This window comes from Amblyomma americanum, chromosome 6 (genome assembly GCF_052857255.1).
Source record: "Amblyomma americanum isolate KBUSLIRL-KWMA chromosome 6, ASM5285725v1, whole genome shotgun sequence".
In the NCBI taxonomy this organism is placed as follows: Eukaryota; Metazoa; Arthropoda; class Arachnida; order Ixodida; family Ixodidae; genus Amblyomma; species Amblyomma americanum.
This window is the reverse complement of record NC_135502.1, coordinates 141,498,090-141,642,268: the sequence shown is the minus strand read 5'-3', so window position 1 is coordinate 141,642,268 and position 144,179 is coordinate 141,498,090. Positions and strand designations below refer to the sequence as shown.

The window sequence follows — 144,179 nt, the reverse complement described above, 5'->3', positions numbered from 1 at the left end:
ACACCAGTTATCAACCAATGTAAGTGCGTGCCGAAATGCAAATTGATCTTAATGGCTATTACCTTTTTCTATGCGATATAATCGTCGCCAAGCATCCGAGCGGTAGCGCAAACGCCGCGTGATATACAGAGGAAAAGAATTTGTGTCAGAACTGCACCTTAAAGTATGCCGGATAATACGTCGACTAAATTTTCAGATTGTCTTCAGTAATATGAAAAGTGACGATGGCCTGAAAGACATGCTTTCAATCACTCTGTCACGTTACAGTTGGCGAGATAGCCGTTAATTTTGCAAAATAATTTGGCAAGGGATACGCGGTCAAATGTTTTAAATCAATATAAAAGTATGAAGTGAAGCTTTTCACGTTTATCAGTTCTGAGGACTCGATCATTTATTGTTTTTATGAACCGCGTTGTCGATGAAAATCATTACTTATATTCACCTTGGTTTGGAATGAGGATATTATTTCGTTCGAGAAAATTTGTCCTTAAGGACATCTTCAATTATATAATTGTAAAAGCGCAGATTGTTGAGCCAGTTGGTGCATGGTACCAGTATTTTACACGAGGTGTCGGTGAGTAAAACAGGGCGCTAGTATGAGGGGTTTGAACTATCGCCTGATTTTCAAATCGGGACGACTTTTGCTACTGGTCATTCTTTAGGCATTCAAGAATTTTAAGGGACTTCCTATAAATCACAGTAAGTACTTCGAAATCAATTCTACACATAGTTTGAGGAAAGTATTATGCATGTTGTTGGGGCTATTTGCTTTAATTTCAATATTACTGAATATTATTAGAAAACCGGGCTGTGTTCAAGTGTGAAATTTCATGTTTATTGGACACATCAGTCTAGTATAGACGCATGAAATAAGGACAGAAAGACGTCCCGTAGTGAGTGTACTGGGAGTTCTTGAAATATGTAAACTGAACTGTCAGATGGCAGCAGCTATAGTACAGCATTAGTCTATAGTATTTATTATGATGTGAAGTGTACAACACTTCTAATCACGCAAGAGTGATGAGAATGAATGAAAATAGCTGAAAGCTTTAAATAACCAATAGCGAAGTAATCTTAAACAAAAAATCACAAGAAGTAGCTTATCAAAAATGAAAGCGAAAAACTGCGATTGATAAAGATAATACTAGAACAGAACACCTGTACACACTCCACAATTACTGTTGCAAATAAAAAAATTCGAAGTAATAAATTGGTAGGTAGTAGCGGTTTACAGATTGATTATGCGGTGCTTTCGTAGAAGGTAGATTGGATGACCAAAGATTAAAGGATAGACAGCAGTCCTTAAGCAAATGAAGAAAGTTACTAGGTTTCATATCCGGAGATTTGTTATTCCATGCTTTGATTGATGAGAAAGCAACTGTGCGGATGCCATATTTAGTGCGGACTTTTGGAAGAAGAAACTTATTTCTTGATGAGAGTCTAGTAAAGTCTAGTGAAGATTATGATCATTAACCGAACGACTTGCGAGTACGCCTAAGTTTTACATAATTAGGTTAGAAATTGATTTGATTTGGGGTGGTTTAACGTCCCAAAGCGACTCAGGCTATGAGAGACGCCGTAGTGAAGGGCTCCGGAAATTTCGACCACCTGGGGTTCTTTAACGTGCACTGACATCGCACAGCACACGGGCCTCTAGAATTTCGGCTCCATCGAAATTCGACCGCCGCGGCCGGGATCGAACCCGCGTCTTTCGGGCCGGCAGCCGAGCGCAATAACCACTCAGCCACCGCGGCGGCTAGGTTAGAAATGGAAAGAATGTCAAGTTGCTGAAAAAATGCAGACATGTTGCCACAGTGTGGACTGAAATTAATGATACGTACGGTTTGATTTCGTAACTTTGGTAGCGGTGCGATTTGCAAGCCGTCATGCAATAATTAAGATGCCCTTGAAAGAAAGCGTAGTATAATGGTTGAAAAGGGGAAGTAAGGTCTAGCCTTAAAAAAAACCCTGATGCCGTAAACAGGTTTATTTCCAGGAAGAGCATTATGAAACTGAAATTGTAGTGACACGTCAAGTTGTATGCCTAAAAATAAACATCGGTTAGGCGGAAATATAAGATAGTAATAAACGAAGACAACTGGGGATCACAACGACCAGCTATGGGCCGCTATTAGGGAACCATTAATTGCATTTTCGTAGGGGCTGATTAGCAGCCTATTGTTTGGCCACCCAAAATTATTTGGTTAGAAAAGTCATCGTTGAGGTCAGAATCAACGATTGCAAGGCAATAGTAACTAGCTTGTGTAGGCCTATCATCAGCTTATAAAAAAACATTCAGAAGACGTAAGCCAGTGAGGTAAGTCGTGGAATGTTCGAGTTTATCACCATTTACATTATCAGTGTACGAATAGTGTACGAATATTCTTAAGCGCAGACTTTATCTTTCACTTTGCTATCGGATGTATGCTATGCGATGCCAGGAAGGTCATAATCTGCGGTAAGGATTGTTTTATTATGCTGAGCCTAGTACTGTTGCATGTATTCAGTCAATGCCCAACGTGTGCACTGCACTTATAGGGGGCCTGTAAATAGTGCCGACTTAAAAAGAATCAACTGTTATTAGATGCACCACAATGCCTCGACACCAGCGACATGAGGCAGAGGTGCAGTATGTGTGCAATCTTTAACCAGAATCGGGATGCCACTCCCACGGCCGCACCTGTCTTTACGCACACGCAAATAACCTGGTGGGAAGATGATCTTGTTAATCTGTGAAGCACGTCATTACTTAGTGATTGTAATTATATCAGACCTGTGTTAAAGATGGAGTGCCTGAAGCTCAGCCACTTTGTTGACCTAGCTTCTGACGTTTATATTTATCATTACTGAGACTTGAACTTCGCTACACTTCGGAGTCTGCCGCCCGCTAGTATATGGTTTTTTCATTGCTTACATTGTCGCCTTTATTGTCATTTTAAAAAATACCTGATAATTTATAAAGGTAATAACATATTAACTTGGAGTACAACATAGTATATATTAAATTTCTCATTGTAATAGCCCTTTGGGTTATCATGTCCAAAGGCAAGCTCAGTGCTTGAAAAAGCTGATATTTAATGTCTTTAGCAGCCTTTGCTGCTATACACTGTACATTAAAATAATAACGGAAAGAAAATAAGTTATCAGCAGCTAAATAGAGTCTATTGGATATCTGCATCCTGCTTAAATGCTCATTTCAGATAGCAAATAAAAGCCACTCCGTGCCTTCTATACCCAGTGTACGAACCACTACTCTAACCAGGGTGGCTGTAAATTCGAGTAGCTCAGAACACCACTGTCACACTGTTGTTGCTGTTTTAGTGACGCGCACGTTGAAAACCAATCTCAGAAAAATCCCTATAATGTATGCGCACCTGTTTAAACTTCCGTTGCGCAAAGAGGGAGAGCAAAGGCAGTAAGGAGCCAGAGTCGGCGAAAACCGTAGCGCAATGTTCACGTAGTTATGGGAAGAGGCGATATCCACGCATCTGAGAAGTCAAAAACGTTCTTAAATAAGTTCAATTATGCTCACTCTATCAAGAGGCATATAAAGCATGGACATAAAGCATAAAAGTGTGCACCCACTGCTTTAGACAGAGTGAAGGTGTTTGGGCCTATTAATACGGTTTACTTGCATGAATGCTCTAGTTATTGACGGCATAGTTGCTTTTTGTCTTTGCTACTTTTCTCACGGCCATCTGTTTAGTGTGGCCTCTCACCACGTAATACAAAACTCTAGTTTTAATTTTCGAAGCGATAGCATAAGCCCATATGCATATGCCACGTACGCTCGTGCAGGTAGAATCGAAATAAAACGCGAGTGCACCAAAAAGAAGGGAGCACAAGCCTAAACAGAGCGTGCAATCGAGGATAAATCAAGCAGTGGGGGCTCATGTCTATTTATTTTCTAATATAAGCATTTGGGATCTCCAAACAGGCTTTTTACGCCGTTTTAACGCGCAAAGAAATAAGAAATGGCAAAATCATAATATGAAGTGATTACCATAACAGAAAAAGACAAGTAGGAAGCACTTAAGCTCCACTATAACGGTATGACGCGAGGTCGTTAGTAGACTTTTTTTCATACCGTGTACTGGGTTAGCTTACCGGTAGCAGGGTACCGGGAGCCCGCGCGCAGCCAATGCGCACGCGCAAATCATCTTGATGGCACCAGAGTGCGCCAGGTAACCGGCAGCTGCTCGGGCGCCTGCAGCATCGGGACCAATCAGAGCGTGCACACGAGCGGTGGGCGGGCTCCTGGTACTCCAGCAACGGTAACACGGTACACGGTAGGCTCAAGGTGTGTATTAGTTCAATGCTCATGAAACCAGAATTGGCCATTCTCTACTATATATTGTTAGATCTCTGAGTCCTCCTATTCCGCCTGGTGCAGTGGCCCGGATTTAAGCGATGCACAACTGCCCTGCGTTGGCAGGTGCTGCCACTGGTGGGGCTTGTGGGACCAATGTTGCTCTTGCGGAGCAACCTCTCGAGGTCAGTCATTAATTTAGCTGTCACCTACAACGACGGGCAGTTTGCTCTAATGCCACTGGGCAGGTTGGGATCATGTCGCAAGGGCACGTGACCTAGATGGACCACCTGCCACCTAGGTTGCTTCTGTGGGAGTTTTTCGTGGATTTTTCACTCACGGCTCACGACGCCGGCTTTTATGCGGCACAAGACCTTTAACACTAACGCACTAACAATTACTCAGGTGAAGCGCTTGATATAAGGGGCGTATACTGAGTACCTCGGGCATCACGATTACTGAAACCGAAATTATACGGTGTCGGAAACCAATGCTGCATAGGATAAATCCTTCACCTAGCTTTCACAAAAAATAAACTGCACAACAAAATTATTTGGTTTGCTTTAATTACCTATGCGAATAACTTAATTTCAACACTTAATATCTTGAAGAGTAGGAGACCCCATGCAGCAATAAATAAATAAATAAATAAATCGATCGATAAATCAATCAATCAATCAATCAATCAATCAATCAATCAATCAATCCAATATCTTGTTACCAATTCTATCCAAGCATTTCGCTACCGTCCTGGCCAAGCTACAATACTTAACAGATTCACAGCTGTTATGTTTGCTATCGGGAAAAATCACCATGAGCAGTGCGAGGTAAAAAAGGAAATCTGAATGTTTCCTGAAGACGTAAAATTATGCCGCGAATATCAGGAAGTTTGTGTTCCAGAGCATTCGGAGATGTTCAGGCATTCAATTTTCGAATTCGGTTTTCAGTTCATGTTCATAGTTTTTTGGGTTTTAGATACAATACAAAAATCAAAAAGTATTTTTTTGACCCGTAGCCGACGACTGGCAAATTTATCCAATTTGGACGTACAAATAAACAGGCTTTCTATAAATATAAGAAATCAAAGCTCAAATAATGCATATGAAAAAGAAGGCCGTGTATAAAATATTTGCAATGGATAATATTGCATACAAGAAAAGATTACAAGGACAGCACTCTATATAAATGCGAGATACAACTTATTGCTCAAAATAATTGTCCCTGGAGTTACATTTTCGGAACATCAGAGATATATGACATAAAATGTTTCTTCACTAGCGCGGAAAAATTGTGTGCAGTATTCAGCTCCAATGGTAAGTTATTCCATAATTTGCTGCATATAAACGGAAGTCACCGCTCGCCATACACATTGAGGGTGGGGGCTGCCTGCCTGCCTGCCACCGCATTTCAGGTGGTGCGGGATGAGGAGTAGAATAGACATGTGTTTAAAGGATGGTTGATTCTGAGGACAATGTTCATGGTAATGGTCATATTTGCTTCCCGTAGTTTATCAAAGGCAATACATGTAATTTTTGAAGGAGTAGCTTGCTTGGGTGCTCACAACTTGAGTTTATAAATATTCGCAAGGCTTGGTTTTTTAACTTCCTCGGTGGTTGAAGATACGTCGTGCAGGTCCATCCCGGAGGGTCTGTACAATATCAGAAATCGTCAAAATATTAAAATTCTAAACATGTTATCATCAAAATAATTTCTTGCTTGTAGTACTGCGTGACACCTAGAAGATAGCTTAGTGCGGACACAGTTGACGTGCTCTTGCCAATTCAAGTTTTCAATTATTCTGCCAATATGCTTGAAAGAATCAACCCTTTTATGTTCAAAATTTTTTATTCTCATCTTAATACTATTTCAGTTGATTCGTTTCTACCGGTAGTGAGTTATCTGGTGACTATATTTTTTTAGATTCACAGTTCGTTTATTTTGCAGAATTCAGTCAGACATGGCACATAGTTGTGAATTGGCTTGTTTTGGGCAATGGGTACTGCTCCGTGACACAAGCCTTGTTTGCGATCCCTTTGAAATTGCCACACAATCGAATAAAGCCGTTTTTCTTGATAACGGGAACTAGGGACGTAGTCCAATCTGCTTATCGATAGGCGAGAGAATGCCTTCTTTGACAAGTCAGTCTATTTCTTCAGGCACTTGCTCCCTCATTGCGTTTGGCACGGAACGAGCTTAGCAAAATCGCGGTGTCACATTTTCATGCAGTCGCAAATGGACTACGGTGCCAGCAATGCGTCCTAGACCTGATGTAAACAAATCGCTGAACTCCTCTAGTAGTGCGCTATCCGAAGGTGGGTGTGAAAAAGTTTTCTCCCCTGCAGTTGCCTCGCCGGCAATGCTTAGGACAGGCCTCCCGTTGCGTTAAAATATGCTGATGATATCGCGTCCGCACAAGTCCGGGCCTGCGCACTGCAGTACGGTAAGCTTCGCTTCCAGAGTTTTTCCCGCATACGAGACATGAAGCACGAGTTCACCTTTCACAGGACGCTTGCCTGAAAAGCAGGACAATTGCTAAGACGTCTCGCGGAGCACTGGCTAGGCATGCCGATTCTTGCAGAAAGTCTTCCACGTAATTATGGAGACTGGTGATCCGGTGCCTACTTGCATCTTGAGAGGAACTCCATTCCAGCGTAAGGTGCGAACCATGGGCTTGACCAAGTTTGTAGACACAGCGTACACAATTAGCAAGCACAGCTCGCTGTCACTCTCTGAAGAAAAGTTTACGCAATGTGCCACTCTTGGTTGTTTGAAGGTGCACATTTTAGCTAGGTACCCTTTACGTCGGCACCAAAAACATTCCACCCGGCGAAACTTGCATTTCACTGCTTTATGCGCAGTGCTGCCGCAACATGGACAAACGGCATCCTCGCTTGCTCTGGATGAAGCATGCGGATGAATCTTGTGATTCGGTGCTCCCCGCAGCTTGCTTCCCGCAGCATGAACGTTGTCATGATCCCTTGTCTTATCCATATCATCCACGTTGCAACCGCCATTTCTGCCGCCAAAGCTGTATCCTCTGCTTCTTTTAGCGTTAGAGTCGATCTTGGCAAAAGATTCCGCTGAACTCCAGTGTCCCGTAGACCGCAAACTACTCTGTCTCGTAACATCCGCTCCCTTGATTCGCCAAAGTTGAAAATCCCGGCCAACTTCTGGATCGTCACAATAAAGTCCTTTGTCGTTTCATGAGGACGCTGATACCTGGTGAAGAACTTGTACGACTCTGTTACTTCATTGCCCTTTGGCGCATAATGCTTCGTTAATAGCTGAACCAGCTTGTCGTAGGTAAGCACCTGAATCTTGGCCGGTTCGCAACACCCCGTTATTATGCCGACTGTTGCTGCACTCAAAGCTGCCGTTAGAAGCGCCCGTCGTTTCTTCGAGCCGTCGATTCCATATGCTTCAAAGTAGGACTCCAGACGTAACTGGTAGGCGTCCCAACTGTCTTCCGCTTCATCGAAAACCGGTGGTCCAGCATGGGCCGCCATCAAGCAGGCCGTTGCCCGGCGGTGGGCCACTCGTCGCCACTGAAGTGAATCGACACGAGTTCGGCCAAGAATGGGCTGGTTTCATTGAAATGTTAGTTGGTTTTATTGCCCTATTGCCCCCCCCCCCCCCCCTGGCTAGGGGTGTCGCCGATACCTCAGGCGATAACGTAGCTTATCCGGTGAGCCCAGAGTAGATAAGCACGACAGGTGTCAGCAGCGCATGTGGCTTGACAACACTTTCTGAGGACAATGATCATGGTATTGGCTATATTTTCTTCACGTAGTCTATCAAAGGCAATAAATGTTATTTTTGAAGCAGTAGCTTGCTTGGGTGGTCACAACTGGAGGTTATAAATATTCGCAAGGCTTGGTTTTCTAACTTCCACAGTGGTTGCAGATACGTCGTGTAAGTCCATCCCGGAGGGTCTATACGATATCAGAAATGGTTATGAATGAATGCAAAATTTTAAAATTGCAAACATGTTTTTGTCAAAATAATTTCTTGCTTGTAGTACTGCGTGACAGCTAGAAGATAGCTTCGTGCAGACACAGTTGACGTGCTCTTGCCAATTCAAGTTACCAGTTATTCTGTCAATATGCTTGAAAGAATCAACCCTTTTATGTTCACAATTATTTATTCTCATCTTAATATTATTTCAGTTGATTCATTTCTGCCGGCAGTGAGTTATCTGGTAAATGCCTTTTTTAAATTCAAAATTTGTTTATTTTGCAGAATTCAGTGAGACATGGCACATAGTTGTGAATTGGCTTTAGCCTCAATTTTTTTCACATTGTCTCCTGTGACGGCTAGAGTTTTGTCATCTCATAGGTGAGCACATCTACTGAATGGATGACTAGAGGTAAATCGTTTCCAAGTAATGAGAGGAATAATGGCCCAAGTGGTGACCCCTGAGGTACTCATGTGTGCAGCAGCTCGGGGGATGACATAACATCATTAACTGCATTTACCGGCCGGTGCTGCCTGATGTAGCCAGGGCAAAATTCAAAAGCCCTGCAACCGACGGCATATTGTTTTAATTTTTTATTAGGATTCAGTGATAAACGGTATGAAATGCCTTTTGTAGGCCAAGGAAAATAGGAGCAAAAAGTGCTGCTATTTAGCGCGGAATTTATAAGGTTTTAGGTGTATGGGATTTAATGCCATAAAGCAACTCACGCATTGAGGCCCGCCGTATCGGAGTGCTCGAGAAAATTTTCACTACCTGGGGTTCTTTACAGTGCACTGACATCGCACCGAACGCGGGCCCCTATCATTTCGCCTCCATTGAAATTTCGACAGCCGCGGCCGGAAACGAACCCGCATCTTTCGGGTCAGCAGCTGAGCAGCATAACGCCGAGCCACTTCGAGCATTTTGCTAAATGTGTCAACTAGTACTACTGTTACTTTTTTAATGGAACTCGGCGCGTTGTCCTGCAACGCCTTAGTGAAGTCGGTAAAGTCTTTCGTGCCATCAGTATAGAGGAACCCAGCACAGAAAACGCTACGATATGCAGAGGGTATCACGGATGTCCACTGAACAGACACGCTCTGAGGAGACTGACAGCCATTTGAGGCGTATGCGGGGAAGGACAAAGGTGTGTATGGCCAACCTACAGTGCTTAAAAGGGGAGATTAGCAGTCGTGTCGGGAGGGCTGCCAGTCCACTCTGACGTGTCGACACCCGGTTCGATGCCATACTTGTAGTCCTAGCGAACGATCCAGGTCTTCAGCTGACAAGCGAATGCCACGTCGCGGTTAAGCTCTTCGATGATGGCGATGCGTTTTTTTCTGACACGCCCGGGTATGCGCGGGCGCGTCACCATCAGTCGATTCTAGTGAGCCGCCGGGGGAATACGACCAGGAGGCGCATGCTGGTGCCTGCAGTGCGTAAGAGCAGCGGTTAGCAGACATGCCGGGACGGTTGCCAGTCTGCGCTGATCTGGTTCAGTGAGAATAATTTAAAGATACAACGCTCATTTACTGCCGGTCATGTGGTGCGATATCCACATTCTAAGCGGATGACGCCGCCCTCTTGAAGGACGCCGGACAGAGAATGGTGTTGGTGTCACTTTTTACGCCACGGATCCTGGCACGCATCGCCAAAAACCGCGGCGTCTCCGTTAGCTGAAGCATTTCTGGAGCGAAATGCGAAAAACAGGTACGAAAGTGTTCATGGGGCGACAAATTCAGCGGCTTTTCCTGAGCAGCGCGCCACTGCAAAGATTTCTTCTTGCACGCAAAAGCGCTACCTTCAAGAGACATATATCTCAGAGAAGCAAAGAGCAGGCGCTGCTGGCGAAGGAGATAGTGATGCCCGAGAGAAAGGCGGATGAGAGAACGAGGGGGAAGGTGTTCTGTGCGGGAGCCGAAAATCACTGAATGAGGAATCGAACCCGATGGAAATATCAAACGAGGCGCTTAACAATTTCAGCGTAAAACGCCGCCCCCTTCGCTAGGGAACCATTTATATCGAACGGTGGCTCTTGGTTAAGTTTTGATTCTTTTCCAACGCGTCTCTCTTTCCAAGCCATCGCTGGTTCTGGCGCGATCTTTCTCAGAGACCCGCAGCGTCAGTGGAGGTGGAGAGCGAGGTGTGGGAGATGGTGCACAGATGCAGGGAGCTGAGAGATTGCGAGGAGAGTCGCGCATAGGGGCATTATTTATACCCTTAGGCATCGTCGGTTTGGAGAAGTGGTGTGGTGTTTTCGCGAGGATCACGGTCTTTCTCTCTGCCATAGCACCTCTTACTTAACATCCTTATCTCACCAGTCCTGTTTGTTTCTTGTCCCCTTCTTTCCTTCAGATGCACTCTACGGGCTGAACTCGAAAACCCTATCTACTGCTTCGTCGAGCAAAGTACGTGGATTTTTGCACCTTCAGCTAAATAACCGCTTTCCGTAAGTGAGGTCCTGGATTTGCTGTCTGCCTCCTTTGCATGAAAGAGCGGGACAAGAAAAAGAAAAAGAAATTAACGTTCTGGCACCTTCGCAGTGCCTGTATCGAAATCTTGGTAAGCGAGCCACTGCTTCTGCATGTTTCATCACCATTCCATTTCCTGCTCCTAAAGAAGCAGCGGGATTATCATAATGGCTCTCTTCTGCATCCTAATACTTGTGTCGTAGTGAATGACTGTCACGCCAGGAAAAACTCTCGGGTCCGTTTCAGCTAGAACGAACGTGATAACCTTCAAATCGTGCTAGACTGTGCATAGTTAATGTACATAGAACCTTGCTTCACAGTAATATATACCATATTTAAGAAAAAACAAACACTTCAAACTCATGGCATGTGCGTTGCATGCCACCCTGCGCAGAGGGCCTTTGTTTAAGCCGCAATACTGGCAAATTTCTTTTTTTAAATGGTCATTTTTGTGCGGACAGGCTCTGATGACACACTCTGCCCAAACCCTCTGCTGACAGGTCGTCTGCACGCCACTCATGAGACAAGAAATGCTTTCGCATTAACATGAAGCACAGTCAACGAACGCCATACGGAGCTAATTGCACTGTAATGCGGATCGAGGCCCTTTTATCGCATGCCGATGTATCAGATTTTTCTTTGGACTAGACATGGAAGAAAAGTGTCTTCAAGAGCGCCACAAAAATATACAGCATAGTGGAGCGCAAGTGAATTCATAACGCGATATAAAGTAATAAAAAAGTGCTAACCGATGTAAGCTGGGATCGAAAGTTAGACGGATTAGTCTCAAATGTGAAGCGATCACCAGACAACCACAAAAAGGGAAGGATGACAATGATGATACAAGCGTAATTTCACGAATAAATCATTTTACTTAAAAAACATTGATTTACAATGTCAGAAAGCGGCCAACAAAGAGCAATACAAGGACTTGTTGGCAGATTCTTGACATGATATTTAGGTTCGTTATTCTTTTCAATAAAAAAATTCAGTGGCGAAATAGCGCTGGCGTCGCAGTCATCTTTTGATTTTTGTCGTCTGGTTCGCGCTTCGCTTCTGAGGTGAATAACGTACAACTTGCCCCACTATGCATCTTTCACCTTACGATTAATGATGAGTAACAACTGCTTGAAATACTTTTGTATATTAGAAAAAGAAGAGCTTGGAATAACAAGGGACGTATCAAAGCTAGATACGTTCAAACAATCCACACGGTCGTCTTGCCGGCCGAGCCGCTAAGAATAGAAGTATCCCCTGTGTATATTGTGAAGACACCAACGCCTAACTACAGGAAGAGAATGGTGGTGGACATGACCCGTGGTTTTGTGACACAGCCCACCGACCGCGAAGGTTCCGATATCACGTTACAACTGGCGAAGAATTGAAATCTAAGATTAGACAAACGCGTAGAAACATATGGCGAGCGACTGCTACGGCTGGCTCCGCTCCAAGATGAACAATAGGAATTAAAACCTGCTCCTACCACCATGGCCCTCACTTCGCACCCCGCCTTTAACAACAAATAAAGAGAGACAGGAACGAAATTAGGTGGCTGAGAGTGAGGGTAAAGAGGTAGACCTCGGCTCATGTCGCGAAGTCTCTCCCCTGCGAAACCCTGCTGACTTCTTATTCTGCTCTTCAATTCATATCTCCTGGAACTGGGTGTCACCACTGCACTGCACCGACAAAGGACTGCTTAATTATACGGGACTCTACGAATTAGCATCGCTGATGTCACTGCTTTGTTATGCCGAGGCAGCAACTGCTTTCCCCTTCTCCTCCTCCGCCCTCTCGTTGCCTTGCTCATTATGGGTCTTACAGAAGAGGAGTACGACGTAAAGGATAGGTCGCAGGATCGATCGTTGCTGAGGCGTTAAACGACGGGGCTTGTTAATGCAAGCAGTGTGCTGACTAATTTTTCCATCTTGCCAGATGGTTCTTCATACGACAGCGGGGTACTTTGAATACTGAGTGATGCTGCAAAAAGTCAGAGAGCAAAGCGCAGCTTTCAGTGATTCCATCAAATTAGCTTCCCCTCTTCTGGCTAGTAGCCTTCGCACTAAAATCAAAACTCCTTATCGACTTCTCTGTGTGCGTACAAACACGGCGCAATAGAAGAAAAGAAGTTCTTGTGTTATTTAGATAGTTAGAAACGTCGAAGCAAACTGCTTCATAATCAGCTAGGGTGGCGTAGTGCATGTAGTGCTTTTTTTGATTCCGGAAAAAAAGAATCAACTTCTAGAAATATCATCGTTTCCGGAAGAAACGAATTCCCAGAACCTATACAACAATTTCACTGCAGGAGTAAAGAATAAGTTTTGGATTTCGCTTACAGCCTTTCGGCATCCGCTTCTGATAATAAAGTTTCTTTTTCCTTGAATGGCGGGTCGTTTCATACCCTGACACCTCGTATACAACCAAGTAGATCAATCATCTTCAGTGCAATGTATCACAGTCCCCACGCTTACGCCTCACACTTGCGCGTTTGGTTCCCCGCACTGTGGAGTGCACAAGATGGGCGAGAAGCAAATTCAGCACAAGGGTGGTCATTCATCAAGCACATATGATCAAGCAGCAAACAATGCGAAGCCACTACCGCGGCCACAACAATAAACACACAAAAACTGTGAATGCAGCAGCAGCTGGAGCAGCGGCGGATTCGTTACTTCAAATAATTCAGAAGTCGGAGATTTTGCCACGACGCTGCAAGAACGAGAGCTCTCACTCCTGCTTTTCTGCACGCTGTATATACTTCTGTGCGACATTTTACACCTCTAGCCGCGCACTGTCGTGTTTGCGCCTCGCGCCACATCAAGACAGCTATTGAAAGAAAACAACCAAGAAGCGTTCGATCTTTTCATAATGCGAACTTTGTCCACCTCAGTGATGTCAATCGGTTCGTTAAGTCATTCTGGTCAGGAGTCTCGAGTACGGGTGTGGGCTAGGGGTGCATGGTAGATGTGCCTTAAGCGCCACTCTCCATCCGGAGGCGAGCGCTTGACATGTACTGCCGCGCACGGTAACACATCCATACATACATGAGGCTGGCGTCTATATACGCATGCGCAATGAAGAAGGCAGAATGGAAGAAGGGAGAGCCAACCACCGAGGGCTGTGCTTCTGTTGTCTCGGTGCTTACACATTGCAAGTGGAGAGAGTGTTCTGCCAATTGTCCGTCTCCCTTATTCTGCTCACACTCGTTCGTGCAGTGACGCTTGCAACTGCGGCAGTGCGTATAATCGAGGCGTGGCTTTAATAGATAACACTCTAGAAAAAATGTCATGATTACGAAGTTGTCGGTGTGGGCGGTAAACATTTTCAGGGAGATTTAACGCATTATGCCACTCTTCGTCGATGTGGGCCACTGGGCCTACTGCCGGGGACAAAAGTTTGCGGGACGCCAGTTTTTAGAAAAACGTTTATTTCAGGTCCACCTGGTTATCCAGTAGCCCGAAATAGTATGAAGGTAGTAAAGGCTTGAATGCTCCTTCCTCTCTTCACAATATCAGGGGACTGGGTAGCGAGGTGGGGCTACGATAAACATTTTTAAAGAACTTGCGTTCCACAAACTTTTGTCACCGATAGTACATGTCATTTGTCCAGATGACGGCGGATGAAAGGGGGGTGGGCAAAAAAGGGGCCGTAAGTGGGCGAAGAGGGAACAGCCAGACGCAATCCCCCATGCAAATAATGCGCCTGAGTGTAGCGCTAATATAGCGGTGACCAGAAAGATGTCGGCAAACAAACAGAAATGAATGGAATCGGTGCCAAGAGGAGGCGGATACGGAAAGCAGAGAATCTGTATGCAACAGATCAGCGCTGTGAACAAAAGGGAAAGGCGCCGTCTCTGCGCGGCGAATAAAGGGAGAAATGGACTAGGAGTTCGCCTGCGGCACCCAGTGGGCTCCGGACACGGTGCCCTTGGGCAGGCCGCATTCAATTCGGCGTCTATTGGAGGTGTTGCGGACGCTAGCGCACCCTTTCCCCAAGCGGCAAACACGCAATCTCATAGCTGTCAATTGGCGCTGTTGCTCCAGTCTCAACACGGAGACGCAGCTTCTCGACATTTCCAAACGTCAGCGGATAGGAAGGCGCGGTCAATCAGCCAAAAGCGCACGGTTCCCAGCGCATGGTGGTGGTAGAGGAAATATTTTATTAATTTTCTTGGCTACGTGCGTGACTGCTGAGTGTAGCTCCTCGCGTCCAATTTTGTTTCTAGTGTGCTTATTACATAGCAAACCTAGTCCTGGGGAAGGCAAACAGCCTATAGTTTGGACGAGGCGTCATGTCTGGAACGCATAGGCATCTGTCATGACGGTGGGATTTCTGTTTATTTTTTCCTCCCGCTCTCGCGCGCAGGGGAAGGCCAAATGAATTGTCGGCCTAAGGTAGCGAAACCTGTCCAAAGATGCCTAAAGACCCCTTGGCCTAGCTACGGGTTTGCCCTTTATTCAAGCTACACGCTTTCAATTCTCCTTGCGTAGTGCATGGCGCTGCACAATCTGCCGCCTCCAATGCCTTCATTATGGAAGTTTTCATGGGAGAGCATTACTGGTCCAATTGCAAGAAAAGCCGGCGGCGTATGTGTGTCTGTGAGTCTGTGTGTACTCGCCGGTGGTAGATAAAATCCAAGCGATGGCAAGAAATATAGGGTGACGTCATCAAGCGGCACTATCACGCACACAGCAAGAATCACCGCCATTTCAGCCAATCCTATACACGGCATTCGTCTGTATATACTCCCCACTTGGCGACCTCCATGTGATGCCACTTTCCCCGGTTGACATTCGCAGCAAAATTTTGATGCATTCTTTTGTGGTACAGCCTTTCGGGTGGTGTGTGTGTGTGTGTGTGTGTGTGTGTGTGTGTGTGTGTGTGTGTGTGTGTGTGTGTGTGTGTGTGTGTGTGTGTGTGTGTGTGTGTGTGTGTGTGTGTGTCTGTGTGTGTGTGTGTGTGTGTGTGTGTGTGTGTGTGTGTGTGTGTGTGTGTGTGTGTGTGTGTGTGTGTGTGTGTGTGTGTGTGTGTGTGTGTGTGTGTGTGTGTGTGTGTGTGTGTGTGTGTGTGTGTGTGTGTGTGTGTGTGTGTGTGTGTGTGTGTGTGTGTGTGTGTGTGTGTGTGTGTGTGTGTGTGTGTGTGTGTGTGTGTGTGTGTGTGTGTGTGTGTGTGTGTGTGTGTGTGTGTGTGTGTGTGTGTGTGTGTGTGTGTGTGTGTGTGTGTGTGTGTGTGTGTGTGTGTGTGTGTGTGTGTGTGTGTGTGTGTGTGTGTGTGTGTGTGTGTGTGTGTGTGTGTGTGTGTGTGTGTGTGTGTGTGTGTGTGTGTGTGTGTGTGTGTGTGTGTGTGTGTGTGTGTGTGTGTGTGTGTGTGTGTGTGTGTGTGTGTGTGTGTGTGTGTGTGTGTGTGTGTGTGTGTGTGTGTGTGTGTGTGTGTGTGTGTGTGTGTGTGTGTGTGTGTGTGTGTGTGTGTGTGTGTGTGTGTGTGTGTGTGTGTGTGTGTGTGTGTGTGTGTGTGTGTGTGTGTGTGTGTGTGTGTGTGTGTGTGTGTGTGTGTGTGTGTGTGTGTGTGTGTGTTGAAGCACCCAGAGACTGGAATGCTTTCGAACTCTCAAAATAAGCAGTCCAAAGTGTATCTCCCTAATTTTTTTGTGCACCGCCCACATCCAACCTCCTTCCTATTTATTCTGCCAGTACACATACACACATAAAGGTTTTACTTCTCCGGGTACTGCTGCGATTTCAATTCGTGCACTGCTGTTTATCTCTTTTATTTTGATGCTTGTGTTCATTCCCACCAAAACCATCTGTATAGAAGCTCCATACATAGTGTTTGAAAATTGAACGGTTTCTAGGTAGGAAAGCAAAGTAGGGACAGAAGTGCAGGCATTACTTTCGCGATGCTAATAGGATACAGCGAACACTGAAGGGAAGAAAGTAGTCGCGGCCTTCATTCTGCCAAGTTCGAGCAGAAGAGGAAAAAATCGAAAGGTTCACATTCGCGCTCGGACTCCAAGCAGCAAGGTGCGTCTGCGTAATGGTCGAATTTTCTTCCAAAGCTATTCTAGTGCTACGCTCGGCTACTTACGGACACGTGGGCACGGACACAGTAGTGCGGGTGCACTTCCCCGAAGCTTAAAGGATGGCACTGTCAGTACTCAACGCCCTTCCTATATAGGGTGCGCCGCGTCTGTTCATTTCTTCCCTCCAAGGCCGGCGCATACGTACAGACAGTCCCCTTTCACCTACCCGTTGTGCGCGTGTCGTAATTGGTCAGCCGTGCAGAAAGGATTCCAGAAAGCTCGAGGGGGAGCTCATAATTGATGTGCTGCCATTGGTGGGACTTGTGTGATACAGGTTGCTCTTCCTAGGAACCTCTCGCGACCCGTAGTTAATTTAAATGCCACCTACCATGGTGCGTGGTTTGCTCACAATCCGGTGGGCAAGTTGTGACGATGCCACGAAGTCACGTGATACAACAGGCCCATCTATCTCCAAGGTTGTTTCTCTCAGGATATTTCCGGGATCTTTCGCTCCCAGTTCAGGACGCCGACGACGGCACCGGCTTTCCTGCAACACGAGCTCCTTAACACTGTCGCATTGATATAATATTGCGGACCGGAGGAAGATGAAGCAGAGGCATACTGAGCGATTAACCAGCACCTAAAGAAATAAACCACGGAAGACATTTCTTCTCCGCGGAGTCCATTTCTGGCCGCTTTTAGAAAAATGGATGCTGGTTTAGCCCTGCTAATCATGAAATACCGTGCGAGAGCGCAGTTCTTGCAGGTGGACACATGCAGGTCAAAGCGCTCTTCAGGTGTCCACTGACCCAGGGTGCCTACTTTGTGCGTCTTCAACTTTTCCATCGTCAGTGCGAATTTAGCAATGTACACCGGCAGCCTATACTCAAGTACCGCGTTTCTCAAGCAATGTTGTTAACGTCAACGCGTACTGCTCTAGGGCCGTGTTCTGCCACAGCGCTGTCCACGCCATCGCATACAACGCACTTCCATCTGTCATTGCTACTGTGTAGCCCAAAGTGCGCATATTAGTTGGACAGTAGGATTAGTTGGCGAAGAAGACTATGTGCAATGTACAGCGCGAGAGCGTGCTCCAGGTGAACTAGAGGCTTGTTCGTCTGCAGCGATAGCCTTGTGCTATCGTGCAGTGCCCAGTGAAGCTGATGTGGTCGCGCCGCCGCGGGTTAGAATCCCAGTAATGGATATTTGGTTGGTTTCTTTTAGTATATTGATTTCAACTGGCACGAAGCCACAAATATCGCAAGACCTTGCTCGGGGTTTACCTCATCGGAATACGGCTGTAGCACTAATGAAGGAAAGAACCATTTACGGACCACGACTCTGTCAAAATCCGGGACCATTAGCCGCCGTATACAGTCAAGTCGTAATAAAATGCGAACAAGCATATGTCGTATTTTTTCAGCTTGCAGTGAGATATTGATTTACAACGAGAATATGAATATGTGCTTCGGTGGACCTTTTCTCGAAAAAAAACGAACCAGTCTAGTTCTACTTTTCAGTTGAAGGTACACATGTGAGGTATTTCCTTTTGTGCACAGGCGCTGTTAGCATTTCAGTCGGTCTTGACTGTAATGCCCACTCGGAAGCGCATCGGCTCGCTGTTACAGGGAGTGATGGGGTTGAGCCAAGAACAAATCGGGCTGGCAATCGTTCTTAGCAGAGGTGGTGCATTTGTTGCGGAAACGCACTTGAAGCATCAGTTCGATAACAAGAATGTTACACGAGAAGAACATTCTATTTGCAAATAAAAGGAAAATGGAAAGTAAGAGACAGCGCGTCAAGTCGGGAGATGTGGAAGATAAAAAGTGGGACTCCGCATTAAGGGAGGCAGTGCCTTCTGCCGGTGAAGCGTGCTGATTCAAGAGCGGTAGCAGCGGAGTATTCTTCCATTTGCAAAAACCAAAACTGCGCGTGCAGGCTCACACCAGACGCCCTCTAAAATGCCTGCATTCGGGAACACGTGTGCCGGGGAGAGAATAGGGAGAAGGAGGAGAGCAGGCAGCATCGAAGTGAAGTTGAGGATGCTAGACTAATGACCCCTACTTCCCACGGAAAGCGAAATCAAAAATCCATTAGTGCTTGTTTCCTTCTGCAAGACCCCGACAACGTCAAGGGCAGCATCGGCGGCAGTAGCAGACGCTATACTACTCGAAGCAAGGAGACGAACCCCCGAGCCTCCCCCATTTTCTGAAATGAGCCCCCTGCGAGCCTCGTCACTTGTGCTCTTCCCCCTTTCCACCGCCATCTGCGCTTCGCGCCTAACAGCTCCTGGCGCAGTCAGCCAAGAGGAATGGTCGCTTTTCTCCCGTCTCCACGACGCCCTGCCGTTCCAAAGAAATCCTGCCAATCCTTCCAAAACACCAATTTTGTTCGCTTTATTCCTTTTTTTTACTTTGTCTTCTTCGTCCGATTTTTCAGTCATCCACAAGCTTCACAGGCGCTCATGCCGTCACTCGCCATCTTCCTTTCTTCTTTTTAATTTTGCTTCCTGTGGAGTGCGTTCCAAGAAATCCCTTTCCTCCTTCTTCGAGCCCATCACTTATCCGCTCCGCTCCTGATCTCCTTTTGTGTCGTGTCAGCGTGGAGCGCGCCTGCAGCGTGGAACATGGTACAACCAGGGGCGTTGCAGGGGCCAAGAAAGCCTAGTTGCAACGTTGTAGAGGCTGTGCGTGCGGGCCTTTCAGGTTCACAGCCAGGAGTATTAAAGCCTTGTCTGGGCACTGCCCGGATAGAAATACGTAACCGTAAACTAGTGGCCCGCACTAGAGATTACGCTGGGACTGAAATCAACGCTACTGCTGCTTTTACAACGAAGGCTATAAACTGATATAAAGAGGCTGAGAAGCGCTGCGGTGACATTTTGTGGGTGCCTTTGTGGGTGGAAAAATCTGCAGACCACTTAGCATTTTGTAATTCCAAGGACTTCTCGGTTTTTGTTTTTTTCGGCGGCATAGATGATTGGCGGTGTAACTGAAGTGTTGAGGCATTACGCAGTATCACGAAGAAATATGAACGCGTCACTTTCTCAGCCTTTGGAGTCTGTGCTTCACTTGAACTGTTTAAGGCATCCAACTCATTGCTGTATATTCTACGCAGCATGTCCACTTGTAAATTTTTGGACGTGCAGTCCACACCCAGGCCATGTGAACGCCCTCCACATTTTAGTCTTTTTCGCTACCAAAAAGATTTATTCCGGAGGAGAACATGTTGCACAAGCGTGGCAATTTTATTAGGTGATACAAACCTGAAAAGGCATCCCTCTTTAACTAAATCCTCGCCCGAGACAGTCTCGAGAATTTTGTGCCCTTTATATTCTACGGTTGTGTCGTACACAGACACGACGTTACTGCTCAATCACCTAGCCTGTTAACGAAATGTGGGCAGCCGTAGAGGTGATAAAATGCGTGAAAGCATGCATTGGAGTCTTGAGGAGGCTGTATGTGGCGAAGATGCATATATATGGTTAAGATACCTATCGGCTCCTTTCTTTTGACGGGTTTCAGTGTTCCTGCAACATCCAAATTTAGCGGGGCAGTCCAGTGCAAATAGTGATGAGTAAGTTAGACATGCCATGATGCCTTTGGCCATGCTGCATGTACGCCAATGTAGCAAGCCGCTGTAGTTTTAGTGCATACTACCCTTATGATGACTTTCGTTTCGTCGTGCAGCGCCACCATTGAAGCATGACCACTCAATGGAGTATACAGTATAATTCTTCCTTTTCGTGATAGTTTACAAGTCGCAATGCTTGCTTGTGACGCTACATCATCGAAACCATGTTCTTTATGTTCTGAGGAGTCGAATTTTCCAGAGCCGCATTACTACGTGTAATTGGAACTAATGAGGTGATTACTGGCGCAAGAAGGCCGTGTACTCCGTCATGCCTCTTAATACCAACTAGACACCCAAATCGGACGCCGTAGGTTTCCGGCTTCACGCAATCGCAAAACAAGAACAGAGAAAACCTAATGAAGGAAACAGAAGACCTGCTAGATGATTTCAACATACCACGCTTTAGGGTCGGATAAACTGTGTCTGTCGACACGTTCCTCAAGATTAGTAGCATCGGCGTCATTAAAGGGTGTGCCCCTATATCCTTGTGCATGTCGCTTAGGGCTAGTCGATGTCGAAAGTTCTTCAGCTGATTCAACATCCCATCCTTTATTATTCAGCTGTTGGTTTTTAATTAAGTCGAATAGAAGAAATTATACTCCCTTGGAGCGCAATTTCGTTCGGAACACCGGCAAGTGTAGTGATGCAGCAGTTTTACTGTTTTAATGTTTTAGTCAGGACAGATGTGCTTCAGCTTAACTGGCCACATAAGAAAAATGTCAGGAGGTGTTGCTAAAATTTATTACATATCAGTAAATTTTGCTTGTCATGTGTAGTGTATGTTTAGGTCATGTGACACACGAAACAAACTGCATGATAAACGCTGGTACTTAGTTTCAACTCACTCAAGTACTTAAACCAGCCTGCTTCAGTATGTGAGAATAACAACAAACGTCGTATCAGCAGTTATATTGCTGTTTTTTTGTTGCCTCACGTGTCCTAAACATCAACTACACGGCACAGGCATCAGTCGGCTCATAAAACCAGAACCGAAGCAACCTGAGAGAAGAAATTCAATTATATATTTTTAGGCGGCTTTAGGCGGAAACCAAGTGGTTAGCCATGTATTCTAATGTGTAACACGTCATTTCAAAGAAGAAAATAGGGAATAAAATTAGGTGTTTATAGTAATTTAACTCTTTCAGGAGCCATTTGTAATTTATAATTGAACACGAATATTTTTCCTTATAAATATTATGCGCAGGCCTTATGAAAACCCATTCGTTTCTTTTCCAGCAAAAACGATCGATGGAACTTTTCTAGAGATAGTTTCAATATTACGCCATAGCGCATACAGCTCGTTCGATCGAAAAGCCGTCGGCGTGGTAGAAGTCGGCACCGCGCGTCGGATGTAATGGGGGGCTGTTAAAAAAATGCATCATAGTAATTTGGGTTTTAGTGATTAATAACTGATTGGTGTGTGAGAGGCAGTGAGAAGTTAATGAAATCGTTGTAATTATTGATTACATAGAGTAATAAAAAATAGATAAAAATGAGGCTTCAAAGGTGTTAACACGCTCAGAATGAAAAGCCAATGCTTGACAATACTAATTCAGAAAATTTAAAATGCGTATTTGATAACGAATTAATATAAATAAGCGAAGAAATGAAAAATGCGTTCAGAACTGTCAAACTGGTCAGAATGGAAAGCCTAATCCAATACGACATCGCGCCATACCCTTAAGGCGGAGCATAATTTTCCTCTCGAATTTTTTTGTAGAATAATAAAAGAAAAATTTCAGAAAACAACGTCTTTAAGATCGTGCAATCATTTTCTTAAGAAGCACATCACGGTAAATATCCGGAAACTAGCATTCATTACTACTGATCGCAAACTTTTTCTCGAAGCGAATTTCTGAGGAAGTGCTATAATGGCTCATTTTTAAAAGAAATAATATTTCCACGTTTACAGCTGGCACAAAAAAGAAATTCTATTTGCAATATGGAGGTGCTCCAGAGAAAAAAAAATCAGTGCTGCTTAGAGCACATTCAAACAGAATGCTTCAAGTTGCAATGGACATAATGAGGTACAAAGCGCTTTGAAAGTTAAGTCTTTGAAAGTGCATATTGATTTAAATCATGGTTCAATGCATTGCTCACATCGGCAAAGATAAAGCTAGACAAATCCATTTAATTTATCTCTAAAAGCGACAGTACAAAAATGGTGAATTTGTATTTATCTACCTACATGTGCCGAGGTATTCCTTTAAGCAACTGTACGTTGTAAATACGAACACTGACAGGGCACAACAATCAGCGTAGATCTCTGCCCTCTAGTTAAACAACACTTTCGTACAACACGGTAGCGTCTAGCTTTCAACTACAGGGTTTCAGGAAGAAGCGGATTGATCCACGTGAGAACGAAGAAGCCTGCAACGCAAGACAAACACAATATTGGGGCCAATTGAGACTTGACATATGCAGCAATACACGAGTAGTTGTGGGAAATAGTACACGTATTGGTGGCATCGGCAGCTGTAGAAAGGCCCCAAACCACTCTCCAAACTTACTGCGAGCGTGAATATAAAGTCGATTGCAGAGAACTGCGAAGCAGAATTTTTTTTCCTGTGAGCTTCCCGAAGAGAGGTCCTCCCATAACACTGTTCACGATCTGAAAAGAACGTTTAAGGCCTTGGAACATGGGTGGAATCTGCCCCCCCCCCCCCCCCTCTTTCGATTCCCACTACGGGATAAACTGCTAAACACTCATTAGAGCAAAGGCACACCACACAAGCTTGAGGAACCACCTTGGCCGCACCCTCTGCGTATTTCAGGTCGCCGCTCACCTATAAATTCTCAGCAACGGCAAACGGTGTTCATGCACACAACTCCTAAAACCTCTACGAATGCCCTGGTGTGGGCACTTAGTAAAATTTTCGATGAACTTCTGCAGCCCAGTGTCTAAAATATGCGTTCCAGAGGAATGGGTCTATAAGAGTGCTTGGCACAATTATTCCAAAAGGCGCCGTGAGGGCTTGAAGTAAATGAGGCTGTTTCTTAGAGCTCCTGCTAATGAGATTGAAGAAGATCGCCCCTTTTCAGCACTGCACCTAAAAGAGAAGAATACTGCAAAGAAAAGTAAATATAGAGACGTTTCTGTACTAAAACATGAACCATGGTCACTGGAGCACTAATCGGGTAGCTATTTATGATAATCTAGAGAGATGGCAAAACTATTGACTGCCTGGCTGAAAGTGACCTTTGAAATGCGGAGATGCCGCCACCATACATTCAGTAAATATTTGAGGACTTATACCGTCAAGGCTGGAAGCGTAAGGGTGGTTGCAAGGGTTTCCTGAAGAATCTGTGCACATAATGGGAATGCGTCCCAAGTGATTGTTTGGAACAGATGTGGCTCAGTGGAAAGCTTTGGATTTAGATGTTTTCTGTTGGGCTAGTGTATCCAAAAATAATTATAAGTGCTTTCGAGAGAATTCTTGAAATCCTAGCGTGCATAGAAAAGGGTATTTCTCTTCTGAACCTCCTTCTGCTTGTCGTTGGGAGTTATACGCATACAGAGACGCTGGAAAGTTCAATCGCCAGATGGGCGTACTGCTTCTCAGTTTTATAGATGAACAGAAGCTTGCGACTCTTAACTAAAAATTCAAGTTCAGGAGCAGGGCTTCCTGTTTGGTGGGTAACCAGTAGTCCAGTTCTGATTATAGTCTCGCCTCGCCGGCTCTACATCCTCAGCTGATCGACATGGTTATAGACGTCGATGGCAGCGACAGTAGTGGCAGCAATCATGCATTACACCTCAGACATTTGGACAAAGCACGTATCAGTAGCATTAAAATCACAGAAATAGGCATATCGGTATCACTGATATCTTTTATCACACGGCTCAAAGGAGACTGATATGTAATGCATTATAGATACATGCATCGAGGCGAAAAGAAACGCGGCTAAAGCTGTCCCACACAAGATTAAGGCAGTCAAAAAGGAGACGCTCCGGCTGATCCTGACCTCTGGGAGAGATTTATCGAAGCAGTCTGGGAAATATCTCCAAATCCTCCAGCCAACATTTCACTCTGGCTCTATATTTCGACGAGACCTCACCACTTTAGTGGAATATGACGCGCAAACCTCCACACCAGATACAAATACACGGCCAAAAAATCGAGAAAAAAGGTGGCCACTGTGTCTGATTATCGTGTAGCATAACCGCTTCCATCCCTCTGTTCAAATCTATGAGACATGGTTGAACGAGCCCTCAGCAAAATGCCAAGTGGCTCGGCTGCTGGACTGGATGGTGTACCTTCACTGCTGCTCAGGCGGGCTGTGAGACACGAATGGCACCTGTTCACAGGTTCCCTGAGTAACGGGCTGTTGAGTGGCAGGTTGCCACGAGGGTGGCGATGCTCTAAAATAGGCTTGTGATAAAAACCTAGTGACGAGAGTTAGACTGGGTTTCCTGGACATATCGCAATGATATCACACCGTAGAGACCAAACGATTGTAAGACATCACGGAAGACGTGCTGTGCTATGTACCCACGTGGCTCTTTATTCTGAAGCACAGGTTAGGATCTATCGGACGGTCAAAACACAGTCGGTAAACGTCTGCAATATCGGCAGAGGAGTGAGACAAGTGTTGCTAATGTCACGGGAATTAAATTCAAAGTGCAGCATTCCTTTCCATAAAGCGAGCACTAGGCAGCTAACTTATACAACGCCAGAGATGTCATCTCGTTAAAAAATACGATAATTAAGCGGTGAACCATCACATCTATTGTAAGATGAATGCTCTTCGAAAGTGATAACGAACCCTTTTTGCACATATTCTTGCTTTTTTTTATATTGGAGTGAAATGTACTGGTTGCCTTTCAAAGGCTCTTTTTAGTATAAGCGCATCCAGTGGCTATCTCAAGCTTCACATTATAAGCCGTCTATACGACGTCAAAGGGCAAAGCCTCTGCAGCTGCACACGAATGTTGCCTTTGTGTAAATCTTGCCACCGATATGCGTTGAGACACATTTGCAGCAACGTTTCTTTTTCTCTTTTCAGCAACCATTGTGTTTTCTCATAATTGGCAGCCCACAAACGCGGTTCTAACAGGAACAAACGAATCTCTCTTGAGGTAAACGTTCTCAACAAAGTTTCCTTATTGTAGCTTGGTTTTATAAGACAAGGCAGAATTTATTATGCCGTAAGAGAATGTCATGAGCGACTCGAAGCTAATAACTGCCTAGGTAGACATCGGTAGAACTAAGTTATTTCCTTCCTTCGACGCGCTTGATCCACTCCCCACTTTTCTATTAGAAAAATACAGCCGTATAATTTTCTTGCGTCAACCGATAACAAAATTGCAGAGCTTTTGAAAAGTTCGCCTTTTCACTTTGACGAAGCAGAAAACAAGAACACCGTCTGCACATAGAATAAAGCTTAAAAACTATTGTTCAAGAGCGCATTCGATAGAGTTCTGTACGTAGAATAAAGCTTAAAAACTAATGTTCAAGAGCGCAGTCGATGGAGATAAGATGAGATATGGAGACAAAATTGATTGATTTGCAGATTATCCCATTTCACTGTCGAGTCTCTGCAGAAGGCATCAGAGCGATTAGTGAAATATATCGCTTTAAGCCTGCATGTGCACTTAAACATGCAGTAAAAAATCTTTGAAGAGCACATGGTGCTTTTGGCAGAACATCGTTTTGGGAAAATTATAATCGGGGCCGCACGACTGCTAACTGTGGACTCCTTGTGGTACGTTTTGTGGACTCAAGAGGTGAATCATTCTTTTTAAACTTTTTTAGGCGCAAGGTGCCATGCATTTTAGGCTTTGTTGCTTGAGAAAATGGGGGCTGATGGTGCTACATATGGCCAGTGAGAGCCAGACCAGCGGCACACTGAGTTGTTTCGAAGCTAGTTTAGTTCACAAAGGGGCCATGACCAGGCTGTCGCAACGTTGGTGTTCAGCGGGAGACCAGACATCATAACAAGTACTTCACTTCTTTAATTATTGGAAACTTGGAACTCCTTCAAGGAGACAAACAGCCGTGTACAAAATAATAAAAACCTCCTGTACCGTAGCGTTGGCCTAGGGGTTTCAGCATCCACCTCGCATGCGGGAGGTGGTGCCGTATCCGATTCGTATTGCTGCCGGGTCGCCACTGGTGATACAATGGGCACAAGCTTTCCCCTGCCTTGTGCTCGGCTTCTTTAGACTGAAACGCTTGCGAAACGGGTCTCTGGCTGACTTCATCTTGAGTAGAAGAAAAAACCTTCGGCCATGGCGCTCATCGGCCAGATGCCCATTGCATCATAAATTTTTATGACCATCATCAATAAAAGCCTTCCAATTCAAAAATAAACAAACATATGTAAATAAGTAGCTATTACAACCGCTTGTTGCATTATGTCTGTGGCTTACATTGTCACGTGACAGATCGAAAATGTCTTCGTCCTAGTAACTGTGTTTCGTTTGAAATAATTCTTTATTCAGTCAGTCATCAACAAACTTTAGCCCCTCGGCCTATCACTCTGTTTTGTTCCTTATATATCAGAGAACATGGTTTCTTTTTTTCTTAAATGAGCACGGCCAAGGTTTATTGCGGAAGTCGCTACGGGCTTTGTTTAAAGACAAAGGAAAACGACGGCCATAATTTTCTTTGCCGTCGTCACCACGTGCACCGCATGTAATATCGTTAATAGGTGAAGATAAAACTTAACCTGCATGAATTAGTTTTTTAATCAACAGGAAGAGTATTCTTCTTAATCTTAAAAAGTCCGTGCTGAGATTGGGGGGCAGAGGGATAAGAAAATTTAAGGTTTAAAACTTTTAAACCGGTTTTAAAGCCCGGAAATAAAGGATCGTTTCTGGAGAGAAAACAAAATAAAATCACCACCTGGGTAATAACAGTGCGTCGATAAGAGCTTAAGGATCACCTACAGTCAAGGAGGGGTGTTTGAGTTTGAAGGTTTATTTCCGCAACTAGATGTTGCGAGGACAGCCAGGAAAAAAGCTGTATAGACAGCTTGAAAGGTCCTGGCTTCCTCTTACAGTGCAGCATTGACGGCGGCAGAAAAGGACATCAAACAAAATGTAAGGAGAAAAAAAAAACACGTATGTTCAGTACATAGAACGACACATGTACGTTCAGTACGCAGTACATTCTGCATGTAAAGGAAAAAAGAACTACTTTAGGTCCAAGAGCCTACAAAGGCAAACGCAGAGAGGAGAAAATAAGGGAGAGCAAAATTGACACATCCATTCAAAATGGTATTAGCAAGAAAAAAGAACTACAGAGACAATTGGGGCAATTCTTTCAAAGAAATATTGGAGACATCAAGATTCTTGTGGCAGTGCAACTGGTTCAGAAGTGTCGGTAAAGTATGCTGCAACATTTGTTTACCATAGTTTGTGCGGCATTTCTTAACATTCCAAAGCTCTGCTGCGCGGTTATCATACACAGTTCTGCTTTGCTCTAACCCAGCAAGTGTAAGTAAGGAGTCATCATTTTTCATTATGGCGAGTTTATATTTATGGCACAGCCTATAATTATATATGGATTTCATTGGAATAACGTTGTGCCGGTGGAAAAGGCTCGCAGTGTGGAAGAAATACGGCACTTTACATGCAATGCGTATAATACGTTTTTGTAAGACTGTGAGTTTTTTAATATTTTCGGCTGTTGTAGTTGCCCACACCATACATCCGTAGTTGGCTATGGAAGAGAACAAAGAGTGATAAAGTAACATGTTGACTGACGTAGGGAAATTAAGGCAATGGCGGCGCATGATACCAACTGTTCTGGAAAGTTTCTTAACGACGTAATTAATATGGTCATTCCACAAAATATCTGCTGCAAAGTAAACGCCTAGAGTTTTCACAGTCTGCACAAATTCTATTCTGGTATTGTTTAATTCAATTAAAGGAAGTTCAAAGTGTTTGTGACGTGGGTGAAAAATAACGGCTGCAGTTTTACTAACGTTAATTCTTAAGTGATGTTCAGCAGTCCAAGTATTTATTTCTTTTAAGGTTTTATTAGCTCGATTTGCGAGATCAACCGTTTAGGTAAAATCCATGGACTTCAGTGGTGAAAAAATCGAGCTTCTAAAACTTGAATAGTGAGACCTTAGGCTGTAAAGAAACTGGTAGACGAGGAACCGGCTACAAAGCAATCACACGTCGATTCGTAATAAAAGACAGCTTTTAGAGGCCACGAACGAGGAGAAGAGAAGGATGCGATAAGGCAGTCCGCGTGCTATAAAAGGAATCAATTAATTTGCTCCGGCCTCGAAAAGATAACACTACTCGTAACGTGAGGCCCCTCATTTCATTTTTGTTTGTTTTCGTCCTTCATTTCCTTATCTTTTTAAAATCGCCTTCTCTTCCTCTTTAGTCTGTATAATCAAAAACAGCGCTCTCGTGCCCCCACCGAGGCAACCCTTTTGCGAAACGTTATTCGATGAAAAGCGAATCAGAAGAGGCCCAACTGCTCGCACAAACCGGAAGCCGATGACACCTAACACGATGCCGAGGAAAGTCAAAATGTAAACTCGAGCGACCGACCAAGCTAATAAAGCCCGTCCCCTCTTCTTTTGCTAGCCCTCACGTTCCGGGTACTTAAAGCACAAAATCAATAATGTCTGGTTTCTCCCGCTTTGCCTGTTCTAGGAGGTACCTCCTGCGTATTGATCAGCCCTAGCGATTCTCTATAGTAGTGCGAAGAACAGCCAGAAACGCTAATGAATCTGCGCGGGCTTTCAGAAACTGGCACGACGCGATGAGACGCATGCTAGGCCACGAGGCATTAAGCCGGCAGATATGGGGACGGTTGCTGGCATGCGGCGAACCATGCGAGACCAGCTTTCAGAGGACGTGTGAGCTAGCACTCCTAGCGGCAATGACACGTGATTCAGCTTGGTTTTTATTGTCACAAGATTGCTTTTTCGAGTAATTGATTATCTGGATAGGGCATAGGACTACAATAACAGTTACCCCTGACGCCGCGTGAAGGAAACATTGTGTATCAAGAGAAGCTACCGTACTGAAGGAAGCGGTGAAAGTCTGCACCTTAAAAATCTTTCTGTTTTCGAAGAAGGAAACCTTGCTTCGCCTACCCTTTGATGGATATGTTTGCAGATTTTTTAGGCTTCTCTTCGTGGCGTTCCACATGAAAAGGACATTGCCAAGTTAATGGAAACTCCGCAAATGGCTTCAAAACACACAACATCCTGCACCGACAACTGAGGATTTCTTGGCTTCTGAGGCATGAAGGTAACCTCAAGCCTCGGGGGATCCTGCAAGTTCTTGTTTTCTTATATTCTTTTTATATTCTTCTGTGTAATTTAGTCGTGAGAACGACGATCAACCACAGTCAACGTTATTCGAATATTTGCATTAGTGCTTTCGCCATAAGGCTCTTCAGAATTATGGCATAGTACGTAGTTACTTAGCAAAAATATCCGCAATCAATGGATGCTTAAACTGTCACGTTTTGGGTTCTCCAAACACTCACCGATAAAACCTCCATAGTCACTGGGAAGAGCACTTTCCCTACGCATATTGGCTCTGTATATTATTCTTGCTGGTGGTCTTAAATTTCACTTGCTGGCAACCGACACTGGATGGAGTCAGTCTCCGAGCGGATTAGTAAGAAACCCAAAGTTAGGCGTGTCAGTTCGAACCAGCGTGGAGAGAATGCTAAGAAATGAAAGAAAGAGTGACACTACCATATGTACACAACGCATCTCATCACCCTATCTGCCCCCCCCCCCCCCCCCCTCGAAAAAATAAGTGACGATCGATTTAAGATTGCGACACAGAATACGAAGTAGGTGCCCTAGTACTTTGTGGTCATTGTTTTGAAATCTTTATCGTCGACCGCCTGCCGAGGTCGTAAAATCCCAGGTTTATGGTTTATGGGTGTTTAACGTTCCAAACTGACTAAGATGATATTATATATACATATATATATATATATATATATATATATATATATATATATATATATATATATATATATATATATATATATATATATATATATATATATATATATAATATGTTTGTCAAACGAGCCCCTCACTTCATTTGCCTTGTCTGCTAATAGCTTAACGGGGGTCTCGGTTCTGGCAGTCTTGATGCCATAGGTAGCATAAGAGGGTTCTCGCACAGTTTCCGCCTTCGCCGTTAGATGACGTTCTACGTCACACTTGCGGTATTACAGGACGTGCTAAGTCCACCGCTATGGACGAGGGTGGCGCTGGTGAACACTCTCAAGGTTCGCTTACACGCTAAACATAAATACCCACGAAAGCAGCAGATTGGACAGCCGTCGCCGTAGCTCAGTTGGTAAGAGCACCGGACGCGATATTCGGAGGTCGTGGGTTCGGATCTTACCGGCGACATGGTTGTTTTTTCTGCTGCTTGACAAGTAATTTTCTTTAAAAAAACTAATTGATTGGAACTAGATATTAAAAATAACAAATAGAAACATCCCCCTATGCACCTTGGTTTCGGTGATTGTTGGCTTCCTTAATATGTTTGTCAAACGAGCCCCTCACTTCATTTGCCTTGTCTGCTAATAGCTTAACGGGGGTCTCGGTTCTGGCAGTCTTGATGCCACAGGTAGCATAAGAGGGTTCTCGCACAATTTCCGCCCTCGCCGTTAGATGACGTTCTACGTCACACTTGCGGTATTACAGGACGTGCTACGTCCACCGCTATGGACGAGGGTGGCGCTGGTGAACACTCTCAAGGTTCGCTTACACGCTAAACATAAATACCCACGAAAGCAGCAGATTGGACAGCCGTCGCCGTAGCTCAGTTGGTAAGAGCACCGGACGCGATATTCGGAGGTCGTGGGTTCGGATCCCACCGGCGGCATGGTTGTTTTTTCTGCTGCTTGATAAGCAATTTTCTTTAAAAAACTAATTGATTGGGACTAGATAGTAAAAAAAATAGAAACATTCCCCTATGCACATTGGTTTCGGTGACTGTTGGCTTCCTAAATATATATATATATATATATATATATATATATATATATATATATATATATACATATATATATCCAGTAGGGGTTCCAATGCACCAGTTTACAAGTGTACAAGTGTAAGTACAGAATTACGACAAACGCGACTGTTCGTTTTAAAGGTTTATTGTGCCTATTCCGTTCGTCAGGGCAGGCTTACAATGAAACAGTTTTGTCTATATAAGGAGACAGAGTGGGCGAGGATGTATAAACTCGGCCCTCAAAGCAAAATTGAGAGTGAGGGCAAGGGGCTGTATAATGGACCCCGCAGCAGTTCTAACAGCGGCAGCGGCTGAATAAAGCACAAAAAAATGCCGAGGAAAGAACGGGGAGGTGGAAATAGTAAAGGAGTAGAAAGGACAACGAACTTGAACAGTTATAGAAAAGGGAAAGGAGCGAGGGAAAGGAGCGTTAAACGTGGCTCTCGGCGCACCTTTCTGCAAACAGTCCAGCGGCGTCGCCGTCGCCGTTGTGATTGAACGCGCCGCATTTTGACACCTGCCACCACGGCAGGTTCCTTGTTTAATTATTGATTGGTCGTGAGAGGTTGCTCGGAGAAGCAAAGGTGATGTCACCAACACCTGTATTTGCAATAGCCTCCTACTGGGCTGCGGCGCACCCCTTAACTGATCCACCCCTGCGCCAGGAATGGTGTGAAGGCTGCCCGCGATCTATGAAGGTAAAGAAGGACCGCGTCTACAAAGTGATACGTAAAAAGCACCGCCGGCCGCTGAAAGGAACCCATTGCTGGTATCGCCTCATGCCGTTAAAAGGAGCCTAATTGTATGCTGAAGTTTTTTCTGAGTTATTAATGAATATGCGAAAGACGCAGGGTTCACTGTACAGCCCCGTGAACCATGCATTGTTACCCTGCGACGGCAAAGTACGGAGGGAAGGTATGAAGGAACACGGCAGTTTGTGAGAAAACTGCAGCATATACGATGAGCGCAGAACAGAATACATAGTCTAGAAACTGACAGCATATGCTTGTAGTTAACATTGTGACGACCCCACATAATGCGCAGGTCCACACGGGACGGAGAGGCAAAGAGACACCGTATGGCTAAGTTTAAACAAACAGATATATTCAATAATTATACATGATTATGATTCAGAGGCTGGGGCGTCCGAGCTTACGTGCCGACGACTTCATGGGGACGATGGAGGGGCTCCGGAGTTGAGCTCGAACGGTTGCTGGCAGAAGCTGCACGCCGTCGGGCTTCGGGCGCTCAAGGCCCCCTTGGCGAACGGTGTCGTCCTGAGCGTTTTCTCTTCCGTACTCCTTGTCGATTTTTATATCCTCTTATCCCCACACTCCCTAGGGAGAGGACGCCCACGCCGGAGTGGGAGGGGCCTAGGGCTTTCACTTGGGCGCACAAACACACCACCGCACTTATGGTCTCGCCCCCCTCACGTGTTGAGTCCGAGGGAAAGAAGGTTGTCGTCGAGGTAGCGTCTGCTGTGGTAGACGGTCTATGGCCCGCTGACGGTTCCCGCGGGTCACCGACCTCCGTTCTCTATCAAATGACACTCGCCACACAAGGCCGGAACGCGAGGTCACTAAAAGGCCGGGAAAGTGGTCCCTTGTCCTGGGATGTGCTCGGGAGGGTTGATTGATGATGCCCGCCGTCTTGCCACGGGGCCAGGCCCGCCGAAACGAGGCCCTTTGTCCCTGGCACGGCCACAGCAATTGGGGAAGATAACGCCCGTCTCCCCGCGGCGGCGGCGGCGGCGGCGTTCGACACGTGCCGACACTATGGAAAGGGGGTCCGGTTGTGCTTAAACCCCTTCGTTTTGGTCGTTCACTCTCAACGAGTATGGCTCGGTAATTGATGATGCCCGGCTTCTTGTCACGGGGCCAGGCCCGCCGAAACGAGGCCCTCCGTAGCACACAAGAGGAACGTCAGACTCTCTCACCCTCCAGAAGAATGTTCTCCGAACATTTGAGTCCATGCAGCTCCCCTTCGCTTTCTGAATCGCCTCGCACAGTGCGTCCGACAAAACACTTTTCGCTGCACTCAACACCACTGCACAACACCATATGCCTCAGCTGTCATAACTGGCGTCTGCAGGGGCAGCACTGATCTTCTTTTACAGATAAACATGAAAGTCAGCACCCGAGCCTCTCCTTTCTAATCCAAACTGGACAAAATAAATTTACCACAGTTACAAAGGAGCTCCCACTTCTAGCACGATCACGGCACAGACAAAAATATAGATAACGAAAGGAAGTAGGGCAGCTTCTGCATGCGCTCCGCATGCTCTCCTGTGAAGGTGTTACTTAATGACAGAAAGGTTTAACTACCAACTCCGCTCTGTTTACGCCATTTGTCCGACTTAGCTTTCCGATTTCGCAGCGGATATCGGCCTTCATGAGTCATTCCAAGTAAGTCTGTGACCCTTTGTCTGCTTTGAGACTCGCGAGGGCTCGTGGCAGGAGCCTCTCCTGGCGTTATCTGCGCGGCAACCTCGCGCGCTTTTTCTTCTTCTAGCAATGCATGAAGTAAATCCAGTGGCATTTCGGCCATCACCTCTGGCGCCTGCCGAACAAATCCAGGAGAGGGCGTTTCTTGCGAACTATCTGCGCGCTCCGCTTCACTTCTGTCCCCATCAAAATCCGCGCTTTCCCTTTCCTCATTTCGTGAATACTGAACCGGTGCCGACTTGAGGCGATTTGCGTGTATCCTTATCAAGCGCCGCTTCACGTCTCGGACTTTGAAGTTTACCGGAGAAAGCTTCTCGACAACCTCGCACGGTCCTCTCCACTTCGTCTGGAACTTACGAGCTAGCCCAATCTGCCTTTGGCAGTTTTCAATGTACACACTGTCCCCTACATCAAACGGCGCGTCTCTAGCACTGCGATCGTGCACCTCCTTCCTGCGCTTCGCCGCTTTCTTTAAGGCCTCCTTTGCGATGTCCCTCGCCACTTGCAAGCGCGATTCTAGCTCAACCTTGTAGTCGTACAGTGAAGCGTATGGGACACGACGGGGGCCCTCTGGCACTTCACTAGGCTGGTCCGGGTCTCGGCCGTAGAGAAGAAAGAATGGCGATTCGCCCGTGCTCTCGTGTGCTGCGGAATTGTAGGCAAACATTGCATACGGGAGCCACAAGTCCCAGTCCCGCTGGTCGCGCGAAACAAAATGCGACAGGAACCCGGCCACGGTTTGGTTCAGTCGCTCTACCGCGCCGTTGCAAGCCGGATGGTACGGTGTTGTCTGCTTCTTAGCGATCTTAAGCAGCTCGCAAACTCTCCTCATTAGCTGCGACACGAAGTTCGTTCCCCGATCTGTCAAGAGTTGCCTCGGGGGTCCATGTCGGAGCACGATCTGTTCGACAAATGATCTTGCAACCGTGTCTGCCTTCTGATCTGGGAGTGCTACCGCTTCCGCGTATTTTGAAAGGTGATCGACAAATACTAAAATGTACCTGTTTCCGGAAGTGGTCGTGGGCAATGGGCCCATTATGTCCATACCTGTCCGCTCGAAGGGAGCCGAAATCTCAGGGAACGGCTGAATTGGAGCTGGTCTTCGTCCCTTGGCTGTGTTTCTTTCGAGACAGGAATGACACTTCGCACAGTAGTCTCTAACATCCTGTCGCATGCCACTCCAAAAGTACAAACGCTCCACACGCCTGCGTGTCTTCGCTACGCCAAAATGACCGGCGCATGGCGCATCGTGAAACGCGCGAAGAACCCTTTCTGTTAACGACCGAGGTATGACGACTCTCTCCCAAGCGGTTTTCTCTGGTCTCCCTTTCCTGGTTGGCCTCCTGCGCAGACACAGGGTGCCGTCTTTGCCAATGAAATAACCTAGCTGTTCAGGGTGAGACGGTGCGCCCTCTAAGCTTTCGATTATTCGCTTCAGGTCAGGATCTTTGCACTGCTCTGTGCGTAATTCGGCGGGGTCGACTACGGGGACAAAGTCATCTATAGCTGCCACGGCAGCTGTGCGGCTGAGTGCATCAGCATTCAGATGTGTCTTTCCTGACTTGTACCCCACTTCTGACACCAGTGTGACGACCCCCCATAATGCGCAGGTCCACACGGGACGGAGAGGCAAAGAGACACCGTATGGCTCAGTTTAAACAAACAGATATATTCAATAATTATACATGATTATGATTCAGAGGCTGGGGCGTCCGAGCTTACGTGCCGACGACTTCATGGGGACGATGGAGGGGCTCCGGAGTTGAGCTCGAACGGTTGCTGGCAGAAGCTGCACGCCGTCGGGCTTCGGCGCTGAAGGCCCCCTTGGCGAACGATGTCGTCCTGAGCGTTGCCTCTTCCGTACTCGTCGTCAATTTTTATATCCTCTTATCCCCACACTCCCTAGGGTGAGGACGCCCACGCCGGAGTGGGAGGGGCCTAGGGCTTTCACTTGGGCGCACAAACACACCACCGCACTTATGGTCTCGCCCCCCTCACGTGTTGAATCCGAGGGAAAGAAGGTTGTCGTCGAGGTAGCGTCGGCTGTGGTAGACGGTCTATGGCCCGCTGACGGTTCCCGCGGGTCACCGACCTCCGTTCTCCATCAAATGACACTCGCCACTCAAGGCCGGAACGCGGGGTCACTAAAAGGCCGGGAAAGTGGTCCCTTGTCCTAAGATGTGCTCGGGAGGGTTGATTGATGATGCCCGCCGTCTTGCCACGGGGCCAGGCCCGCCGAAACGAGGCCCTTTGTCCCTGGCACGGCCACAGCAATTGGGGAAGATAACGCCCGTCTCCCCGCGGCGGCGGCGGCGGCGGCGTTCGACACGTGCCGACACTATGGAAAGGGGGTCCGGTTGTGCTTAAACGCTTTCGTTTTGGTCGTTCACTCGCAACGAGTATGGCTCTGTAATTGATGATGCCCGCCGTCTTGTCACGGGGCCAGGCCCGCCGAAACGAGGCCCTCCGTAGCACACACAAGGAACGTCACAACATGTTGCTGAAATATATATTAGCGCACAACATATGAAAATATATTGCGGTAGCTTAAGAGAGGAGTTTGGACGGGCATTTCATTCGCAGCACAACGTGACTTGAAAAGAATGGCTCCGTAGTTGACGCGCTTCGTCAGGCGAGCATTTTGCAGCGCATCTATTATTGGCTTCCATATGCCGTGAGCGTCTCCGTCTGTGTCGAGCGTTGCTGTCACGTGACCACTAGCAGACCATGTCGCTTACAAAACACTTCAGGTGGCTTCTCACAATCATCCAGGGATCATGGGAAATGTTAAGTTGAAAGCCCTATATATACCATTACAAAAAAAAAACCTGGCGGCGTCGGCTTCGGTGTCCAAGAAAAGCGGTACACAGGAATCTCAATGACGTCATCAACAATGCGAAATAAAATGTCTTCTGAAGGGGCGGGAAATCGCACCGAGGACTTTGAGATCGCGAGGTGAGCACGGAACCTATAGGTCGCAAAACTGCACTGCTTCTGGCGAATAAAGGTGGACATACAGTACATGTTTCCTTAGAACTGTATGCTAATGAGTAGCTGTGCCATTAGAAAGGAAGAAAAAAATATACATTAAAACTTAATGCTTTCGCCTTAAAGGCACGGAATTTTTTTCTTGATAACATTGTTGATGTTGGGGGTCAGTCGTCATTTCAAATCACGTTAATAATTCACGCAGCATTCAAGTTTTGTACGGGGAAGGCGGAACTATACTATATGGTGTGGACCAACCAAGAAAATCAGAAATTGAACTAATACAGGCAGCTAAGGACAGATTGATGTGTGGGAGGCGGATGCTTCCTGCTCAAACGTCGGAGACCAGGAGCAACTCTTCGGCAGATTGCGGCAGCAGCGACAGCCAATGAAGTCCAGGACTAGCAGCCCGATCCACATTAATCCAAGACACTGAAATAAGTATTTTTCGCCACGACCGAAGTCTTTTAAAAATGCACTAATTTTTCTATGTTGCATTTGGCATTACGGCGACTTAGAGGATGTGTTCAAGCACATATTAAACCTTGTTTGAGAAACCTACAGAAGCTTTCACATAAGCCTTCGAAATTTTCATCAACATCACCAACCTGTCTACGCCCACTGTAGAGAAATGACCTCATCAATTAACTTTTTCCTAGGCGGGCTGTGGCCATCCTATTCCGGCTGACTTCTTATTCTCATCCGCCCACCTAAATTTCTGCCGCCCCCTGCTATGACGGCCTTCTCTCGGCGTACTTCCATTACCCTTGTGGATCATCGGTATCTTTCCTCCGCATTACATGCCCTGCCCAAGACCATTTCTTAATATTGATTGCGACTCGGGTGTCATTAACCCACGTTTGTTCCCTTACCCACTCTGCCCTCTTCTTACCTTCTTCCTTCTCAACGTCGCACGTACCATCCGAAATCGAAGGCGTAAACGAGTAAATGATCGCGGCCTCATACCTTTCATGCAGGACTACACCACTGCGCTAAACCATCACGCGCCATCAACGCGACAACCATCCCTTCATTCCAGAAGTATTTGACGCGCTCTCCCGTGCAGTCTGAGCGCCGCCACCGCACGAGGGCGAGGCGGTCGACTCAAGTAACGCCGGCCCCACCTACTATTAAATGGGACTACGCCCGCGAAATTAGCGCCGCGACGTGGGTGCCTTATCCGCCAGAGTCGAGCGAGATACGTCGCTTACGTACCTATAGTAGGCCAACACGAACCAGTGTGTGCAGCGTGTACCTATTGACGCCCAGTACAGCGGCCGTCAGCCCTTGAAGGACCAACCCTTCCCTCCACTACTTTGCTCACCCTTAATGAGGCCCATCAATCGCTTATCTGGGCACATACGGCAAAAAGGGAAAAACACGGCAAAACAGCCGTGCTCACTCGGCATTCGTTAGGAGCCCGTCTATTGGAGACCCTAGGCGCCTTTTCGGAGGAGACGACGCCAATTGCGGGGGTCCCCCTTCGCTGGGCGACCACCACCTCAACCTTTAGTTGGTTTCGGGCAGGTTAGAGAGGCTGCACGCCGGCTATACTGTCCAAGTCCCTTTTATAACCACTCAATCACCCTCCTTTTCCTCTGCTTCAATAAATGATTGTCGGGCGAGCCCATTAGCGCCAAGAGACTGGCCGGACTACGACTACGCTGACATATAGAGAGCGAGAAAGAAAGACATGAGGAAGAAGAAAGAAAAAGGAAACTTCTACGAACCTAGCTCGTACAAATTTGCTCTTTAATATTGCATATTTCCGAAAGCCTTACATCCTCGTTTCTATTGTTTTAGCTCGACTCTGCTTTTTTCATTCACTGGAGGTATGTGTCGAAAAATAACGGATGCAGCTTGACTACCTCCTCTAAATGCAATGTGCTCGATAGGGGGAGCGTTTCTGGCGTCAGCGGATAATTTGTTATGACGCATTCATGTAACCTCCTAAACTACTAACGGAGAGGGCAGGAAACAAATCATCGTTTTTTTTGTGAACAAATAAAATGCTTATGACTTGACTGGGCCACTGCACTAGAGCGAGAACAGCTGAGCGTAATCGTAAAGTGGACTTCAGCGAGCCTCTGCAGTCATAGTTTAGTCTCCCCACTGGGCCCAAAACTATAGTACCAGCATGCACCCAGTCTTAGACAGCCGATGAGGATTCAGCGATTTAATGTTCTTAAGGGATAAGACCTTAAAAATCTCAGGCAAGCTGTCATTGAAAGAACGATAGCATCTATACAATTTGAACCCTTCCTAACACGAAACAGCCCCGTTGAAATAGTTCGTTTTTCCTTTCCCACATCAATATGACATTGGTCCTACTGTTTGTCGAGGCAAGTACCTTAAGCAAAGCGGAAGACTAAAATAATGGGAGAGGAGATACTCTTGGTAAAGTTAAAGAATCCTGGCTCACAAGGAACATTCGTGGCGATTTGTAATTTACCGCTGCACAACTAATGAAGCCAAACGTTCGGCAAACTAACGAAAGTATTTGTACAAATTGAATTCATCGTAACATGAAACAGCTCCGGTGCCATGGTTCCTGCTCCCTTCTCCGCATCTATAGGTCATTGGAACTGCTGTTTTTTGATGCAAGGATTTTAACCAGATGGCAGTCAAGGATTAACCGGTGTGTGTGCAGATATTCGAAGTAAAGTTCAGATGTCCCGGCTAACAAAAACCACTTGCTTTGACTGACTGAGCCTACTGAGTTTTTAGTTTTTCCAATTTTTCAACTTCAGTTTTCTTATTCAGCACCACTTCAAGTGGTGGGAGCGCGGAAAAAAATGCCAACAAAATTATCGACATGATGCGAACCGCACCCTTGTTACAAATATCAATGGCGGCGGCAAGGGCGCCGCAGTTTGTGACACTCGGCAGAAGCTGGGGTATTCAAGAAAATTAAAAAAGAATAGAAATTCAGGGCATAGAGTAAGCATGGGATCTGAGAATCTAGCGATACAGACTTTATAGACACTCACTTTTTGAACATTCATTGTCTAGCACAGACGTCTTTCTTTTTAATACATTTTTCACACTTGACTGAGGAAAACAAGCAAGCATTAAAATTGGGCCCTGTCATCGCGAGGACACCCTCCATGATTTCTTGTGGATGAATTAAATAAATTCCTGAAAAAGTTTTTCATATCAAATAAATTTTTATATAACTAAGTATTGGCTCAAGTGTAGGTTTTCAGTTATCTTGGTATTCGAGGCAGCAAAGATTTTAAGTCTTAAGGCAACGAAGGTACGACAGAAATTTCTTCAAACATTTCTTAATCCTTAAAAAGAAAAAAAAACTAAATATGACTGTTGTAGCGGCGGGTGGAGCTCAAGTACACGAACTGCTAGCAACCAAAACCATCCCGGTTTATTGCCACATACAGTCATATATATACACATAGCGACACTGGTGCCTCTGACGGCAGGTGATCCCCAACCGAAACCGAAACCACATATACAACAATGACCTAACCACCTAGTTTTTTATCTTGTGAAAGCATGAAAGTAAAATTTAGTTATGGCTCAAGAAAACGATTAATGACAGACCTCCGTTCTTCGTTACGGGTAGTAATGCACGTACACTCTATCGGCAAATACGCGCTTCTTCCTATCCAGACATCACAAAAGTTTTCGGACAAATTTTGTTTTGTGCATAATCAGAGGATGATTTTTTTCATACCCTCCATGCAAATTTGATCGAAAGCATTGCTTCAAATAATATAATAAACATTTCGTCTCGTGTTTAGCCCTTAGCAAACACGACGAAACCTCTTTACAATTCAAGCATTTCCACCGCGAGTCTAGAAACGATCGCATGAGTACCTAATTTATTCTGGGAAGCAAGCATTCAGTCTGGGTAAACAACACTCGCTATAACCTGTTAGCGCACGTCGCTCCATTTCCAAGAGGACTTGGAGAATTACTAAATCAATAAAAAAACAAGTTAAATGCGCTCAGATCATGGGTCACTGACCTCTACGTGTGAAAGATGAACGCAAAATGACACCCGAAGAGATAAAAATTTTTTTCACTTATAGGGAAATAGTAAAGTCTGATTATAATACCAACCTTTAAACAGCGCACACGTACTCGCGTGGACGTATTTCGTCCAACACTCCCACAGAAGACAACATTCAGACAATAAACACGAACAGCTGAAAGTTCCTAATGCATGCCGTGCGCTGAAATTGGCGGCTTCTAAATAATTAATATAGAATGATCGCTAAAAGCCCCCATCATTGTGTTAGCGTGACCTTTATCTTAATCAGAGACCAACTTTTCAGGCGTCTAGCCTGAATGGGCGCTCTTTGTCTACGAATTTGTCTTTCGAAAAGAGGGCTGTTACTTCTTCCAGGAACGGAAAGTTAGGAGAAATGTCACAGTTGCAACGGCTAAAAAGACGACAGACGAAAGTAAGAGAGTCGTGTTATCCAGCCTTTACTTTTAGTCTTTCGACATTTCCGCTGCCATAATGTTGTACGACTTTAATACCTTGCAGCGATCGAAATGTGTTCATCTCGAGGGCATATATTATTGTCAGTAAAAGAATTTGACCAAACAATTACTAGCATTCAACATGCACCATCGCCTGAGTTTGCAGTGCGTGATATTTAGGATCGCTCTCTAAATGCAGCAAGCGCACTTGTCAACCAAACCACACAGATAGTTTTCAAAGAATGTATCCAGTTACATATTCTTCGTAGATAACTGCCATGTGTGATTAAGTGGATGTATGATGACAGAAGCGGATATTGTAAGAGCTTGTAGACTCCACTGCCACTGTCACTGCAATGCGTGAATGAAAGTGGGATATAGAATGAAGAGGTAGGAGGAGGAATAGATAGAACAGACGCGCAGCTGCAGCTACCTGCGCCAGAGTAACGATGCCGACTGCAGAAAAGGCTAGATAGCACTGTTTCTTGCATGCGGTTTTTGTTTCCCTGTCTTTCTACATTGTACCAGCTATCAGTAAAACATGCGTGATCTACTCGTCGAACCCTTTGCTCTTTTTATTCAAGTCGCAGCGTCTTAGACACAACCGCTGGGCACTACGTCTGAAACTTATGTAGCCGGGGTTAAAGTTTCCTTCTTGAATGCATCGCAGACCCTTGCGGGCCAGTGAGCGAAATTAAGGGGCCACGCCAGGCGGCAAATGAAGCTAAATATTGCCGCGACTGCACTTAACTGACGGATATGAAAGCGGGCACTTCGAGAAATATTTGCAGTTGGCGTGACACAGTTAAGTGAAACAGCGCGGGAGCGGCACTTACTGGAGAGTATCTCAGTGCGTCTTGTATCTTTAGTGCCGCATCTGTTTGATCTGTAATTATGCTATATCTGTCATAGTCTGTCCTGCTACGGACTCTTTAGCGGCAACGATTCAATCCGCACGCTTGAATAAGCTCATGTGCCTTTATCCAATGTTGTCACCTAACCTAGAAAGCCAAGAAATTTGTTACAAACCAAAAGCTACAGATACCACAGAAATTCATGGCAGGACGGCGTACCTTACACAGCGGCCATTTTGAGAACTACGGCAATAAATAAGGAGCCCGAACAAACGTTTTCTCACTTTTATTTCAGGATATCTGCGTTGTTGTAGAATCCAAAATAGGTGACTAAAATAGACGAAAAGAAAATGAGCTAAAAAAGTTTTATCTAATTTCAGTCAATCAATGAATTGAAGAATCATTTTTTGTTTCACTTTTATGAACCACATTCATTTGCCTTTTCGCTGTGTAGAATGCACCAGCACACATATGGCAAATAACCATAATGTGCACACGGTTTATTGAAGCGAGCGTGCACGAAGCGTGTTCCTATGGTTTGTACCTCGCGCGGGCAACAAAGGGCGGTCTCTGTTTCGATTCGTAGAGTCCCTTTAGAGTCTTGATGCGCCTTCCTCCGCGTCTCACAGCCTTGTTTCAGCGGCTACAAAAGGCTGTGCTGTGACCATGGCCGCCACCGTCAACCGCAAGTCTCGACGTGGCAAGGCGCCTGTGGAAATGAACTTTCTTAAGTCTCCGCTTCATCCCGTGCGTCGATGCTCTAGTTTCTTGTTTCATTTCGAAACAATGCCTCACCGAAACATTTCTATCAGCAACGCAGCTGAAAGACATACAGAGAGTACTCACCGACGTCACAACGGCTGCCATTTCGTTGTCTGTGAAGGACTGCGAAATATCGCGTGCGAGTCTAAAGCTGCGGCCGCCACTACTGAAGCGGAACCATCGAAACAAAACGGCGTCCGTGACATCCCAGGAATACCACATATACGCTCCGTTAGTGCTGGCTTCGAGGAGCGAGGCAGGAAAGCAGAGGGGACAATAACACTCAGTAACGTTCTTCACGGTGGACGCTACTCTGGGCATGAATTACGGATTCTGAGAGACCAGCAGGCTGCCCGCATAACGACGTCTCGGCGCAGTACTATTCGGGGAGCAACCTATTGAGGGCGGGGGAGCGGCCTCTAAAACAGTCTAAAAAAAGACTGCTCTCGCAATGTGACGAATCAGTCTTTACGGTCGTTCCATGCCGAGTCAGCTGTAGTAACCGCGCGATGATGTAGTTTTAAGACACAAAGTGAATGTTGGAATAAATGGTACTTCAGCTACATTACATGGCGCGAACTGGTATTTAACTGTGTAAAGGGATGAGTGAAGTATGTCGGGGCTCCTTAACTTTGACCGTCTTGAAGCAAGCCTTAAGCAACGGTCCACGCATTCGCATTGCGAGTCTATGAACAAGACAGCATCGGCATATCCTAGGTTAGCCATATTTTATTTCTTGACGTCAACTGAAATGTGTGCCTTCAGAAATAGCCGTCTTTAGAGGCCAGTTTGCTCTGACTATTCATTAGCGTTCACGTTCGCCAATTCTTTGAGAGGCTGCGCGTCGTAGGTCAGGTTATCGTGTATCTTGGGAAATATTCACACGGGCAGGTCCCAAAGTGAAAAATGAACAAAGGTCTCTGAACGCATTCATAGTGCAAAATATTTGCGTCACTGTAGAAGCCAGGTGCAGGAGAACAGTGCTGACGTCGAGAATCGTTCATTGCGGCAATCCACTGTCATCCCTTCTTTGAATGAACGTGGTTCATTTTACGCAAAAAAAAATGACAAAAAGTAATTGTGTCAAGTCGTGCCTCAAGATAAACGTCAAGGCGAGTGAAATGTAAAAGGACAAACAGAAAATGCACCTTCTCACAAGGACACCGACTGCCGTCGTGCCATTTGTGATCATAACCCCACCTGGATGGGAGCACACGGCTTCCAAATTTGGCAGATTTGGAACTTCAAGCTATGCATAACTCCAGGGGATGCATCCGAAGTGCCGTGCCGCCGAGAAAGATCTCTGAGAATAGCAGCAGCGTCACGCACTGGCCTCTGTCCTCCTGCACAGGACTCGTATAAAAAATACGTAACTCTGTGAGGACGATGCAAGCCAATGCTGGTCTTTTCTGGTACCCACCACACATTCCCCACTTAATCTCTCGCCTCGAAGAAAAGAAGTTGCCTTCGGCAATTAAGCTTTCGGGTGCTGGAGAGAACTTTTCCTGCTTTTAAACTGCGCGAAGTCGGTTTAAATCGCCCCCGGGATGACATGTTAATGCATGCTAAAACCTGAGTTCGGGGCGCAATTCTTTTTTTATCTTTCTCGTCACCCGTTGACGCTCATCTTCCTTAGAAGTTCTTGCGTCATCCACGTCTCAACGCCAACAAATGACGCTGCTCCTGAAAGCCACGACGCGGAACACTTTCTCGGGTTAACGCTCCTTATTCTTTTAGTATGGGCGGATTCCCACATCAAGCACATCGCATTATATCCCAGTCAAGCTCGATACGGCAGAAAAAGACACCAGTGACACAGTATGCGCCTAAGATGGCGGCAGAGCGGCCCGCCACCGCTATACGCACGATGTGCTTTCTTGTTCCCTGGCACTCTGATGAAACCGCCGCTTATCAAAAAAGCAATAAAAATAAAAGAAACTATTTCATAACGATGGTTGCTGTGCTGCAATTCAGCCTACTTATTCCGTCAGCGTCTGAATAAATTGCATAGTTACAAGCTCGCACGTTGCGTCATATTACTGCAGAAGCTGTAATAAACCGCTGTCTTCGTGCACGAGTCTAAAGGAGACACAGCACACGTGAATTCTATGCCCGAGCCCTCAGGCTGCGTCAGCGACGTAACACTAGAAGAACAGTATTCTCAAATCTTCGTCGCATCTGTTCTTTCTTTCGCCTTTATTGACCAATCCTCCTGTGATCCTAGTTAAGGCAACTAGCCAACTTCTCGAAATTTTGCCCTTACATAAGACAACCAGTAACACACATGCACGCATGTACGCACGCTCATCAAAACACACACACACACACGCAAACATATAAACTGCGCTTCTGTTGCTTGAATGTCGTCACGGGTTCAGTTTGGCAGTTTCCCAAGCCTCCTATCTTCTTCGCTTTTTGCAGGATCTTAATTGAATCTTCCCATTATTATTCCCGGTATTACTCCATTATCTCTTTTCCTTGAGACATTTAAGGGTTTTCTTGTATTGGCACTTAAAAGTGAACAAATGCATAGTATTTAAAAAAACTGCGACAGTTGTTTTACTTTGCAAAGACAGCACCATGTCCCGCGCACTATTGTTCAGTAATTGGTCTTTATTATAAGCAATACGCCACATTTGCTGCAGTAACCCAAGAGCCTAACATACGAATCATATAGCCATTGCTGAGATTGAAGAAATGCAAACAGATACATAAGTACACTCTAACGGACCAAGCGCCTAACCCTGATGAACTTTGAAGCCTCCCGCTTGAGCCCTGCACAGCGTTTTCCAATTGAACACGGTTATTAAGAAAAAGTATACCTGCCCTGATTCTCCCGTGCACTATCCCCCTCCCTCATAAGTTAAGGGGTGACACGATCTTCAGTAATTTTTTTTATATCTTGATGTATTTTTATGAACGTTGTTGAGATAATACGAAAACATTTATGACTACTCTCACAGGTGTTCACTGTTATATATGCGGAAAATTGTTTTTAATATATATCTTTCCTCTAATTCTTCTCAAAGAGAGGCAAAGTTAAGAATATATGGTAAAAGACCGGTTAACTTCGAGTCACTGCTGGCGTGCCACAGGTTAAGGCATTATTAAAATTGTTTTCCTCAAGCCACAGGTTTTGGTTCCATGGAGTGAGAGGAAAATTACATATCTGGAAAACAAAATTCCAAAAAATTGAAAAATAAAGAATGCCTTGAGGTGCACTGTGATTCTGGGAGTGCTAAATATGAATCAGGGTCAAGACAGATGAAAGATATTTGAAGAAAACTGCCAAGCGAATGAGTATCTAAGCAAAGAACCTTAAATGATAAAAGCGCCATGTTTGACCGTTTTCCCAGAATGCAGTGCTGCTGCAGCTTACGAAACAAATATTTTTACAGTTGCGCCCACTCCTTTTCAGCAATGAAACTTCGAGACAGCATGAGAAAGGAGGCACACGAGCGGATACAAAACAAAGAAAAAAATCAATTTTTTTTGCAAGGCTTGGGTGGTCTCTCCACAGTAGGTGACGTACCGGTGATGCTATGAAGAAGACACAGGGCGCAGCATATGCCCGAAATGTCCCAGGCCAGCCGCTGAGGCGCATGTTCGCCACCTGCTGTGGACGTGTGAAAGGACAAATGCTTTTCAAGGACAGGAGTGTTACAGGGAGCTTTGGTACAGCCCCAGAATGGACCAATAACGTCATAGGTTGCAGAAGGAAAATAATCGGATCCTGAGCTTATTCAGACGCGCGGATGAGAATAGCCTACGCGACTATCTCCACTAAACCGCCAACCCTAACTTTCGGCGTATGGCCAGTGTTCAAACTAAAAGTATAGCACAAAAACGCCCTTAGTTTCGTCTCCTCCTCCGAAGAATTTAAGCAATAACGTAGTTCACGCGCGTGAGATAATGTCGGTTACAAATTTACGGAGATACAAAACGCCATTCGCGGTTACAATCTCATTAATGCCAATTACCCTCTGTATGTATCCATATGTATGTACGCTAGTGCATGCGACGGCAGCACCAGGCAAGCCAGAAATATTCAATTCAATGCGACAGACTAAGAGCGTAGGCTCGCATAAAACCCTGGCAGGGTGGGAACGACACTCCCATCGATCGAGGACACTGTGACGTCATAACCACATAAGCTAGCGCTGGGAATTAAGACCCCCCACAGTGATCAGAAATAAAGTCATAACGTCTCCATTTATTTCATCATTGCTTCGACATCATTGTGGCGTCATTCCTCCATTATTACGTAGTGCCTCTCAAAAGAAAAGCAATTGCGCTGAAATTAAACATTGTTCGCGCAGGGACTTGAACTGCTGATCCTTGGGTCGTGAGCCGGGTGCGCTAACCCTCGGCCACTGAGCGTCTTTCAATGCTATTGTATAAGATCTTTGCGTTACCGCCTCGTACCGCACAGGTAGCTCTGTCGCATTACATTGCTAAGGTTACTTGAGCATCCCAAGAAACTTAATATTCATGTCTCTCGCTAGGTGTTCTCAGAAAGGCGAAGAGAATTTACAGGAGCATAAATTTCTTACCAGTACCGAACTTAAATATTCTCGGCTAGATATTTGAAACATTTGTGCATACGAATTTTTATCGAAACCCAAGAAAAGATTTGACATCACTTCTCAATTCGCTTATGCGGCTGACCTACATGTGTTTGTTCGTATTGGATCGCTGACTAGCCTAATGACTATTGGTTCAAAGCTCTGTTTAAACTCTCTTTCTTGTCTTTGAATAAATATCTCCTTGGTTCAAATGCTAAGTACTAAATGCCGGCACAATGAACTAGACGAATGAATCTTGAAACTGCCAACAGGTCCAAAAGAGAACTCTGTAGCCGAAGCCATGCAGGGACCTTTAGTTTTAGCCGCTTTTCCGACTCAAACCCGCTAAAAATCTTCGAAATAAAGCACTGTCTTTATCGCCTCCGGGTTTTACGCAATCAACGTGTCCCGTTTATAGTCACTTTCGACCCCAAATCCCAACCTAAAGGCAGCCTGAATCCTCTTCAAGAGCTGGTCAGCGTTGCTTGCATCGATACTTCAACTGTGAAACATTTCCGAGCGCTGTACACGAACTAAGAAAAAAAGAACAAGAAAGGAGAGAAATGAAGTCGAGTGAGGAGTAAGGAGAAAGGCGCCGGGAGATCTTGTTACTTTGACAAGCAGTGGGCACAGCGAACGAGCAGTGTAATCCTACGTGAGCCTTCGTCTATCAAGTCACCCCAGCTGTCTAACCTTCACCATTTAGTAACATTTCTTTTAGTTCTGTGTTTCTTTTCTTCTGAATTTTTGTATCTTCTTCTCGCGTCCATTTGTTTTTGCTTTCCAGCTGTCTCTGTAGTCTTGAGATGTTCGCGTGTCACAGCAAAAGCAGCGCCTCTGGCGCTAACGCCCGGGGCCTTATGGCCGGCCACCTATATTGCCATGTCTGACTTGGAAACAAATAAGGAGGACGCCTCAGAAAAAAGAAAAACAATATAGAACAGAGGTTCAGAGATGACCAGAGAGAAGCTTCTCAGTCCAGAGAGAGAATCAAAGCAGTAGTGGTCATGGAATGTCTATGACAGCAAGTTACACGTCATGTCCCACGGGAATTTTGTTCATCCCTCCTCTTTCCTGTATTCCGCATTTAATGTTTGTTTCGCTTTCTAGTCTACCACCCCGATATTTCTTATTTATTCTTGTTATCTCTCATAGCCCAGCTGACCCGTAGATTGTGTTTTCGGGTCTGTTTCTCTACTCTGTTGTTCTGTGCTCGCTGTTCCGTGCCCGCTGTTACAAGACCCCAACCCTGTGCCATGGGGTAAAGCGAATAACTGGCGCATGGTCTTCAAACAGCACGGCCAGCAAGTGAGGAATGGCGGGTGGTTCTCAGAATCTCACCTAGAAGCATCTCTGTCAATAATTACACACCAAAACGCAGCTATAATTATTCTTAATAATGTGCGACAGAAGTGATTTGTCGAAAATTGATGTAAGAGTATTTTCGGAAAGATTTTAATGATACATACATTAGGTCGGGGCAACTTAAGAAGATTGAATTACATAGGGACAAATATTAGTGTGGGAAGAGAAAAATAAAGAAAAATAATGTTGCACAGTCCGATGAGGCATATTTGCTTTTGAGTGGGGAAGAATAGTCAAAATTTATTTGAATAAACCTCATAACAGCGCTTGCGGATAACGCCATCCAATTTTTGCTCTTCTAAGATGCTATTGCTCGCCTTTTCTATCTCTCTGGACATTCCTAATGCAGCAAAATATGATTGTATTGCTCCTTGCATCGCACTAAGGATGGCGCCCGCAAACGCCGTCTCGACGTATCTGCACGCAGCGCGAGCGGCGCAATAAAGCCTGTCAGTTCGAAACACCATACCGTACCCGGTCAGATCATTTTCCTTCAACTTGCGTCGCGCCACCTTTACTGCGGATGCCTCCAGCTCGCCCGACGTTCCTCACGTCGACAACAACCAGACTGCACACCCTGGGGACACTACGCACGCGCGCACGCTGCATTAGGTAAATCAGCACCACAATGCCCTCTCCCACCTTTCCGCTGCGATGTCAACCTGGCCGGAGCCTGAGCTCACCCCGCTGCTCCTAGCCTTCCACTCAAGAGGTGTCCGCACTTGGTTGTGGCGATTTGAATTTTTTCTATTCCGAACGACAAACCACCCAGGCTCTGAAATACTTTTCCTTTCTGCGCTTCTGCCCGATCTCCTACAAACGCTCGACATAGCCGTTCCACGCTGCATGCCTTACAGTGACCGGAGGACTGCTTTACAGAGACACTGCGGAACCCGATACAGTCCTGTCCCCATAGCCAATCCTGATACCATGACCACGCTCACACCTTCTCGACAACCAGCCCCTCAGCCGTCCGCCCCCTCAGTATCGGTTCCAGTGTCTCCAATTGCGTTTAGTCAATCTTAAAGCCCGGTGTGACCCCTCTAGCAGTCTTCCCCGGTTCAGCTCGAGTGGATCGCAGCAAGAGAGATCGCCGGATGAGTCTCGCAATACACTTTCCCTCTGCTCCTTTACATCACGACCTCAAGCAAGCACACCTCAAGGTCCTGCTCCGCCACTCTCGAAGCATCCAGTCAACAGGCAGCCCCCCCCTGAGCACAGTCCCATTGACCAGCCTTCATCCCTAGCTAAGGTCGTCGATACTTCCACCATGCCCTCCACGAAACTCTCGCCGCACCGTTGCAACCTCGAACACAGACACAACGTGAGGACTCGCAGCAGGTACTCTTCTGTCTGTGTCTGGTATTTGAGTTGTCCTACGCGCTAGCACCTAACCCGTGCATTCCCGAACACCACGCCGGATATAAAGTCGCAGCACTTGCCCCTTCTAAACCGCGCCTCTGAACAATTTGTTGCATGTTTCAGCCTCATCTCTGTTCGGCAGCTTGACGTTCGTGAACGCATTCTCGGATACCGAGCTCCTGCCTCGTGGCCCTTATCCCTCCTCTTAGCCATCACACTTCAACTTCGGCATACTGCGAGATGGTTGGCAGGAGCATTGGAAGCACCACACGGTCACCGGCCGCGGCATTCAACGCTGTCGCGGCTGGTTTTTCCTAGCTTTATTTCAGGCAACGCTTTTATTGCAGAGAAATGTGGTCGTGTCTGATGACGTCGGGAGTAATCAGCAGTTGGAAGTGCGTGGCGTAGTGGTCTAGCTTCAGAGACCCGAACTAAAAACCTTGCCGAATTTTTACAACTTACTAATGATAAAGATATATGGCAATGGTTTCCTTCCATTTTTGCTTGTTCTGGCCAATATAATTTTCGTTTTCAGATAATATAGTCTGTTTGTAATTTCGACACGATTAACAATCGCATATGTCAACTTCACTTTGTTCTCAGGGTCCTTTTGTTTTGTGTCGCAGTGCGGCGGCGTTTGGTCACGCACCGAAAGAGTGTGGTGTTCATGCAGCGATGGTTGAATCATGCTCTCTTTTGTCTTCTTGAAGTCTGCATCTCCACAAGCACGCGATATAGATGGAGCTAAATTCTAGCTTCCTTCTTGCGGAGGAAGGAGGCACTCTGTTGTGCTCAAGTACGTCAGATAACTTAAAAAACAGATTAAGTTGAGAAATTTAGTCATACCTACGCTGAGCATGCCAAAACGCTCTCCTGTTTTTGGTTTTGAGGGCTTCTTGTCACTTCATTTTTCTGAAATGTGTATGCATGCCGAAAACCATCGCTAAAGGCATCACCTAACAGGGAAAGATATCGTACCCTCGACGGCGCAATGAGATTACGGCAGACTGAGAGAAAACGCTACATTTTTTTCAGTTAGCTCCCCTACCCTGCTTCACTTGTAAAAGTTTAATCATATTAACTTTATAATTTCCTACGAAAACCTGCGAGATCTGCATTAAAAATAAGTTTAGCGTTGATCAGATTGGCCCTTTGTAAGCTTTGAACAAGAAAGCGGACAAAAAGGTTCGGCATCCTGCAAGTAAAATTTAACAAAATTCTTCAGCTGAATTGACCTGGCATCCTATATTAACGTAAGAATTCAGGTATAACAAGTTGTTCTTGGCCTTATCTCATACAAAGCTTCAGAATATTTTCTCCTCAGGATTATGAAAGAGATTTATTTATGTAGCAGCCTACATGCGAGGCGGAACACGATAGCCTGGAGTTTTGGATGAACTAAAGTTACTATATTGGCTTTACTGCTTTTCTTAAAGCTCTACCCAATTTCTACCACTCTCTCGACTAGCTATGTCGTATGTATTAAAACCCTGCCCTTCGATTAGGGCTAAGAAACTTCTGCACAAATAGTCTTGTAAACCTCAGCATCGCAACCTTTCCAGCTTGCAGCGATAGATATGTATACAATGCTGCAATGGGGCGAACTCTGTTCAATCTGGCCTACAATGACGTTCAAACTTACTGTTCAAGCGCTACAAGTTAAAAGAAATCTCATGTCAGTTCAGCAGGGCTGAGCGAAATAGCATCAGTGGCCCTAAATAAAAAAAAGAAAGTTCACCCGAAGGCAACAAATTTTAATATATCTCGTAAACAGGTTACATACAGAGCCCGCCTGTAAAACCACCTAAACTGTTGACCATGAAAAAAATTGTGCCGAGTTCGACCTGAGTACAGAGTCTGTCTACGAATAAGATTGTAAGGATTCTCTAGATGCCCACAGAACGAAGTTTGTGTAGATTCTATGCAAGGATGACTGATATTCTGAAATGGGAAGGGCGTCCAATTTTCGCTCTGCACTGCGTTGAGAAAACCTTCGTAAATATGAATGCTAATTTTCAATAAATTCTTGTGTCTTGCTTTTTAGCTTGCATTTTCGTATTTAGTGAGCATGTTGCCAGAGTTTGTAGAAAATGATAAGGAAGATACCTGTGATTATAAAATAGAGGTGACGATTTGCATATTTATGTCACATTGTGACCCACTATTTCCTACGCACTGAAAAATAAATGTGCAGAACCGGCAACTGTAACAGGCAACTGCGTAGGAAGCGGCAATGTGCATCTGCGCTTAATACTGCTTGCTAGTCGTTGTTCCATTTCAATTTATCTGATTGGCAACAAATCAAATACTCCGAAACTAGAGCAGGATTTGTCATCTTTTATTCTCAATTTCTGCAATTTAAAACAGAGTAAGAACAATTTTGTTTGGATTTTCAATTGCACGCAATAATTTGGAGACAAACAAGACAGGATACTGGGAAGTTTCATAAGTTGGAATTTAGAAGTTTGATAAGGAAGAAGAAAGCATAAATAAAAATGACTTTTCTCTGACTTGTCGGCCAGGCATCGATAATGTCAATCAGGACATGTCCTATAACGAGAGAAAAGGAGAGCATTCCCCGACATCGAGTGCGGCACGCTTTTGCGATTTCATATCGCACTAACCAAATCAATTCCATCCCATTCCCACTGGTGGTACCCTTGCTTTCCAGTGGAATAACGCCACTGATAGGCTCGTAAAAATGAATGCAAAGGAAAGAATCGGAGAGATATATGTAGACAGGAGGACTAAAAATAGCTCCGGCGTAGAAGGATGGCCCATTGGAGCCTCGGCCCCCGAGAGGCGGAACCTTGGTGATGGCTGCCTGATTTGTCGTCGGACATAAATATAGAACCGAAGTAAAACCATGGTTTCCTATTAGTAATCAAAAAAAGGCGGCATAGTCAAGAAAGAAAGAGATGTGAAAAAGTGCCGAGAAAAAGTGAGGAGGCGTGTGGGGTCGAGAAAAAGCACGAGACTGAAAGAAGAGTGGAGCCATAGCACAGAACAAAAACAGTTTTGTGTGATCCGATTGCAAAATGGAGAACTGGCACACAGCGAGAAGGGTGGCGTTCTGGGAGTGGAAGAAGCAGGAGTAAATTTGTTGCGGAACTGCGATCAGTTCCGGATGCCATCTGACATCGCACTGTAGGGTCAGGAGATGAAGGAACGAAACACGAACATACATAGTACAAATGGTACCACGATGACTCTTAACAAAATCAGTGAATTTAAGGCTACGTAACTGCACTTCCAGTTAACCGGGAATGCTGTAAAGGAGCACTAGGTGAGCGATCAGCGGATTGGGTAGGTAGGATTCACTAAAATCACTACAGTGGCCAGGTTTTTGAGAGCGAGCGGCAGCAGCCGACGCGAGGGCATTTGTCGTATCCAGCCTTCTTTCAGACGCAGTGGGAAATAACGCCTCGCCGAATCGTTTGTCGTGTTGCCCGCTGGTGATGCTACTGCTTCTTCTGATGCCGGCAAGTGAGGGAGAAAGACGGAGGAACGTACGCTGCAAACGAGGGCGTGAAGAAGAATGTTGGCTGGGTGCGAGAATGTTGGTCAGAGACAGTTCGAAAAGAAAGAGAGAGAGAGGAGGTGGTCTAAACGAGAGGCAAAGCCGTTTTTTCTTTAAATATTGATGGCACACACCACAGACAGGTAGCCCTTCTAAAGAAGAGATAGCAGCTTATCGCTCAAGGTTTACCTCGACCGCCACTGTGGCTCTTCGCGCGAATCCAACCCAGCCCGCTGTCCGCATGTCCTGGTACTGGCTCTGAATAAGGAAGACGCGGAGAACACTTGAAAGACAGTAAAAGAGCAACAGACCGATGAGAAGAATAACTTTCTTCCCCGATAGGAGGATGCCCGCCACGGAAACAGCGGCCGGATGGGACGTTGGTCCGTTTCCGTCTTCATGTTTCCGTTGTGTATCGCCTTCCGTTTCCCTTTCTGTTGCGGTCTTTGTTTCAGTTTCTTCAAGTCGTTTCTTTCTTTTTCTTCTCCTTGTTACAGTTTTGGAAGCATATATGTGCTTCTTGCCGCACATTGCACCAGAATGGTGATTCAGCCACGCCACTCCAATTCCGCGACAAGCCCATTGATTACGCCCTTCATCGTGCCTTTGAGCGCTCCCACAACATTATAAGGATAAGAATGGAATTTAATAGACTCCGAAAACAATGCGGAACTCAGCAGAAATTCACACCAACAGTCGCTCCCTTGCACAGAAGACAAAGACACTAGGTCGCGTCTGCCGAGCTCAAGCCGGCTTCCTCACGGTCTCCAGAATTTTGTTCCTGCGCAGGCGCTCGGAACAGCTAACGGTGCAAAGTTCAAGCACAACGCATGTACTACGATGTAGTAGACGTTGCGAAGACTGTGAGAAATACGACGACAAAGGCGACTATCAGGCAATGATTATCCATTACGCGTTAAAGTAATGCATCAGCCTTTTCAAGAAGGAAAAATTTTTTCTTTTTGCTCCAGATGCTATCTTCCACACATAGGAAGCAAACAGCCCGTTCTTACTACAGGCTGATTTAAAGGCATTCTGAATGCGTGAATATGGTTGGTCCTGGCATGGGTTTGTCTTCCTTTAAAAAAAAAGAGGAGAGGTATGGGAGCAGGGTCGGCTATAGGAAGATATGTGAAGCTCAAAATTGGGCGGGGTAACACTAGCAGTGAACACAAGGCATCTCTTATGGCTTCCAGCAGACATCATAAACAAGGAGACCACAGCCCTGCTACCTTTACACTAGCTTTGCAACATCTTTTATTTATTCAATTTTGGCTGCGCGCAGCTAAACCTTATAAGTGCTCCAGTGCACTTGCCGTGACAATGACACGACCAGTGGAGTTTTTAATCTCGCTGCTTATCATTTTATAATGCTTAAGCACCCCGAAGTGCTTTGTTTAGCTAACCGAACATTTTTTTCGGTTTCGCTTCCTTGTGTTTGATTTCATTTTTACACCCTCGTGTTTCAGGGAAGTGGTATTTTCGGCGCTATACTTGGTAGAGTCATCTTCAATATATCGCCTGCTCAACCGAACAAAGGCACTAAGCAAGATGACCTTCTCTTTAAATGGCTGGCAAAAGAGTAAAGATGGAACCGATGTCCCATAGTCAAGCGCCTTCCTAAGTGACGAAATACGAACGTAGGATTTAGTAGTGCAATGGGAGCGCTTACGCGCGGTCTCAATGAGGCCTATAGGTAGGCGAGTAGATTCCAGAAAATATCCCTTGAACTACTTCAGATTTTGTGCATTCCACATTTTATTGAGCAAATTATGCATCTACTGTGCGGAAATCAGTATAAAATGATGACTCGGTTTTATCCGCTAATTGGTAACTAAGTTATTCGCTACTCCAAAAATGGCGCGAGGTCGATGCGTGGTTAGAGGAGCCTGTGCCGCTCTTTAAGAAAGAGTTCTCAGTGACGCACAAAATTTTTATTGAATACCTTCACTAACTTTCTCGCTCTCGACTTTCAAGGACCTGTCACCTACTTTCCAATGAAAGCAGCTTCAGCACTGTCAGATAGGTGCGAAACCAAATCTGGAGCCATTTTACGTTACGGTTCATTAAATCTACATTTCATTTTGCTCTTTGCTATTGGTGTTCCGCTGACGTAGGCTGCGAGAAAACATGTCACGCTAATATTGGCACAAACACGCCCATGTTTCCATTTATTTCCATTACCGTGGCGTACTGCCATGCGGCACCAATGCAGACGAATAAATACGACAAAACTTTCCACATTCATGCCGAAATTTATCTCCGCTGATCTTGTCTCGGCAGAGAACATCTGCGGCCGTTGTTTAACGAAATGGCAGCATGGCCCATACGTCTCAGACGTATTAAACACTGCAGGAGTACGTTGAATAGTGCCGTGCGCCTAGGCCAGAGCAGCCATGCCTGTGACTTTCATTTGGTGTGCAAACTCTGATTGGTTTTTTCACAACTGACGTCACAGCCAAATGAAATGAAAACAAGTTATATCGCTGCACTAACGGCCCCTGTTCATATTTTGCAGCGTTTTTATTACTGGATTCTCATTTTTGTTGCACATACGATCTAGGCACTGCATACATTCATCATTGATCGCACGCCTTTGCCAGCCACAATGGAAGGGCATGCCTAGTTTGCAGGAGGGCATTAAGGAAAGAAAATAAAAAAAGCACTAGCATTCAGAAACCTGGCATTTTGCCAGCACCAGTGGAGAAGAAGTTTGTACTTTCGCCGCAGCCGCGGGTGTGTGAACCGTAAATAGTGCTGGCAATAACTTCGCGAACCATTATTTATGTTCGTCTTGAGGGAGAAAAATTTATTTCCATTGCACTCCTTCCGCGAGTCCGGCTCCACTAATGCCATAGTTTATTTCAGCTCCTTAAAAAAATCTATACTAACGCAGCCAAAGGAGGATTAAATACTCCCACGAGAGGTAGGAAAGAGTCCAGTGTTCGCTGTGCTGCGGGGAACGTTTGGATAGCTGCCTCGAGAAAAGTGCTCCGAAGATTTTTTTTTTCTTTTAAATCGCGTACCGAGAGACTTCCAAGAGGCATCGCAGAGAACTAAGTTCTGTACATCCACGACTAGTTGTTAACTTGGCTGGAAATGATCAGGAAAAAACGAAGCCAGACTGCTAAGAAAGTCTCCCTACAAAGGAGGCTGGGAGGAAAAAATGAGGTTTCCCCATGTCCTGCGTTCGTGAAAGAGGGTAAACAGGTAAGGGAGAACGGGACAATAACTTTCAAAGAGGAGAGACGAGGCGGTGTAGTTTAGGGTGAACCAGAAAATGGGAGCAAGAAATGCAATGAAACGACAGAAGGGAACTTCGCTTTGCTCCCAACTTCTACAACAGGATTCGGCATAAAATATAATGCAAAGACTCAGTGTAGAGCAGCTACTCAGCGCCCACTCGCGATTCGTATGTACACTCAACCTTGGGATTTCTCCTAATTGCTGGGAGACTTTCATTTGGCGAGCGCTCTTAGCAACAGGCCTGGTTGTTCCCCCAAGAACGCTATCCCGGCGTAGGATTAGTGGCCGGTCCTTAGCGCGGATTGCAGCAGGCCCGGAGAAGGCGTGTAAAAGATAACGTCTCTAGGGAACGCTGGGAAGATAACAACTGTGAACGACCATCTAAAACAACCGCGGACTTATCTTTGATTACGCATTGAGAATACTAAGGAAGACATAAGACCACGAGTGGTAAAGCGCGGTTGTATGGGCAAAAGTTCAAGCGCATGCATCTCAGTAGATGCAGTCTCAGTCGCTTGGGAGATAAGTTTCAGGGGCGCAGCTCTGAGTTGCCTTTGTGACTTAGAGTGCTGCACGCAACGGGACCAGAATTCTATGCGTGCGATGCTGAGGCCACACTTTCAACCACAATGCCTGGAATGCAAGCTAGTTCAGCGCCACTGCTAAGTAGGTCTCATTTTTATTCACTAGCCTCGAACTATCAGCCCGAAACATTTGCTGTGTTTTAGCTGTACCCGCCGCGGTGGCTCAGTGGTTAGGGCGCTCGACTACTGATCCGGAGTTCCCGTGTTCGAAGGCTAATAAGGTGGATTGTTGAGCTAGTTGGTGCATGATCGAATAAATGGCAGCGGAAAGTAAACGAAGACATCGAAGACACACACAGACGAGGACGATGCTGCTCCTCCAGAATTCTATGCGTGCGATGCTGAGGCCACACTTTCAGCAGCATCGTCCTCGTCTGTGTGTTTCTTCGATGTCTTCGTTTACTTTCCGCTGCCATTTATTCGATCCCGTGTTCGAACCCGACCGCGGCGGCTGCGTTTTTATGGAGGAAAAACGCTAACGCGCCCGTGTGCTGTGCGATGTCAGTGCACGTTAAAGATCCCCAGGTGGTCGAAATTATTCCGTAGCCCTCCACTATGGTACCTATTCCTTTCTTCTTTCAGTCCCTCCTTTATTCCTTCCCTTACGGCGCGGTTCAGGTGTCCAACGATATATGAGACAGATACTGCGCCATTTCCTTTCCCAAAAAACCAATTATTAATTATTATTTTAGCTGTCCTAATTAATCGACAGCTTTGAGGGCGTTTCTTTGAGCACCTAATGCGTGAAACAATGCTCAGAACTCTGGGAAGAATTAGAGGTAGGACTTTCTCGTTTCAAAGACAATACCTGGACAGAATTATTGTAATTTAAAGGGCCGCTTGTGACGAAAGACTCTGTTTAGAGAATTTAACCCATGCATTGAAAATACGAAACCGGACGCACTAATTTTGACCATCATTTTCTGTACAAAAAAAAGAAATCAGAACCTTTTATAACACTACAGTAACCGAACACAAATGTTTGAAAGCCAAGAAAAGGGCATATCATTTTCCTGATGTAGGCAATTTTGAAGCTAGGTCATTCTGACTGGAACTTAAAAGGACTTCGTTGTAGGCCAGTTGCAAGGACATCGTGAGGAGAAAAACAGCAAAACAGGACGGGACTGAGGCAGGCGACAACACAGGGTGCTACTGACAACTGAGCTTCTATTGAAAAAACAGAAGAGCTTATATGAATCAGTGGCGCATTTCATCTGGGAAGCAACTGTAAAATGAAGATGAAGCATGAGAAAACAGTTCAATGGCGACCATGACGAAAACAATCGGTACGGCGAAGGGAAGGAAACCTAGGAAAGATGACACAACTAACCTGCTCAAAACCACACACAAAAACCTACTGAAATGCTGACAGAAAGGCTAATTCTTTCTTAAAAATAGACACAGAAGGCTTGCTGACACACTTATCTGACTCCAATTCCAGGATTGCCAATGAAACATTTAACTTGGGGAGCATATGCTTCTAAAGCTTATTGTATGATAAAGTTTATGAAGAGGCGCTGTATGTAAACAAGGCGGGTTTGTGATTTTGTAGAGCTTTTATTATTCCGCTTTTTGTAGCGAGAGCTGACTACGCTCTCACTTCGAGCCTTCAGCGTGGCACCTTTTGAGCTCCGTGGCGGTGCCGTGGCTGGCCACGTGGTTGGTCTGTGGTGCGGAGCAGCTCCTGCTGCCGGCGGCGCGACGCGCCGGTGAAACCGAGTGGGGGAGAGAGAGGGGGGGGGGAAGGGGGGGAGTGGATAGCGGGCGAGAGTGAATCCACGTCTCGGGACGAGGATGTAGAAGGAACGCCCAGCCCTCGCGGAGGTCCAGGTTTAACCAGAGCTAACTACAGGCAATTGTTTTTTTATTGGGTTTTGTTGCATGCATCTTGTAAACGTGCAATTCTGAATCATAATTCACTCTTTAGCCTTCCGCGCTCTGCGGCTGAACTATAAGTAATTTTTGTACTGAAGCGCCCATTAGCCTTTGTAGCTATCTGTCCAAAAAGTGGTTTGTGCATATATTTTGTTATTGAAATAAAGTTGCCATTTAAAAAAAAATCTTGGATGTCATTTTGATGTGGTAATGTCTGGCCAGCGACAAAGCATGAGTCGAAACGAGACATGATTGCGTTTAATACTTTGGTACGTAACTTCCGTACATAATCCTTGAAACATACAGTCAAACAACAAAGAAATTATTCACCGTGCCGCCTCGTGGCTCGAACTTTATATATTAATCTCTCGAACGACGTTTTAAATATGCTGTGTCAGCGTGGATAGGTACAGGAATTAGGGCCCCAATTTCTGCTAAATTGCCCTGCTTCATTATCTCACTGAAATTAAAAATCAGGATAAGCGTGTCAAGTACACGCATGAAAACAACTTTGTAAAATGAAGTGCAAAAATTACACCACGCAGTAAGTTTGTGATGAAAGAAAAAATTCTAAGCTGACCGTGAACCACGCTTCCAATGTCCTGTTTCACTGGACAGAAAAGTAACGTGGTTTGGCTTCTACACGAACGTCTAGCAACTGTCGCCGCGAAGGGAACGCTTTCCAAAAGACGATTAACAGACTCACGGGGTGAGACAAAACGCGACGAGTCTTTTTCAAGCGCTTCCTTCGGGTGCTGCGCGTAGCCAGCGGCCTTCACTAATTCTAGAGACGGCTGCACGCATAGGGAGCTCATTCCAACATCTGCTCCTAGATCGACCAAACCGCAAGTCTCGTCCGCCTCGAGACGTCATAAATAATGCGCCAACTTTCTGTAGAGAACTCCGGTCCCTTGGAGTCCTTGTGCGCCACACGACGCGTTGAGGCAGAAACAAACAGCACACGCAACCTTCCTCTCTTTCCCACACATGCCCGGTATCTCCCATTGCGCACGAGACAGTAAGAAAAACAGGCTAGAGAATGGTGATCAGCAGAAATATCTGAAAGAAGGAACGGCCAGCGAATTAAACGGATGATATAGGCGTTCAGTCCGAACCGAAGCGTCGGCTCGAGAATGGCGCAGTGCACACACCCGGCTGCGAAGGAGTGACACCCTTCACCCGAGATGCACTCGAAAAGATTACGTGGGCACTTAGGACTACTTACGTGCTTTGAATGTAGAAGCGTAGCTTTTATTTCTATGTCATTTTATTTGTGATATATATATTTTTTAATTTCTGTTTTTAACCGCACACCTACTCAATTACACACATTCTAAGGGAACGCATATACTAGCATTCCCTCTGTTCGCCAAGAAGCGGCGCGGTTTGGTGGCTAGGGCCTGCAGGCTCGCCTCGCAACATGAGTAGTGCTGGCATCAAATCTCTTCACCTACGGCAAAAAAAAAAATATTTCTCTTTGATGTCACGGTGACGTATTCTGAAATTTACGGGAGTACTTTTGCGATGAACGACGACAGCGCCGTGCCTTGCTGATGAGCCATATACTGTTTTCGCATTAAAAATCATGCGTTGTTAATCTCCATGGAAGGCGCCTCAGCAATGTGTTTTCAGAATAAGTGTAATGTGCTTTTACTGGTATAGCTGCATAGAGTTGTATACAGTTGCGTTCATCCAACGTTTCTGGGTTGTCCTTTGGAAACTGCGTATGTGCGCAAGGTCCCGTTAATTATCATCATCATCAGCCTTACTGCATCCACTAGAGGGCAAAGGCCTGGATATGTTCTATTTGAGCTATTGCAGCGTTTTAATTATACATAAAATTAAGACATCGTAACAGCAGGAAGGCATGGCATCGTAAAGGTAATTCTAGTACTGGGAACATAATGTAGCGCCAGCCATATACTACCGTACAAAGACGACATGAGTTTAGACCACAGGTTTACAGAAACCTAGAAACATGACAAACCTTGGTATGCAATGCTTGAACTGGCAAATTCTAAGCCCTGTCATCCGCAGTTAGTGGACATAATTAGGAAGTTCTTTCTATTTGTAGAGTTTTCGCAAACATGCGAATACAAGCTTTCTGGAGAGTGCATAACAAGTGGTTTTTCTTGCCAATTGCCCCTGATTTCTAGGCTTTAATGCTTGACAGGTTTCTTTTCAACGTTTACTTTTAGGTTCCATACACATTTGTTATTTGTGTCGTTTGCTGCAATGTGCTTTCTTGTGAGTTCGTATCGTGTTCTCCGAGTAATAAGAATATAATGAACATTAAATTAAAATTAGTATGTTGGTATAATTCATAATGTGGAAATCACAATGGTTTTTTTTTTGCATGCGTGCATGCTGTGCTCCATGCTGTGCTCGAGCTGTGCTGTGAACGCAGTCAGACGAATTGCACTTGCGTGTTTTTCTTCTGCACCCAGCCACGCTTGTTCTGTATTTTCTGAATACATCAGCATATAAATACACATCTCGAAATCGCAGGCGTGGAGTGGTGGAATCCGGTATTCAGCCAAGGTAACTAGTCACACAAGTTCCGTCTAATCCCCCATGTTCCTCAAACTGACGGAAAGGCAAGAAGGCACCGTCACGCGACGATACGAAGTATAGCGAAAAAACTGAAGACAAGGGTAATGCTCACCCATTCACGGAACACGAGAGCAGGTTCCTAGCTTTTTTGACCACCATTGGCTCTTCGTCAGAGCTTTTTCGGGCCCTCCCGAACTCGACGAAAAGAATAACCCAACTACACAGGCGTATGGACACGGAAAATACACGTAATCTCTGGGGGCCGAGTGGTGCAGAGCGACCGCCGGTATCGCCGGATGCGGCTGAGTGAAACTTGAGAATGGCCCACAGCATGACCATGATGCAAGCCAGGCACTGCAAAAGCGCGACGCTGGCGGTAGTAGACCTGAGATATGGCTTGTGTTTCACTAGATACAGAGGCAAACCGGACGATCGAATTAGTTTAGTTCATGGGGGTTTAACGTCCCAAAGCGACTCAGGCTATGAGATACGCCGTAGTGAAGGGCTCCGGAAATTTTGACCACTTGGGGTTCTTTAACGTGCACTGACATCGCAAAGCACACGGGTCTCTAGAATTTCGCCTCCATCGAAATTCTACCGCCGCAGCCGGGATCGAGCCCGCGTCTTTCGAGCCAGCAGCCGAGCGCCATAACCACTCAGCCACCGCGGTGGCCCTGGATGATCGAATTCGTCTGACGGCTGGGTAAGGGGTGATACTTTTTTTTACTCTGAAATATACATAACTTACACTTTCAGCATAATTAAGACGGCGACATTAAGAAGCTCTTGCCGATATTAATGAAAGTAACGGTCTCCAAATTTTAAAGACGCAGGAAGAAATTGGCAAACGTTCACGCACGCAGCTCCAGCGATAGTTCTCACACGCCTCCTTATCTAATGCGAAAACAATGTCAGTAAAAGGTAACAACATCGAGAACTTTGCACAGCGCGAGAATTAATGAACTTCAACCCCCCCCCCCCCCCCTCATTCGCTCTCATAGTTTGCTCTCCTCGCTCCCTCTCTTTGTGAACATCCACGCCAACAACATAGAACCAATGGTTTCAGCTATTAACAGCTTAACAGTAAAATAAAATAAAAGAGAATCTGCATATTGTTTCCACACTTCTTCTCAGAGGATTGCCCTTAAAGACCAATGTTGTATCGGACACCACCTAAGGCACTAAATGATCATGTCTATCATAGAACACAGCTATTGCCAAGCAGGCATTCTGGACCGCTTAATGTGGTTATTTACTCAGTCACAAGCGAATCAAATAACGCACGCTGGAGTAGTCTAATCCGACGTGTGGCGTTATGTGCTACATAGTGTCACTAATCCAATACGTCTCCCTGAGTCGTTTTCCGTCCGGTCAGCCGACCCCACAAGCGTGCAGTCCTAAGCGAGCCTGCAAACAAAGCGCAAGATTGCGGCAAACAAGGGACATAGGCTACAGAGTACTAGAAAAAGAATGAAAAAAAACAGTGGCTTCCTCGCACCTCCTACTGACATAAAATACTCAAGCAAGGAATAGGCGCTGAGCCGCCAGCCCGTATGTAGATTCAACGAAGCGTAAAGAGTTGGGTCCGACAGGCGTCGGTCGCGGACTGAAAGGAATCAAGAGAAAAGGGCCACCAATGGAAAAGGAGACGACGGGCGAAACGCGAGGTGCTGGGGTGCTCGCCAATCGGTAGTCGCTGACCCGAGCCATCCAATATCACGGCAGGATTGGGTCCGCCAAACAGACTGACTGACTGCGGTAGATCTTTCCGCCGCTACACAGGAGGAGGATTCTTTCATTACGTGGACACAAACGGCCCCTCTCAGCTAGCTCAAGCTACCGACTTGGAAGGAGAGTCTCTCTCCCTGATGGCTTACCTTGGTTAATAGCGCCCTGCTTCTGAAACATTTGGCTCGATCTGGCACCGCCATGGCTAAGACTCTGGTAACGCACGGGAATTTAACAGGGAATAAGACAGAAAAAACACTTGGCTGCCACTTCAAGTCGTCTTCTTGGCGCGATGGGCGCTGATAAATTTTGCCGGCGCGCCCGAGCGAAATTAAGCGGAGGCGTCTATGTAATTTCTACGCTACAGATACGAAAAAGAGAGGGAGGAGACGGGGCGGTCTTTCGTGTGCCGGCTCTGCTGGCCCCCGATAATTGAAGAATATGAAAATAATTGAATCAATAAAGCAACTGCCTGCGGTGTATCCTTTCGGCAAGAAGAAATTGAAGTCTAGAGTCGCCTGCTCGGCTCTATAGCAGTTACGATGACGAGGGCAGAGGGTGAAGTGCATGCGGTGGAAGTAGAACCCCTCCCTTCCCAGTCCGTTCCACAAACATCATTCGGAACTGTAATTTGACCCCATTGAAGTTTTATCACAGACGAATGACGGTCTTTATCCCATTGATATTAGCCCAACTTTTGATTTTACTCATCTGGTGCAAGAAGACCGGTTCTTGTTTCTTTAGTTGTTGCCCAAGGGCGCCAGAGTGGCTCTATAGATAGCTGAAAATAGCCTAGTAAGCTCTCGGCATTAAACACACACGTGAGCTTAATTGCGTAGGGCGCATAGGTAATGTATATGCTGTGAACTGTCACCTTTGCCACCTCACTGGGAAGCCTTGAAAGTTACACCGAGACTCCTTTACTAGGTCTAAATGAATTTTACCTGAGATAAAATATTAAGGCCAGTGCCTCCCTGCAGAATGCCTAGATTGCTTCCACTTGTCAGGCGCAAATACATTGTTGCGTAAATGTGACTTGGTTTCTATGGTTACGCTGTCTGAATGCGGTATTTGCGACCAAGAGGGGAAACGAGGGGTCTATAGAAATAGTCCACACTAAAAAATGTGAAAAAGACAAAAATAAAAAAAAACTCCCGCACTGTCGGGTTGCGTGGCATCCCATTTATATCGAGCTGACGCAATGCGCGGATCAATCGCGTAACTTGTTTCGTGCATCCTTGCCCGCTGACACAGTGCCGTACCCTTAATGGACTGCGACAGCAATTTGGCCCTGGTGTCTGCTGCATTTGCTGTTTAATCTCGCTTGCTTGCTTTTGTCTTTCACATCTCGTGTTCTTATCTCAAAGTCTTTCGCAATGCGGCTAACAATTCTCGCTGGACTTTGTCACGTTTCCTTCGAGGTCCCCGGTTTATCCAGCTCTTGCTTTTCAACACGTAACGTGATTGTTGTGCTAGCAAACGTTCGCCGTGAATGGCGCCAGAGATGTGGAAGGCGCAAAAGTGAAAGTGTCCGGAACCAGTTCGCCAGAGAAAAGGGCGCGCATGTAAATGGCAGTCCAAGTAACAGGCTACACATTGCCTTGGCTTCATTAAAGACAGGAATTGGAATGACAGGGGCACCGGAGGTTCAAAAAATAAATGGTGCGAAGTTTATTCGTAAGGCCGGCACCGCTACTGCAGCACGCTTACACGACACCAAAATTTCTAGTCTCGCTCATTAAAGGTTGATAAAGTTTTGATGAGCGAAGTGCAGAAACTGGTGCACTGGGCATCGATGCAATGCAGCACTGTTTCCGTTTTCCTTGAAATGCGGCTTCGCGGGCTAAGAATGCAAAAAAACTGAAATTTGGGCTAGTTGGTATTGGCCAGTCGGTCGAATTTGCTAGTAGATTGTTGGTTGTAGCGCCTGTTCTGTCTGTTCCCGCAGTCTTTATCTTTCTTTTTATCAGAACATGTAAGAACTGAAAGCTTTTCACAATGATATGCCAACCTTCTAGATCCACAATGGCATTGCTTGCTTTTATATAACAGGATTCTCTACCAAACGCATGCAACGACGTAGTACGACGTTTCTTAGGAAATGGAAACACGAATATGTTATCACTCGGCGCAAAGCATTCATCTCTGATCTGCACAATTGTTTTCCTTAAAGAGTGACACTATGCCTAATGAAGGAAAATAAATTGTTCCTTTTAGGTGCACTGTACAAGATAACTATCTTCATGTCTTCTCCTGTTTGTCTTCCATAGGCATGACCTTTCCGTCTCATATCGACCTTTAAACATTGCTGCGTCTGTTTGTTTATTCCACAAGCTATTCTCGTTATCCAATTTCTCGAAAACCTATGGTCTGAAGATTTAGAGCCGCCATACGGGCACCTCAGCGACTCATGAAAGACTCTTCGAAATTGGCTGGAAAACTCTCGGAAACGTCCTGCACGAAATAGGTAAATTGGACAACCGCGCATGCGTACATAGTCTGCAACGCGAAAACCTTTATTGCTCTAAAATATGTAAAGAAATAAAAAAAGTATTTCCATTTACTTCCATTTTCCGGGTCTGAGTATGCTCCGTCTGGATAATGGCTCCGGAAGGGTAACTTCTGTCTGCCTGCATTTGGCGTACAAGCGCTCCCCTTCAAATTCCTGATTCCATTTCGCGCGGCAAATTACACACTATCGATACTTGATTGAGTCGACGAAATCACGCAAACCGTTATAAATTTTATTCTGGCGATAAACTGGGAAGCATCTATCTTGCCAAATGGGATCCATCGCTTTCACTCTGGCCGTGCATCTGTAAAAGGGCCGCTCCTCGTTTCATTCTTTCGCTGAGTACGCGGTACTTCTGCTAGCCCCCTCGCTGCCAGCCTAGATCGCAGCGGCCTCGGATTCCTTCCAAAGTGATTCATCAAATATTCAGGGCAAATACCGACTAAGGCGTGTCGCGATTCGAGGCGAGTGAAGGCCGTTTGAGGGCTCTCTTTCTATCTTGGACAGGGAGGATTGTCGTTATTTCAGGAAGAGACGGCTTCGCATCTTCTTCTGAACGGTGGTAAGACGAGAGTCATAACTGTCGCATACTCAGAATGCGGAGCTTGTGCGCGCCCGTAAAGAAGGAAGCCCTTACGAGGCAGGCATTTAGCGTCTTCTGCAAATGCTTCGGACAGGCTGATATTGCCAGCTAAAGTGAATTCGCAACACGCGAAACCTTTATCTGTTGCATGTACGCGCTATATTCTCGAAAATGTTTACAGTGACGGCAGTGCTGCAAGGGCGGAGGAGGAGGAGAGGGAAAGGCAGGGAGGTTAACCAGAAGAATAAACCGGCTTGCTACCCTGTACGGGGGAATGGGGTGAGGGGAAAAAGAGATGAAGTAAGAAAGAGAGTAGCAGGAAAATGAAGCCAGTAGGCAAAGTCAGCAATAAGCGTTCGGAAAAGTCACAGCCTATTGTGCATGCCAGACGTTCTCAACAAGCGGCGCGAGGAGAAGCGGAAGCCAGTGGCCGATAATCTTCGTCTCGGTCAGTGGGCGTGGATCTAGATGTTCCAGCACACGTAAGAGACAGCCTTTCGGCAATGTATCCAGTGCATTCACAAAGAATGTGGGCTGCAGTCTCGTCACACCCGCAAATGGCACATGCAGTGCTGTTAGCCATACTGATGAAAACGCAGTAATTGTTGGTGAAAGCTGCACCAAGCCACAGGCGGCGCAGCAAAGCTGTTTCACGTTGTGGTAGGCCGGATGGAAGCGGGAGCTTCAGATGAAGAACCAGAGATTTAAGTGCGCGTGCGCGGGAAGTGTACTCAGCAGGTGTATTCCAGGAAGCAAAAAAAAAAAATCCTAAGAAAAGGCGCAAATGTTTTAACGGTCTCCACACGGCCAGTGAATAACCCTGAATCGAACCAAGATGCGTATATTCTGCGCAAGGTGTCAAAAAGCGTGAAAAGATGCATTTCTTCGTTCAGTAACAGCAATACGTGCAAAAAATTCATCTTTCCAATTCCCACAATGGGGACCAACCAATCATTGGATTGCACAGTTTCATATATTTTGTGTGCCCACGTCTCTGCGTGGTTGGCTGGCCAACCTTCTATGAAATATTCATTTCGGCAACCCTCAAATCTTCTCCTTTATTTTCGCTCGGGTGAAACGACCTCGCCCGTTCCGGAAGCCAGCTAATCAGCATGTATAGGCCTTGCCAATCGTGTTTAAAAGGTCCGGATAACGACAGAAGCAAACAGATGCGGTGGCGTTTTATTCTCTCAAAGACGACTTGTAGTAAACGGCACCTGCCCAGACAATGGTGTCTTTTTCTGTGCGCAAAAAGACGGAAGCGGACAGCTTATTTGGGCGCCGACTATTCTTTGAAGATTCACAAAGAGAACCGCGCGTCTGCGTGCGCGGTTTGAGGAAGGCAATTTGACAAGTGAGCCGCACAAACAAGCGCGTTGAAAAAAAAAATCAGGTTTCTGGATTTTCTGGGGTTTCAACTCTCCTAGTCTGCAGGCTAACTTTGCACGTCATTATCTTCAACCTGTGCTGCTATTTAAACCAAACTGCAGTGCAGTTGCTTCCATTAAGCTCTTCGTAAGCGTGCTTATATAGACTTCGATGCTGATTATCTATCTAAGGCTTTGACATTTCCTGGACAATCTTCTTGGAGTACGCGCAGAGGATGATGTACAGAAGAAGTGTTTGAAAAATTGACCCATTTTTGTATAGCTTGTTTCATAGCAGAAAGCGGCCTTTCACGTCAGCTTTAATTTTAACTCAATGTTCGAAAAAAATAAAACGCTAATCTCTTAAGTAGCTCACCGAAGAGGGAATGTCTGGATCTACTTGTCACGCGCTAAGATGATGTGTACCAACCCTTATCGAAATTTTAGGGATATTCTTGAGAAAGCCTTTAGACAAATTTTATAAAATCTATTAACATTAGATAGAACGTCTTTTAAATGTATCTATACTGGGTATTAACAAGCAATCAAGATCCTTCCTATAACTGGCCACCGTTATCCAAAAGTCTCGAGTTCATCGAAAGTGTTTATACTTCCGATCATCCTCTTATCAAAAGTTTATGTACACTTCTTTTCAACTACTTGCCAACGATGTCTACCAACACCGTATCAACGGCCTTCCGATAGTTGGCACCGTTATCCAAGAGACTCAAGTATGAAGAAAGTCAATAATTCCTATCATCAACATAACGTTCGCAAAAGTGTTTCTTAAGAACACTGTATGACATTTTTATCAACATTTATGAATACAACATAATTTCTGAACACTATAATAGACTGTTTAAAGAATAATAGAAGCAAAATTAAAATTATTCATTCATTTATTGCCCACAATCCTTAACCTACATAAGCGCTTCCAGATGTGCATGGCACAGCAAACTATTTGAGGTGCACAGTAGAGGAATAGAAAATTTCTTTCGGCACAGAAGCCCCTCATTTCCCTATTGGTGAAAGTGATGACACACTGAAATCGCCTAGCGATTTTATGTGTTTTGCGCAAAGCCCGCATGCATCTTAAAGGTAAACGTTCTAGTCAGTATACGCACTACAGATAAAATATGTAGGCAAAGTAAAGAAAATGAGGCGTTCTTTATACGTATTAAAGAAGCCAACAGCCACAGAGACCAATCAGCATACACATTTCTTTTTTAATTTAAGGTTTTCATCAATGAAAAAATAAAAAACAGAAGGACAACCACATGCTACAAGCGGGATACAAACCCACCACCTCTGAAATACGGGTGCGGTGCTCCGCCAACTAAGCTCCGGTGGTGGCAGTCAAATCTTTTTCAGGGGTTTTTATGTTTGCATGTTTACTAACCTTGAGAGTGTTCGCAAAAGCCAGCTTCGTCCTAATATATATATATATATATATATATATATATATATATATATATAGTGAAAAGGTCACAACTGGTTCGATTATCTAGTTTATTCACCAACGGTTTCAGACGGTGGACCGTCCTTCAACAGGGTAAAGTCGAATGAATACACAGATGTGCGCATTTACGGTCCTAAATGTAGAGGGAGAGGAGGCACTTTCTGTCTCTTTCTCTATGTCGGCGTCCACTAAGGGGAAAGGAGAATGAATGCGAAACAAGTTAAAAAAGCTAGTTAAAATACAGAGGTGACAGACGTGCAGCAGAGCTTAGAGGGATGGATTTTCGCCGAGAAGACTAAAGCAAGAAAGGTTTCCTTCTGCGGAAGCGAGAAGCTCGAGCGCAAGGGGAAAATAACGAAAACACAGAAAACAAGAAAAGAACAAAAAGGAAAACACCAGAATACACTGAAACAAAACACAAAGGCGCACATAGCATGACCCGCTCCCCAGCGGTGAATATGTTAATAACTCTTGTAATATAATTTACTGTCAGCTGTCAAGACCACGTCATTACGCCTTGTTCAAGAGGCACCAGTGACCGTTACGAGGGCAGCGTGTCGCCTCAGCGGCGGAAAAGCGGTCGTCCAGACGCCGTGTCGAAACACGATCCCACAACTAGCCGCCGCAGAAAGCAACCACCGGCCGTTCGTCAGAGGGCGCCTGCGCCGCGCGTCCCACCGCTGACAATTCCGAGAAGGGAGCTTGGAGGACAAGGAGGAAAAAGGGAAACCGGCATGGAGTAAAAAAGAGGGGGGGGGGGGGGGCGCATGGTGAGCAGGATAAAAGGAAAACAAATGGAAAATAACAGACGGGAGCTTCTTTCTCAATTAGAAAGGTTTTTGAGGAAGGCAAAATTGCCCAAGTTCTCATTAATGCCGTGGGTTAATGTCCGAAATTTATGTGTGAAATACGATTCCCTTTGTTCTCTTTGGCGGCCGGTTTGAAAACCCGACTGTAGGAGGATGACCCGGATGCTTTCAAATGAGTGCTGTGGCAGGCATAGGTGCTTAGAAAAGGGTAGGTTTGGCAGTGTGTGAACGTGGGCCTTGTGGTTGTTGAATCGCAACCTGAACGGAGTTTCTGTCTGGCCGATGTACTGCATGCCGCACACGCTGCAGTGAAGCATGTAGACCACATTTGCACTGTCGCAATTTAGAGTTTCTTTGATTGTGAAAGTAAAGTCAGAGAAGGTACCTTTTGCAATTCCTGTTGTCAGCATGTGACAGCAAACCTTGCAGCGTGGTTTTCGGCAGGGTTGACACCCGAAGTTTGGGTTAGCATTTGGCGATGTTCTGGATTTAACTAAAATGTCCTTGAGGTTCTTGCTGCGCCGGTATACCGCTCTTAGTGGCTGCTTAAAAATGCGGGACAGGTGACTGCTTTGATGGATAATGTTAAAAAGTTTTGAGAGGATTTTCTTCACGCGTGGCATGTTTGATGAATGTGTGAGAACGAGGTTGGTTTGCCTTTCACCTTGCTGGAAGTTTTGGGGACTCAGTATTTTATTTCTGTCTAGACCGTGAGCTTTCCGAATAGCGTCTTCCACGATGGAAGCGGGATATTTTTTCAGTAAGAAATTTGTCTTCAGTTGTTCAGCATGGCGGTCAAAGTCATCGAGCTCAGAGCATATCCGTCGGTATCTATGAGCCTGAGAGTAAGGTATGCTCGTCTTGCAGTAGTGCGGGTGGCTGCTCTTAAAATGTAGATACTGCGGGCGGTCGGTGGGCTTTCTGTAGAGCGTTGTCTTAAGTACGTTTCCTTTTTTTCTGTATTGTCACGTCCAAGAAGTTTATAGATGTTTTGGAGATGCTGTGGGTGAACGATATCGATGGGTGAAATTTGTTGTAGTTTCCTATAAATGTTAATAGGCTAGCTTCATCGTGACGCCAGATGAGGAAGATATCGTCCAGAAAACGCTTGTACAGGAGTGGCTTCGAAGGTTGAGTGTCCAGAAATTGTGTTTCGAGATCCGCTATGAATATATTGGCATAGGCAGGTGCCATCCTGGTCCCCATCGCCGTACCGATCACCTGAAGAAAGTGCCTTCCCTCAAATTCAAAGTGGTTGTAATTGAGTACTAAACCCAGAATTGTTGCGAGAGTTTCCCCATCCAGGTGAACCGGAGGATCCTTCCGCAGGTATGCATCCACCGCCGCGCGTATGCCGTGTGAGTGTGGGATATTTGTATATAAAGACGTCACGTCCATTGTGACCAATAAGCTCTCATCGGGAATTTCAATGTTAGACATCACTCTGAGGAAGTGATTAGTGTCTTGAATGTAGGCGGGGATAGTTGGTATAATGTCCTTGAGTAAAAAGTCGAGAACGCCAGAAATTTTTTCGGTGAGTGTGCCATTGCTTGAGACAATGGGACGATCGGGACGGTTTAGTTTGTGAATTTTCGGGAGGAGGTAGAACCGCCCGGGGACTGGTTTGACCGGCTTCATTGCTTTAAACATGTCCTGGGATATCTTTTGTTTTTGGAGGAGAGATTTTATCTCACTGTTAATTTTTACTTCGAAGTCTTCTGTGGGGTCGCTGGTGAGTTCGGTGTAAAATTGTTTATTTTCCAATTATTGGAAACCTTCTTTTAAGTATTCAGTCTTGTCCATAACGACGATCGCGCCACCTTTGTCAGCAGGCTTGATGATGATGTTGGACCGCCGACTTAAAGAGTTAAGGGCCTGGCGTTCTTCGGACGAGAGGTTGTTGTTGACCGCTCTTGGTTTTGATTTTGAATACGATGATAGGATATCCTTTTGAACGGCAGTGATGTACATATCCAAATGTCTATCCCTGTGTTCGTTTGGAGTCCATGACCTGTCGGATGTCCCTGGTATGTTGATTTTCCGGTTCGTTTCGCGGTTTTCAAAATACTCACGCAGACGTAAGTTCCTTGCGAAGTTATCTAGATCCTGATATAATTGAAATTCATTGAATTTTCCGGTTGTGGGGCAGAAGGTTAGGCCTTTAGCGACTAACGCACGTTCTGAGGAAGTGAGAGGCAGGCTCAACACGTTCACCACGTTGTCAGCCCTAATGGAAGGCTGACCAGTAGTTGGCGCACAGTTTTGCTCAGGGGCTAACGTATTTCTAGTAGGAGACGGGCTTATCGAACGGGGCGCTGGTGCCACACCGTCCCGCCGGAGTTTCCTAAGCTTCTCCATGCCTGTTTCTCTGGTCTTTCGTTCTTCGAATTCATTTAGCTCTGTTATTTCTGTCGCCGTTAGATCCGGTTCGAGACGGGTGCATTTTTCAATGTGCTTCAATTCAATAGTTTTTCGTTGACTGTGCCGTATAATTAGGTCCACAAGGCGTAGTGAACTGTCGTGTAGAATACCTTTCCACTCAGCCTCCTCGTCAGCATTAAGGGTGGTCATCGCTGGGGTTAGTTGCAACCTCAAGCCCTTGGGTACGTTTCCCTCTTCTGAATATCGTGTTAGTGTTGTTCCGTGAGCTTCATACGTGATCCGTTTTTCGATACATTTTCGCAGTTTCAGAAATGAGGGTGAGTGAGTTATTGGGGAGCGGGTCATACCTGTGGCGAGTCAATCGCTGCGCTGTGTCGGGGCGTGGCGTGCCATCTCGGCGCAGGACCGTGTTGCAAAAGGGTTGCAAGCCCCAAGGGTAGCGTTGGCCTGGCGGCCTGGGGCAAAGCTGGAAACATCCGAAGGTCCCGGCAAAGGATGAGTCGACTGGCAACAGAACAACTTGTTTATTCTGGCATCGCAAAAGAGCAGCCGGTCAGGGCGACCACGTTACTCGAAGGAAGAAATCGAAGTCTCCTCGGCGTCCGGGGCAGCGGCTTTTTTATACCCTCGGAGTCGAGGGCAAGAAGGAACGGCTTGGGATGAGGCGCCCGATACGGCGACGCTCAGACATGTTCAGACGTGACGTGCGCGTCCGCCGGGCCGGCGCCGGTCAGACCTCCTCGCCTCCCAGTTGGGGAGCTCCTCTCCCCGGCTGCCGCGCTTTGACAAGCGTGGGCACCAACATGCACACACACACACGCACACACGACGACACGTGGCATTGAAACCTGCCTGGACGCGCTTGGCGAGAGGCGTTACGGCAGCACTGAACGGGCCCAAAATGACCGCCACTTTGAACGAAGCCGCAGCGTCCGTTGCATCCGCGCCGGCTATACCGCACGTCGTAGGCGAGACGTAACAGACCGCCCCGCCGGGAGAAGGAGATCCCGATGGTCAGGGGACTGTATCCGCTGTCCGAAGGGATGTCGCTCGATGATGCTCGTAATCGAAACCGGTCGTCCCTCGACGTTGCTTGAGCGCAGCGCACAGAGAAGGCCTCGTTCTCAGGTTCAGGTTCACACAGGGCACTGCAAAGTGACTTCGGGAGAGTTGCCATTTTTGTGCTCGTTCCCAGCAAGCGTTAGAACTACGCCGAAAAGCAACCGCTCAGTCAGCAAGCACGAGGCAACCCTCACTAAGCTCTGCCAGGCTCTTTCCCCTTTTATACTACTGCCTAGTTCCTTACAGTAGTCAAGCAGCACTCAGAACGCGTCCACAAATGAGAAAATTGCACTAGAAAGCACGCCATCACTTTGAAACACTAAACAAAAGCAATATGTTAAAAATCCTGCCTCAGGAAGAAAACATCAGTAACAAACAACTGTGAGGCGGATTCCTACGTTAGGGGCTTCGACTTAAGCCATCGGCGTTACCGTTGGGACTCCCCTTTTTGTAACGCACCTCAAAGGAATATTGTTGCACAGCGAGGCTCCAGCGCAGGAGGCGGCCATTTTTGGGAGAGATGGTCTGCAGCCATTGGAGAGGGCAGTGATCCGTCTCAGTGATAAACCTCGAGCCGGCTAGGTAGCATGACAATTTCTGAACGGCCCACACGAGACACGCACACTCTTTCTCGGTGGCGCTGTACGCCTGCTCACGACAGGTCAGCTTACGACTAGCATACAGGACGGGGTGTTCCACTTCTCCATTGTCCCTTTGGCACAGTACAACGCCCATGCCTCGCTCACTAGCATCGCACTGAACAACGAACCCTTTTGTGTAGTCTGGCGATCGTAGCACAGGCTGGCTTGTTAGGGCGCTCTTTAGGGCGCTAAAAGCTCTTTCCTTTCTCTCGCCCCAGACGACTGTTTGGGGCTCTGTTTTTCTTAGAGCATCCGTCAGGGGAGCCGCGATATCGGAGTACCTGGGGATGTACCTCTGATAGTAGCCGGCGACACCTAAGAACGACCGAATATCGGTCTTCGTGCGCGGTTGCGGGAAGTCTCGCACAGCGGCCACTTTTATTTCAGAGGGGCGGCGACGACCCTGTCCAATCACGTGACCGAGGTAGACAACCTCGGCCTGTGCTAATTGGCACTTGGGAGCCTTGACTGTCAAGCCCGCTTCGCGCAGGCGGGTTAGCACTGCCCGCAAGTGTGCCATATGCTCAGACCAGGATGCGGAGAATATCGCTACGTCGTCTAAATACGGTAAAGCGAATTCTTCCTGTCCCCACAACACTTTGTCCATGAGGCTTGAAAAGCAGTATGGCGCGTTCTTCAAACCAAAACTCAAAACTTTAGGACGGAATGTTCCCATTGGTGAAATGAACGCCGCATACCTACTAGCCTCTTCTGTAAGTGGAACCTGCCAATAACCCCTGACAAGATCTAGGGTGGAAATAAACTGAGCGCTACTAACTTTCTCAAGGCGCTCCTCGATGTTAGGGATGGGATAAATTTGATCCTTAGTGATGGAATTAAGCCTGCGGTAGTCGACGCAAGGACGAGGTTTCTTGCCCGGTACCTCAACTAAAATCAAAGGGGAGGTATAATCACTCTCACCCGCCTCAATAACACCGAGCTGTAGCATTTTCTTTACCTCAGCCTCCATAATATCGCGCTGGCGGTGTGGCACCCGGTACGCCTTGGATCGTACTGGCTCTGGGGAGGTAAGTTCTATATCATGAGTAAGGACAGAAGTCCTACCAGGCCTCTCAGAAAACTGACCTTGAAACTCTTGTAAGAGTTGGTGTAGTTCGGTTTTCTGCTCAGCCGACAGCGGTGCATTAATGATTAAGTCACTAATGACCTGATCAGTGTCTTCCCTGTTCGTCACTGAGCCTAGTCCCGGAAGCTCGACCGGAAGCTCTTCGGGAACGTTTACCATCATACACACCACTGCTTCCCGTTGTCTATAGGGTTTGAGCAGATTACAGTGGTAAACTTGCTGTGCTTTCCGCTTTCCTGGCAGACTCACCACGTAGTTAACATCCGACAGTTTTTGAACAATCCGTGCTGGCCCCTCCCACTGCACGTCGAGTTTGTTTTTTAGCGATGTGCGCAATACCATTACCTCATCGCCCACCTCAAAACGACGGGCCCTGGCTGTCCGATCATAATAAACCTTGGCCCTCTGCTGGGCCTTTGCCATTGCTTCACCTGACAACTCCTGTGCCCTTCTTAAGCGTTCGAGGAGACTAAGCACGTACTCGACCACGACTGGGTCGTCGCCCCTGCCTTCCCACGAGTCTCGAAGCATGCGAAGCGGAGACCGCAGCGAGAGACCGTACACCAGCTCAGCTGGCGAAAACCCCGTAGCCGCATGCGGCGCGGTCCTTAATGCAAACATCACCCCAGGCAGACACAGCTCCCAATCACTTTGTTGCTCAAAACACAATGCTCTCAACACGCGCTTCATGACGGAGTGGAGCTTCTCAACAGAATTCGACTGTGGGTGGTACACTGAGCTGTGTAACAGCTTTACCCCACACCTTTCGAGAAAGGCTGTCGTCAAAGCGCTAGTAAACACTGTGCCCTGATCTGACTGGATTTCCGCAGGAAAACCAACTCGCGCAAATATGGACAGTAGTGCATTGAATATCTCAACCGAGCTGAGTTCTTTAAGCGGCACTGCTTCAGGAAACTTTGTCGCTGGGCAGAAAACAGTCAAAATGTGTCTGTACCCCGTGGCTGTTACCGGCAGAGGTCCGACTGTATCAATAACGAGCCGTCTAAAAGGCTCCGTAATGATAGGTACCAACTTCAACGGCACCCTCGATTTGTCCCCTGGTTTGCCAACCCGCTGACAGGTGTCGCATGTCCTCACAAAGTGTTCTACGTCACGAAAACACCCTGGCCAATAGTACTCTTGCAAGAGACGGTCCTTAGTCTTCTTAACTCCTAGGTGTCCGGACCACAAACAGCCATGCGACAAGCGCAACAGATCCTGACGGTAGCACTGAGGCACGATCAGCTGATCGAACTCGACTCCCCTGCGGTCTAGATACTTCCGGTACAAGACCCCACCTCTTTCCACAAAACGAGCATTTTTCTTGGCGATACCTTCCTTGACATTGCAGCGCATGTTTTCTAGGCTGCCATCCTTTTTTTGCTCGGCTATCAAAGCCGACCGGCTGACTTTTAGCAACCTATTAAGTCCATCGGACGTAGGCGCGATGAGCAAATCTGCAGATAGCTCTTCTAACTTTCCCGTGTCGGGCATTTCCTCTCCAGTACCTGGTGCCTTCAACGCTACAGGCTCAATTTTATTCAGTTCGGACGTGCTCTGAGTATCAGCTTGCTGCGCCTCCGACCCTTTCTCATTGTTCGACAACGTCGGCCCCGCAACTACCGCCTTTGCAGCGAGCTCCCGAACTCTCGATCTGGTTAAGGCCTGAACGCTAGCCTCACAAAACAAAAGCCCCTTCTCGCGCAGGAGGTGATCGGACCTGTTCGAAAATAGGTATGGGTACTGGGGGGGCAGCATAGATGACACTGCGGCCTCCATCTCAATTGCTCCGAAAGGTCCTTCAATAAGCACTTTTGCTACGGGCAGACACACGCTATGAGCTTCCACGGCTTGCTTGATCCATGCGCACTCGCCCGTGAACATATCGGGTTCTACGTAAGAGGGGTGAACTACATCCATTGTAGCTGCGGAATCACGAAGCACTCGGCACTCTTTCCCGTTCACGAGGAAGTCTCGCATGTAAGGCTCGAGAAGCTTCATGTTCTCGTCAGTGCTGCATAATGACAAAAACACGACTTTTGTTTTTGTTTCTGGACACTGCGCCGAAAAGTGACCCGGCTTCTGGCACGTATAACACACGCGCGCTTGCCTCGTCTCGAACCGCTTTCTGCGTTCGGCTTCGGCTGCCGCCGTCTCCTTACGTTCGGTCGGACTGCTTTCACTCGCATCCGCACTACGCGTGTCCCCCCTTGCTCTCATGGGTGTGAACTTCGGCCTCTCAGACTTGGAGCCAAATTCACCCTTTTGACCGTCCTTAGCTCCGCGAGCCCGACGCGTCACAAACTCCTCGGCTAGCTCGGCGGCTTTAGCCACTGTACTAACGTCTGGCCTATCCAAGACCCAGTACCGCACGTTCTCAGGTAACCGACTATAAAACTGTTCCAGCCCGAAACACTGCAGAATTTTCTCGTGGTCACCAAACGCTTTCTCTTCTTTGAGCCACTCCTGCATGTTTGACATAAGCCTGTAGGCAAACTCTGTATATGACTCACTTCTGCATTTTTCATTTTCCCGAAACTTCCGACGGAACGCCTCCGCTGACAGCCTGTACTTTTTTAGCAGACTCGATTTCACTTGGTCGAAATCGTCTGCCTCCTCTCTCTTCAAGCGAGCGACTACGTCGGCCGCCTCGCCGGGTAACAAAGTGAGCAAGCGCTGTGGCCACGTTTCCCGAGAGAACCCCTGCTTCTCGCACGTTCGCTCAAAGTTAACCAGGAACAAACCAATGTCCTCTCCAAGCTTAAACAGCCGCATCAGGTCAGTCATTTTGAACGATACCCGTTCTCCTGCACCGTGTGCCTGACTTCCATTACGAGCGCGTTCCATCTCTACCTCGAGACGCTTCATTTCCAAAGAGTGTTGACGGTCGCGCTCGTCTTTATCTTTTTGTTCTTTACGTTCGCGCTCGTCTTTCTGCTCTTTACGTTCGCGCTCCTCTTTTTGCTCCCTCTCCTCAATGGTCTTAAGGCATTCCGACAGCTCGTCATCCTCAGCCTCCAACTCAAGAATAGCCCTTAGCAGTTCTGGTTTTCTGAGTTTGTCTGAGACATCCAGACCCAACTCTCTTGCAAGCTCCAGCAATTTCTGTTTGCGCAACGACTTCAAATCCATGGCTGCTCCGAATGCTGCTTTCTCTACTGCCTACTATTGTCTTGCCGCAAACTAACCCGGCAGCAACGACAACACAATTACCAGCTCTGTTTCTGACACTAACAAAAGCCTGGCAAAACTCAGAAGAAGAAAGTCCCGCACTCACCAAACCTCGCAGCCAAGAATTCAGCGCAGTCGTTCCGCTGCAGGCAACCAGTCATCACACAGGGCTCGTTGCACTGCTCCCGGATGGTCGTTGTGCTGCTCAGCATACAGTTGACCGCATATCTTCGCTGCTGGCCTCCGTTGTCGGGATCTCACCGCTGGCAACCAGTTGTTGCAAAAGGGTTGCAAGCCCCAAGGGTAGCGTTGGCCTGGCGGCCTGGGGCAAAGCTGGAAACATCCGAAGGTCCCGGCAAAGGATGAGTCGACTGGCAACAGAACAACTTGTTTATTCTGGCATCGCAAAAGAGCAGCCGGTCAGGGCGACCACGTTACTCGAAGGAAGAAATCGAAGTCTCCTCGGCGTCCGGGGCCGCGGCTTTTTTATACCCTCGGAGTCGAGGGCAAGAAGGAACGGCTTGGGATGAGGCGCCCGATACGGCGACGCTCAGACATGTTCAGACGTGACGTGCGCGTCCGCCGGGCCGGCGCCGGTCAGACCTCCTCGCCTCCCAGTTGGGGAGCTCCTCTCCCCGGCTGCCGCGCTTTGACAAGCGTGGGCACCAACATGCACACACACACACGCACACACGACGACACGTGGCATTGAAACCTGCCTGGACCGCGCTTGGCGAGAGGCGTTACGGCAGCACTGAACGGGCCCAAAATGACCGCCACTTTGAACGAAGCCGCGGCGTCCGTTGCATCCGCGCCGGCTATACCGCACGTCGTAGGCGAGACGTAACACCCGTCTCGTCATGTAGCTGCGGCGGGGGGGTACTGGGGGTGACTCGACCCCTTGCACCAGGGGGCGAGTAGTAGACGTTGTTTCTGTCCTGTTGCCTGTCCAGTCGCCTCTTGGAGTCCTAGCCACCGGACGCTGACTGGAGCTCCATCTTGTCGCGGGGGCTGTGGCGCAGAGTACGCGTCGGAGGTGATCGCACACGACGGCCACGCCCTCAAAGCTCAAATTCTATCCATCAGTCGCGAGAACCCTCCACGGTGGCAGCTCATGCAATGCATGGTTGAGGTACGTCACTCCACTGCCAAACCGTCGTCGGTGGCACAGTCGACGCACCTGGTCCACAAAGTTCTGCGTCTGGCCGTTGAACCACGTGACAAATCTTCTGTTCGCTCCACGGCGTCGACGGTTCAGGGCGCGCGGGAGTGGCAGGCTCATGCATAGTCTGATCGAGGGTCGCTCGCGGCTGACTCTGCCGATGACCGCCTTCATGCTGGACAGGGCGGCAGAGGCGTTCGCTGCAGCGATGTCGGCAGCTCCGATGTGAACTATCACTCTGTCGATGGTGGCGGGCAGGTACTCCAATAGTGCGGGGAGGTCCGAAAATTTCGCTGAGTGGTAGATGATGAAGCCGGGGGTGCTCTCTTGCGTCGGATCGAAGTATTCATATGCGTGCTTAAAGAGTTCGTCACTGATTACTGCAGTCTTAATAGGATTTTTTGGAAAGTGGATAGATAGCCGTTCAGTTGTATGGATGCTGGCAGCCATTGTAGTAGAAGTGGAAGCAGTCAGGGTTGCTCAACGGGCCAGTGAAAACTTGCACAGTGAAAAGGTCACAACTGGTTCGATTATCTAGGTTTATTCACCAACGGTTTCAGACGGTGGACCGTCCTTCATCAGGGTAAAGTCGAATGAATACACAGATGTGCGCATTTACGGTCCTAAATGCAGAGGGAGAGGAGGCACTTTCTCTCTCTTTCTCTATGTCGGCGTCCACTAAGGGGAAAGGAGAATGAATGCGAGACAAGTTAAAAAAAGCTAGTTAAAATACACAGGTGACAGACATGCAGCAGAGCTTAGAGGGATGGATTTTCGCCGAGAAGACTAAAGCAAGAAACGTTTCCTTCTGCGGAAGCGAGAAGATCGAGCACGAGGGGAAAATAACGAAAACACAGAAAACAAGAAAAGAACAAAAAGGAAAACACCAGAATACACTGAAACAAAACACAAAGCGCACATAGCATGACCCGCTCCCCAGCGGTGCAGATGTTAAGAACTCTTGTAATGTAATTTACTGTCAGCTGTCAAGGCCGCGTCATTACGCCTTGTTCAAGAGGCACCAGTGACCGTTACGAGGGCAGCGTGTCGCCTCAGCGGCGGAAAAGCGGTCGTCCAGACGCCGTGTCGAAACCCGATCCCACAACTAGCCGCCGCAGAAAGCAACCACCGGCCGTTCGTCAGAGGGCGCCCGCGCCGCGCGTCCCACCGCTGACAATTCCGAGAAGGGAGCTTGGAGGACAAGGAGGAAAAAGGGAAACCGGCATGGAGTAAAGAAGAGGGGGGGGGGGCGCATGGTGAGCAAGATAAAAGGAAAACAAATGGAAAATAACAGACGGGAGCTTCTTTCTCAATTGGAAAGGTTTTTGAGGAAGGCAAAATTGCCCAAGTTCTCATTAATGCCGTGGGTTAATGTCCGAAATTTATGTATGAAATACGATTCCCTTTGTTCTCTTTGGCGGCCGGTTTGAAAACCCGACTGTAGGCGGATGACCCGGATGCTTTCAAATGAGTGCTGTGGCAGACATAGGTGCTTAGAAAAGGGTAGGTTTGGCAGTGTGTGAACGTGGGCCTTGTGGTTGTTCAATCGCAACCTGAACGGAGTGTGTATATATATATATATATATATATATATATATATATATATATATATATATATATATATATATATATATATATATATTCAGGCAAGTATAACTACTTCTCAGAAAAAGGTGTTTTGAAGCAACAAATATGGCTTTTTCAGCATAGTATTACCAGTGTTGGCGGCCACGAGTGAACTGGTGTATTTAAAGGCGCGTAGACACGCAACTTTTGGGTGCGTGTTTTCTTGCTTCTAATGATGCGTAATGTACTGTTATACATAGATTATCACCTTACGTTCTCCTACGACTGTTAAATAATTTATAATCTAACTTCTTTTTTATGGTGTTTCCGTTTCAATTTCAACATGGACTGTGACGTAAAAGAGTGGTATAGTTCACATAAGGCATGAAAAGACTGGAATATAAGCGCTGCTTCTAAATTCCTTGTCATTCCGGCTCTTGAGGAAGGCTGGCTTCAGCAGTCTAGTAAAATTAAAACGAAAAAGCAGCGATTGAATCGATGTTTTCCGTACCTCACTTGACATATAATCAAGCTTTGACGCCAGATCCATCCTTCTCCTGCTAAAACCGAGACTGAAATAGCACGATATAAAGATTCGATTGTAAATAATTAGTGGTCGTACGCGAATACCTCATGGCGATTCATGCATAGTAGTGTCCTCTGCATCCTGTAGGTTTGGTTTTTCTGGGAAACATTTGTTGATTATTTCTTCAGTTCTTCACAATCTTAGAGCGTCTTCCACAGCATTTGTGCCGGCGGCCATCCTGTTAATGAGCTTCTTAGGTAGAATAAAAATTAAAAAAAACACAGAGAAACGTGAAGCGTAGGAAGGGAACGTTCCTAAATGAAAAATGTAGCCATGAGGTCCTTGCTAGTGAGAAGGAAATCAAACCTGCTGTTGTTAACCATTCTGATCGCACCAACGAATTTCTTCAATATTTCCTTCTTTCTCTTCCTAACAAAAAACCGTTTTTCAATTCCAAGAAGTTATCTCGGCCCGCAAGACTGGAACGGAAAAAAGCCTTGAGCGAATAGGACGAACTGAGCGAGCACCGAATTATATGCAACCTGCAGCGCGCGAAATTGAAAATTAAACAGCAGCGGCGACCGAAAAACTGCGAATCCGACTTCTAATCTTACGTGCGTACATGGGCAATTTAGTCACTTGACAGTCTGATTTAATCAAGCCCCCTCCCAAAAAAACACCTGTAGTATTAAATTATGCCCTGACCGCCAATGCGGAAGGCGCATGACGCCGTATTTGTTGTGAGGAAAACAATAATTGCCGTGCACGTAACAAAAGCGGTGGATTGCACATTCACATGTCAGAACTACAGAAAAATTTTGCGGGATTCATGCAAGGAAACTTTTCCAGAGGTTTCTTGGGCAGTCCCTTTTCCTAATTGACTGCTGATCAAAAGCTGATCCAGGAATTTCGCAGTTGAATCCATTTATCCCGATTCACGAAAATGTCTGGTGCGCCGACAAAAAGAAACCAGAACAAATTCACCACGTAACATTCATACTTAATACTGTCGTTCAATCACATTAGTGTTGTAAAAAAACCACATGAGAGCACTGCACGTAAAAAGTGAGCACAAATCACGACATACCAGAGGCGGTATTTTCGGTAGGCTACAGGTCAGACACAATAGTTATTGCGGTGGAAGTGTATAGCAGAACTTTCGGCATCCGTAATTGTTTTGGGTATAGACACAGAGCATGTTCAACCAGAACAGTGAAGGTCATGTGTTTAAGTTCTTTGCCATTTAAGGGGACAAGGGCACCATAAATGTATTCTTTTTTCTAAAACTTGCGTCGCACTTATAAGAGTATAGTTTCATCCTTTGAGGAAAGGGGCCACGCCAAGTGCAGCAAAGGAGGTTCTGTACGTTCAAATTAATGAGGATTCGCACCATTTGAAATGATTGTATAATGTAGTAGAAGCAGCCTTCCAATATTAGTAAATGACATGGTACCTCATAAAAGGAAACGGGAATAAGCAGCCGAAGAAAAGAGTGCCTTGTACAGCATCTGCTTACTTAATACGCTTCGGCATTAACAATCGCATTCGGGACAAGATACCAACAATCGGACCATTTGCTCTCACCATTTCAATTTTTAATGCCATGATTAATTCTCATAAAAAGGTGCCCTATACTTTATGCTGCTGCAACAATTTTAGTTATGATAAAAAAATGACGGAGGAGTGATGATCCTTAGAACTACGACACAGAGGCACTCTTGCTATGAATCACCTTGAGTTAAGAAAAGAGCGTCGAGGCTTGTTTACTGCACGGAAGCGTCAGCAGGTTCGGCATGTGTGTGAAGCCTACCCTGCCAAAGGTGCCAACTGGTATTTAGGGGGACTTATACCTCTCCAACTGCCACCTTCCAACAATCTTCCTCCTGCCCCTCTCTCCTTCCACCTCTCCACTTGCACGGGAGAGGAGCGAGACGCCCAATGAGTAATGACTCTGCAAAGATTAAAATGACTACGAAAATGACTCGGAGAGCAGGGCGCCTGTGTGCAAAATAGACAGCCCGAAAAACCATGTATGGAAAAATGAGTCTTGTGATAGCTGTGTCCTACAACCTGTGTCTCACAAGCCCCATCGGTGAATGCGAAACGGGCACCTGCAGGTACGGTGGCGAATCGCTTAACCGCTACTCCACCCAGCCAGTTGTGGTGAGATGACTCCCCGCGATCTATTAACGTGGCACACATGCGTAGTTGGGTAGTCGGGATCGGAACAGATTCAGATTTGGAATAGACAGGGGAGAGAAATTCAATTTTTTCTGGATTGGAGTAAAGTGTGAATTCTAATATAATTAAATATTTAATAGATTGGAAAGTGAAAAAGAATGCTATTGCTTCTCTTCTGCACCAATAAAATTGACCACGCCGGAATTTTTTTTAAGTGTAAGATGTTTCTTGACACTTCAAAGCCAGTGTGTAATTTATCCAGCACTGAAATAAAAACAGGGCAGGCGAAGGGGCCGAAGGAAGAATATCGAAAGTTTACACTTGATGCTACCAACTTCTGAAGAGAGCTATATGGTGCCTTTTTTTAAGGCAGTCAAATTTAGTACTCTGACATTTTTGTCAGCTTAGGGGGTGTCCTCATTATGAACTCAGAAACACAGGCGAACCTTTATGTTCGAATCCGGTATTCGTTCCTCCATGCACACGAGGAATTGAGCAAGTTTCGTAAAGTGTCACGGAACTGACATTGGTCGACTGATTCGCTACAGCCTATGCTGGAACGCCCAATTCGAACTGCGACGCATGTTCTTGTTTCAAAGATAGATGTTGACTTTTTCCATTTTTTATGCTATGAATGGTATTACTTACGCCTACAGACAAAAATAAGTGAATCTGATATTCACAACAATGCCGTTCGGTAGAAGTTTGAGTTCAGTATCTTATATGCACAGTTGAGAATCGATTTGAGCAGCAAACCGTATACGCTGTTCAAATGACATTTTGTTTTTCTATCATCTTTGAAAGAAAGAAATTAACAGCACCTTAGAGGCGTCGGAAATGTGCCACGCTCACAAATTTCTCGAAGGACAGAGACAATACTTTCCGGAAAAATAGAGGCGGTGCTATGTTGGGCACTCTGCGTTCAATCGTAAATCAATGCTTGTATTGTGACCAGTTGCTCCTGGTTAAGTTATGCTGCGAGCCGAGGAAATGGAAGCAGAAACTGGTAATCATTGCTGCTCCTGCAGGTAGAGCGAAAGAAACCAATGCACCTGGTGCCACCTCCTTCTAATGACCTCCAGTTAACAGCGTCCAATGGCACTTTAATTTAATGGGAGTAATTGTTTGGTAATGACCTCCATCGGCCCTCGTCAGTTAATGACGGTGTCGTTTGTAAACAAAAATGCTTCTTTACAATAGAAGTTGTTTCGAAGCAGCATTTGCGTGTCTCGCACGGAGCCCTCAAGGGTTAACATCTACGAAAGTGCTACCGAATTTTTCTCATTCGCGATCTTCGTTAAGGCTAACCTTTTTAAATCCCAGAATGGGAGCGCAAAAGAAGGGGAGCGATCATTTCTAGCGTGTTATATCTTACGATTTCAGTGGCAGGTGCTGCTCTAACAGGCGTTCACTTGAAAGAGACATTCGGTCATGGTGGTCTCTCAGCAATAAGGAAACAAAGAAAACGACAGGGTCGGATCACGGAGCGAATCAGAAGGCGTTGCTTCACTATATCGACGGCAAGTAAAATGAAAACCAGCAGTGCCTTTGCTCTGCTCCCTTTTATTCATTCTCGTCGCCAACTGCCATCAGTTCATAATTCCTCTTAAATGTGAACATTGGCACAACTCGCCTATTCTATTCACTATGGGAATCCACTGGGTGGGCAGAAAGCAGCTTCTTTCCTTACGCTTAGCATTCCATGCTAAGGACATAATATAATATTATACTGTTATTGCCAGTAGAAGTAAGCTTGGGTATAGAGCTGTTGGATTTAGGGCTAATCAGCATAAAGGAGCACAAAGATCCTTGACTTTCTTTCCCTCACGTCGGCCACAACTTCCTTCACGTGACAGCAAAGATCTGTCTCATGACTTTCCGCTCCCCTGTGAGCCTGGTGAACCTTGCCACTGGTAACGTGTCCAGAACGATAAATTCCGAATTGGACGTGCTACTCGGTCACTCAAACTGCTTAACTGGCAGGACTTACTTACACGCCTATTGTTGCTTAATATAAGAGATATTATCAATGAGATATTATCACTAAATATTATCAATAACAGATCAATGCCAAAGTGCTTAAAAGCACCAAGGAAATCACCAGTGTTATTTTGTCCCACATTTTTCAGCAGTCATTGTAATCCGGCCTCGTCCCTCTTCATTGGAAGGTGGGTAAGTTTATTTCAGTTCCTAAGCCAGGTTCTACTAACTACCGACCTATATCTCTAACTATCGTTTGTTTCAAAATTATGGAGCTCGTTATTTTTTCGTAAATCACCAATTTCCGTACACCCTGACCAGCACGGATTTCAAAAAGGACTTTCATGTGACACCCACCTTGCGCTATTTCTTCACTACATCAGTACTTATGTAGTCCTTAACCCACCTTTTGACGCTCTCTTCATCGACTTCGTGAAGGCTTTCGACAGAGTTCCTCACAAGCGCCTATTACTAAAGCTTTCACAATTAAGTCTTGACCCACTCGTCTTCAGCTGGATACAGGATTTCCTCACTAACCGTCATCAGTTTGTTAAAGCCAACAACAAAACATCTTCACTCTCTAATGCACTCTCTGGTGTGCCACAAGGCATAGTTCTTGGCGCTCCCCTTTTCTTAAATTATATCAATGGCTTGCCTAATTATATTTTATCAAACATTAACTTATTCACCGACGATTGAGTCCTTTACCGTTTCATTAACAGTGCAGCAGATAATCATGTTCTTCAGTGTGATCTATTAAGGCTGGAAGAGTGGTGTTGTAGATGGCTGATGGTCTTAAACACTAAAAAAACTGCGCTTGTTTCCTTCCACAGACGATAAATTTACCCTACCCCAAATTATGTTCTGAACGGTTCTAGTGTCTTACCCCGCAGTTGCATTAAGTAACTTTCTGTTGACATCTCGTGCACCCTTAAGTCGTCTATCCACATAACGCGGATAATTAAAAATGTTAACAGAACGGTCGGCTCTTCTCTTCGTAATTATGTCAAGCTTTACCGGCAGTTAAATTACTAGGTTAAAAGACATTAATTCGTCCACAGTACGCATCAGCCATCTCGGACCCCGCTCAACTTAACCTAACCAACTGTATTGAACTTTCTCAAAATTGTGCCGTTCGATTCATCTACCCAAACTACTTATACTCCACCAGTGTCACTTCCGTCAAAAATAATGCATGCCTACCTAACCTCAAGCAACGCCGTATAGTTGCAAGGCTATGCTTATATCACCAAATGTATCACAACTTTCCTCACAACTGTCCTATCCCCTTCAGGCGCTGGGTCCACTATGTGGACGCGACCTAAGCCTCCTCATGTTTTTGTACGCAGAACAAGTTTTCATCTTTGAAAGAAAATGTGTGCATCACGTCGTTTTTTCGCGGGATGAGTAAATAGCTTCTCTTTTTGCACTCTATCTTTACAAATGATCGTGAATGATGCATTTTAAGGCTCTAAATGCGTCGGTAGGATACTGTAGAAAAGGCACACCAATTTTCTTCACGATAGCCGAAGAAAAAGTGCTGCGGTGGACGTTCAGAGTTGTACGTCCACAAATGTAGACACGGCGCCTTAATGCCGAAAATATCAAAGTGGCATTTTCTCTCCACAACGCGCCGTTTTTTGTGGACGCATGGTACGATATGGGCTTACGGCTTACGGGCGTTGAAAAATATGCTTGTACAAAGAGAACGTTGGACGACTCCAGCGCTGAAGCGTTTTTCATGACAATAGCCGATGGAGAAGCACTTCTAAAGAAGCGCAATCAAGACCTGCATATGGTCGCAAAAAACCGCCACTTAGCTGAGCCGCTGCCGACAAACACAGCGCGCTATGACCAGTGCTTAAAATTAGGGAGGTCTAGGAGGGTCTTAAGCCCCTACCAATATTCAAAAAGGAGTCAGAGACAACCTGTGCTAGATAGTAGAACTCATGAATCCGAAGGAAGCAACCATTTTCAGTGGCGGTCAGAACAACTTTTCTCTATCGTGTTGAAAATTTCGCTACGGTTTTAGCAAGAATCATTACATTTTGTATGAAACCCCCGACAGAGAAAAATACAAATTGGCAGCACTACACAAGAAAGGATGAAAAAGGGTAACACGTGCCCTCACACCATGGTCAGTTCAGAGCTATCCGCTCAGCTGCAACGCTAAAAAAACAATAATCAGCACATTGGTAGAGCGAGCGAAAAGTTTGTTTCAGGTCACTGACATAAATTTAGCAAACAAAGACTTTGAAAATGTTTTCTCATTTTGGCAAACACCGTGTGTAAAACCGGCCGCAAGATGCCCCCTCTGTGTCCCTTTCCACCTGTGCTCAGATTACTCGGGACGCCTTGGATGTAGCCGGACTTGAAGCAGTACCTATGATGGAAGCAACCATTGGCCCCAACTTCTGAACACGTTAATTACACAACGGTGCGACGTGAAGGCTCCACATCTAAAACTCACGTTCGGTGCTCGAAATACCGAATTTTCCTCTGCCTGTCGTCACAGAATGACTGCTTTTATCTGTTTTATAAGTCATGAACTACATAATTGCCTGAAGCGTACATTTTCCCAGCTAAACATTTATTCATGTCTAACGGTGAATTGGAACAGGCAAGCAAACGTATTAGTGTTCACGTTCATGTATCAGGTTTAAGTCGCTATTTCCACAAATGTGGACGCAAATAAATTATGCTTAAATATGAATATTTTTGGGTAGCTTTTTGCACATCACTTCTACTTAGTCTACTGATCGTCATATATACAAAAATGGTTTTTCATTTCAGCAAATTTAATTGGGGCCTGAAGGGGCTATCCAGCCTGCTTATCGTTCTTGAGCCCGCACAAGCCACCACAAGGCCGTTTACCCACATCCTGCTCGAACCGTGACCCATCTTCATTCCTCTTCCATCCAAACAGCGCGTGACTGGAACAGTCTTCTCACTTGTACCATCCTTCTTACAAACTCTGACCACTACAATAAAGCCACCGAAGAAACGTTTTATTAACACGAGGTTGCTAGCCCTCCCCTCATGTAAAGGCCTCAACAAAGGGCCCATGAGTTATCTGTAGTAAATAAAATATAAATAAAAACTTTTGTAAAAGAAGATTCACAGTAAACAAAAACGTATTTTTTTTCGAGCTTGAAAGAAATGCACTGTACAGTTCATTGTAGCGAGAATCACGTAGCTGCAACCACCACTATAATGCTACCGCAAGCGTTCATCTGGTCTGTACGGTGCGCTAACGTCGACATTAAAAGGTAAATTGTTTGAGCCTCAGGAAACAAGAAAATTATTTTGTTCAGTCCCTCAGACGCTAAGATTTATGGCAGAAACTCTTTCCAGCCCACAAAAAAAAAACTGCCACGTTGAATCGACTCTTCCTTTCCTTACATTTTTCTATGCTTAGGGTATTGCCTAAGAGTTTAATGCTTTCATAAATATGCATATATTAACAATTCGTATCCACAAATATATTGTTCCCACTTCACTTTAGATTCGGGGCTTAAACTAAATCATTAGGTCTAAACAGCCGAAAACAAGGAAAATAATCTAAGCCCAATCTTTTCTGTTCTTTACATCACGTTCCTTCTCCGACGACGGCTGAGAAAAAAACTCCAGTCGCCCAATGTCTCAACGAAAAGAACTTCAAAACGGATTGCTTTTAACAATAACTATTGAGGGGACACATAATTACAATACGTTTTCATAATTCTACTGCAACGAAGTCGGATACCTACTAGAGCTGCTTCTCCCCCTCCGTCCTTGCTTCTCGCCACGTGCGTTGAGCCTGTGCAGCCGCCGATACTCCCACCTTTGCGACGTACGTCAGTGGTCGCGCTGTCTGCTTCCGGGGAATTTACAGTAAGGTAGACGCCCGCGGTTTTGATTCTGGTTCTATTCCAACCTGGTACGCGGAGGTATCTAGACACTTACGTGCACAACCAAGCGCTTCTGCCAACTGAAGTCGAGTCCGGCACCACCCTCGGCCATGTCATGGCCAACAGAGCTTCCACTTGTCAGCATCCCAATGCCAGATCACCAGCCATGTCAGGCCTGGTGACGACATTGTGATGTCACAACTCGTCAGTGGTCTGAGGTCTTCATTTTGACGTCACACATCTTCGATCAATCTGGAATTTTTATGAGATACGGCGCCGCTTTTGTACTCTTATGAGGATTCTTCTTCTATTGCATTAAAAATTAGCATTGCTCTCAGCTTGATATCCTTCCATCGCAGGACTGAGAGGCTCCAGCATGCGCACACGGAAACATATAGGAACTGGAAGCTCATTGTCGTTCGAGCGCTTAAAACACAGACAGCATCACTGTCTCTCTCCTAGAATTTCTGTCAATGTAAATATTATCTGTAAAAAGTGCATTTTCATCCTGAATGCATTTGTGCAAAAAGATGATCCAACATTGGAAATTAAATGTTTGCGTTTATAGTGCAAGCTAAGACAATAACCTCACCTTATTGGGCGCGTACACAGGTGACAGAGACAAAAAGACGCTGGAACTCAAGATGATAAAACCTGGCGAGGTCGTTACCTGAAAAATTCCCCCAAAAAAACATGGAACAAATTTAATTACCCTAACGAATAAACACGCATACAAACAACGCGCCTATTGCTTGTCCATAAGCCGTTAACAAGCAAAGCAAACGCAGCCATTGCCCCTAACTTGTTTAGGGAAACTAACTGTTTTCATGCCTGTGTTACTTGAACGTGTGCTCCATTTTCTGCCCAAGCATCTTCGGACGCCATTGATTGCCTTTATTCTGCCAGTGCTCCGTTAACGGCCGGTGTCAGCTCTCTCGACGCCTTTGAGGCTGCGCGTCAATGCCCTCGGCGGAGGGAAGAGGCGCTGTAATGGATTACAATCCATTTACCCAGCAGACACCCTTGCCCCGAGGGGAATCAGTCGGTTGCTGAGGAGTCTCGGAAGCCCCGCAAATTCACACGCATGGGTGAGATTAACGGCGGAAGTGCAACACTTACGCGTGACGATTTCCCTTTTACTCTCTATACCCTTCCACAAGTTTACTTCCCTTACTCGCACGCTGCTAATGCGGCAACGCGCTCAGGCAAGTGTACCGTTCAGGCAAGTGTACCCGCGAACCGTTGCTGGCCTTTCGTGCAATAATAATAATAGTTGGTTTTTTTAGGAAAGGAAAATGGCGCAGTATTTGTATCATGTATCCTTGGACACTTGAACCGCGACGTAAGGGAAGGGATAAAGGAGGGAGTGAAAGAAGAAAGGAAGAAAGAGGTGCCGCAGTGGAGGGCTCCGGAATAATTTCGACCACCAGGGAATCTTTAACGTGCACTGACATCGCACAGCACACGGGCGCGTTAGCGTTTTGCCTCCATAAAAACGCAGCCGCCGCTGTCGGGTTCGATCCCGGGAACACCGGATCAGCAGGTCTTTTGTGCAATCTTTTTGCTTTTGGCTTCACACATGTAGAGAAGTGTAGGATCTCTGCCAGTTGTGCATCTACAGGGCATCGATGTGTGGAGAAGCCACCCAATACCCCTTCCCAACTTTCCTGTCAGCTCTTATAAAACAGGTATATAGACTGTTTTTAGAATTCTTATGTTCTATTGCCTTCCTATAGATATTTCATTTTGTCTACTGGCCGCCGCGGAGGCTCAGTGGTTAAGGCGCTCGGCTGCTCACCCGAAAGACGCGGGTTAGATCCCTGCCGCGACAGTCGAATTTCGATGGAGGCGAAATTATAGAGGCTCGTGCACTGTTCGATGTCAGTGCACGGTAAAGAACCCCAGGTGGTAGAAATTTCCGGAGCCCTTCACTGCGACACCCCTCATAACCTGAGTCGCTTTGGGTGACTTAAACCCAATAAACCTTTAACCTATTAACAGTCAATAAAAAAAAGTTTACTAAATCTATAGGTTTTCTATAGACTCTCTAAACAGTTTCTGTTGCCTATAGACTAGACTGTAGGATTTGTCTCTAGAAAGTCTATACACATTACAGAAAAAAATGAGCCGACGCTGAGGCACCGATCGAATATCGAGCATTAACACACCTAGCATGTAACACTGGTTCGGATCCCTGGCGTTAGCTGGGCTCTAACTTAACTAGTAAGTTGCACGAAACGCGAAATCGTATTCCACCACCTCGAACACCATGCGAAAATGTTTTGAGTCTCGAGGTTCTTATGAAGATTCGTAAAGGCGTAGAATAGGAGTGCATAGGTGAGCGCTTCGAATCCTTGGCGAGCTAGGCTTTAACTTAATTGGCCAGTTTATGCTGCACAAAACACTGAATTGTTTGACACCATCCGATACAATCTGCGGCGAATGATTGGCCAGAATTTTACACGAATGTTAGGACTAAGTGGTCCGACCTGGACGCCTGCCAGACAGGAATATATATGCCAGCTCGACATCGTTTAGTTCCGAGTTGTGGTAATCGGGCGTCACGCTGCCGCCTGTTATCATTTTATTTCATTACGTAACCACCTCGCTTACCATGACAACGAATCTCAAGCCGCCCGTCTTGGATTGTGTCTGTGAAATCAGCACAACTCAGATGCCATAAAAGTCTATGGACAGTCTGTCGACTGCCGAAAGAAATTTTTGTAGGCTCGTCGCCTCATTCACGGCCGTTGAGTGGGGCGCAGGCAAAGTGACGTGGTTCGCGAAAGCACCAGTGTTTACATTTCGAAGTCACTAATGCAAGGTGGCGCCCTGACACTTGTTCATTCTTGTTGGACTCTTCTGCGGATCGTACATCGAGAAAGTCGATTTGCTTGCTATGGCGCATATCAAAGCGACGGTGAGGAGGTGAAAGACGGTCTCTTGGGGGATAAACCATGGCGGCTATGGCAGCGCCTCGCGCGATTGGCTGAAGTGCAAGACTTGTGCACGGGGGCGATCATGTCGTTTATCTTCTGGCATGCAGGACCGGGGATAATATCTGCCGCTGTGCAGCTGGCCCCTACGCCTTCTGCCTCTGTCCGACGGAGCACTGAGTGTCGAGACTAGTCCACTGTTGTGTACAGCCCGGCCGGTGTTCTGAAACCCAATGGAGCACGTCACAAAAGGCCACTCTCGAATTTTGTGGTGGCTGACGTTGTGGGGTAGATTGAAGCATTTAAACAATCCCTCCGTTGCGGTACAGTTGAGGGAGGGTGTGTGTTGCGCCTTGCAGCGGTGTTCCGCCGATTAGAGAGAGCGAGTCCAAAAGTTTATACGCTGATCATAACGTATGCAAATTGAAAATTGGTTTTTGGGGAAAGGAAATGACACAGTATCCCTCTGATACCTCGGCGGGCACCTGAACCGCGCCGAAAAGGAAGGGTTAAAGGAGGGAGTGAATGAAGAAAAGAAGGAAGAGGTGCCGTAATGGAGGGCTCCGGAGTAATTTCGACCACCTGGGGATCCTTAACGTGCACTGGCGTCCCACAGCACACGGGTGCCTCAGCGTTTCCCCTCCATCGAAACGCAGCCGCCGCGGGTCGGGTTGTGTCTTCTCGGATGGAGTCCCTAGTCAAGGACTCCTGGCAGCGGCTGCGGTAGCTTGGGCTTCTTGTACCAGTGAAAGCTGATCTCCGGGTTCCCAGATGAACAGCGCTGCCTCCCACTGCTCCGACGTGGTTTTGTGCATGGCGAATAAAAAAAAAGGTAAATTGCAGCGCATCTGCTCAGTTAGAGAACAGGGTGCTTGGGGCTCTCCCATTTCTTCTCTGCGCGGTTTCGCTTGAAAGCAAGCATGAGCTGTAAATAAAATAACATATTAGAAATTTTGCTGCCTTCGCTTGACAGACGACTGCTCGAGCGCTCAAGACAAGCTTGCTCCTGATGGTAATTATCAGCCGAATTTAATGCGTTTTCAGTTAAAGACGGCGCGATATAGCACAACCTCAAACGCTCAATGATGTTAGCTTTGATTAATGCGGAGAAAAACATCGGCGCCAGAAAGGCATACTGTTTTTTTTTTCATTACAACGCGCGCGTCGCGTAACTTGCAAAAATTAAAAGCTGCCGCTAAAGCCTAAATGTTGCCATCGCTGATCGCTCGCGTGCAACAACCGCCGCATTTGTCGAAGTCTCTTATTCGCACCGGTTTTCAGAACACGAATCAAGTCCTGGTCATATATCTATGGCCGCCATTAAAATCACGTTGGTTGTCGCCCTGCGAGTTCAGTAGCTGTACGTGCGTTTCGAGTAGTTTATTTCATATGACGCCGCACGAAACGGCACGCTCGCACCAGCCGATGTTGGACGCTGCACATGGTGTTCGAATGTAGAGCCCAAGGTCGCGGCAGGCTACATAGCGTCGTGAGCAAAATGTAAACACTCCCGCCTCCTGAGAAATGTCACTGCACGTTAGAGAATCCTGGGTGTTCGAAAGTTTTCTAAAGCATTCTACACAGGCGTCCTTAAAATTGGCTGTGGTTTAGCTCTTCTAAACCTATAGTCAGAGAGAAAGCACTGGCAGTTAGCAGCTTCTGCCAGTACCTTCCTTTGTCGCCTTTCCCTGCCTTGCAACTGCTCCTTAGCGAGTCATTCCTCAAGTTGATCTTCTGCCTCGGCTACTTCTTTGGCGCGACTAGCTCCTCCCTTACTCGTCAACACCTCAGCCCGTTGAGTCACATCTACAGGGTGCTCCGACTCAGCCTACTGTCAATAGCGCGCTGTTCTGGCAGGCGTTACGACAGCGTCCACTGTCCGCCGCGCTGTCCTCCATGGCGAAACTTAACGTGAGCAGCTGCTTCGTCTCCTTATTAGGCTAACAGCGAGACATGCGGTTTGTCATGTGACCACAGCTGGCGATGCCTGCTTCAGCGCGCCGCGCAAAATTTTGGAAGTGGGCCAAGCCCTCAAAATGCATTCGGAAGGATTAGTGGGTGGATTAAGGTGAATGAGTTGAATTCGCATAATCTAATATAATAATTCGATCGAAGGTGCTTGTACGTTCTAGTAGGAGATAGCTCATGCATTGTATATGAGGGCAATGAAGCCGGTTCCAACTAAACTTTTGCCAAGCGAATCGAAAAAAGATAATTAGAAACTCATTTTACACAACATAACAAGTACCCAAATGCTATGACATTATTTTCTTGAAAAATGTAGTTGAACACCGCTAAGCCTTAAGGCCAGCAGCCCCTTACCTCCATACCTCCGTTTATGGCTTTCCACGGGCCGCTGAGTAAGCGGCGTCGTCGTCCCTACAGAATACGAAAAAGACATTGATATGTAGTACAAGAAACGCAGTGACCAGACCATTAGACGAAGGTTGCTGCTGCTGCCGCTTCCTCTTCAACCTTTCTTTATTGGGCTATGCACTCATGAGGCATAGAGGCTTCGATCGGTGACGCAGTCTCATGCAACCAGCAGACATGGAGGCATGCAGACGGGTGTTGGCGCTACGCAAACAACAGGAGCAGCAGCGAGGTTTGAAGGGAGTTAGGCTGAGGCCGAAACGCCTGGTCGAATCCGAGCTAAAACTGCTGGTAAAGCCACGAGGAATGTACACGACAACCAGACAATTCAGCTGAGGTCCCAGGAATGGTCTCTCTGCTTTTTGTGCACACCATACCACCGGCGGCGCCGACCCGCCGAATGGAGGGACTCTCTGTTTCACATTTTCCTCTTTTTTCGAAATATTGTTTGTTTCTTTTTTTTTTCCTGTCATCCTGCTTCGAATTAGCCAAAGCAAAAATATCGCATGAGAGTTAAACAGTTGCATGTTTTATCGTTTGTTTTTCGATCAGACAGCTATTGCTTTAACTACTCGCGGGTAATTTTTCTTACGAGCGTAAGTGGCTTGTCTTTCTGCTTATTTTTCTGCTTTGCATGCGGCCTACGAAAGGCAGGCGATTTTCTTTTTCCAGCCTTGGGTCAAAAAACGAAGCATGCTTAGTCAATGTAACTTAAGTCAGTGCACTTTAGACACGCGACAAGCTTCGTAATTATAATGAGATAACGTTAGAGATCCCCGTCACAAGAAATGTAAGCTTCCTTCCATCCATGTCACGGAAAAATTCGCCCAGCTTGGCTCACTTACCATCGCGAGTGATGAGGCTAGCAGCGAAGCTGCCTCGCGTTCCTAATCGCAAAGCTGAGCTTCATAGAAGTTCTCAAAGCTAGCAGATTGATTGGCTCCGCGGTTGTCTATTTTTGGCACGCTCTCTCCTTTTTCCAACCACTAAAGCATATTTTTTTGGACCGATATTGCTTGCCAAATTTATGTTTTAAACACTCGTGACAAGCTTTTTGCAATGCGAATGGCTTCGGTATCCCTCGCGCGGGCTCGTACATTCGCCCGATGACAACTTGCCGGTTAGGACCGTTGTACGATCGTTTCGGAGCGGCTTCCGCCAGGCCCGCTTCACGAGCGGTCCGCCAGTTTTCGGCCGCCAGACGGACGTGAGGCGGAAAGGTGTTGTACGATCACTTTGGCGCTTGCGAGCGAGGCGGATGGTCCCAGCTTTCCGATTGGCGCGCCCGGCAGTGCCTGTCGTCTAATCACGTGCGGCGGTACAGGCATGCATGCTTGTATAAAAACACGCAGATATCTTGCAGTAGGAATAGCCCTTGTTAATTGCGGCGTACTCGAGACATCCGTTCCGTCAAAACTTTTTTTTTTTGCCGAGGATTTTCGTCGAAGGTACAATCGTGGTCGGCTGTGATATGTGTGGGAAACGACATGCGGACAATTTATATCCAAGACACCGAACAATATCGCGATCGCGAACTACTCCTCGTTCGATCGCGATGCTTTCACAACGGTCGACAATTTGCCAAAATAACAGAAGGCTGCCCCCTCTGAAAGTTAGGCTAATCTCTGGATTTCAGAACAACGACGCAATTCTATTGCGAATTCTCGATAGGGTCAGGCCACAGTACAGGCTGCTATCAACCGACCGTAATATTAACCGGATAATCACATTTTTCAAATAGTTCAGATTACATACTTAATATTTTAGTCAGTTATTCAAAATTGCACACTGCAGTGCTTTTTGCACTGCTGACAAAAAAATAATGGCACTTGCAGCCTTTCCTAAGGGGCCTGTCACATTAGCCCGACACGACGCCGATGCAGACACAACGACACCGATGATCGGCCGACCGGGTCGGCACACCGTGTCTGTGGCAGACCAAGCTGTCACACTAGGCCGACAACGACACCAACGCGTCCGACGACCAGATGTGTTCGTAGTGTGACGTGCTTTGACGCACGCGACGCCGACAAACCCAGTCTGCCTACCGTGTCGACGCGAGATCGGTCGCCGAGCTAAAACATTCACCGTACACGAACACGATTCCGCTCTAGCGCTGTTTGTTTAAGTTCATAACAAGCTCTGGGATAGGTGAATGTCCAGAAAGGTATCATTACTTAGGATCGTTGGCCAATGCCAAGGTGCTGGTTGAAGTGATAACTACGATACAAGCAAATTTCAGCCGCCTGCTGCTGCTGCTGCTGCTGCTGCTGCTGCTGCTGCTGCTGCTGCTGCTGCTGCTGCTGCTGCTGCTGCTGCTGCTGCTGCTGCTGCTGCTGCTGCTGCTGCTGCTGCTGCTGCTGCTGCTGCTGCTGCTGCTGCTGCTGCTGCTGCTGCTGCTGCTGCTGCTGCTGCTGCTGCTGCTGCTGCTGCTGCTGCTGCTGCTGCTGCTGCTGCTGCTGCTGCTGCTGCTGCTGCTGCTGCTGCTGCTGCTGCTGCTGCTGCTGCTGCTGCTGCTGCTGCTGCTGCTGCTGCTGCTGCTGCTGCTGCTGCTGCTGCTGCTGCTGCTGCTGCTGCTGCTGCTGCTGCTGCTGCTGCTGCTGCTGCTGCTGCTGCTGCTGCTGCTGCTGCTGCTGCTGCTGCTGCTGCTGCTGCTGCTGCTGCTGCTGCTGCTGCTGCTGCTGCTGCTGCTGCTGCTGCTGCTGCTGCTGCTGCTGCTGCTGCTGCTGCTGCTGCTGCTGCTGCTGCTGCTGCTGCTGCTGCTGCTGCTGCTGCTGCTGCTGCTGCTGCTGCTGCTGCTGCTGCTGCTGCTGCTGCTGCTGCTGCTGCTGCTGCTGCTGCTGCTGCTGCTGCTGCTGCTGCTGCTGCTGCTGCTGCTGCTGCTGCTGCTGCTGCTGCTGCTGCTGCTGCTGCTGCTGCTGCTGCTGCTGCTGCTGCTGCTGCTGCTGCTGCTGCTGCTGCTGCTGCTGCTGCTGCTGCTGCTGCTGCTGCTGCTGCTGCTGCTGCTGCTGCTGCTGCTGCTGCTGCTGCTGCTGCTGCTGCTGCTGCTGCTGCTGCTGCTGCTGCTGCTGCTGCTGCTGCTGCTGCTGCTGCTGCTGCTGCTGCTGCTGCTGCTGCTGCTGCTGCTGCTGCTGCTGCTGCTGCTGCTGCTGCTGCTGCTGCTGCTGCTGCTGCTGCTGCTGCTGCTGCTGCTGCTGCTGCTGCTGCTGCTGCTGCTGCTGCTGCTGCTGCTGCTGCTGCTGCTGCTGCTGCTGCTGCTGCTGCTGCTGCTGCTGCTGCTGCTGCTGCTGCTGCTGCTGCTGCTGCTGCTGCTGCTGCTGCTGCTGCTGCTGCTGCTGCTGCTGCTGCTGCTGCTGCTGCTGCTGCTGCTGCTGCTGCTGCTGCTGCTGCTGCTGCTGCTGCTGCCTGCTGCTGCTGCTGCTGCTGCTGCTGCTGCTGCTGCTGCTGCTGCTGCTGCTGCTGCTGCTGCTGCTGCTGCTGCTGCTGCTGCTGCTGCTGCTGCTGCTGCTGCTGCTGCTGCTGCTGCTGCTGCTGCTGCTGCTGCTGCTGCTGCTGCTGCTGCTGCTGCTGCTGCTGCTGCTGCTGCTGCTGCTGCTGCTGCTGCTGCTGCTGCTGCTGCTGCTGCTGCTGCTGCTGCTGCTGCTGCTGCTGCTGCTGCTGCTGCTGCTGCTGCTGCTGCTGCTGCTGCTGCTGCTGCTGCTGCTGCTGCTGCTGCTGCTGCTGCTGCTGCTGCTGCTGCTGCTGCTGCTGCTGCTGCTGCTGCTGCTGCTGCTGCTGCTGCTGCTGCTGCTGCTGCTGCTGCTGCTGCTGCTGCTGCTGCTGCTGCTGCTGCTGCTGCTGCTGCTGCTGCTGCTGCTGCTGCTGCTGCTGCTGCTGCTGCTGCTGCTGCTGCTGCTGCTGCTGCTGCTGCTGCTGCTGCTGCTGCTGCTGCTGCTGCTGCTGCTGCTGCTGCTGCTGCTGCTGGCTGCTGCTGCTGCTGCTGCTGCTGCTGCTGCTGCTGCTGCTGCTGCTGCTGCTGCTGCTGCTGCTGCTGCTGCTGCTGCTGCTGCTGCTGCTGCTGCTGCTGCTGCTGCTGCTGCTGCTGCTGCTGCTGCTGCTGCTGCTGCTGCTGCTGCTGCTGCTGCTGCTGCTGCTGCTGCTGCTGCTGCTGCTGCTGCTGCTGCTGCTGCTGCTGCTGCTGCTGCTGCTGCTGCTGCTGCTGCTGCTGCTGCTGCTGCTGCTGCTGCTGCTGCTGCTGCTGCTCTGCTGCTGCTGCTGCTGCTGCTGCTGCTGCTGCTGCTGCTGCTGCTGCTGCTGCTGCTGCTGCTGCTGCTGCTGCTGCTGCTGCTGCTGCTGCTGCTGCTGCTGCTGCTGCTGCTGCTGCTGCTGCTGCTGCTGCTGCTGCTGCTGCTGCTGCTGCTGCTGCTGCTGCTGCTGCTGCTGCTGCTGCTGCTGCTGCTGCTGCTGCTGCTGCTGCTGCTGCTGCTGCTGCTGCTGCTGCTGCTGCTGCTGCTGCTGCTGCTGCTGCTGCTGCTGCTGCTGCTGCTGCTGCTGCTGCTGCTGCTGCTGCTGCTGCTGCTGCTGCTGCTGCTGCTGCTGCTGCTGCTGCTGCTGCTGCTGCTGCTGCTGCTGCTGCTGCTGCTGCTGCTGCTGCTGCTGCTGCTGCTGCTGCTGCTGCTGCTGCTGCTGCTGCTGCTGCTGCTGCTGCTGCTGCTGCTGCTGCTGCTGCTGCTGCTGCTGCTGCTGCTGCTGCTGCTGCTGCTGCTGCTGCTGCTGCTGCTGCTGCTGCTGCTGCTGCTGCTGCTGCTGCTGCTGCTGCTGCTGCTGCTGCTGCTGCTGCTGCTGCTGCCTGCTGCTGCTGCTGCTGCTGCTGCTGCTGCTGCTGCTGCTGCTGCTGCTGCTGCTGCTGCTGCTGCTGCTGCTGCTGCTGCTGCTGCTGCTGCTGCTGCTGCTGCTGCTGCTGCTGCTGCTGCTGCTGCTGCTGCTGCTGCTGCTGCTGCTGCTGCTGCTGCTGCTGCTGCTGCTGCTGCTGCTGCTGCTGCTGCTGCTGCTGCTGCTGCTGCTGCTGCTGCTGCTGCTGCTGCTGCTGCTGCTGCTGCTGCTGCTGCTGCTGCTGCTGCTGCTGCTGCTGCTGCTGCTGCTGCTGCTGCTGCTGCTTGCTGCTGCTGCTGCTGCTGCTGCTGCTGCTGCTGCTGCTGCTGCTGCTGCTGCTGCTGCTGCTGCTGCTGCTGCTGCTGCTGCTGCTGCTGCTGCTGCTGCTGCTGCTGCTGCTGCTGCTGCTGCTGCTGCTGCTGCTGCTGCTGCTGCTGCTGCTGCTGCTGCTGCTGCTGCTGCTGCTGCTGCTGCTGCTGCTGCTGCTGCTGCTGCTGCTGCTGCTGCTGCTGCTGCTGCTGCTGCTGCTGCTGCTGCTGCTGCTGCTGCTGCTGCTGCTGCTGCTGCTGCTGCTGCTGCTGCTGCTGCTGCTGCTGCTGCTGCTGCTGCTGCTGCTGCTGCTGCTGCTGCTGCTGCTGCTGCTGCTGCTGCTGCTGCTGCTGCTGCTGCTGCTGCTGCTGCTGCTGCTGCTGCTGCTGCTGCTGCTGCTGCTGCTGCTGCTGCTGCTGCTGCTGCCTGCTGCTGCTGCTGCTGCTGCTGCTGCTGCTGCTGCTGCTGCTGCTGCTGCTGCTGCTGCTGCTGCTGCTGCTGCTGCTGCTGCTGCTTGCTGCTGCTGCTGCTGCTGCTGCTGCTGCTGCTGCTGCTGCTGCTGCTGCTGCTGCTGCTGCTGCTGCTGCTGCTGCTGCTGCTGCTGCTGCTGCTGCTGCTGCTGCTGCTGCTGCTGCTGCTGCTGCTGCTGCTGCTGCTTGCTGCTGCTGCTGCTGCTGCTGCTGCTGCTGCTGCTGCTGCTGCTGCTGCTGCTGCTGCTGCTGCTGCTGCTGCTGCTGCTGCTGCTGCTGCTGCTGCTGCTGCTGCTGCTGCTGCTGCTGCTGCTGCTGCTGCTGCTGCTGCTGCTGCTGCTGCTGCTGCTGCTGCTGCTGCTGCTGCTGCTGCTGCTGCTGCTGCTGCTGCTGCTGCTGCTGCTGCTGCTGCTGCTGCTGCTGCTGCTGCTGCTGCTGCTGCTGCTGCTGCTGCTGCTGCTGCTGCTGCTGCTGCTGCTGCTGCTGCTGCTGCTGCTGCTGCTGCTGCTGCTGCTGCTGCTGCTGCTGCTGCTGCTGCTGCTGCTGCTGCTGCTGCTGCTGCTGCTGCTGCTGCTGCTGCTGCTGCTGCTGCTGCTGCTGCTGCTGCTGCTGCTGCTGCTGCTGCTGCTGCTGCTGCTGCTGCTGCTGCTGCTGCTGCTGCTGCTGCTGCTGCTGCTGCTGCTGCTGCTGCTGCTGCTGCTGCTGCTGCTGCTGCTGCTGCTGCTGCTGCTGCTGCTGCTGCTGCTGCTGCTGCTGCTGCTGCTGCTGCTGCTGCTGCTGCTGCTGCTGCTGCTGCTGCTGCTGCTGCTGCTGCTGCTGCTGCTGCTGCTGCTGCTGCTGCTGCTGCTGCTGCTGCTGCTGCTGCTGCTGCTGCTGCTGCTGCTGCTGCTGCTGCTGCTGCTGCTGCTGCTGCTGCTGCTGCTGCTGCTGCTGCTGCTGCTCTGCTGCTGCTGCTGCTGCTGCTGCTGCTGCTGCTGCTGCTGCTGCTGCTGCTGCTGCTGCTGCTTGCTGCTGCTGCTGCTGCTGCTGCTGCTGCTGCTGCTGCTGCTGCTGCTGCTGCTGCTGCTGCTGCTGCTGCTGCTGCTGCTGCTGCTGCTGCTGCTGCTGCTGCTGCTGCTGCTGCTGCTGCTGCTGCTGCTGCTGCTGCTGCTGCTGCTGCTGCTGCTGCTGCTGCTGCTGCTGCTGCTGCTGCTGCTGCTGCTGCTGCTGCTGCTGCTGCTGCTGCTGCTGCTGCTGCTGCTGCTGCTGCTGCTGCTGCTGCTGCTGCTGCTGCTGCTGCTGCTGCTGCTGCTGCTGCTGCTGCTGCTGCTGCTGCTGCTGCTGCTGCTGCTGCTGCTGCTGCTGCTGCTGCTGCTGCTGCTGCTGCTGCTGCTGCTGCTGCTGCTGCTGCTGCTGCTGCTGCTGCTGCTGCTGCTGCTGCTGCTGCTGCTGCTGCTGCTGCTGCTGCTGCTGCTGCTGCTGCTGCTGCTGCTGCTGCTGCTGCTGCTGCTGCTGCTGCTGCTGCTGCTGCTGCTGCTGCTGCTGCTGCTGCTGCTGCTGCTGCTGCTGCTGCTGCTGCTGCTGCTGCTGCTGCTGCTGCTGCTGCTGCTGCTGCTGCTGCTGCTGCTGCTGCTGCTGCTGCTGCTGCTGCTGCTGCTGCTGCTGCTGCTGCTGCTGCTGCTGCTGCTGCTGCTGCTGCTGCTGCTGCTGCTGCTGCTGCTGCTGCTGCTGCTGCTGCTGCTGCTGCTGCTGCTGCTGCTGCTGCTGCTGCTGCTGCTGCTGCTGCTGCTGCTGCTGCTGCTGCTGCTGCTGCTGCTGCTGCTGCTGCTGCTGCTGCTGCTGCTGCTGCTGCTGCTGCTGCTGCTGCTGCTGCTGCTGCTGCTGCTGCTGCTGCTGCTGCTGCTGCTGCTGCTGCTGCTGCTGCTGCTGCTGCTGCTGCTGCTGCTGCTGCTGCTGCTGCTGCTGCTGCTGCTGCTGCTGCTGCTGCTGCTGCTGCTGCTGCTGCTGCTGCTGCTGCTGCTGCTGCTGCTGCTGCTGCTGCTGCTGCTGCTGCTGCTGCTGCTGCTGCTGCTGCTGCTGCTGCTGCTGCTGCTGCTGCTGCTGCTGCTGCTGCTGCTGCTGCTGCTGCTGCTGCTGCTGCTGCTGCTGCTGCTGCTGCTGCTGCTGCTGCTGCTGCTGCTGCTGCTGCTGCTGCTGCTGCTGCTGCTGCTGCTGCTGCTGCTGCTGCTGCTGCTGCTGCTGCTGCTGCTGCTGCTGCTGCTGCTGCTGCTGCTGCTGCTGCTGCTGCTGCTGCTGCTGCTGCTGCTGCTGCTGCTGCTGCTGCTGCTGCTGCTGCTGCTGCTGCTGCTGCTGCTGCTGCTGCTGCTGCTGCTGCTGCTGCTGCTGCTGCTGCTGCTGCTGCTGCTGCTGCTGCTGCTGCTGCTGCTGCTGCTGCTGCTGCTGCTGCTGCTGCTGCTGCTGCTGCTGCTGCTGCTGCTGCTGCTGCTGCTGCTGCTGCTGCTGCTGCTGCTGCTGCTGCTGCTGCTGCTGCTGCTGCTGCTGCTGCTGCTGCTGCTGCTGCTGCTGCTGCTGCTGCTGCTGCTGCTGCTGCTGCTGCTGCTGCTGCTGCTGCTGCTGCTGCTGCTGCTGCTGCTGCTGCTGCTGCTGCTGCTGCTGCTGCTGCTGCTGCTGCTGCTGCTGCTGCTGCTGCTGCTGCTGCTGCTGCTGCTGCTGCTGCTGCTGCTGCTGCTGCTGCTGCTGCTGCTGCTGCTGCTGCTGCTGCTGCTGCTGCTGCTGCTGCTGCTGCTGCTGCTGCTGCTGCTGCTGCTGCTGCTGCTGCTGCTGCTGCTGCTGCTGCTGCTGCTGCTGCTGCTGCTGCTGCTGCTGCTGCTGCTGCTGCTGCTGCTGCTGCTGCTGCTGCTGCTGCTGCTGCTGCTGCTGCTGCTGCTGCTGCTGCTGCTGCTGCTGCTGCTGCTGCTGCTGCTGCTGCTGCTGCTGCTGCTGCTGCTGCTGCTGCTGCTGCTGCTGCTGCTGCTGCTGCTGCTGCTGCTGCTGCTGCTGCTGCTGCTGCTGCTGCTGCTGCTGCTGCTGCTGCTGCTGCTGCTGCTGCTGCTGCTGCTGCTGCTGCTGCTGCTGCTGCTGCTGCTGCTGCTGCTGCTGCTGCTGCTGCTGCTGCTGCTGCTGCTGCTGCTGCTGCTGCTGCTGCTGCTGCTGCTGCTGCTGCTGCTGCTGCTGCTGCTGCTGCTGCTGCTGCTGCTGCTGCTGCTGCTGCTGCTGCTGCTGCTGCTGCTGCTGCTGCTGCTGCTGCTGCTGCTGCTGCTGCTGCTGCTGCTGCTGCTGCTGCTGCTGCTGCTGCTGCTGCTGCTGCTGCTGCTGCTGCTGCTGCTGCTGCTGCTGCTGCTGCTGCTGCTGCTGCTGCTGCTGCTGCTGCTGCTGCTGCTGCTGCTGCTGCTGCTGCTGCTGCTGCTGCTGCTGCTGCTGCTGCTGCTGCTGCTGCTGCTGCTGCTGCTGCTGCTGCTGCTGCTGCTGCTGCTGCTGCTGCTGCTGCTGCTGCTGCTGCTGCTGCTGCTGCTGCTGCTGCTGCTGCTGCTGCTGCTGCTGCTGCTGCTGCTGCTGCTGCTGCTGCTGCTGCTGCTGCTGCTGCTGCTGCTGCTGCTGCTGCTGCTGCTGCTGCTGCTGCTGCTGCTGCTGCTGCTGCTGCTGCTGCTGCTGCTGCTGCTGCTGCTGCTGCTGCTGCTGCTGCTGCTGCTGCTGCTGCTGCTGCTGCTGCTGCTGCTGCTGCTGCTGCTGCTGCTGCTGCTGCTGCTGCTGCTGCTGCTGCTGCTGCTGCTGCTGCTGCTGCTGCTGCTGCTGCTGCTGCTGCTGCTGCTGCTGCTGCTGCTGCTGCTGCTGCTGCTGCTGCTGCTGCTGCTGCTGCTGCTGCTGCTGCTGCTGCTGCTGCTGCTGCTGCTGCTGCTGCTGCTGCTGCTGCTGCTGCTGCTGCTGCTGCTGCTGCTGCTGCTGCTGCTGCTGCTGCTGCTGCTGCTGCTGCTGCTGCTGCTGCTGCTGCTGCTGCTGCTGCTGCTGCTGCTGCTGCTGCTGCTGCTGCTGCTGCTGCTGCTGCTGCTGCTGCTGCTGCTGCTGCTGCTGCTGCTGCTGCTGCTGCTGCTGCTGCTGCTGCTGCTGCTGCTGCTGCTGCTGCTGCTGCTGCTGCTGCTGCTGCTGCTGCTGCTGCTGCTGCTGCTGCTGCTGCTGCTGCTGCTGCTGCTGCTGCTGCTGCTGCTGCTGCTGCTGCTGCTGCTGCTGCTGCTGCTGCTGCTGCTGCTGCTGCTGCTGCTGCTGCTGCTGCTGCTGCTGCTGCTGCTGCTGCTGCTGCTGCTGCTGCTGCTGCTGCTGCTGCTGCTGCTGCTGCTGCTGCTGCTGCTGCTGCTGCTGCTGCTGCTGCTGCTGCTGCTGCTGCTGCTGCTGCTGCTGCTGCTGCTGCTGCTGCTGCTGCTGCTGCTGCTGCTGCTGCTGCTGCTGCTGCTGCTGCTGCTGCTGCTGCTGCTGCTGCTGCTGCTGCTGCTGCTGCTGCTGCTGCTGCTGCTGCTGCTGCTGCTGCTGCTGCTGCTGCTGCTGCTGCTGCTGCTGCTGCTGCTGCTGCTGCTGCTGCTGCTGCTGCTGCTGCTGCTGCTGCTGCTGCTGCTGCTGCTGCTGCTGCTGCTGCTGCTGCTGCTGCTGCTGCTGCTGCTGCTGCTGCTGCTGCTGCTGCTGCTGCTGCTGCTGCTGCTGCTGCTGCTGCTGCTGCTGCTGCTGCTGCTGCTGCTGCTGCTGCTGCTGCTGCTGCTGCTGCTGCTGCTGCTGCTGCTGCTGCTGCTGCTGCTGCTGCTGCTGCTGCTGCTGCTGCTGCTGCTGCTGCTGCTGCTGCTGCTGCTGCTGCTGCTGCTGCTGCTGCTGCTGCTGCTGCTGCTGCTGCTGCTGCTGCTGCTGCTGCTGCTGCTGCTGCTGCTGCTGCTGCTGCTGCTGCTGCTGCTGCTGCTGCTGCTGCTGCTGCTGCTGCTGCTGCTGCTGCTGCTGCTGCTGCTGCTGCTGCTGCTGCTGCTGCTGCTGCTGCTGCTGCTGCTGCTGCTGCTGCTGCTGCTGCTGCTGCTGCTGCTGCTGCTGCTGCTGCTGCTGCTGCTGCTGCTGCTGCTGCTGCTGCTGCTGCTGCTGCTGCTGCTGCTGCTGCTGCTGCTGCTGCTGCTGCTGCTGCTGCTGCTGCTGCTGCTGCTGCTGCTGCTGCTGCTGCTGCTGCTGCTGCTGCTGCTGCTGCTGCTGCTGCTGCTGCTGCTGCTGCTGCTGCTGCTGCTGCTGCTGCTGCTGCTGCTGCTGCTGCTGCTGCTGCTGCTGCTGCTGCTGCTGCTGCTGCTGCTGCTGCTGCTGCTGCTGCTGCTGCTGCTGCTGCTGCTGCTGCTGCTGCTGCTGCTGCTGCTGCTGCTGCTGCTGCTGCTGCTGCTGCTGCTGCTGCTGCTGCTGCTGCTGCTGCTGCTGCTGCTGCTGCTGCTGCTGCTGCTGCTGCTGCTGCTGCTGCTGCTGCTGCTGCTGCTGCTGCTGCTGCTGCTGCTGCTGCTGCTGCTGCTGCTGCTGCTGCTGCTGCTGCTGCTGCTGCTGCTGCTGCTGCTGCTGCTGCTGCTGCTGCTGCTGCTGCTGCTGCTGCTGCTGCTGCTGCTGCTGCTGCTGCTGCTGCTGCTGCTGCTGCTGCTGCTGCTGCTGCTGCTGCTGCTGCTGCTGCTGCTGCTGCTGCTGCTGCTGCTGCTGCTGCTGCTGCTGCTGCTGCTGCTGCTGCTGCTGCTGCTGCTGCTGCTGCTGCTGCTGCTGCTGCTGCTGCTGCTGCTGCTGCTGCTGCTGCTGCTGCTGCTGCTGCTGCTGCTGCTGCTGCTGCTGCTGCTGCTGCTGCTGCTGCTGCTGCTGCTGCTGCTGCTGCTGCTGCTGCTGCTGCTGCTGCTGCTGCTGCTGCTGCTGCTGCTGCTGCTGCTGCTGCTGCTGCTGCTGCTGCTGCTGCTGCTGCTGCTGCTGCTGCTGCTGCTGCTGCTGCTGCTGCTGCTGCTGCTGCTGCTGCTGCTGCTGCTGCTGCTGCTGCTGCTGCTGCTGCTGCTGCTGCTGCTGCTGCTGCTGCTGCTGCTGCTGCTGCTGCTGCTGCTGCTGCTGCTGCTGCTGCTGCTGCTGCTGCTGCTGCTGCTGCTGCTGCTGCTGCTGCTGCTGCTGCTGCTGCTGCTGCTGCTGCTGCTGCTGCTGCTGCTGCTGCTGCTGCTGCTGCTGCTGCTGCTGCTGCTGCTGCTGCTGCTGCTGCTGCTGCTGCTGCTGCTGCTGCTGCTGCTGCTGCTGCTGCTGCTGCTGCTGCTGCTGCTGCTGCTGCTGCTGCTGCTGCTGCTGCTGCTGCTGCTGCTGCTGCTGCTGCTGCTGCTGCTGCTGCTGCTGCTGCTGCTGCTGCTGCTGCTGCTGCTGCTGCTGCTGCTGCTGCTGCTGCTGCTGCTGCTGCTGCTGCTGCTGCTGCTGCTGCTGCTGCTGCTGCTGCTGCTGCTGCTGCTGCTGCTGCTGCTGCTGCTGCTGCTGCTGCTGCTGCTGCTGCTGCTGCTGCTGCTGCTGCTGCTGCTGCTGCTGCTGCTGCTGCTGCTGCTGCTGCTGCTGCTGCTGCTGCTGCTGCTGCTGCTGCTGCTGCTGCTGCTGCTGCTGCTGCTGCTGCTGCTGCTGCTGCTGCTGCTGCTGCTGCTGCTGCTGCTGCTGCTGCTGCTGCTGCTGCTGCTGCTGCTGCTGCTGCTGCTGCTGCTGCTGCTGCTGCTGCTGCTGCTGCTGCTGCTGCTGCTGCTGCTGCTGCTGCTGCTGCTGCTGCTGCTGCTGCTGCTGCTGCTGCTGCTGCTGCTGCTGCTGCTGCTGCTGCTGCTGCTGCTGCTGCTGCTGCTGCTGCTGCTGCTGCTGCTGCTGCTGCTGCTGCTGCTGCTGCTGCTGCTGCTGCTGCTGCTGCTGCTGCTGCTGCTGCTGCTGCTGCTGCTGCTGCTGCTGCTGCTGCTGCTGCTGCTAGATGCGCTGCTGAAGGCGTCGCGGAAATCGAGCATAACTTTATTTTATTGTGGGACAGGTTGGCAGTAAAGGGGTGACTAGAGAAGTTTCTTTATTACGGCGCTGGCTATAGTTCCAAATCGCCCTGAGCTGCGGCATTAATGCTAAACCAGCTAGGCTAAGCGACGAGCACGGCAGCCGGGAAGCAGCGCTGTTCGTCGCACTGGCGCTCCCGCAGGCGGCGTCGTTGCCGAAAGCGCGGCTGTTGCGCAGGCATGCTGTCGTTGCTCGAATATAGCAGGTGGCCTTTCTGAGAGCATGGCTGTTTTGTCTTTTTTGGTGCGAACGTGAAGTAAGCCGAGCCTGCTCGCCGGCAGGCCAGCCTGGATCCCGTCCGCCGCCGTAATAAAAATCAGCTTAAGATTGTTTTTGACGTAAGCAATAAACACTGAGACAGAGAAATGTGCCAAATGTATCATTCCTCAGGATCGTTGATCAACACCGAGTTGCTGGTAAAAGCAACAACTCTGATACGAGCAAAATTTCTCGCCAGAATCGCATCGCAAGCTGCCGCTGGCCCGCCGTTGCGGTCCGGCTCGCCTGTCGTCCGCCGGCTCCGCAGCCGAAGGTGTCGCGGAAATTGATCATAATTTTAGTTTATGGTGAGATTATACTGTTAACAGCAAAGCGATATTAAGAGATATTATAGTGCAGGCTACTCGCGAAGCGGCGTCCGCTGCGCTGCAGGCAGCAGCGCAGTTCGTCGCCTGGCGCAACCGCAGGCGGTGCCGTTTCCGAAATCTGGCTACTAGCGCAAGCATGCTTTGTCGCTGCTCGTGTATAGCAGGCGGTCTTTCTGATAATACGGCTATTTTGACTTTTATGGTGCGAACTTCAACACCAAGCCAAGCAGTAATCAGACCGCTGCGAGTGGCAAAGCATACGAGTGGCAAAGCGGCGCAGCGATGCTTGCTGCTCTGTGTGTCCCTGCTTGCAGTGGGGCTGCAATTCGCAAGCAGCGACCGGTGCATCGCGGCGGCCGCGTTTTCGCACATGCGTCGCCTGCTTTTTACTTCTGTCGCGAGTGTCACACTGCTGAGTGCTCCTTATCAGCCCCTCTGAAAACAACGAAATACTGTGTTCTCCATGCCGTCGTGGGTATGGCAGTAGCTTCGCTTATCAGAGGTTCCTAGTTCGGATCCGCGTGGTCTAGATTTTTTAATTATTTTAGCTTTAAATAATCTCCCGTCTTGTTTACCCGCGAGCGACTGGATTTATTTTTCGAGCCATGCCTTTCTGACCCAGCAATATGTGCCGCTCAGTACTGGGCTGCACTCAATCTAGGTTCATAATCAAGAGTGTTAAGAGTTTGTTTTACTATGGTGGGATTTATTTAAAAGAGTGAAAAATGAAGCGTCCCGGCCCATGAATTTCGCATAGCAGGAAATGACAAAAGAAGAGTGAGAACGAGAAAGGGCTAGTCGGCGGGAGGCCTCGCACGTTGTCTCGCTAGTGTGACATGGGAATTGGCGAACCATCGGCCAACTGCCGTCTTGTGGGAGACATGGTGCCGACGCCGACAGTCGACCGACTGTTTTCGTCGGCGCAGTGTGACATAGAGCCAGACATCACGATGACATGGTTTTGGCAGACCGAATCGGCCGACTGTTGGCCTGTCTTTTGCACAGTTGTCATTTTAATATGTAAACAACCCCCCCCCCCCCCCACTACCTACAGTCAGCTGACTGCTAATACAAAAGACATGCTTATCTATTCAATATATAAGTTGTGTGCCTGTGTGTATGAATTGTGTATGCATTAAAAATTCACATTTTAGCACTCTGCTGTCAAACACAAATGCAAATGCACATGAGAAATTATGACTTTTCCAGTTGTTTGGAACAGGTAAAACCAGTTCTAATTAAAGCAGTTCTACATTTTACAGAACAGTGAAAAAGTAACAATAGTGACTTGTTTTTGTTGTTTTTAGTCCATTATTAAAGCCAAAATAGAAATATCACTGTGTGGCTGCAAAGGGGCTTAGACATGCATCACTTGGCTATAGTGCATGGCGCTTTGTTCTCCACAGAGACAGCGGGCCATCAGGTAGTCCTTTAGCATATCTTCATGAGCTGATATTGCCGTTGCACAAGTCAGACTGCAGCATTGAAAACATGTAAGGGAAGTTCTGCTGAAGGCCATGTCATTGCTTCCATGTACAAAATAAGCTGGCATATACTCTGTGCAACTCCAAAGCATTCTCAAATGTCGCAGTGAGTGGAAAACAAAGTGGGTGCCTTTGTATTGCATGAAAGTCTACACATGTCTTTCTATTATTATATATACCTAATGAGATGTGGGAGCCAGTAAAGTGGATTACAGGTAGAGGAAATGGAAGAACCAATTTGGAGGGTTTACATTGCAATGGCTCCTGGCTTAGGCTAGGAAAGAATGCTTTGTACTGTCAGGGAAACAGGATACAATGACCCTATAATTTTGTTATCTCGAGCAAACACCAACATCTCAAGCAGAATTTGTAAACTTGTATTTTCAGTATGAGGTCTATGATGTTGCGCAATAAAATGAAATAAAAATTGAGCAATTTAAGTATGTGACAGGCATATATGCGTATGTTCTCTGATACAACTTTAAAGCAATGTTTAAGAATTATTTTCACTCAATAGTAAAATGTAGACTGATTGAATGTAATGGTGACCAGTTCACAATCTATGTAACAAAAGTGAGCATTGCTTACTGTTAACTGCTGTTTATACCACTCAACATGTGTTGAATTTTAGAGTGTGCTATTTGTTGCCGACTATCAACATTTTCAGCAAAATATACCTATTTCACTGCCAGTCTGGTTTTCAAAGAAAGAAATTAATTGATGCATGGATAGGCATCAGAAACTTGGAAAAGACCAATGTGAAGTTAGGCCGAAGAAAGCCGAAAAAAAACAGAAAAACAGTGATGCCTTTTGTCTTTACTGGTGTCTCTTCGCTGCAAATTGAAGTTGACGGCTTTTGTGTTCAAGATGAACCAACAGCCCTGTTAACGCTATCCTGAATATATAAAAGTCACATGCATAAACATGCATTCGTAGCATTCTCACTGAGCCATGTTATGAAGGCGGTGTGTTGCTAAGCTGAAGAGACAATAAGAGAGAGAAACCAAGAAAAATCTGACCTAGATAGGCACAATAATGCATGCTTAGCTTATGAGTGCATAGGTTCAGTTGGCTAGACCTAGCTTGTGCACAGTGTGCAAGTTAGCGTAAATGCAACTGTATGCCGTCCGACAAAACTATTGTGTAAATATGCCCCAATATTGCTTGAAACAGATTGTGAGGAAAGTTCTTACGCGTAAGAGAACATTGCATTGGCTTGCGGAGCTGAGCAAGCGACTAAGCACTTCATTAGAAAAAATTATTTTAACATTTATTATACCTAAACAGTACCTAATGACAATACTTGAGTGGTCAGCTTTGTGTAGAAGTAATCAAGCATTAGCATTCAAGCACAGCCATACGGCTACAAAGGAAAGCTTTGTAGCTCTTCTTTATGGCTGCACTTGGGTGGACATTAATGAGTATTTACTCCCTTATAACAAATATTCTCTGCCTTGGCGGAATCACTTTAATCAGTAGATGAACATCGTCATTTACTGTGTGTATATCTGCAGTGACCAGCTCAAAGGACAAGAGGTTAGTTAGCCTTCTGAGGTGGAAGGCCATTCCAGCCTTTAGTGGCAAAAACAAAAATCAATCTTGATATGCAGTGGCATGAGCTAACTGAGGCACAGCAGTACTAGTGCGGCTAGTGCAGAAGGAAAGATGAGTCAGAACAGATGAGTTGGTTATGTGACGGTAAAGAGTTAAAAAAACCCTGCAGTTTCTGCACAGCATGAAGAAATTTGAAGATTCACCTTTGGTGCTGTGAAACTGGAGATTGAACAATAGTCTGAGAATATAAAACAAGGGCTCAGGTCTCAACTCATTCTAGGATTTTAGTTAAGTTCGGTTTGTGCATGCGCCATTAGAACGCCCAAGGTGATGTCACACAGGGGATCTGAACGCAAGTAACTTGGAAGACGGCGATGCTAAGTACATGTTATGGTGTAAATATCCTAGGCTGTGGGAGGGCGTACAAGCATTATGAGGTGAGACCATGCTACATTGCGAGCCATATGAAAGGCTGAGTGTTTCAACCAGTATCCAGTGAATATACCTTTCTCGGGAAGGCCTTATAAGTAGGCAAAATGTAGTTTTGCTGACAATAAAACAAAAATTTTGAGTGCATCCTTAGTAACATTAGCAAACAGGGCATTCTAGAGCATGCAAAATGTTGTTTTGGAGAACTAAAACATGGGTATTTATTGCAAGATGGCAGATCCCTTAATATCGCCATCAGTGAAAGCATGTAACAAAACACTGAAGGGAAAGCCATAATGTAGGTAGTAAAAAGCTGAGACTCAAGGGCAATGCCTTGGGGGACATCCAAGACTGCAGGAAAGGCAGGATGCTTAAGAATTGGCAAGGGAAATCTGCCGACGGCTGGCTTAGATCCAGTTTAGAGCGATTGAATACAAGTTAAAGCACAACAAAAAAGCCATACATAATTAAGCGGATCACATGCTTTTTCAAAGCCAAGAAGAAAAGCATCGAGGGGGATATTGCAGTCAAGGTGCATGTCGTGAAGAACAAGAGCAAGTTGGCTATTGCAGGAATGTTTTCTAAAGACTTGCAAATTTGGATGAAACAACTTAAAGGGCCAAAACATCTGGCAGGGCAAGAGTACAAAATGTGTTTGGTGATTTGCAGCACATGACAATGGCATAAATAGGGCCATAGGTGCTGGGTAATGATGGGTAAGAAACATGGAGGGGCCAAGCTATGATGAGGCAGGAAGCTATCTGCACAGTATGCACTAGATATGCATACACCGTGCGTCCTGTCCTGTTGATGTTTGCTACAAATTTCACAAAACTTCTTACAAGTGTACTGTCGGGTGAACCCGCGGTAAGTTTGCATGTTGAAACTGCGCTAAGGGACGAGGACAACAGAGCAAGAATTGCTACTATGTGCAGTGGTGCTGTTTTCCGTCGAATTTGTTCCTAAAATACCTTTGCGGTCTGCTGTTTTAAGTGGTGTCAGGTAAAGCCAATCGCTAATCTTCAACCAACAAACTGCTGTGCCATACAACACATCCTTCTAATCATCTTCATAATCTGCAAGATAAATGTACTTCTTTAGTCTCGTATTCAAAATAACACAGATGAATTGCTTGTGTCATCATCAGAGCTAAAAAAATTAACCATACTTTCACATACACAGCCATTCCTCATTAGTGCTGTCCTCGTTAAAATGGACTCAAACTATTAGCAGTGTTTCTGGGGAAAAATTTTTTTCAATGCACTTACGCTTTGCTAACATAGAAACTTGCTGATCATAGTGGACAGAGTGAAAATGCGTACGGCCCATTGTCGCATGTGTTCTTGTCCCATTAATGTGCAGAGGGGAAAGTCTTAAAACTTTGGATTTGAGCAGATAAATCGAACGCTGGCTAAATCATATACCTTTCTTGCACACTGGAATTGCCATCACAATGCTTGTCCCACCGTCTGCACAGACTGTTATGCTAACCCGTGGACTGCCAGGCACACTGACTTCTAACCAGCTCACACACTTTCTGGTTGCCAAAGAGCTTCTCTTTCTAGTGTAAAAATCACTGTCAGGGCTCGGCCACTCACATCCTGGCTTGGATTGCTCATTGCACAAAATGAAATAACCTGCTTAAAATTAAAACAACAGAATCGCTTGCTTATATTATAACCTCACATATGCCTACCCACAGCCCGCAATGCTAAGTTAGCACCTTTTATACTGAGTGCACCGCAGAAGAAAAGAAAAATGCAACACTCCTGATTCAGGCATGCGCAGCGGGCAAGAGCGGAACTAGGCGCCAGTGCAAAGCGGGGAATCTGCTAATTCAAGCAGCAACAGCCATTTCATTCATGTAAAGGAATGGGTTCAAATTAAATGTAGTCTTTGCCTTGGCAGGTCAACGGTTCCATTGATACTACAGGACTTTCAGAAACAGGGCAACGTCGGTATTGCAGAACCAACCACCATGCAACAATGCTTAGCACATTTCAAATATATGAAATAAGCCTTGTTATTGTAGCTTTTAATCTGTGGAGGAATGGTACTGTCGTGACCACACAAATGGGAGAGGAGAAGTGGGACAGGAAACCTAGCTGATCACTGGGGAATGTGCAACTATGCGTCTATATGTCAGCAAATAAATTTTTGTTAGTGTAAGATGTAAGGAGGATTAAGAAAACCTGGGAAGCGTTCTACACTGTCGATACACAGCTGATTGTGCTCGCCATCGCCGTCACTCAGCAGACAAGTAATCATGTCCGTAGCAAGCAGTCACAGGCAAATGAAGGTAGCAGGGTGCATGTGCATTCTGACATCTCCTTCTCAAGGCTTCGAAATTGTTTTGTTAAACAAACTGGTGCGGGTGTCCAAGGGAGTGCTGTTGAATAACCACTTAACATCAACAAAGCAGAGTTCACAAGCTGCTCTGCAACAATAGCATTGTGCACACATCCACTTTCGTACCGCTGACCTTCTGATCGAAAGGGACCGTGAGCAAAATAAACAACAAACAGTGTCACGGTTCATGAGGCACTTCAAGATCACCGAATTTTTCTGATTACAGTGGAAACCAAGATCCCACTTCAACTTCACATTGCCAAGAATTTGTCAAAGCAAAAAGAGAAAAAAGCAATGGGAAAGATTTTCTTTATATATATATATATATATATATATATATATATATATATATATATATATATATATATATATATATATATATATATAGATATATATTCATCAAGACTCGTTATTCCCAACTTGTTCTGTGGACAGTTTTTACCCCATAAGCTGCTGCCACAGTTAATATTTTTTTGCGTAATAGAGTGGAATGCTCATTGAAAAGTAGACTCATGAGTTAACACATATTAGAGATTCTACATTGTGAACTAGCCGTGATTTAAATGCGGCAATGAGTCTTGTTCGTAATCACGTAATACCATGTTGTCACAACCTAAACCGAAATGGCTAGAGGAAGTGTTCAGTCACCCATTTATCGCGCAAATATTTATTGTAGACAAATGTCTGCACAGCGGGCTGGAAATAAAAATAAATGACGCCCTCGAAGATACATCTGCACTGCACATCCATGTTTTCACACAAGTCACACAGTGCCGCCAGGCAGTCGTAACCAGAGAACCCATAATCACAAAATGTACTGAATGGAGCACCAAGACACAAAAGGATAGCGGCGTTGCTTTTGTCGCCGCAGAAAACAGTCCGACGGCCGTGCAGCCGAGATCGTGTCACGTCGCACACACGGCAGTACTCGAGCACAGTGCCCGCACGAATCGCGATCAAAATGGTAATGGATACGTAGCAGAAATAACGTCATGTGGTCGCGATCGCTGCAACCATCGCAACGAATGCGACTAGCTACGCAACGCCACGATCATTTCAGCATTCGGAAAGCACGGCGTTCGTCGTGAGCTTTTGCAGGTACACATTTCGCTGACTTGACGTAAAAGCACTCGCTCCGATCGCAATCACGTTCACTACGCGGACACCTGTCACTGTGCTACGCAGCTCATGCGCGCACAAGAAATTCACCGTGAGCAGCTGTTACTCGCCGCTGTCCGTGATGATCCTCGCAGGAATTACAAACGCTTGCAACAACCACAAACAGCTCGAAATAAACACTTCGTGAAACCGCCACTGCACAGGTCTTGCATCGGTTTGAAGAAGCGCTCTATCAACTCCGTCAGCGTAGATTATTACAGAATTCAACTAGTGGAACTGTCGCTCGCCACTGCTGAACGCGGCGAAGTTTGCAGTCGCTCTGAACACTGGTAATATCAAGATGTGGCCAATATAACACGCTTCGCAACATCGCTGCCACTGCACAGGCCGCGCTCCCCAGTTCAGTCGACGGATGGCCATCTTGCCCCGGCAGGGCAGAACCGAGGCGGAGGGCTCGAGACGTCACTGACGTCACGGGAAAAGCAGCCAATAGCTGCAATCCGGTCGGCGGCCGGATACGCTCGTCCGCCAGAAAGTTGAAGTTGACCAACTTTCCATCCGTTCGCCGGACGAGGCGGATCCGCCAGGCCCTCTCGCGAAGCGGACCTGGCGGAAGGCGCTCCGAAACGATCGTACTACGGCCTTAGCGCGCCAACCCCCGCTGGCGCTCCCGTCGGGTGGCTTTGTCTTCCGGAGAGCTCGCGACTTCACCCATTTTCCGAACATTCGAGAAACGATCGCCAAGCGCACTATGCCCGGTCCTCCAAACAATCTGTTGGGCGCGCGCTCTCCAACTGGCCGACTCCGCTTAACTCCGCCCACCTGCGCTCGGTGCGTACTCACAACCGCGCCTTGGCTCCGCCCACCTGCGCCTGGCGCCCACTCCCTCTCTCCCCACTACGCTGCACCTGTGCTTGGCGCTTATCCTCCCCACGTTAGGCTATGCCCTCGCGCGTGGTAACGCGCTCTCCACACGCTGCGCCCGCGTTACCACGCCTTGTTTCACGAAAGGCTCGACCAAGAAGAGCTTCGCTGTTAAAAGCAGGTGGCCCACCTGTCACATGGGGCAAGTTTACAACGGGTTTTGGACAAATTATCCACTAAGACACTTCGCAATGAAAATAATTCAAATAAAATCAATGCAAAATGTCTTCTGTTGGTAGTGGCACTGCGCATGAACTCAGTGGACAAAATACAAAAGGCTTCACGAAAAGTTACCTGCGCTTAAATGAGCCCTACTGAAGCGCGGGAAGAGATATCTGAATCTCACAAGGCCCACCGCTGGCTGTGTTTCAAAGATGCAACTTCCGGAAAAGTGGCGCATAGCTTAACTGGTGCAACACTGAGCCAGTAGTCGCATGAGGGCTGATCGCGACCTACGAATCTATGAAAGAGAAGGAGTATTTGCGCTGGAAGGATGTCTAATGTTTTGGTTTAGTTTGGTTTATAGGGGTTTATCGTCCCAAAGCGACTCAGGCTATGGGAGACGCCGTAGTGAAGGGCTCCGGGAATTTCGACCACCTGGGGTTCTTTAGCGTGCACTGACATCGCACAGTACACGGGCCTCTAGAATTTCGCCTCCATGGAAATTCGACCGCCGCGGCCGGGATCGAACCCGCGTCTTTCGGGTCAGCAGCCGAGCGCCATGACCACTCAGCCACCGCGGCGGTGGATGTCTAATGGTATTGCATTGTGTCAGAAGGGTGGGTTAAGTGTCCTGGAAGTATTTATTCCTAATTATTCCAATACATGCATGCAAGACGGAGCCTATATATCTGGCGCTTAATCGGGGACAATAGGTTAATGACGCCTAATGTCTGTCCATGTCCTCCGTTTACTCCAGAGGGAACTGTACGTCAAGAAAATATACCACAGTCTATAGTAATGAGCATGAGCATAGTTTCAAAGCAACCATGTCACATATCCTTAGCCCTGAGCCATAGTCCCTCTCATACCCTCATGCAACTTCTGTGCATCAAACACAAGATATCATTCTAGCTCCCTAGACGCAACCCGCCAACTGTCACACCATGGCATGTCTTACTTTGTGGTCGCACTGATGGCAACTGTGTTTATATCATGTTTCCCACTGACTATACTCTTCCCAACACCATGGGTCGAAGTGCAGTGAAAGCTTGAACGCTGCTACCATGTCAGGGGCTGAAATCTCTACATTGTCAAACTTTGTGGCTACCATGACCTGGAGGAACTGGTGACAATCTGACATGAGACAGCTGAGGCGCTCGGGCCATGAAACGTTGTTCTCATTGTTGTGATAAGGGGCAGTCATAAATTTACTAGCAGTCATATTTCAACTGAGGTAGTACGGAATAATGTACGCAAACTAAGGAACCTCCTGTGGTATCAAGCGAAACGGAACGCTGTTACTTCATCTGACGGCGCTCGCCTTTGCGACATTTGAACATAGTGGCCATATTAAACCGGAGCGCTGTTGAGCACTGAACCGCTTGCACGTGGGCGAAATATGTCTACGCGATCTGGCTTTGAGTTCAGGTTTCGAAGTCAGATCACACGCAAGTTCGGTATAAAAGTAGAACTCAGTTTTGTTCTAACACAGTAGCTGCAATTGCCTCGTTAATATTTGACGCATCCTTTCGCAATGCGGTAAATATTAAGCGAGTCCGCCCAAACCTCCTGGAATGCACTTGAAAAAGCTGCGATCAGTTCCGACAGAAAAGAGAGTTAGAGCACAACTGATAGTCGGGGTGGTCAATATTAGAAGCTTCGTTCTTGGCAGCTGCAGTGAGGATGAAGCGAGAACGCCAAAAGTTAGCGGAGGTTAACGGAGGTTAGCGGTAATTAGCGGTTAAGAAAAAAAAAAGTAAACACACCTACGAGCACGTGACTTCTACTAGATGGCGAAACCCCTTAAGTAAATACCGGCATTACGTAAGAAAGCAAACAACACTGGTGACGGCCTGAACAGTCGACGTGGATTGTCTCGATTTCCTTAAGGTGGCGTGCTCAGACAAGGGTTGATTGACTCGAACCGTGCCAGGAAAAGGCAAATGATAGCCTTTGAGCACGTAGACCTCTCAGAAAAAATATAAATAACATGTACCGGCCAGCTTGATGAAACTAGTGGTAGCACGCCCCATCTGAAGAAAAAATAAGGTGGTATACAATGTGGAGAAGAATCTTGTGTTTTAATCGTACAATGTCATTCGCTGAATGTTCGTGATGACATGAGTGCGTATTGTTTGCAGGTCTGGCTTCGATAGTAGCGTTTCGGGGGGTGGTGGGGGGGGGGGGGGGCAATGTCCCACCAGAATGGGGCCTGCCTTTCATAACCTTAACCGATAAATCTTTTCGCGGTGCCATAATAGCATCAGACTTGTCCGCATTCTGCGTTCGGCTATGTAAGGATCCCACACAATCTTCGCGGTGGTTTGGCTTAGGGTGGGAGCTACCTCAAAGTCAATACCACGACCGGACGGTGTAGTAACACTTGTATGTAACACGTTAAATGTAATTGATTACATTTATTAAATAGCAATTTATTTAAATCTTTTATTGAATTGATTACTTTACACAAGGTGTAATGTCACAATATGGAAGGTGTAATTACTTTTTTTATCAGTAACTGATTGCTACTTATGTGTCACGTTCAAGAAGTTTTTTCCTAGTTTATAACTTCCACAACAAGAACTTGGTGTCAAACACTGGTGTAGTAGTATCCCTCGCGTTAAAACAACAAAGTTCAAGCTGCTCAGAAGCCAAGCATGCCACGTCGTCCGCTAATGCAAGCCCGTGCTGCCTGCATTTGGCTAGCCCCGTGTTCAGCGTATCGCATTTGACCGCGATAGCGCAAACCAGTCTCATATTGAGTGAGCTTGAGCTTGGTGCTCTGAGAGCGCAAAGAAAAGCGAAGCCGTGGCGCCCATTGTCTTCGTTGTTGAAGCAACGCGCTTGCCTAGGAGCGTGTACATTGAGATACTCGGCAGTATTGCTGCTGATGTTTTCACAGGGAAGCGTGGAAAAAAATGCCCAAGAAAACTTATGAAATAACTGCAAATAATATCAGAAACGTATCTTTTGCAGCAGGAAGCAGCAGCATCTCATTTCTGGCCGTGTATGATGAAATTCTGAAATGATGAATAGGTGCATGGTGACGAGAACAAAAGCTATAAAAACATCTTGACATGCCCTGACCCGGCACACAGAGCCGCACAAAAGCGTACGACAAAGGCGGTACACGTATCGACACATGTGTAGGCAAAGTTACACCACGTCAGAGAGCAAACAGAAAAGGAAAACAGTGCAACTGGGGAAAAGAAGTCAAAGTGTGTTATCACTCATACATGGTACGCGATTTCTTCGATGACATTTAGGGTACGCCGTTGTTTGTCTCCATAATGATCCGATTCAAAACCATCGCTAATGAGTATTTTAACATCTGATCTTCTTAGTTTTGTCCGTCAGTTGATGATGTTCCCCGGTTCCAAATAACGCACTATGTAAATGCTGGAATATTTCCCCAATCCTGCTAGGTGAGTTAGAACGATCATAACATTTAATTTATTCTAGTTTTAGGCGACATAGTTTGTAAATATACAGCGACGTACTGAAAGCTTCGTAATGTTTGCTGCTGATGTGTTGGACCATACTAAGGACGCCTCTTTTCCCGAATTATATAAAAAGGCGTTAACTGAGGTGGGGAGATAACAGTAGTGGGGAATGATGGCAGTATAGTCCAAGACAACCTATTAACAATGTACCTCATGTGTTCATCCCTCGTCAATATTTAAGAGAAATATGCCCAAAAATGATCTAAATGTTCTTGCTATTTCAGTTGTAGTGTTATTTAACACAGTCTGCTGCAATTGAATATGTCTTTGACACGGGTGAATTAGGACTGCATTGTTTTTATGAAGGTTAATTTTTAAAGAATTCCTTTGAGTTGAGCCCACGCATTTATTTTGCTGAATGCGTTATTGGTTTCATTAGCTAATCACTGATGTGAGTTGCTTGAAAATAATCATGTAGTGTCAACTACGTACATTACGTAATGACCAGTTTCATCAAGGCGAACTATTTAATTTATATATAGCATAAATAAAATTGATTTAAAATGTATTTGGGCAGGACACCTGTTTTTATGGTTTAATGTGAAATTTTTTTGCGTTTGAAATTCCCCATAATGAACCCTATTTAGGCCTAAAGCGCCAGCTTTCTGATGGTGTTCTTGCAAAAGCCATATTTGGCTCAGCATGTCAGGTTATTATGGTCTGTAAATAAGGACAGATGTTTTATAACTGTTTTTTTCTAGGCCTTTTTAAAAAACGGGTAGAACCGAAGCAGGACCATAATTTTACATATTATTTCTGTCGTCTTTCTTGAATATAACATTTGCCGTTTGCACAATACACGAGGAAATCTCAGCTGACAAAGGTAGATTGAAAATATGGTTAAGGAGAGGTGCTATTACATTAATTAGGCATTTGCGTTTTTTTATTCTCTCCAGAATCGGATGTTTTGCTGCCATTAATAGCCAAAAAAGTTTCAAGGACTTCACTTTCCAGGACACTCTGATTGTGATATGTTAATAAAAAAAATGGACGAATAGCGATGTAATACTAATGATTAGCTCTCTAGAATTGTTCAGTTATAGTTAATGTCCTGCAATTGACCATTTATGTCAGCTGCATTTCAGAATAATTTATCCCAGTTGTAATCGCTAACTTGTATTTGTAACATGTATCAGACTGCTGTCTTTTAGAGAAAAAAAATTCTTGCGTATGCATACAGTGACATTGCTATAACCTGGTTCCTGATAAACACACCAAAGCTTTTACTGAGCATTTTATGCCTCAGTAATGTGTTTGCACTCTTTTAAGACAAAAGATGACCAGATGAGAAAATAGTCTAGCGCATTCCGTGAAGGGAATTAACTTTACTTCTTTAGAAAAGAATAAATTATTTATCCCCGCAGACGAATGCTCTTTTCGGGCGAATACGAAATATTTATTACTTCTTTCTATGAGTTGATATTGGTTACTGAAGGAATTTTCGGATCTCGAGAGGAAGGTTTCAAAAGTGGCCTCCAAAAAATATTTTGCAGCTATTTAAGAACTTGAGGAGGAAAGTACGGGAGGTTCCTTACCTACCCAGGAATGTATATTTTAGAGTCACCTACTCTCGCTTCAACATTTTATCAACTTGCTGCAATCTGGGAGCTTGTGAGGAAGAGCCGATGTTACGCCACGAAAACATTTCATTACAGTGCATTTTGTGTATTTTATAGTAACGAAAAACCTGCGATAAGCGCGCCGAAGCTGGAGGGAATGGAAGAATTGCCATGTTTCATTATTCGGCATGTTTTATCGTGCGCTCATTTCATGGCGCCGAAATATTACGCCATGCCACTAGGCTATAACACTTTGTAAATCTGTGGGGCAAGCTGAAAAACAAAAGAAACGCTGACCATCGAGAAATATAAAAGATGTAGGAAGATGTAGGAATGAAAACAGGCTTGCACATGCTATCCTATTATTAACACCTTGTGCTGGACGTGAAGGAAAGAAATGTTCACATCGGCACACAGCACCACAAGCCTGGCTGCCTTGAAGTGAAGCGCTGCTATATTTTTCATATTCTAACAGGTTGTTCTGAAATTTTATAGAATACAATAAATTGTTAAAATATGTGAAAAGCTTCTTACAGAATTGAGATCTTATTTTAAGCTCTTTAGGTTCACCGGCTAGTGAATAGACACAAAACCAATAGACATTAAACATTCTGTTCGAAGAAGACGTTTTCTAATAATTGACATTACTGGGCGGCGCACCACTTGCTTGCAAGCTACATTTCTTGAAATTGCAAGCAAATATATTAGGCGAGAGCGAGCGTACACAAGACGGAGTAATGTTAGGGTCAAAAGACGGTGCTAACAACCGCGATTTGTTTCACAGTCGCCATTTAAATACTTCTTGGTTGCGCGGGAAATTGAGCATTTTGTAAGGGCGAACCTTACGTGAAAGCTCTCAAGCTTTCCTGTGTAGCTATCTGGTGGTGCTTGGGTGTACAATGGGTGATTGCTCTCCTGTTGTAAACAACTGCCCCTCTTGAAGGGAAACAGCGTGGCCTAGTTCGTAGTTACTGTTTAGAGAGTAAAACGGTGAAAAATGTCAGACACCCGAGGGCCAGAAAACGCCGCGCTGCTCAGTGTGTCGTGCTGTATTTCTCGTGTCCCTTCGTTTGCCAACCATAGCCATCAGGTATATACCGAAATACCCTAAATGTACAGAAGGGTTGTACTAAGTAAACCAGAAATTGAAGGCGTATTTCCCAAGCTCTTCTCTCACGAGAAAGGACCGGCTTTTGTTCAGTAAGAACCAACAGCTGTCACAACGTTGAGAACAGATGGTGGACGGTGCAGGAAAGCTTTCGATATTTGATTGCAAATAATCACATCAAGAGAGCGTCTTCCGAACAAAGGGTAGTATTTGTTCCGAATCCCTTGCACGCTTTATACTTGCTTTGTTTAATTTAATATGAAACGAGCAAGGAGAGTTGTGCTGTTTTTCACGTTATGGCCGGATGTACTTGAATACCACTATCGGCAGCAGAGTTTATGGGCAAAGGTGGCTGCCTACGGCGCAGGCTTATCCATGGACAATACATGAAAGAAAAAAAAAGGAGTCACTGAATGTCTGACGAACATGCCGGCTTCTCGTTGTAATAATAATGTACATTTTATAGGTCAAGTTTAACATCTCATGACGCTTAGTGAGCTTTCTGGTGTCTCTGGAAAACGCTGTCGCCAAATACGGGGTCATGTACTTGTTTTTAGGTCTATAACCGTTCTATCAAGTGACACATGATTTGAATATCCTATGCAAAGAAAACAAATATCCGTAACATTAAAATAGGCTGTTGCATCCGAACCACAAAGCCGCGGCTCGTATTATTAGTAACCGCTGGTCCGCTAATGGCAGGACTTACTCACGCACACAGTCCGCGTGGCACGTAGGCAAGCTTAATCATCATCATCCTCAGCCTTACTTCGTCCACTGCAGTAAAAGACCTCTCCTCTATTGCCTCAGATAACGTTATACTGTGCCAGTCTAGGTCACCTTATCCCCGAAAGCTTGTGAATCTCATACGCTCATTCAATTTTGTGCCTCCCACAGCTTCGCTGTCCTCTTGGAATTCAGTACGTTACAAGTGACCACAATCAGTTATCTTGCCTTCAAAAGCTGAATATTAGAATAAAAACAAAAGAAAGGCTATATCACTAAGGTAGGTACGCCGTAGTTTCAGCGTCTCCTAAAAATGACAAAAAACTTTCTGAGACTTGTTTATACGAAGGGAGCGAAGCATATCTACAGACTATCAAGCATAGAAAACTGCGGCGCCCCCTTTTGAAGGAGCTCGCTTCCCGATGAAGAGTACCAATAGCTTCACCACTGCGTTGTACGAGGCAACGGCAGAGCGATTAGCGCAGAGGTAAAAGAGAAAAAGTGGGGTCAGGGGTGCAGAGGTTAAAGACACGGACTAAAGAAAACGAAAGCTACAAAAGTGGCAGCAGCAAGCAGAGCAGCATCAGATGAAAGCGCAGGGATGGGAAGATGCACTGGTGCTCCGGGGTGCGTGTTGGGGCCATCAGCAGAACCGTAAAGCCGGTTGTGTCGTACCAGATCTACGAGCCTGGCGCAGGCATCGATTTTCGATGTGCTTTACCCCCAGACGCTGTGCCCATTTGTCAGGCCCTGTTAGGCAGGGCCGAATAGAGAAGCGAGGCGTTTTGAGCTAGGGCGCGACCCCTTCATGTCCCTCCGCTGCTTTGGCGCTGTATATCCAGATGGCTGGCACCGCATCTGATTCCCTCTTCCTTCGGCCTCTCCGGCTACAAAGAGCACACGCAACCTCCTCCACGCGTCTTACCATCCTGTCGCCTGCGGTTCAACCTGCGGCGAAGATGACGCGAGGAGGAGAAGGCGCCGGGGAACAGCCCTTTCTGAAGTCCCGCAAGCTCGCGCTGCCGCCACCGCCCCTACCGCCTCTCGACGTAGCGCGGCTTTCACCAGTGTTCCGGCGGAAAAGGGCGGTCTTCCTTTACGCTCGCTGCTGCTTTTTATCAATGTGTTGTCCACGCGTTTCGATTCAGGGCTTCGCCCATGCTACTTCACAAATACGTCTAGAATCAGCTTCCACCTTCTGCTGCGCCACTGACGTGGCATTTATCGTGAAGACACGAGCCTGCTGAAAACGTCGTCTCACCTCTTCAACCTCAAAAAAAAAAACCATGCGCTAAGGTAATAATTTGAGACACAGGAAGTGAGAGAAATAAGATAATAAATTCCAATTATAGGATTCGAAAACGACGTAGTCTCCAGCATTGTGGCCCGCTATTGACGATGTGCCCCAGTTCTTGGTCGCGAGTGTTTCCACTAAATGACGTCGATGCATCGCTGCCAAGACGCGTCACATCTCTCTGGAACCTCGCGGCCAGCATTCGGTGAAGAGGAACTCGGCAGCGCCGAAATGGAATTGGGTTCTATTAGCAAAGCCTTGTATCGTATGTGAAGATGTTCCGTGTGGTTTTTAAAATAGAAGAGAATAAAAATCAAGAAATAGCGTTGCCTCATTAGCCTGGCCTCCGAAGGCAACACCAATAAGAAGATATTATATTTCCTCTTTTACTCTCTGAACGCGCCAAATTCAGCCGCACGCGACTGCCGGCACCCGGCGTGGCGAATGAAACGGGCCACACCCTCTCACAGGGGGTTCGCCTATTGACTTCTATATAGCTATCTTCACCATGGTCTCGAGGCACTCTTTCTTGCGCTTTTCTTTGTCCATGGTTATTAAAGACTGATTGGTACGTCGGTCGTTCGAGCAAATAATGGGAATTTCTGCACATTCTGCTAGAAGGGCATGGACGTGAATAAATCGGCGGCACTTACCAATTAGTAGTGCTACAAACATAGGCTCATTGGGGAACTGTTCGGGTAACCATATTCGGAGAGTTCCCAACAAAATGATCAAATTCGGTGTGGTCATTGCACTTTCGGAGAAGCACCTGCTGCGTGTGAAAGTTATTCTAAGCGAGCAGCCGCCCAGCTCAATGACATTAGCAGTATTAATGATATCGATCATAATTTTTTTTTCAGGCGTACAGGCTGCTTCGCACAAGAGAGCAATGTAAAACTTTTTTTTTTTTGGTTTGCTCAAGCAGGGGGCCAAAGACAAACTCAAAACAAGCACCTAGTCAGGATAACGCTTTTACATATATGGAAAGAACAATCGCTGCTTAAGAACCGCCATTGGATATCGACCCAGGCACAATGAGCCTATAATGCCGGCGACAAAGCATATAGCGCCGGTTGTTTATTTCGCTAGAATAAATATAACACTCCAATGAACCATTTTGCCCCTACACGGCAGCAAAAATTTGATTATGATGAAGCTTTGGGCCGCAGAATCGAAGGTAACTCATAGCAACACATAGACGGTAGGTCTATGTGTTGCTGCGGGGTATCTAGGCAATTAGCCACGATTTTGCGGTTCAGAGTTAGCCAAGCAAAGGGCGGAGAGCGTTAATGGACTTTCTGCCTCGACGAGCAAAAGAGTGCGCTAGTTTCCAACACAGCCACTTTCGCGGATCTCTTCTGTTTCACACCAATACCATGGCACATAGAGATCAAAGTATAGGATGAGAATACCGCTGTCTTTGCCGTCATCATGGCCATTGGCGGGGAATCCAAAGAAGAACCATTCAGCGCCAAGGAGAAGCCTTGATCAACGCCTGGATTCCTAGCAGGGCCAGGTCCGGGTTGTGCTGATAGCATTTACTGCCACCGACGACATCGTCGCAGAATGGACCACGCGAACATCCCTCTCCAAGCCACAAAACAGCAAGTAACAGATGGTGGCGACGTTTTTGGGTCAGTCCGATGTAAATCCCTCCTTTCATACTCATCAACATGCGGCCGATAGAGAGAGAGAGAAAAAAAAACGGGACTATGGAAGTGCAGCGGTGTGGAAAAAAAAGGCCTCTCCCCCCTCTCTCTCTGTCAGTTCTTTCTGCTTCCCTACCTCCATCAGCAATATGTGCCGTCCTCCCTGGCTCTTGCAGTCGTTGGGGCCGTCTTCTATATGGTAGTGGTCCCCGGCGCTAATGCTTCGGCCTCGAGAGCAATGCGCGGCCCTGAGACGGCGGAGCTCTGTTTTCTTTTCGGCGACGAGAACGCAGTGGTGCTGTTAGAGACAGCTGCGATACTTGAGAATCGCTGATCTGCAATTTCTCTTTTCTCCTCATTCCTTCTGAGACTGTTTACCGTCCACGAAACAATAGCCTCTTTCTTTAACTTTACTTGCTCGCTACAAAGACCGAGATCTTCGAGGTGCCGTACTGACGCTGATACTATGCTCGTATGGAAGAGAAAATGGCTGAAGCGGGCTTTCTGAAACAAACCTTGGTTAGAAAGGAGGATGAGATGCAAGGTCGCCACTAAGAAAGCAAAATTTTTCCGGATAACATAGTGACAATTTACTGTCAATCAAAGGTACAAATTTAGTACTATAATATAGAACCGACCACCAAATCAAATTTAATACTCCATTGCCTCTGGCTTTTCTTCACGAAGCGAGTTTTGGTGTGTCAATACAGGCATTTCTATTGAAATGCTATCATATCCCCAGCACACCGCGTTTCAGGTATGGCTGTCATCACAGGCGGATATCTTGAAGTTTTCTTATGTTACTAGTTTTCCCGAGCGTGTTGACAGTAAATTTAAATTCCCTTTTAATAACATTTTGTTTAAAAAAATCAAGCACTTGGCATATTTACTAATTCTTTGCCCATGACAACTAGACGATGAGGACACACATAAAGAGCCATCTCTGACAGGACATAACTCCGCAGCAACAATGCTGTCTGAGGCATTGTGGTGGCTTGGTTGCATGCAATACATTTTAATGCGGGAAGATTCCCTTATATTTTTGATCTCACTCTACTATCAAAACATTCTTGCGTTACGCAGGTGACCATTTCAGCTGCATCCTGTTAATTTTTTAAGTTTTCGCTTACGTTTTCTGGTGTTGTCTATTTCTTTCTTCCCCAATACGAAACATCAACAGCCTAAAGCATAACACACGGAAGAACCCGCATTTCTCATTCAAGTACTACAAGGGACAAAAGTTTCCGGGATTCGAGTTCTAGGAAAAGCGTTTATTGCAGCTCCACTTCGCTACCGAGTCGCATGATAATGTGGAGAGAGGAAGGAGCATATAGGCCTTCAATGCCTTCATACCATATCAGGCGACTGGGTAGCGAGGTGTAGCTACAATAAACGTTTTTCATAGAACTCGCGCCCCGGAAACTTGTGTCCCCAGTAGTACATCAGTTTCAAACAGTCTTCTCTAGGCCAGTTTTGCAATACATAATTGTCGCGAACCTTACGTGGTCCAGAATAATCTGCAGCTCTCCACTACGGTGTTTCTCATAAACTGTATGCAGATTATCGATGTAGCAGCTGCCATAGCATATGATACCACGCCATAACATACGATATGGTATGATACGATACGATGCGGTACCATACCACACCATACCATACCATACAACACCACCGCGCACCACAGCACACCACACCATACATTACCATACCGTAGCATATCACACGTGCCCCTTCGTTGACTCCAGGTTACAAGTTCTTGTTTTAACGGGAGAGCGTTAAGGGGCACGTGTCGCAGAAAAGCCAGCGTCATCGTCGGCGTCGTTGACTGTGCAAAAAAATGCATGAAAATCTTCAGAGAAGCAACTCACCGTGGCAGCTGGCAGTTAAAGTAATGATCGGTCGCGAGAGGTTGCTCCGGAAGAACAACCTGGGTTTCACAAGCCCCACCGGTGGTAGCACCTGCCGACTTCGGGTAACTCGAGACACGATGACGGCGAGCGCGACTCGATCGCGCGCAGGAACTTCACTCTGAAGTGACCGAATATTCCGCGACCGCGGCACCGGTGTGCAGCGACGCCTCCTTCTCGCGATCTTTACACCTCACTCGTGGCTCTGACAGCAACGACTGGGTGCTGCATGAACGTACTGAATAACTATCTCTCTAGTGGATGTGCCAACCCAGCAGCGCTAGAAACATCTTTACCCGCAATTACCGGTTCTGATGCCAGCTTGCAGTGAAAAATTCACTTGGGAACGAGAACTGTGTATTTCGCTTGGCCACAGTGTGGATTCTGATGTGATCTACAGTGCAGAGGCGCAAAGAGACGACGTAACTTTTGGCGCAAAAGCAGAAATTCAATTTTTTTTTCTGGATTTAAACAAAAGGCATTTCGATTGAAGCTTGATACATTAAAGGAAAATAATTCTACAAAACCTGCTATCGTTCCTAAATTTATTTCGATCAACTAAATGTGTAAGAATAGAATGTTTAGGGTTCAAAGCCCACGTTTCTGCAAGCTGGGAATTTTATTTCTGTTCGACGTATTCAGTTCCATGAGCAGTAACATTTTTTACGTAATAAGCACCTCCGGAAGCAAGGTCACCATTTTTTAATTTCCCGTACGAAGATTATGTTTTTCAAAAATATCCAAATTTTATAATCTTAGTACTTTATTTAAATGAAAAATTGTTTACACCATCCAAAAATACATGACATGAATCGTATCAGAAGTAAGAATCTATGCAAATGTTATTAAAACTTCGTGGAGTGCTACCTAAACATTTCGATTGTTATGATTTATTGAGCTGAGCCTCATTTCGCGCCTTTTCAGAAAGTTCAAATGAGAGCTTACCTCAGGAATAAATTTTTTCGCAAAAATATTTGAGGCATAGATTACGCAAGTTGCGACAACTTTTTTATGAAATCTTTTAACAAATTCTAGACTGTCGACCGCTCCGTCTGCAATTTTTTCTCTAGAATGACCCAATTGTCAGAAGTACTTTAGTCTTCTGCCTTCTGGAGAGGCTGTACGGGTAATCTTAAGAAAAGCGCACAGTGAGGTAACTGAAAATGCCAGCACCTATCTTAAGGCATCCCCACAATCCCACAATTGCCCCTCACGTGTCTGTTCACTCGGTGCCAGTGGGGAAAAGATATGAGCACTGAGACGCGTAATAGGCGGCCCTACTAAAAGAATTGTTATGCGGATTTGAAAAAAGAAGAAACGCGAAACAAGCTAACGCGCCCATCGGTGAAAAAGACCTATGACAACATACTATAGGAAGAAGAAACAGGTTGTCACGACGCAAGGGCTCTCATCGGGAGCGCCATAGAAAAGGCAGCGAGTATTATGTTCATCACCTGCACAATTTTGTAGCGGAAGCTTCATTGGCCACGAACTCGCAGTTTCGCCGTGCTCGAATTCCCACCGTGGTCGCAACGCACCATTTGACCAAACACGGGACTGGTCACGTGACCAACCGCTAGAAGAGCCACATGACATTAACTAACCAGACAATCAGACTAACCTGTGCTTGCAATCAACATTAACCAAGGCTAGCCATGCTATGCCTCAGCTTTCGCTACGTATATCCTGGCATAGCCGAGCTAAGCCACTGCCATTTTTTTTTCTCAAGACTGCTCTGCACCTACCCAAGAACACGTCGAACGAAACGTTGCTCCGGCTAGGCATCAGCAACACCTTCAGCGAGCTCGCCGAAGCTCTGCTGGGAACGCAAACCACGAGACTCAGAGGCACCCCTACGGGACGAGCGCTCTTAGAAGGTTGGGTCGGGACACGAGCGGACTAGTAGACAGATACGCGGTCGTACCGGACCACCTTAGGAAAACTATTAACGTAGGACCATTGCCGAAAAACATGGACCCCAATATTCACAAAAACAGACGAAAAGCGAGGGCTGAGTACGTAGAAAGAACGCTAGCCCAGTTAGACAACACCGTATACACGGACGCTGCCGTATATCCGCGCGAGAGAGAACGCATAGCCGCGACGGTACTGGTAAACAAGGAAGGAAACATGATCACGTGTGTCACGGCAAAGGTCCCCGGCACAGCGGAGGCCGAAGAGATTGCCGTTGCGCTGGCGGCAGCAGAAGGCTACAGAACGGGCCGATCTCTCAACATACTGACGGACTCAAATGAGACGTGCAGGAACTACACGAGGGGCAGGATCAGCAGAACAGCCCTTAGAATACTCAGCGGGGTAACCTCCGCCGAGGAGAAACCCAGGTATAACCTAATCTGGATCCCTGGCCACGCGGGCATAGGGGGGAACGAAAGGGCGGACAACCTAGCTCGAGGTAACGCATTCCGAGCAGGGCAGTCAAATGCTCAGGAGCTCCGCCTACAGGCTTGCCAGGGGGAATACACAGAGACCTTGAACTTGCATAGGGGAGCTAGAATTAGATATCCACCACCACACAAAGCCCTAACAAAGGAGGAAGCGACCGGCTGGCGCGGATTACACACCAACTCCTTTCCTAACCTACACTTACTTAATAAGATGTTCCCGACACAATACAGAGCCACCTGCTCCTGGTGCGATGCCATTACTACACTTTACCATATCACGTGGGAGTGCAAACGCAACAAAGCATTCCACCAACACGAACACCCGAGTGCGGAGCAATGGGCGAGTCGGCTCACCAGTGGCGAGCTCACGACCCAAAGGGCCTTAGTGCAGCACGCGAATGATGCATCACGACTCAGTGGAGCCTTGGAATAGGGGCCCACCCTTGCTGACGAGAAGCCTCAAGTCGCCAGCGCCAGAGAAGACGACGGAGACTTCATAACCGCGAAACCCTTGAAAGATCCTATAAAGTTTTCACTCACTCACTCACTCTCACAACGAAGAAAGTGCAGCACATAGGCAAGTTTCGCTAATAAAAAAATGTTGTATACTTGAGCCCGAGCAAACTCGAACAGATTTCTGCCCATTGATGTTGATGCTTGGATTTGTCGCCTCATGAATATTGTATGTGAATGCCAGTAGGCTCCACTGGTGCGAATTTGGTGCACATGAACACTAGGTTCTCAAGGGCGCCACAGTCCCAACTTAGGCCACCAAAATCACTTCGCCTCCCACCCCAATGACCCAACCAGAATCCTTTGGATATGTCTACACTAAGAGCCGCACATCATATCGGACAATATTGTTGAGCCAAATGGTGCTCTCTTTTTGTCATATCAAAAGAAGGCGACATCATCAGCACAGGCTAAGATCTTAATTTCACATCTTTCAAGGAAGAATCCACGGATAGTGGCGCTTTGAAGGATTCAATATACAGAACAAACAACAAAGGGAATAATGAACAACCGTGGCAAACATGATTTCAGTGGCATATTTTTGGCTAGCTCTTGGTTAACAACTACGCTTGTATAGGGCTCTTTGTAGCAAAGTTTATGCCCCTGCGGAAATAACAAGCAATATTTCCACTCTCAAGAACGCAAACAAATAATCTTGATAAATTTTATCAAATGCCTTTACAAGGTCAATCAGAATAAGTATTACTTGGCCAGTCTCATCTAATACTCTCTGCGATATAGAACGTGCAATATGAAAATGCGTTTCGACACTCTAGCTTCTAATACCGTAGACCTGATGAGAGCCTGTTAAATCAGCGGCAGTTAGCTGCAGACGACCACGAAGACCCTTAGCAAAAAGTTTTTAATCTTCCTTACCAAGCGAATAGGGCAATATCTTTCAACTGTCTTCGACCGATGAGTATCTGTGCTTTCTGGAATTATTACACTATGCCCAGAATAGAAGCTGAGAGGAAAAGATCTACCTAATAAGGTGCCCAAAAAAACTCAATCAAAAGAGGCGTAACCCAAGGGGAAAATATTTTATAGAACTGGCAAGTAATACCAACACGGCCTGACACTGCAAGTCAGAAATAGAAGATATAAATTGGTCTAAAGGGATAGGTCCCCCACTGCAGCATGCTGCTCACTATCAAATCGAGGAACGGCCATAGAGTAAGGAGCTGCGACTCTCCTATTTTTCCCTCAGAACTCCCAAAAATCCCCCGATAGTAGCCAAAGAAAGAATCGAGAATACTAGGATCATTGCTACACGTGCAACTTCCAGATTGCAGATAAAATGTTTCTTTAGCAAAAGCAATCTGCCTTTCATACCTCAGGACCCGACGACATAGTTGCTCATCCAGAAACCTACGCCACCTAGACCTTATAAAAGACACATTGTATTGCCGCAAACCTTTCAAGTGTTTGATTGTTCATTCTTCAAAGCTGCCGGCAAGCCGCTTTATCGCTTTGGTTGCGATGCAGGACGCGACTACATTTATCTAGATTGATCGCAGCCAGGGAGAGCTGATTATCCGTTGTTCGAGAATGTTCTAGTAACTTTGTGTGCTTTATCTCGAAAGTTCGCTATCAGCTTTAAATTGAGCACGGCCGACAGCGGCGGGCATTCTGTTCAACGACCGCCGAACACACATGTCGCTTCGCCGCCGCCGAGTGATTCAGTCCATTGTGGGCGCAAGTAAGCACAAATAAACAGTTCTCTTTTAGAAAAACTTTGGTCCGGTTTCATCTCTTCTGACCTTCGTCACCACTACGTGTCAGTATCATAGAGGTCGAGAGTTCGACGAAAACTCGTCTGGTCGGGGACAAACATGTTGACGAAGAAGAAGGATCGAGCGCCGACCAAAGAAAACAAAAATCAAAAACAGACGTTTCGGCTCCCGTACGGGAGCCTTGTTCACATTGAAATGAAGCAAGCAGCTCAGTGGCATTACATATGCTTGAAAAGAGGGCGCAGGGAGCGTGCGTAGATTGGGTTAAGATTTCCATCGTTGCGGTTGAGGGTGTGACTAGTAGTTTAGATGATTAATGATTCCAAGTGCAGGCGATGGTATAGCTTCTTTTCCGTTGAAAGCACGTGTGCCCGACCCCTGTAGATGTCATGGCCTGTAGATACTGCGTGCTCGGCGATAGCATTTGAATCCACTTTTTGTTACGTACATCGTTACTATGTTCTTTTAGCCGCCTCTCGAAATTTCCGGTTTCGCCAATGTATGCGTAGTCACAGTCGGAACAAGGAACCTTGTACACTACGCCTGAATATTTTTCTTTGGGAAGGAGGTCTTTGACATTTACCAACGCATGGCGCAGTTTTCTTGTCGGAACGTGGGCGATATGAACACCAAAGGTGCTCATGATGCGTGCTAAAGCCTCGCTTAGTCCGGGAGCATAGGGCATGACAGCACGTTTCAAGGGTGACAGAGGAGTATCGCTTGCTGGGCGACATAACTGTTTTTCCACAGATTGCACAAATGAGGTCGGGTAGTTGTTGCTTGAAAGTTCAACGGCGGCCAGGATCGCACCCGCGTCTTTCGGTCCAGAAGGCGAAAGCCATAACCACTGCGCCACTGCGGCGGTACTCTAGAAAGGGTAAAATATTGAGAATTCAGCAAGACGCACCCCAGAGAACGAGTTTTTGATTGAAAAGTAACACACTTCGTGATATTCATCAAACGCAGTGACAGTTGAGACGTTTTTCTGTTGTGCTGGGCAAAGTGCGGTGATTTCAAGCTGCTGAGATCTTCAATGAGCTAATTTTTGACAAAGCAGTCAGCAGAACGAGTCGCAGGTGGAGTAGATAAACGATTTTAGAATAAACAGCGGGAAACAAAGCGACATAGACAGGAGACAAGTGGTGATTTTCAAGAACGCTTAATCCGAAAAAGAACAGGCTGTTCACACTGCCAGGTCAACGTAAACAAGTGAAGCGACATAAGAAGATTCTACAATAAGTTTAAACATATTTTAACAGAACACATACTTTCTTATTTAATTACATGGATGGCGTGCTGACGCACTAATCACGCAGCTTGGCTATTTCGGCGGCCTCGACGATCACGCAGACCAAGTGTTCTCTGTGTTAACCAGAAGTTTACATCGGTTAAATTCAGGCACAGAAGCGTTTGAGAGGAAATATCTGCAATAAAAATCCAAATGTCTTTAGCCGATGGAAAGTGCCAGATAAACACAGAAAACAGTTCGTCCGCGAGATCATAGACCGGGAGAATGTGACCTATTAAAAGTAGAGTGACCTTCTGATTGTACAAAACTTCTTCTATCGCTTCACTTGATTGGCGTTACGTGGCTGCTACGCTTATCTTTTTTTTGCCTTTTGGCTATTTGTAAAGCAAGGCAGCATTTGTTATCTGGATAAACATTGTTGTAAGATAACGCTTGCCTAGTGTCTATATTCTTTCGTTTCGCGTTGTTCACTTCGGAATGGATTGACAACAAGACCAAGCTGTTATCCTGCTAGGTAAACCAGCCAGCAGTATAGTTTCGGAATGGATTGACAACAAGACCAAGCTGTTATTCTGCTAGGTAAACCAGCCAGCAGTATAGTTAACTTTGACAGGTGAGAAAAAGCACACTTTCAAGGAACGGTAAATAAAAGAAGTGCCAAATTGATGACACTGTGCAAGATAAGTACCAGCTAGGTCTGCTAGACTCCAATCAGCACATTTGATCGGACCAGTATTGCAAATGAATCGCTTCACTGTGGTTCTTTTTAGGATCTGCCTTTGCCGAAACATTTTCAATATTGGGGCGATTTTCTGCGCTGCTTGGGACATTATTCTGTCAAACAGTTCAGGGACACAAGGGCTACTATTAGCTCGCGTTTTTTTCTTGCCCCTATATATACTTCAAAAGCCGGATTCACTGTGCTTCATCTTTCATTCTAGTTCACCCCCTCAAATTCGTCTGAAATATTTGGTCAGTTAGTGAATGAATCAATGAAGCAATGAATGAACCAATCAATCGTGAATTAATCATTCAATAAATTTATTCTTCCATCCACTAATTCACCCACCCACGCACCCACCCGTCCATCCATCCACGCACCCACCCACCCACTTATCCATTCATCCATCCATCCATCTATCCATCCATCCAACCATGCACCCACCCACCCACCCACTTATCCATCCATCCATCCATCCATCCATCCATCCATCCATCCATCCATCCATCCATCCATCCATCCATCCATCCATCCGTCCGTCCATCCATCCATCCATCCGTCCGTCCGTCCGTCCGTCCGTCCGTCCGTCCGTCCGTCCGTCCGTCCCTCCGTCCGTCCGTCCGTTCGTCCGTCCGTCCGTCCGTCCGTCCGTCCATCCATCCATCCATCCATCCATCCATCCATCCATCCATCCATCCATCCATCCATCCATCCATCCATCCATCCATTCATCCATCCATCCATCCATCCATCCATCCGTCCGTCCGTCCGTCCGTCCGTCCGTCCGTCCATCCATCCATCCATCCATCCATTCATCCATCCGTCCGCCCTCCTGCCCGCCCGTCCGTCCGTCCGTCCGTCCGTCCGTACGTACGTACGTCCTTTCGCCCTTCAGTCCGTCCCTCTGTCTGTCAGTTCGTAAGTCTGTCCGTCAGTCCCTCCGCTCGTCCCTCCGTCTGTCTGTCTGTCTGTCTGTCTGTCTGTCTGTCTGTCTGTCTGTCTGTCTGTCTGTCTGTCTGTCTGTCTGTCTGTCTGTCTGTCTGTCTGTCTGTCTCTGTCTGTCTGTCTGTCTGTCTCTATCTATGTATGTACGTATTTATAATAAATATTAGGTTTGCTTGTTTCTCCGTGGGAAGATAGTACTCGAAAGGCACATGAAAGTTTATATTAGGAATGGCAGTCTAGCCCCAGACGCTGTCATAATAGAAAGAAGCGATTTGATTCTTGCCCAATGTGCAAAAAAAAAAAAACAGAGCTTTAACGCGGCTGAACCCAGTACAGCGAGCGAAAACACTTGTTTTCTTATTAGCTTTACTGTTGCCAAATATTGTCTTAACTTGTCCTTCGAATTGTCTTCCCACTTTCCTAGACTTTTCTCCAACAAGAAAAATTCTTTTAAACTTTCGTACAACGTGAACTTTACTTTCCGCTGTATGAGCTATCAGTATCAGTTTCAAAGCTCATCGTCATCAGCCTGACTACACTCACAGCAAAGCAAAGACCTCGACCATGACTTCCAATTAATGCGGTCCTTTCCGAGCTGCGGCCACAGAATCCAAGCAAACTTCTTAGTCTTATGCGGCCACCTAACCTTCTGCGACCACCTGCTATGTTTCCCTGCTCTTAACATCCATTCCGTAACCCTCGAGAACCAGCGGTTATCTTGCATTCGCATTGCGTGACCTGCCTAAGCCCAATCCTTACAGCCGTCGCGGTGGCTGAGTGGTTATGGCGCTCGGCTGCTGGCCAGAAAGACGCGGGCTCGATCCCGGCCGCGTCGGTCGAATTTCGATGGAGGCTAAATTCTAGAGCCCCGTGTACTGTGCGATGTCAGTGCACGTTAAATATTCCCAGGTAGTCGAAATTTCCGGAGCCCTTCACTACGGCGTCCCTCATAGACTGAGTCGCTTTGGGACGTTAAACCCCCATAAACCAATCCAAACCAATTCTTCCCCTTGATATCGACTAGGATATCTTTAACACGCGTTTGCTCCCTCACCCGCTCTGCCCGCTTCCTGTCTGTTAATTCTACACCTAACTTTTCTGTTTCCATAGTTCGCTGCGTTGGCCTTAACTTAAGCTGAGAACTTTTCGTTAACCATCGTGCTCCAGCCCCGTAGGTGAGCACATATCAGATGCAGCTGTTGTACACTTTTCTCTTTAGGGGTACTACCAAAGCGCCAATTATAATCTGAGGGAACCTGCCACATGGCGCTTCACCCCATTCAAATTCTTCTAGTTATTTCCTTCTCAAGATCCGGATCAGCGGCCCCTACCTGCCCTAAGCAGACGTATTCTCTTACCACTTCCAGCACCTCGCTACCATTTGCGAATTGCTGCTTCCTCGCGAGACTACTGAACATAACTTTGGTTTTCTGCATGTGTTCTGCTCTGGCGGTCTAACTCCTCGATTATGAGTTGTAGCTCGTCTACTCAATGGTTTAGGAAGGCAACGTCATCAGCGAATTGAAGATTACCCAGTTATTCTCATTATACTCTTATCCCCAACTGACCTAAATCCAGGCCTCAGAACATCTCCTGTAAGCAGGCGGTGAATAGCACTTGCGATATCATGTCTCCCTGACACCCTTCGGTATTGGAATTTTATTGCTGAACTTTTGACAACTATGGTAGATCTGTACTCGTTATAGATATATTTCAGTATTTTCTTATAAGGCTCTTCTGCACCTTGATTCCGGGAATGTCTGAATGACTGGTGAGTTTTTCACTGAGTGGAATGCTTTCTCGTATTCAATGAACACTGTGTATAGGGTTGGTTTATATTTTGCGCATTTCTCTATCACCTGATTGATAGCGTTAATACGGCCTATTGTCGAGTATTCGTTATGACAGCCTGCCAGATCATTTTATTGATAGAAATGTAAGGTTGTCTTGATTCCATTCGGAATTTCTTTAGTAACACTTTGTAGTCAACGGAATGTAAATTCGTCGGTGTGTATTTTTCAAGTTCTTGACGTCTCCTTTCTTTTTTATTAAGTTAATTTTAGCGTTGTTCCGAGCTTCTGGTACGCTCGAGGTCATAAGGAATTGCGTACACAGGATAGCTAGTATTTCTAGCCCAATCTCCTGTCCATCCTTCAAGCCATCTGCTCTTACTTGATCTTCACCAGCTGCTTTCCCCCTTTGCATTGCTCTTAAGGCTTTCTTTACTACCTCTTTTATTAATTCCAGGATGTCTCGCTGCTGTTTGTTACTAACTCTATCATTAACGTTCTAATTGCATTGGCTACTACTCTGCTGGTTTGTGTACAACTCTTGGGCTAATGTAGCTACATTATTCATATTGCTAATGGCAATTTCCTCTTCGTTTCTTAGAGCACAAATGTGGTTTTTATCTATGCCGAGTTTTCTGTTCACTGCTTTTAGGCTTCACCCCTTCTTTAGAGCATGCTCGATTTTCTTCATGTTAAACTTCCTTATGTCGGCGATCTTGCCCTTATTCATTAACCTTGATAGCTCTGCGATTTCTACACTGTCCGCAGGGTAGAACTGCCAGAGTTATCAACCTAATAAATCATTAGTAAACAAGTATTCAGGCACGGTTGAATTTTTCCTTTGATATCCGGGCATGTTCCTTACAAAACTTGAAACATAAAAACCCTTACACCTGCTGTAATGTAAACCATGACTGAAGGTGTAAATGTACGCCTTTTTCATTATTGTCTTTGCAACAGTACAACGAGAAAAGATTTGGGCTTGGAAATGGCATGGTGTTAGGCAATACACTGCACAAAGCAGCTGCACAACTGCGCTTACCTGACAGTACAAAAGCGACGTAACTACGTGTGGTAGTGTCTCTAAGCCATGCCTTTTTTTAGTGCAATACCAGTATACTGTTATTTCAGCGAAAAAACACTTTCAGTGGTTAGTCAGCGCCAGTCTTGTTGTTTGTGTCTTTTCCTTCTGTCCATGTTTTTTGCGTTGCACTACTCTTGCTTAAGATGCACCACCGGCTAGCCCACACCAACATTTTGACACACTTTGCGTCTGTTTTGTTGATCATTATTTCCTTCTTGCTGGACATTGGTTCCTTCCTTCTGGGCATTACATCCAGCGTTCTGTCTCCCTGAATCCGCCTTTTTCACACGGCCGCCATATGTATGCGCGCATTTTATCTTCCAGTTCGACTGATTGAAAAGGAACCGCCAGATCCTTCATGCTCGCGATAGGAGCATGCGACAGGTGGCAGGAGCCGTCAGGCACACGAACGTCATTTCGCAGTCATAGTTGATGCACCGTGGAACAAGATCGTGCTTGCATCTTCTACGTGCATTTGTTTTCAAACTGTTGCACACGAATTTTCGCCACTCCACAGAACTCTCCGCATCTTTTGAAAAAGGAGAACTCCGAGTCTTTCTCGTACCTTAATCTTGTCAAAAAATGTTTTGTGCTTGCGATGTTGAGTACAATACAGGACGTAAAACGGAAAAGAAAGAATTGTTTGACATGGTTATGACAATAACATATTTTTTGTACCGTTGTATCGGAAACCTTTTCCAGAGTTTCTTGACGCCGGTGTTCTAAAACGTGTTTAGCGCATTTGCATTTGCTGTGCTGCGAAAACGTTTTTTTTTAAATTTTATAGTGGAAGCATCGAGGCTCCCGCTCAATGCTTGACTTTATGCTAGCGAGCTCCTTGTGACTAGACGGTGAATTGCCGCCTGTGCGAGACCCCAGACACCACTGATCATTTGTATATTCTGTGCAGTGATGAAATGTTCTTCTAGAACATATTGCAGCGGAAGCTTAAGGAGGACATTGTAATCACACCCTGCATAACTTTTTTGCCTATTGAGGAAAATTGCGTCGTGCCATATGGTCTATTTATACTGTTAGGACTATTTAGTTCTCTAAAGAGCCGGACGATGAACAGCCACGCTGGATCGCCGTGGTGATCGAAACTTTTGCTCCGCGATCAGTGCGCTTTGCGGCCGCGAGTATATACTGCCCCCGAAAAAACCGCCTAGCTGGCTCCAACAATTAGAAGAATATCTGAGCCTTCCAGAATTTCGTTGTTTGGGAAGGTAGGAACGTGAGAAAAAACGCGGCTACCATTCGCGCTGTGCCTCAACAATTCTGGCTAATTCGACGAGTTACGTGTACTGCAGGCGTTGCTTTGCCTTCCAGCTTCTATTTTGGCGCCATGTAAGCGAATGTTGTGGGCCACAGCGCCGAGGGCAACCGCGTTTGCTGCACGTCTTTCAGTAATTATGAAGCCTTATAGCAATCTTAAAAAGTTAACCGTTCAATATTAGTTAACCAGCCTGCTAGTTAGCCCGCGTTAGCTGTATGATGTATTACACCACTGACAATGCTACGCCAAAAAAGTGCTCTTCAACCTCAAAAACCCTGTTTTTTAAAATTGTGTAAATTCTTCTAAAGGTTAAACACCCTGTATAGGAGCTGTATGTTAGCAGTACGCACCTGTGGGGTAGAAACTTGGAGGTTAAATTTGAATTGAAGACCAGGAAGCGAGCTATGGAAACGAAAATTACAGATGTAACTTAAGAAACAAGAAGTGGGAAGACTGGGTATGCGAACGAACGCGGGTTAATGACGTCCTAGTCGAAAACAAAAAGAAGCAATGCACTTGGGCAGGGCATGTAATGTAAATGCAATATAACCAATGGTCGTTAAGGGTGAATTAATGCATACCATGCTGAGCATGCTGATCCGCTTCTTATTCTTCACGCAGGTACGTTTTCTTTTTGTTTCCTCGCCCACACAATCGCGGTTTTCGTTATGTGTCTGTATCGTTGTATTCACAGCTTGTTTACTGCATTGCTAGTGTTCTCTCAAGCGGAGATGTGGAAACTAATCCTGGACCCTCTCACAGCAATCCCGGTTCAAAACCAGGCACACGTTCTACATCTTCTTCCGTTAAAGTTCAAGTAGCAAGCACTGATGACGCTTGCTCCACTTCCAATCAGCCAGCTATTAATGAAATGCTTGCCGAATTGCTTGCGGGCCAGAGAAAAATGGCCGAAGATATTGCAGATATAAAACGTTTCCAGCAGAGAGTGAACTCTCGTTTTGAGGCACTTGAATCACGAGCCTCTGCTCTTGAGTCAAGCTCGCCGACCTCGAACGGCGACGCAAGCGACGGGGCCGTGCAACGCCAGTTGAATTCGTTGTCTGAGGTTGTTAGCAAGCTTGCTTCAAGAAATGATGAGCTGGAAAACCGTTCTCGCAGAAACAATCTTATATTTCATGGTCTTGCTGAAGAAGATGAAGAAACTAACAAAGCTCTGTTCATTGCGGTGACTAAGGTATTCATCGATAACCTTCAGTTGGATTGTCCTAAAATAAAAAGGTATCACCGGCTAGGTAGAAAGCAGGAGGGGCGCCCTCGTCCTGTCATCGTTAAGCTACTTGACTTTCGGGAAAAAACTCAAGCGTTAAAAAATGCTCATAGGCTCAAAAATTCAGGCATTAGCTTATCCGAGGATTTCTCTGCTCACGTTCGATTGATCCGGAAAAAAAAATATGGGATGCAACGCAATCTTATCGTGACAGTGGCTCGAAGGTTCATTTGCGTTATGACCACGTGTTTATTGATAGCGTGCGGTACAACTGGGATGATGTTGAGAAAAGTTTGGTCAAAGATTCGAAATCAACGCCCCCGGACACTGATGCTGCTAATGCTACTGCTGCCAAGCCACCCGCAGATTCTGACTGACGGGACACCGCCGCCAACCTTCGTGTTCTGAACATCAATGCCAGAAGTTTAGTAAACAAGCTTCCAAATTTTATCTCTTTAATCCTAACTCATTCGCCTGATCTCATTGCGGTCACCGAAACGTGGCTACATGATGGTATAATTGACTCTGAAATAACTCCTCCAGGTTTCGTTGTAATTAGGGCGGACAGGCAGAATGGGAAAGAAGGCGGTGTCGCTCTCTTCATTAAGTCTACTCTGAAATTTGTTAAAATTTCGGTCCCTGGCGAAATAGAGTCAACTTGTTGCAAACTCTACGTTGGTAACAAATCATTTATCGGTGCGGTGTATCGACCACCAGGCACTTCCGTAGACCACGTGCATTCTTTAAGTAACTTCTTGCATTCTCATCATATCAACAATCCAAATATAATTATCCTAGGAGACATCAATCTTCCCGGAATTCAATGGCATACATTATCCATTACTGGTCAAGACATCGCAATCAGTAATGAACTTGTCAATTTTTCTTTGTGATTTGGATTAAAAAAGATAGTTGATAAGTCCACGAGGTCTTCGGCAATACTGGATCTGGTGTTTTTAAGCTCTTCTCTTTTCGCGACGAATTTTACATGCGAAGTCGTCGAGGGGATATCTGATCATAACGCTGTTCTTGTTTCGATCCCATGTTCTATTCCTTCCTCAAAACTAACTTATTCAACATTTCCGGATTTCAGTAGAGCAGACGACGTGCCTATCCTGGATTTATTAAGTGACGCATTTGAACAGTTTCAGCACCTCAGCATATCATGTGACGTGAATTCTTTAGTAACATTTTTCGAGAACATTGTGAAGGTCTGTATTCAGCGTTTTGTTCCATTAAAAACTAAAAAGCAAAACCACAGTATGCCCTGTATAACAAGAGACATTCTGCATCTTTCTCGCCGTGTTGCCAGACTATGCGTTTCCAAGCGCAATGGTAACCCTGAACTTTTGCAATAGTTCAGCGACGCTAAAGAAGAACTCCGTGCCAAAGTTCACTCGGGAAAAGATTTTTACTACAGAAATTCTTTGCCGCAATCAATGAAACACAATCCCCGCAAATTTTGGGCATCCATATTGCCACAGAGCACTAGTCCCAATACCTTCATTATTGATGATAAGCCGGTCTGTGACTCATTAGCTATAGCTACTAGTTTCAACACATATTTTCAGTCGGTATTTACAACAGATAACCTTGAAATGATTACTTTTCCTAGCAACTCTCAATGTTCTGTCGATGATATTTCAATAAGCGTCGAAGGTGTTCTGAACCTCATTCTGAACATAAATGTGAAAAAAGTAGTGGTCCTGATGATATCCCTAATGTATTTCTGCATCGTTACTCTCTTTGGACCAGCCGCTATTTGACTACCATCTTCCAGAAATCCCTATCATCCGCAACCGTCCCCGTAGCCTGGAAGCTTGCAAAAGTTATTCCCCTGTTTAAAGCTGGCAGCACCCAAATCTTGTCCAACTATCGCCCCATTTCGTTAACTTCACACTCATGCAAATTACTATAACATATCATTCATAAGCACATTACAGAATTTCTTGAAGCTAACAATATCTTGTGCAAATTTCAGCATGGGTTTCGGCGCGGGCTCAGTACCATTTCACAACTTGCAGAATTCACGCACGACATTGCTAGTTCCCTCGACACGGGCTCACAAATCGACGCTTTATTTATCGACCTTTCTAAAGCTTTCGACACCGTTCTAAACAGCAAACATCTTTGTAAACTTAATGCAATACTCAAAGACCCGTTACTGGTAGACTGGATATCAAGCTTTCTTTCTAATCGTACACAGTATGTTACTTTCAACTCCTGTTCATCTGAAACTGTTAATGTATCATCCGGTGTACCACAAGGATCCGTGCTCGGACCACTGTTGTTCTTATTATACATTAATGATTTGCCAGAAAATATTATTTCTAAAATTCGGTTGTATGCAGACGATTGTGTGATATACAGTTCAATTAACACCCCTGAGGATCACGCGCAACTAAATCAGTCATTCGTGTCATTCTGCTCATGGTGTAAAACATGGCAAATGCAAATAAACTTTCGTAAATCTGTATACATGTCGTTCTGTAATCGCACAATACCATCTTCTTACACCTACTCATTCAAAGATAACTCTCTAAATCAAGTGTCCGAGTACAAATATTTAGGTCTTCTTTTTTCTTCTAACTTGTCCTGGTCAAAGCATATTAACACAATATCCAATAATGCAATGCGGAGGCTCGGTTATCTAAAACGTACACTTAGTGTTGCCCCCCAAGAAACTAAACTGGTAACATACAAAGCTTTAATTCGTCCACTTTTGGAGTATGGGTCAATAATCTGGAATCCTCATAAACAGTCCGATATCAGTAAGCTGGAATCCGTCCAAAGGAAAGCAGTACGGTTTATTTGCCGACGGTATGACAGAAATTTTTCACCTTCATCCACTCTTCCTGCCATAGGCCTTTCCCTCCTTTGT

At 47.4% G+C, this 144,179-nt stretch overlaps 1 pseudogene; it reads left to right on the top strand.

Moving 5' to 3' along the window:
• The first annotated feature begins 83,991 nt into the window (after positions 1 to 83,991).
• On the top strand, positions 83,992 to 141,675 carry LOC144095548 (uncharacterized; annotated as a pseudogene).
• The last annotated feature ends 2,504 nt before the right edge of the window (positions 141,676 to 144,179 follow it).